Source organism: Pleurodeles waltl, chromosome 10, assembly GCF_031143425.1.
Source record: "Pleurodeles waltl isolate 20211129_DDA chromosome 10, aPleWal1.hap1.20221129, whole genome shotgun sequence".
Taxonomy (NCBI): domain Eukaryota; kingdom Metazoa; phylum Chordata; class Amphibia; order Caudata; family Salamandridae; genus Pleurodeles; species Pleurodeles waltl.
The window spans coordinates 434278440-434422618 of record NC_090449.1 but is presented as its reverse complement, the minus strand read 5'-3'; positions in this window follow the sequence as shown (position 1 = coordinate 434422618).

Sequence of the window (144179 nt, the reverse complement as noted above, 5' to 3'; positions counted from 1 at the left end):
AGCCCTTGGGTAACTATGCACTCTATAAATTCTAAAAACTAAACTAAACTAAACTTTGTCACATGCCAGTCTTGCAACAACTGTACTCAAGCACTGTTCTTCAACCCACTGTTTATCTTGTCAGCCTGCCCTGTGATTGTCTCTCACTAACTGATTGGCAAATCCTGTCCCTCTGCAATGTCCGACACTTCACCCCAACATGTCCAATGACATGTCCTTTTGCACTTGTGTAGGATCACAATGGAAGATGTCACACTAATGGACTCACAATCATGGACAATGTACATATAGCACTACAGCACTTTTAAATAAATAGCACTTACACAACAACTTTGTCTCTGTGTAATGTGACACATCAACCATGATGGCCGTCAGTGGTGTTAACCTCAGCTCAAGGATCATTGATTGTCTATACACCTGACCTGAACGATTCTTGGCTGATGACTATGCACAGTGGCTTGGATTGTACCATCATCTGCACTCCCTGAGGGTTATTTCTGAGCAAAATATAAACTATCCACCAAAATGCTGTGTTGTACAGAATAACGCCTCCTGAAGGGATGTCTAAGCCAGAAAATAGTGCCGTCGATTGTTACTGAAAGTCAAAACTTACGTATGTGACATTTCCGCCAATTTTTACCTAACACACACCAAACAGCATGAAGGGATATGTATGAGTTTCCATACAAATAAGTAACCGTGCTGAACATTGTAACAAATTATATGTGTGAGTTATGTATACCATACTACATGAGAGAATTATACCACTCACCTTATACGATTTGCCTGGACATCAGGCTGCAGGCAGACTTTACACAGTGTCCCCAATACCAAATCTGGTATCAAAGTATGCGACATTGAAAACATACAGCACAAAATAACCACACTTTGAGGTCCATAATAACCGTGAGTGGTGGGTGCAATGGATGGCCGAATCTTAGCTAAGTAGCTTTGGTGTAGCTGCCAATGTAACAGCTCAGTTGGGATATGGTTGCAGCATGGGACACAAAAGCTAATACAAAAGAAACAATGTTCACTCATGCAAGGCCCTGATCTACAAGCATGTGACACATACTGTAAAGGGTTACCTAGATATTTATTAAACAGTAAAAACAGAAGCTAAAAGCATGGGAAACACCTAACCTAATCTATTCTACTCTAACTACACATTACCCACAACTGTTCCTAACTAACCGAAGCTAAACTTACTTATCACATTTAACAAAACGATCTAAACATCAACCCCCCACCCCCCTTATAAGACGGGACACATGGAGGACAACAGATACTAACCTAAACACATACTATCGAAAACTAAACAAATATATATTTTTTTGTATTCTTTATTTTATTTTTTTCATTTTTTAAAACACCAAAACCCCAACATTGCCCCACACCCACCCACATAATAAAAAACAGTTGAAAAAAGTATGAAACCCCCACTCCCCACCCACTACTACTAACTAAACTATCAGCCTATACTAACCTAACACTAAGCCCCCTAAACCCACTAAGTTAAAGAACCATGAAAGAGGAGGGAGGGGAGGGAATCATGTCCGAGTAGAAGCCTACAAGTTGGCCCTCCTCAGGGTGTTTTTAATGGCATGCACCCTCCGGTTAACTTGTGCCACCTCCTGCTGCAGTCTGGTCATTTTCTGTAGGACAAGGTCCAAGTTCCTTTGCATCTGGGCAAAAGCTGCAGGGTCTATGGCTGCAGCAGGGGTGGTCTGGGTGCCAGTCGATGAAGTATGGGCCCTTGTCGGTGACATGTCCGTAGGCTGAGGTGCAGGTGGTGCTGAGACTGGTCCTGGAGCTGTTGCTGTAAATGGTCCAGCAAAGGTCCCAGCTGCTGTTGGTGCCACCTGGGTGGTAGTGGTGGTGCTGGTGGTGGTGGTGGCTGTGGTGGACACAGAAGGGCCCCCTTGTGCAAATGCCCTCCACACTCCGGAGGCTCTTTCATGGCGATATCGTCTTGCCATGTTGCGGTACCCAGACTCCACATCCAGAATGTGGCGGTAACGCATTGCCCTGAGTTGAAACTCTTGAAGATGGATGGGAGTCATATTGGCAGCTGTTAAGACAAATAGAAAAACAAACATTAGGTACTGCATTGTGTGAAATGGCTCAAGAAGTAAATCAGACAATACATCTAATGTACCTGTAACAGCCCATATCATCATATAGATCACTGATAGTCCCTGAGTAAGTACATGTCAAGCCAGCCTACAAATGTCCTATCATCAAATAGCACATCCAAACCCAACAAGATGGGTAACAACTGGAATGACTTTGGCATCATAGTTCTGCCAGTTGTCAGGTAAAAATCATGCTGCATATTCTCCACCACTGACAGGCCAACAAATTTCTATGTTCTGGGTGACAATCTAGGGCCACAAGATCTGTGAGTTGTAAATGGAATTGCCAGTATAGAATGCATTGCTAATCATGAGTGGGTATCCTAGGTTTGGACAAGTGATTTGCTGATTTACATGTATGTGTACCAAACTTGGATCATCAGCCCTAGGTACACTATTCACAACCCTACGCATGTGTCGGGGGGATGGATAAGCAACTAATAATTCCTAACAACAAGGACACCCAGGAAGCTTTGGAAAGCTGTACATGGGTTTGGCCAGCACACCATAGGTAAGGAGGAACTCCAAATAGGATACACCCAAACCTTGGAGAATCCCATCAACACTTATCTTTGGAAATGCAGACCATTGTCTACATCATTTCCTACCAGTAAGCCATGACTTACAACAAACAGATAGATGCAAGCACACCTCTGGCCATGAGCTGCATGCACACCTAGGCGATTGTACTCAAGTGCCTCATACTCGTAGCACAACATGTGGAGCTACATGCTGCTAGGAAGCTAAACATACAGTCCAACATGTTCATTAGTGAATAGGGAAGCTGAAGTCTTTGGGTAAGACTTTGGCATCCCTATTCTGGGAGAATCAGGGTCTGACTGGCTGACTAATTAACTAATATGGTCCACTGCTACATTTTCAGATTTCAAGTTTTATCCACATAACTTATCCCTATTCACATTGCCGTGCCTACAGGACTGACCTAGAATCCCAAAATATGACAATACGATAAGGATTAGCCAACTCAAATATGGTGATAAAATTATACTCCACTCAAGGAAAAAAACAAATGATTGACCAGCGCATCACACCTTGCTAGGTGTCCAACACACAGGAGTCAATCACACATCATCAGCAAACAACACAGAACAGAAATATCAACACTTACTGGAGATGTCTGGGTCCACAAATCGAGCCACTTCTCCAATAGTGTAGGGTGCAGGTCCACCTGTAAGGCATGGAAGGGAGAAATGTGCTCAATGTCTGTGCACTGTACAACACTTCAAAATACAAATACTATGTGTAATATTAACTCAGAAAGTAAAGCCTCTCAGACATGATGATACTGCATCCTACATACCACAGCAAACATGTACAGACCTGGGGACTCCAGTGAGTGATACACACATATCCGCACACATGCAGTGGCCCTAACTATCATGTGGTGGCAAACATGCTCATTCATTAGTGAGCAGGCAAAATCATGGAGTGTATTCCTCTCATCATGTGTATCCATGAGAGACAGCCAAAGCCACTTTCCGTGAGGACTGCAATACCAGTCACCCAGACATTGTGCCTAAGACCAATTTTAGACACACATGTACAATGTACAGAGGGCCAGGGCAGTTGTTAGCCCTCAACTTGTATCATTTTCTTCATTTCATGTGCCACAGCTATGGTGAGTTGCACCAACCATAGAGATATGAACCCGTGTGCATACCTTTTGCCAGCCATCCCTAATTGAAATGCGGCACTACAAACTAAAAATTTCAGCCTAAGATGTTACCTGAGGTAAGCTATAACTTGTTACGTATGTGTCAGAATCCAGTTCAGACATGTATCCAAAAACAATTGAGGGACACAATATTTCAGGAAAATGTCTGGATTTCCAAGATATGTTTCTTGATACACTCAACGACCACACATGAAACATATGTTTGAGCCACATTGCCATCATCAATTGACGTGAAGCCAGCACTAATTTTCAGGCTCCTGTTGTGTTTAGAAAGTTAGTCTAGCTGTTGCGTCAACAAATGACGGTAATGTGTAGGAAATGTGGATACCTCACAGGCAACTGTGACCCATATCTAAACATATTTTGCACCGCATTTGTGTTGCTGTTTGACACAAAGGCGGCGCAAACTTACAAAATACAATTGTATTTTGTAAGTTTGCGCCGCTCTTGCTTCAAAACAGGTCGCAATTGCAGTGCTAACAAAGTAGAAATATGGCCCAGTATGTTTCACTAGCATTCCACATATTCACAAACATTGCCGGAAGAATATGAAAAAATCAGCTACTGTCACTACAGAGCATTTAAACGTGCACATTACTCTGATTTGTACTCACCAACAGGGCCACCAATCACAATCCCCAGGTGGTCCAGCAGATCTTGCTCCCTGGCAACAAGGTCAGCCCAGCGGTGCTTCAGCTGGTGGTCATTTTGCGGTGTACTGTATATTCTCTGCAGATGGTACAACACCTTTGCCCACCGGAGCCTCCATGCCTCTGTGTGATAGCCTTGGATCACACGACCACCTGCCTCTATCATCAGGGGTAGGAAGTGACACACCAGCCAAATAAACCCACCCAGCTCCTCCTCTCCCATGCTGCTAAGACGACGCCTACCCAACATTATTGCACCAAAAATAAAGAGGGGATAAAGGGGAACAAAGGAGAATAGAGGGAAAGTAGGACAGCAAAATGCAAAATAACTACAAACACAGCCCAACTATACCCAAACTATCACTACCCACAACAGACTCCCAACACAACAAAGACAAATGTTGACAACGCAAATGACCACAAAAACATTCAGACAGGATACCACAGACAGTTATTATACACAAAAAGACAATTTAAAGACCACACTGGAGACAAAATCACAAAATGCACAAAGAGACAAGTCTACACACAGCCACACAGTCAGAAATATCACAGACTGCAAAGTGAAAGTGAATGTACACCCACTGTACCAACTCTGTAAACAGGATATCCTATTACATCACTTCCTGCCTCAAATGCGGTGAGTTTTTCTTGTTATGCGTCAAAATATAATGACTCTTACAGTCTGTTCGTCATTTTTTTTTTACGCACATGATAAGAAATAACCCCGCATCCATATTGTTAAGTATGTGTTATGCTTAACCAATTTCCGAGGGGACAGTGTGGGAATTACCGCTCAGGGCCAATGGATGTTTCAGGGCATTGTGCGTCATATTTCAACGCTTATGTGTCATTTTTAGATGCATGTGCGTCTTTTTTTACGCATATGCATCAATATTTCTGTCATTAAGAGGGTTTGGGTCATTTCTCATTTTGAATGGGACATGACAGTTGTGAAAATACAGAGATAGGCTGATTGCACCCACATTGGGCATTATGGTGTATGGGCACATGTGACAGATCATACTACTGCGGACCATGATCCTCTACTTGGTCTACCGGATTTTCACGCTTCACTGACGCAATAAATGGCCAAACGTGTGGGATACAATTATGTATTGCCCAGTTTGGGCACGTTTTGCGTCAAGAGAGGATAGCAAGGCGACGCAATTCATTACAATAACTCAATGATTATGGGTCAATGTGTGTTATTTGACTACTACTATTGTTGTTGACCCACTGTGTGAACATCGCAAGATGCATTTTTGCTAATCTGATTGTATGCATGTGGAGTCAATGTGTCCAACCCTCAGATGCAAGTCAGTGTGGAAATGAGAGAGGACATGTGTTAGTCATACACATAGCAAGAACTGCTGTGTGCGCTTCCTAGGTTTTTTAGAACATAAACGCCACCAATGACAAAGCATGCACTGGATAGATAGCAGACGGTTGTTCATGTCAATGTTCCAAAACTTAGCCATCACATGTCCTGGAATGTTGGATACTACTTCCTAGGCACTTGTTTGTTAACCCACCATGAGTCAGGCATGGGATCATACTATGTGGGTACCGTGTTTGTGACACAGAGTCCCAAATATAATACACAATTGCAATGTTACGCCACAGTTGGAGCCATATAGCAGAGCCATGTCTCACCTGTGGCAGTGGAGGACCAGCAAACCAAGCAGCACGTGTTCACATATTTCCAGTGGTAAAATGCACAGAGGTGTCTGGTTCTTGTGTGTGGGCCAATGTTTAGCCTGTATAATTATTGGGGTCTACGTTGTCACAGTTACGTGCATGTCTAGTCATGAGTCTGTGGAGCTATTTCCTGTATCTACAAAGTATCCTTCGCAGATCAATAGAAGTAAAGCCAATGGGGATTTGAGAACACACATGGGGATGGTCCAACCCTTTCACTGCAGACGTGTTATGAGACTGTCAACAGGGCAACCTTGGTGTGCTGACAAAGTTAATGTCTCAGTATTCCTATACCGGCAGATTTCCTCACAACATTTGTACACAGGTTGGCCTTTAAAATTCCAACAGCATCTGGGAACATCAGTGCCTCTGTGCTGATTACTCTCACAGCTATTCACCACACAAGCCCCATCAATATGTTGGGAGCAATGTGAAACAGCGTGTGGACTGTCGGGGTCCTAACATGTGTAGACATTTCATGCACATTATCTGACGTTGTTTGTTGTGATGGAGGCACCATACCCAATCCATGCATACAGCCATGGTACACTGTCACAATTTGTCACTCATGCATACATGAGACCCAGACAAGGGATAGGCCATGATTCGGCTATTTGGAGACAAGTTTCCCCCCCATGGTACAATAAATAAACTGATTATGCTATACAATGTATTTGAGTATGCATTGTAGACCCACCTGACACAATACCCCAGGAGGAATATGAGGGTTAGGAAAGCAACTATGATACAAATGTAGGCCCAATTAACCTTTAGGGTAATGCTAAGACAGGAGCCAGTCAGCCTAACAGGATGCAGGGTCAATCAGGATCCAAACATTTCACAAGGTAAATACACAGTGGTCAGACTGAGAGTGGTCAAAGGAGGAACAAGACAGTGGAAACGGAAAAGTGTGTTTGTCCTGTGTGTTGGAATGTAAAACATTAATCCAAGGGCTGTGTTGCACAGCTGATTTATACGGCAAGGTATAACAGTTTTATATGGCTGCTTCTATGCTGTTCCAAGCAGCTGCAAGGGCAGTGCATGTTCAAATGTCTGGTCTCCATGGAGGTGCTCACAGGTGTGTAGCATCAGTCTCCCACAAGTCCTGTAGGTGAGATTCAAGTTCAAATGGCCAACAGGACTTTTCACATGGGAAGCAATGTACAGGTGATAACAGGGCTTAGAGACTACAAGTCAGTGCATTATTTAACCAGACGTCCATGCAGACAGTACAATGACTATGGCATACCATACTAAAGAGGGAAGCACACTGGATTTACATTGTGAGTCTGGGAGTGTGTAGAGGAGGGATTATCTGGGGACACATATTACCATTCCAGGAACCTCTGAAGAAGTGAGGGTGAGTGGGGTGAGACCCGGAACATGGGTGTGTCAGGACATAGGACATGGGCTGCCATGTGCAGGGGATGTCATGTGAGCAATGCTAGTCATACCTGGGGCACTTGTGCTATGAATTTGCTGCTTATATGGAAATCTAGTCATACATAGTCCTTGCAAAGATAGGTGATTTACGACTTACTGCTGTCAAGGGTCTGATCATACATTCCTGTTACCAATGCAATAGCACATCCACTGCCTCATGTAAGAGGCATTTTTTTCCCTTATTGACTGATAGTGTCTTAGTTTTGTGCCATATGCTGCGATGAACCATGTTGCCAACATGTATGTGTGAAATAGGTGTGGTCCTCTGCCATTGCCCTTCAAATGTGAAATGGACAGGATAAATCAAATTTAATGTGTGAGTGAATGTGGCTGTACATTCATACGCATCAAACTAGTTTAGGAATGTTCTATGTCCTAATCGGTATTTCAGCAATGCTCCATGAGGCTACACTCTGATTCTGATAGTTAGAGATAATGTTATGCAAAAATGATGACCCAGACCATGATATGGTGATTAGGATAGGTGTTTATTTACATATGGTAAGACAGTGGTGATGGGTGAGTAGAGTTAAAAGAAATTTTAGGCAATATGTTGTCTCCGACGCAATCCTGCAACTGTGTTTGGATGGTCCCCCTCATGTTGATGGACAGCATCCTCCTCTTCCTCCTCTTCAGGCATTTGTGGGTCGGGTTCATATAGGGGAATGTTCCTTCTTACACATATGTTGTGCAGGATGGCACAGGTCAAAATTATTTTGCACACCATTTCTGGTGAGTATAGGAGGCTGCCTCCGGTGATGTCGAGACACCCGAATCTTGACTTCAGAATGACAAAGGTCCTCTCGACTATGGTGCGTGTCCTCCTATGTGCCTCATTATAGGCACACTCTGCTGCAGTTCTTGGGTTTGCAAATGGGGTCATGATCCATGGCTGGATCCCATACCCCTGATCAGCTGAAAGAGAAAATGAGTGAGAACATGTTGATGTAGCTTGCACCATAAATATCACTTTGCATGGCAGTTGTTCTCTTGTGTTGTCTGTGACTCATTGGTGTTTATGTTATTGTGTGGATTCCTAGGCTTCTAGGATCTACCATCGGCATTGGGTTGTTTCCTTATCTGAAGAGGCGTTTGGCTGTTGACCAGATGTCAGCAGTATTTTTGCAGAGTTGCAGTACAGTGTGTACTCCCTTGCATTGTGACTTGTGAAATAGGTGTCCCTGTGTCTTAACTGGGGGTGAGATGATATTTCCATACACAGAATCAATTTGATAGTGGTGGTAACACGGTTGCATCTATGTACCCTGGACATCCCATACAATTTGACATATGCAATAGATTTATTTAACCGTCAGTGAGACCCTTAGATTTTGCAAAGTGACAATGTGCAAAACATCTCCGTACGCTGTGAACACTGACGTGTTAACAATTGACTATGCACTAATTTCACATGTGTGACAATTTCACTGCAGACCTATTTCTCTGCCCTTGCCAAGTTGACTCAGGTTGTAGCGTGTACCTATACTACTGAACATGTTCAGGTTCAGATCGCTAACTTGTTTGTGAGGTTGTCATTTAGAGTTTCAGAAGGTCCGTATGCCAGTACATCTGTTGTGTGTGTGTTAATTTGTCGCAATGCGTATGTGTAGGAATGTACACTTTCAATATTGTCCCATCAAGATGTGTTCTTCGCACAGTCCACTTGCTTCTTGGTAGTGGGCAATGTGAGAGCAGGAGTGATGTGAGATATTGGTACAGCCTCAATGATTGCACGTCACCTTCATTGTAGTCATCATCATGCTATGTGTGTCATGGTGTTTGACCAGCGGCAAAACACATTACACACCCCTTACACAGTACATATTGGTTTGAAGGGTGTTGGATTGAGTGTTATTGATGTGATATTGAAAGATTAATCTTCCCAGATGTACTGCCAGTTGCGGCCATGTGTTTGTTATTGTGTTGTTTCAAATTTTTCCCTTGTGTCTGTGGAGTGGCATCAGTTGTTATTTGGAATGGTCATTTGTCCCTAGGTGTGTCTCCCATTGGCTGAGGATATCAAACATGGCTAGCGGTGTCACAACCTCAGTGTGTTCCTGTCCACGTGTCGATGTTGTGGTGTATGTGTTGTGTGTCCTAGAGGGTTGCTGTGCAGTGGGTATATAAGTAGGTTTCTGTACTTACCAACAAGTAAGCCATTGTCATATCGTCCATCCTGGAAATGTTGATTGACGGTGCAGTGACGGAGGATGAATGAATCATGTACACTCCCAGGATACTTTGCCACCATGTTGGTGATCTAACCCCGGTGATCAACAATGGCCTGCACATTAATGGAGTGTGTGTGCTTCCTGTTGCGGTATAGATGTTCGGTTGCAGCAGGTGGCACAATGCGTACATGTGTGCAGTCAATGGCACCAAGGATGTGTGGGAAGCAATTAATTTGGGAAAACCCCTGTTTTGTCTCCTGCTGCTTCAGCTGTGTGTTGGGGAAGCTGATGTAGCGGGATGTGAGTGACATGATGGCATCCAGTACCTTGGGTAGGAAGGGGGAGAATGATGGCTGTGAGATCCCAGCAACCAGGGCGGCAGTGGTTTGAAAGGAGCCACTTGCCAACATGTGTAGTACAGCTAGCAGCTTGGTTTCTGGTGGAATGGTGCGGGATGTCTGCAGGCTGGGTGCCAACTGTGGTTCAATGTTGCGCAGCAGCTGCTGAATGGCCTGCCAGTTAAGCCTGTACCTTTGAATGATGTCTTGTTGGCGGAGTCCCAGAAGGGTTGTCCTAGGGGGGAATATCCTCTCCTGCCTTCTGCGTTGCCTTCGGGGTCCCTGCTGGTGTGGTGGAAGATGCTGTTGTTGGTCCTGTGCTATGCGTCTGCGTGGATGCTGGATGAAAAGCACCTCCATGTCTTCCTTTTGGAGCTCTGCTGTTGCTTCTGTGTGTTTTCCTTAAGTAGTGGTGTCCCATTTTAAAGCCTGCCATGACCCAGGCGATAGTTTTTTGATGCAAATTGGGTTGTGCGTCATTTTCCGCCTCCTGGCCGTGCGTCATTTTTGCACAGTAGCATAAATAAGGCGCAAGGCTGTTTAAGTCATTTTTTGGACAGGAACGCCTACCTTGCATGTCATTAACGCAAGGTGGTTTCCCGCATCCAGGAAATGACGCACACGGCGGGATTTTGGCATTCGCGGGCCCAGGCATCAAAGTTTAAATATGGTGCACAGTTTGCACCGATTGTGCGTCAAATGGCACAGAGTATGAATATGCCCTCTAATTGGCTAATGGTAATTTTGGTGCCTGGTCCTATTTTCTGTCTTAGGCGGACTTGTGAAATTTGGATGTGGACACTTTTCTTCCCATCGCCTGGGGGCAAATCCTGCCTGCCCTGCTGGAGCCTATGTGGCTGTGGCTTCCCTCCATGAATGCACTGCTAGAATCGCCATTTGAAGTCTCATGCTGGTACTGGCCAGGAGCGGAGTCTTCCTTTGCTGAAAGGATTACGACTTGTCTTTCTGTAATGTTATTTCACACAGCATGAAATCAAAGAGCTCGGAGAGGCTAAGGCTCCCTGCGTTCCTGTGTGTTTTCTGGTATCTGCTTCTGTCAGTGGAGCTGTGGTCTGTGAGTAACGTAGTGCTGTTTGCTTCCGAATCGGTCACTCCCACGAGCAGACTGGTCTGACAGGTAGTTTGTGGGTCAGATTTTGGCTGTTTATGGACCTGTTTTATGATTTACTGTTGATTTCGCTGATATTGAAACAAACATTGCCTGCAGCAAACTCAAATCTATACAGGCCTCCATACTTTGCAAAGCAAGTAACTAGCGCTTGAACCTAAGTTCAAAACTGTCCCAATTTGCAAACATTGGCCACTTTTATAGCCATCTAATTCACTCTAGTTCACTCACAGGGGTTTTGAATCCTGGCCTATTATCTGCCCCACTCAGACCCTGCCTGGGTGTCTTAGAACAGAGGCTTCTCTCGCCGTTCTGCCTAGGCCTTCTATTTTAACCACTCCAAATAGGAAAATGCTTTTATGTTTCATTGGCAGCAGACCTGCGCTTTGAAAACGTGTTTCTAAATGCTGCCTGTGCCGCGGGGTGTGCTGTCCTGCATGTCTTCGCTCGTTCAAAATGTGTTTTTTTACATGCTAGGCAATATTCGAGCAGCGGCATGTGAAATATTACCTGAGCTCCTGGATGGTTATGCATGTTGAAGACTGGAAAGCACAAAAATATGCCTTTTCTCATCTCAAAAAGTAGTTATCCGAATTCTTGCACTAACTGAACATGATACGCTTCTGTACGTACCAAGCTTCTAAGCCTCCATTATTCGCCATGGAGGATGTCAGCTGCGCAGGGAAGCAGTCAGGGAAAAGCGGGAGACTAGGTATGATTCACAGGAACACAGATAGAGAGTGATAGCAGAACCACTGACCAGACGTGGGCTACAGAATAGAGCATAGAGACATTGGCCTTGACAGCATAGGGACTGTGACACCCACCAGGGCTTCCCAATTGTCTATTGCTGGGCCACTGTCAACGTTAGAGCCGCGACATTTAGTGTTCTATCCATTTATGTGTTAAATATACTCACCATGTGATAATAACCTGTGATCCCTGTATTAGTCAAAATGTTAGTAGGTGACTGTATTTACCTGTAGTGAAGGCGACATTTATATAATAGAACTATGATCACTGTATTTACTTATGCACTCGACTAACATTTTTAGCTCGAGACTACAGGCAGTGAGCATGCACTGTCGCTTGGTGACCTATAGTGTCTAAAACAAAAATAAAACTCTAAAAAGGCGCTTTTAGCCCGCCCATTACTTTCCATTTCTTGGCATCATTATCACTCTTTTTTGATTTGTTCCCATTTGACCAAGTAGAGATTGGTTTACATTTAATTACTGTCCATCTGCTGGTTGCGCTGTGATTGACGTACTATTTGGTCTTTTTTTGGCCATTTTTATATAGTGTAAATTCGACCTTAAGGTATTGGAGCGCTTTACACGACCACTGGTTATGTTACACAAAGTCACACTCATTTTAGGCAGGGGGGAATTAAGTGATTGGCGCAGAATCACAGGGTGTTGAACCATGGAGAAACTCGAACTTCATTTACATAATTTCATCTGGTCCCACAGTGAGCACTCTCCTCTTCTCTCCCTGCCTAATAGCATGTACCCAGATCAAAGTGCAGGTGTTTCCCAGCATGGACAAGTACCCAAGGTCTAAAAACCAGTCTGATGCTCATGGAGGCGTTTTGTTAACTCACAATAGTCGCTTACCTGCAAAAACAAAGGTGGTGTGAAATCTCATAACTCCCAGCAACTCCCCACCTTCCGCCCTGTATACTCTCGTCCTACTGCCCCAGATCTGCCCAACTATCAGATGCAAAGGTCAACTGAGGCAGAAGCTCCCAACAGCAGATGACCTGTTAAGTGCCCCCACTACCTTCCCGGTCCCCCTGGCACAATGCCCCCCACCACCTGTGAGGGGAGGGCCAATACTGATTAAATCAATCAGAGGACCCTGGGTATAATGGAGGCTGTAATCGGTCATGACCTATCATGTCTAGGGGGACTGGGCAGAAAAAAATACCCCCGCCTTAAACTAGAGAGACACCACCCCAGGTGCCCACTGTCTACTCACCCGCCCTGATTAAGTGGGTCTTTGCTTTCACACAACTTACATGCCAACACCGGACATCGCCCAGGCGGGATAGTGCATAGCAGAGTGAGAGGCAATGGGTGTGCGCATGGTAGTCAGGGGCGTGAAGCGATGAAAATTAAAGACAAAAAGTTTACAAATATCTTTAATGAAAGTATGCCCTCCTCAATTTATACATCATTGCCATGTATAAATCACTTAAAGGACGCCACCGCTGCCACCCTGAGAGGTGCACTCGTTTGTTTATATCTGTAAACTCAGGTTTAGGGGTCCGCAGAGCAGGTCTTTGGAACATTCCTACGTTAAACATTTTCACAGAAAAGAGTAGCTGTAAGAACTACACGGAAATAGATATGAAATGCTTTCAGAACGTCTGGCTTAATGTACAAATGATATCCGTACATGGTCTTGTTATTTTAACCTGTGCTCTAAAAGTGGATGTAATTTTACAGATTTCAGTTTTAAAAAGATTGAATGTTGTTCACAAATGGCTTTAGAGAGTGAAACCTCACTTCTTAAGTCTCACCTACGCAGTGCATGCGCAGTGTCTCGAGACACGTTGTTTACAATTTAGGGAGCTTACAACCTGCCCACAACATACCATTGGTTGTTTTCGGTGTAACGCCAATTTGCAGTCTTTCAAATGCCTCCCTTCCTTTCTTGTGTTAGCTCCTTTGTGGAGCATGATCCAAGTACGTGTTGTACCTCGTCTTTGTTCTCCATCTTCTTTTTGCAGGGCACTTTTATTTAAAAATGTATAATTCTTTCGTTATTATGAATTTTTTATTTATATTTATATGTATTTATTTATAGCCTGTAAAGCGCAAACTGTCACCAGACTGGTATCTTAGCACTAAAGCTTTTGTTGCCTGAAAAGTGGAAAAGGCATGGTAGGTCTACAGGGTAGGTTTAAATATTTAGGAAAAAAACAGGTCTTCAAAGCTTTCCTAAATTTCAGAAATCTGTAAATGAACAGAGATTGGGTGACAGCCTATTCCACATCTGGGCAGCCTTGTCGAGAAGGCATGCCCACCTTGTCATACCTTACAGAACCGCTTTGCCTGGATAAGATTAGCAGTTGCTTAAAGTAGGTCTCTTGCAGGAACATAACTTTTCAGCCTGCGTTGCAACGGTACAGGGCCCATATTCAGGAGGCCCTCCAACACGATACTCATAGACTTGAAATAAATCCTCTGCTTTACAGGAAGCCACTTGAGTTCTTTAAGGTTAATGGATGCAGAGGATCTTTGATAACGCGTCCCAACTTTGGTAATTTTACTTACATGGGGACTCGTTTTGGGCCAATGAACCTTTTGACCCTGATTGGAGACTCCTTAGGACAAGATATCTTATTAACATCTCAAGTAGTGAATCAATAATCTAATCAATATTCACAATGACTACTCTATCCAACTAATCAATAACATTTAATAAGAACCAAACACACTGTGAAGAATAATCACACAACTCTAGTAAAAGTTAAGATATTTATTCCCTACATACAATTCTAATGTCATGTTTATTAATCTCAATATCATTAAGCACATCAAAAGCACTATAATATGGCAACTTGAGTATGACTTTATCAAAGCAAAGATCAAGAACATCAGGACAAAGCAGGAAGTCAACATGAGTCAACTTTAGCAGAGAAGCATTAATACATTATCCAACAAAGCAAAGATTCAGCAATTTGTCTATTTGCACCCGATTTAGTGAACTCCTTAACTAACCTCTAATTAGCATCAGCATGTTGGGCTTCATGCAAAACAATTTAGCAGCATGAATTTAGAAAACATCTAACTATGGCCTCTATCAAAAGAGCAGTTGGTACCTAGAAAGAAAAGGCAAGCAGACAATTACAATTTTATCATCAGATAGTTACCCATCCAAATGGGGTGGCATACAGTGACAGTCTTCGTCCTCAGGACAGCAGTCGATTCGCCATCAGCCAGGATAAGCAGGTAAGGCTCGGCAAAGTATAGCAAAGAATCTTCCCTCATAAGGAGGAGAAACGAATATCAGACAGGGGTAAGGCGAGGATGGTTTAGGGTATCAAAATAGCTAAAGACAAAGTTTCTCAGAATATCAACAGCACCAAAGTGACAGAGAGGGTGGCTAAGAATGGCTAAGTAATAATGGCCGATTTCTCCTTGTGTCACGCTGTTATATTAAAATTGTTGAACAAGTCTCTAATTTCCCATTGGGCAATATTTGGTGCATCGTTATCTCTGTCCAATAATACGTCGCACCCTTACTACAATTTTCACCTAAGACAGTTCTCATGCAGTTTATTGGCTCCTGTGATTGACGTCTTCAACTGGTAGAATGTCAGGTAAGAAAAGTTACACTTGTCGCTCCCGTTAGTAGTTCCATTGTCTTTACCAGTTTAGGCGACCTTGCACCTGTTGCGAATTACACTGTTGCATTCGGCAAGAATGTCTCCTTGAGCAAGTCGGGTCCCATGAGAAAGAATTAACTACAGTTACACACACATCTCTAGTTTCTGAAAAAGTACAACATCGTGTCCTTCAGGAAAACAGCACATTGCACGTTTAGGAAAACACAGTTAATATGAGACCATGCAGCTAGGCCCAGACCCGTGCTAACTAAGGCCTAGTGGTTAATTTAGCAAAACCTTGATACATGACTCTTAATTAGGATGCGTTAATACAAAACCATACATGAATACATTATTAATTCATTAATAGTCAATTTCATTAATCATCATATACATTGATGGCCACTCCCCGTGGGCACATTTAAAACGTGTGCATTATTTTAACACAATTTCTATGCAGTTTTATTAGACTTTGTATTGCAAGCTTTTCATATAAATATTAATTATAAAGTCACACTCCAACAATCCCTCCTCTGATGACTCTTGTCATCACACAAATCTCTTCCTTCACAATTTATTCATCTTCTGAGTTCCTTCATCTCAATTTCTTCCCCCACTTTTGCTTTTCCATATTTCGCTCTAAACATTTTCTCCCCTTTCTTTTCTTCCCTCCTCGTATCATGTTTTGTCAATTTTGCTCTAGTTTTTTTACTAATTTTGCATGATGACCATAATCCAAACAAACAGGCCAAAACGATCAATATTCCCTGTATGATTTTTGCCAATATCCCATGCCAAATATTACGAAACCAATTTCCCACGTTGGCAAGTCCCTTTCCAACCTTTTCCCAAACACCTGGTTCTTTCAATTCCTTCAAATCGGACCTATCTCTTGTTAGGTTAGTAAGCATACTTCTAATCTCATTACTATTGTCAGGTATGTAGGCACAACAGTGACGCTCATTAAGCATCTTACAGACTCCGCCATTTTTCGCTAAAAGAATGTCTAAAGCAAGCCTATTTTGAAGAGTCATAGCCCTCTCTGCAGCAAGTTCAGTATCCATCAGGAGTATAGCTCCTGTGAAATTTGTCAGCATGTTTTCCACAATAGTAGACAACTTTCAAATCTTTATTGAGTTCAAGATAACTCCCACTGAGGAAATTATCACCCCAAATATGTATCCTACTACACCAGCAGCAGTCTCTCTCCTTTCTCTAGTACGATGTAATTCAGACAATTTCTGAAATTTCTTCAAGTCCTCTAACTGATATATCGTTGGGAAAACTATCCCCAAATAACATGTCCCATACCATCCCTTTGGAAGACGGTAATAAGCATTAAGTCCACATATATAATAGATCCCAGGGATCGCTGGATCCTGTCCATTTAACATGAACGTCCACTTACTCTGAAACAAAAACACATGCTTACATTCACTCGTTCCTACAAACACAGTGTCATAATATGACTTAGGTCGTGTTATGCAAAGCTTACCTACGTGTAGTGCATCTAAAGCTAATTTCCCCTGTTCCCTAACTGCACTATAGCTCTCACTATTAATAAAAGATCGCTGCTGCAACCCTTTCTCCAATTTCCCCTTCAAAGCCCTTCTTCTGACCTCCATGTGATCTAGGAAGCTTTTCTCTACAGGTGTAAGCAAACATGTCAGATTATTGCGGTGTGCATAAGAGGTACTAATTGTTAATGTCGCTTCAAAGAACCCTTTAATTAATTTTATGGCACAGTATTTTGCTACACTATTCAAATCCTCTACGATAGGCACATAAGAAAACACAAGGTTATGGTTAGAGTAAAAGTACTGTATCTCTTCTTGATTATAGAATCGGGTTAGTAACAGACTACAGCTTATCCCATAAGTTAGGGGCAAACTATGATAGGTAACTCCCTCTTGTACTGAAACCGGAATTTGTGTACACACATAACAAGCTTTCGCATCCATAGTGTCAACATACTCACTCAGCAAGCGATAGAAAACAAGAGTAGATAGTTCCCCTTTTGTGGTAGCTCCCTCATGCAAATATTTTGTATCCTGCTTGAACCTCTCCCAAGGTGTTAGTGTAGCAGTCCCAGGAATTGTAGCATTGTTAGTTTCAAGCTTATCCACCAAAGGCATCCCAAAAATCAGAACTATAATGAATATTACACATACAACACCCAAATCAACACCCAAACATTTACAATGCCTACTTCCCCTATTATCATCTCCCGTGCTAGGCATGATATATAAAGAATCAGAAAGCAAAGTGCTGTAAGTACAAACAACCAACTGAGGATGGTTTAAAGCTTTTCTTCCCCTTTTCTTTTTCAGTAAGTTAAAGCAAGCGAAAGTCTTTCTGCAGCAAATATTTACAGCTTTCACATTCACTCCCAGGATCCTTGTCAATTCCGGTTAGCAGCTTGTCAAAATCAGTTCTCAAAAGTTCATTCAGGTTAACAGGTACACCTCCGGTAATTTATCAGTCTCTTTTCTCAGCTTTCTTTAACTCAATATTTTTCTTTCCACATCAACACAGTCTCTTTCTTTTCTGACCAAACTCAGGTACCATAGTATTGACTTGGCACCTTTCGATCAAAACAGAACGGCAAGAATTCTTGCTGCCACTCAGCTGACGTTGCATACGCCCATTCAGGACCTGTGTACCTTCTGTTTGCTACTCTCTTTCTTTTCAACATGCGTTTACCTTGCAACTCTCCTTCACTCAGGTCTTCTTTCCTTGTAGTATCAACTTCTTCCTCTATCGTTTCCTCAACAACCACCTTTCCTTTTGTCACTTGCGATTCTGGCCACTTATATCCTTTCAGTGTCTCCTTGGTCTTTGATCTTTCTTGTGGCAGCTCGTGGCCCTCCTCTGACAGTATGGTGCTTTCCCTTGATGGACCTGCAATTTTCTCAGGAGGAGTCTGAACACTCTGACTTTCTTCTGTCTCAACTCCTCCGCCTTCTGGGTCTGTCAGGGGCTCTACTCCAAACCCATATCCGTCGGCTTCTGGGAGAACCTCTCTCTGAGTCGGTCCTCCTGGCACCTCAGTTGAGATAGGCTCACTGTCACCCCTCTGGGTCTCTTTTATTGTTTGAGTGACCAAGCCGTCCTCAACGGGCTCTCCTTCTGTCTCAGTTCCCCTTTGATTACTCTCCGGCCCTAAGACTTCCTTTTCTCGAGCTGTTATTTTCAACAATTCAATTTACTCATCTGTCGGAAACGTCACCTTTTTAGTGTGACTGGCATGGATCCAGTTTGAAATTCCCGCACACTACACAGCAGAAGTAGTTGTCAGTATTACTTGATATGGCCCCTTCCAACATGGCTCCTAACACGACTTCCTTACGTGTTTCTTGATGACAACCCAGTCACCGGATTTCAGATTGTGACCTGGATCATTTATCGGTGGCAGTGTGGTTGCTTCCACCTTGTGAGAGAAAGAGCGGACCACGTCAGCTAGACCCTTGCAGTAGTCCAACACCATATCATCTGTGATATTCACAAGAGCATTTGCAGGCACTGCGGGCAGTCTCATGCTCGCCCCATGAGAATTTCATGAGGAGACAGTCCTGTTTTCTTGTTGGGTGTATTTCTCATTGACATTAGCACTGAGGGCAATGCATCAGGCCATTTCAAATTTGTAGCTGTGCACATTTTTGCCATTCTCGACTTCAGGGTACCATTCATTTGTTCCACTAATCCTGAGGCTTCAGGGCGGTAACTACAATGCAACTTCTGTTCAATGTTCAATGCTGCACACAAGAGATTAACCACCTCGTTGTTGAAGTGACTTCCTCTATCTGATTCTAAAGAGATCGGAAACCCGAAACGTGGAATCAACTCCCTAAGTAGCAGCTTTGCTACTGTGAGACTTTCATTTCTGCATGTAGGGTAAGCTTCAATCCAGTGACTAAAGATGCACACAATCACGAACACGTATCTCAGACCTCCACACACAGGCATCTCAATAAAATCCAATTGCATTCTGCTAAATGGACCTCCTGCTCTCCCAATGTGGCTCAAATTCACCACTGTCCCTTTCCCCACATTCATCTGCTGACAGATGATGCACCTGTGACAAATCACTTCTGTGGCCTGTCTGAACTTTGGGTTAAACCAATCAGTTTTGAACAACCTGATCATGGCATCTCTCCCAATATGTGCTTGTCCATGGCAGAACCTTGCAAACTGTGACAGAAGACTGTTCGGCAAAACCATTTTACCCTCATCTGAAACCCACAAATCATCTGGTCTTTGTACACATTGCATTTTAACCCAAGTGCGTTTCTCATCTCTGCTGGCACGTCCCTGCAACTATTTCAGTTCCTCCAACGTGTCAACCACTCTTAATGCGTAACCTGTGCATGTCTCATTTTCTGTTTCAGGTAACAATTCACACTGATCCTTGAACGATATATAGTTCAATGCGCAAAACCTTGCGACTTGATCTGCATATCCATTTCCCATTGAAACAAAGTCATGTGATTTCACATGAGCGCTGCATTTCACCACGGCAATTTCATGAGGTAACTGAATTGCGTGCAACAACTCCTTAATTCTTTCGCCATTTTTCACTGGAGAACCAGAAGAGGTCAGGAAACCCCTCTGCGACCACAGCTGACCAAAGTAATGAACAATTCCAAATCCGTATCTGCTATCAGTATAGATAGTCACTTTCAATTGGGCAGCAGCATTGCAGGCTCTAGTGAGAGTTACCAACTCAGCCACTTGAGCAAAATACACTCTCTCAAGCCAGGACGCTTCCAAGATACCAGTTATTGTACATACAGCATATCCGGATCCCAGCACTCCTACTGAGTCTCTCAAACATGAGCCATTGACAAAGATAATGTGGTCATTCTCTTCCAATTGGGTATCTTTAATATCAGGCCTCAGTTTGGTGCACAGTTCTGTTACCTCAAGAAAATCATTTTCTACATCATCAGCATCCTCAACTTCTGCATCTTCATTAAGAAGCAAAGTTGCCGGGTTCAGCACTGTGCATCTTTTTAGAGTTATGTTTGGGGACCCAATATAATTGTTTCATATTTCGTCAATCTGGCATTTGTCATGTGCTGCATTTTGGTTCGGGTTAACAAAATCTCAACTGAGTGTGGGACCATAACTGTTAAAGGATGTCCCATCACCATGCCTTCACACTGTGTGAGGCTTTGACCAACTGCTGCTACTGCACGCAGACAACCTGGCAAGGCTGCTGCGACTTGGTCCAAAGTAGCTGAAAAATATGCTACTGGTTGGTTTGCATCTCCATGGACCTGTGTCAGGACAGATAAGGAACATGCATCTCGTTCATGACAAAACAGGACAAAAGGCTTCGTGTAATCAGGCATACCTAACCTGGAGCCCTGCACATACACTCCCTTAGCTCAAAGAACGCCTTCATCTCTTTCTCGAACATAGTTATGGTATCTGGGTCATCCTTAACCTCCTTAACCGTCAGTCTAACTAATGGCTTGGAGATAACTGAGAAATTCGGGATCCACTGGCGACAGTAGCCCATCATCCATAGAAATATTCTAACATCTCTCCGTGTCATTGGGGGACTCATCTGTAATACTGCGGTCACCATTTCCTTGGATATTTTCCTCAACCCTTTCTCAATCAGATGACTTAAATATTTCACCTCCTTCTGACAGTATTGCAGCTTCTTTTGGACACCTTATGCCCATTCTTACCCAAATGGTTCAGTAAGGCAATGGTATCGTACTTGCAATCATCTAGTGTTTTGGATGCAATCAACAAATCATCAATATATTGTACTAGAGTCGATTGAAAAGGCAATTCCAATAACTCCAAATCTTTTTTCAATATCTGATTGAAGATGGAAGGTGATTCCGAAAACCCTTGAGGAATTCAACAACAACTGTAAACTTTGTCCAGGAATTTAAAACTGAAGAGAAACTGGCTGTCCTCATGAAGAGGCACAGAAAAGAATGCTTGGGACAAATCAACAACTGAGAACCATTCTGCGTCACAGCGCCCCTGGAACATGATCACAGCTGGAATTGGCACGACTGGGCAACACTTCACCACTATGTCATTGATTTTTCAAAAGCCTTGCACAATTCAAACTTTCCCACAAGGCTTTCTCAGTCCCATTAAAGGTTAATTACATGGACTGCTCATCACTTCTTTCAAGACCCCTTGTTTCACGAAGTCTGCAATTATCTGCGTTACCTGTATGAGGACATCTTGCGTCATATGGTACTGCGGTACCTGGGGAAACACAGCATTTGGCTTCACACTGACCTTAACTGGTTCTACTCCTTTTATCAGTCCCACTTCCTTTCCTGTCAAGTCCCACACTTTCTCTTTGACTGTCCCCTGCAAGTCTGCCGGCAGATCAGTCATTGTAAACATTGGGAAGAAGCTTATCAGGGGGTACTCCTCATCTGTTGTCAGCGTCTCAGGCTCTGAGATCTGACCGTCATCCCCTTCATCATCACTGTTTGTCTACACCTCAATTCCCTCATTGGAACAGGTGATAGAACACCTCGTCTTTCACAGTAAGGGGGTCATTCTGACCTCGGCGGTAAAAGGCTCCTACCGCCGGTCAGAAGACCGCCATTCTACCGCCGCGGCCACGGAAAGCCGCCACGGTCATTCTGACCAACAACTGCCAAGCTGCCAAAAACCCGACATCCACGGAAGGCCGCCTCATCAGCGGGCAGCGATAAACTGGAGATGACCAAACCTCCACCGCCACGCCAACACAAACACGCCCATGCCATTACGACCCACCAATCCACGCGGCGGTCTTTCAGCCGCGGTATTCCATTGGCGGTACACACCGCCGCGGTCAAAATACACACCCAGGCTCCAAAACCCAGCCACATTGGACAATTTGAAATACACACACCTGATACACATACAAACACCACCCCCACACATCCAAGCAACTATAAAACACACACCCACATCACCCACAAACCCCCACTAGTTGGAAATCGGAGAGAAGGCGAGAGAGAGAGAGAGAGAGAGAGAACATCAATCGAAAACCCCAACACACACAGGAACCCAACATCATCAACCACACCACATCTACGCGCACATCACCACACACCACCACTCACATCACCGCAAACACCACCCCACACCTCATCCACACCACCCCATGGCACCCCAAAGACACCCCCGGTTTTCTGACCAAGAACTCCGGGTCATGGTGGAGGAAATCATAAGGGTAGAGCCCCAGCTCTTCGGCACACAGGTGCAACACACCACAATAGCCAGGAAGGCGGAGCTATGGCAGAGGATTGTCGACAGGGTCAGCTCTGTGGGACAGCATCCCAGAAACCGGGAAGACATCAGAAAGCGCTGGAACGACCTACGGGGGAAGGTACGGTCGATGGTCTCCAGACACAACATCGCTGTGCAGAGGACTGGCGGCGGACCACCACCCACCCCTCCCGAATTCACAGCATGGGAGCAAGAGGTCTTCAACATCCTGAATGGACTCTGGTAAGTCTAGTCTCAACTACTCCCCCCCCAACCACCAGCATGCCAACCCACGCCCCCACCCTCACCCCCAACCCCCCAGCACAGAGCCTCCCTGCCAATGTCTCACCAGCACAACCCACCCAACCCAAAACCAAACCCTGAATGCCAACACAAACCATGGACACCCATCACCTATGCATGACCACTGCACATACCCATCCCCCCCACAAACCACCCTCACAACTCCTGCCACAAGGGGATGCCAGCACTGGGGGACAATGGCACCCACAAATCGCACACCATGGAACACACAGAAGCAATAACCATACTCTTTCACCCCTGCAGGGCCCGAACGCCAACACACCGGCCAGGAGGGTCCAGATATGTCCATCCCACCCCCAGAACAGGCCCGCAGTGTGGACAGCAGCTCTGTCGACCTGGAACCTGATGACCAGCCCGGACCATCGGGGACCTCTGGACAGTCGGTTCCCCACACACAGACACAGGCCACAGCAGACCTAACCCCCTCTGGGAATATCAGCACCGCTCCCACCCAGCGGGCCCATGCCTCTGTCTCCAGGACAGGTCAATCAGCGGTGTGTCCGCCACTACTGGGCACCCAGGCTGACCCAACACCCCAACAACAACAGGGACCTGGGGGCAGTGGTAGCGGGCACACCGTCCAGGGGACAGAGGCCCGGGGAAACAGGGCAACTGGGAGGGCTGCAGTGTGACGGGGGGGGAGGGCAGGCCCAGGGAACCGACTCTCCAAGAGGCCCTCACCACCATCATGGGAGCATACCACCGCTCCCAGGAGACAATGGCGACGGTAATGACCAGGTTCCAGGAGATCCAGGCACAGCAGGAGGAACGGTACATGGGGTACAGAGAGGAGCTCAGGAACATCGTCCAGGCCCTGAACCTAATAGTCACCACATTGCGGGACCATGTGGCACCCCAAAGGGCCCCTGTCACCAGCCCGGACCAGGAACAGCCTACCACCTCCGCCGGCGCTAGTGGACAGGAGGCCCCCACACAACGACGGGCCACCAGAACCCCACCTCCTGCTGAAGATCAACCACCCCGCAAGAGGAGCCTGAGATCACAAAGGAAGACAGAGTAGGATGCCAAGACCCCCGCCAGCCTAAGATCCCCCCGGATGTCATACCACTGTCCCACATCGTCACCCTGTCCAACCTTGAACTGCCCCTGCTCCATCCTTCCACAGGCATATGGACAATGCACCTGTGCGACCGAGAACTGGACTCTGCCATGGACATCACTCCACCCCCACCCATCACCGTTTTACTATCATGGACCTATATGTAGCACTTTAAATAAATCACTTATTGCACATAAAACACTCAGGAGTCTGCTTGTATTCTTAACAAATGTATTATGCATAACGGGTCAAAAATGTGCAGTTACTTTGTGATGACAACATACCAATGTCAATTTGCTTTACTCCATTGCCGAACAACCAAGGAATTTTACAAAATTCTCAATGAATTTCGAAAACCCACATGCATGGAAAGAAGTCATCCCACCACTCAAGATTTCACAAACAAATTGGCAACTCACTACACAACCAAGGCAGACACATTGGACTCCTATTTAAAACAGAAGAAAACTATCAGCACCAACCCCTTTACTCAAATACCCTTTAAGAATAAACCATCCCAACCTCTACAGTCCTTCAAACAAATATCCCAGGATGAATTTATGGATTTGGTCAAAGCAAGCAGACCTTCTGGTTGCCCTTCTGACCCTTGCCCACCACAGATCTTCAAGAACATCCTGCTATCTACTTCCGCTGCCACACCTGTAAGAAGAATCATCAATAACTCTTTAACTTCAGGAACTTTTCCTACAGACCTGAAAAAGGCATACATACGACCATTATTAAAGAAAACAAATCTAGACCCGCAAGACCCCAACAACTACAGACCTATCACAAATGGACCTTTCCTGGGCAAATTGATAGAAAGAGTAGCATTCGCCCAGATGTCACAATTCATTGAAGACAATTCTATACTTTCAGACTTCCAAACTGGATTCCGCCCAGGAAGAAGCACTGAATCGGCACTCATGGCAATCTGGGACGATCTTAAAAACACAGTTGACTGAAATGGAGTTGCTGCACTACTTCTCTTGGACCTCTCAGCTGCCTTTGATACGGTTGACCATGATACCCTAACTCAAAGACTCCACGAAGCCGGCATACAAGGGATTGCACTCGACTGGATTACTTCCTATCTCCAAAAAAGAGCAAATATCATCCACTCACCCCCCTTCTCATCCGAACCCTACCTCACAAAAACAGGGGTCCCCCAAGGGTCAATCATCTCACCTTTGCTTTTTAACATCTACATGATATCTTTACCAGAACTGATCAATGATTTCCATCTCACATGCTACAACTATGCAGATGACACACAAATACTACTTCAATTAGAAGACCCCAAAAACATTGAAAACTCTCAAATCTTCAGTTGCCTCAGAGCCGTTGATCAGTGGATGACCTGGAGCCATCTTAAACTAAATACCTCCAAAACTGAAATACTCATATGTGGAGACTGGAAACATTATGACCCTCTGTGCGTCTGGCCTGACTATCTCGGACCACCTCCTCAATTATCCAAGGAAGTGAAAAACCTAGGAATCACCATGGATTCCAAACTAACTATGAATGCCCAAGTAGACAAATTAGCACGCACAAGCTTCATCACCTTAAAGACTTTACGACGCATTTTCCCTCACCTAGGATTTCCACACAAGGTGCAAGCTACTATCTCACTTGTATTATCCAAACTGGATTATGCCAATAGCCTCTACCATGGATCATCTCTATCTGTTATGAAAAAACTACAACGTATCCAGAATTCCGCAGCCAGGCTACTATTACATATAAAGCCGCAATCCCACATCTCCCCTGCCTTAAGAGCACTACACTGGTTACCCATTGCCAGAAGATGCACTTTCAAGCTGCTCTGTATCACCCACAAAGCTATACATGGAACAGGACCGCTTTTCATCAGAAAGAAAATTACCAAATACATCCAACAAAGAACCCTCCGCTCAAGACTGGCACCCCGCCTTAGAACACCACCATACAAGAAAAAGACTGTAGGTGGTACATCCTTCTCCGTCCAAGCAGCCAAACTATGGAATTCATTACCCCCAACTATAAGAGCCACAGATAACTTTCTTGTTTTCAGGAAACTACTCAAGAGTTGGCTCTTTCCTTCATAACCACCTTTTTCAAACAACTATGAACTGCATATGCCTATGTGGATAATTATTTTTTTCAGATTATATGTATATTTCTATTTATTTATAGTTTCTTTGGAAACTAAAGCAAGGCTGTGCGCTCAGAGATCCCATAGCAGAAAAAGATCTGGAATCCATCCTGGAGGTGAACTGATGATGTACTGGAGCGTAATCTGTATCTGACTGAGACGCGCGGGTTCTATCTTCCTCTGCTGGAGACACAGAGTAGAAGGTTCTCCCTTTATAAAGCACCTGTAAGCTCCGCCCGCTGAGCCACGCCCCGTCCACCCTCGAAGTAGGTAAAGGAATTCCCGCCTTTTACCAGGATGATGGACAGCTTTCCAAAACGACCCCACTGCGTTTACCGCCGATTCAGGTGGTGCGTTGTTGATGCGCAGAAGCACCAGGACATCTCCACAAAGACGCACTAGTAACAATAACATTGCCAAAGGCACACAAGGTTGCTGGAGACGTTTACCCCGTGGCCCATCACGTACCCCTAGAGTACAATATAAACAGGGCGTATAAAACATGATAGGTAACGCTTACTGACATACTCGTAGAAAATACTCCGGTTGGGTAGACCACGATGCTCATTTTACAGAAACTAAACCTCAACAGAAAGCACTTAGAAATATAAACGTAGCAGGTGCTGCAGTTGAAGCTCAGCTTCTGGAAAGGACAAGCCACCCTAACTCTTGGGCTTGGCAAAGATAAAGCAAGGCTGTGTGCTCAGAGATCCCATAGCAGAAAAAGATCTAGAATCCTTCCTGGAGGTGAACTGATGATGTACTGGAGCGTAATCTGTATCTGACTGTGACGCGCGGGTTCTATCTTCCTCTGCTGGAGACACAGAGTAGAAGGTTCTCCCTTTATAAAGCACCTGTAAGCTCCGCCCGCTGAGCCACGCCCCGTCCACCCTCGTAGTAGGTAAAGGAATTCCCGCCTTTTACCAGGATGATGGACAGCTTTCCAAAACGACCCCAATGCGTTTACCGCCGATTCCGGTGGTGCGTTGTTGATGCTCAGAAGCACGAGGACATCTCCACAAAGACGCACTAGTAACAATCATATTGCCAAAGGAACACAAGGTTGCTGGAGACGTTTACCCCGTGGCCCATCACGTACCCTTAGTGTACAATATAAACGGGGCGTATAAAACATGCTAGGTTACGCTTACTGACATACTCGTAGAAAATACTCCGGTTGGGTAGGCCACGATGCTCTTTTTTACAGAAACTAAACCTCAAAGGAAGCACTTACAAATATAATCGTAGCAGGTGCCGCAGTTGAAGCTCAGCTTCTGGAAAGGACAAGCCACCCTAACTCTTGGGCTTGGCAAAGATAAAGCAAGGCTGTGCGCTCAGAGATCCCATAGCAGAAAAAGATCTAGAATCCATCCTGGAGGTGAACTGATGATGTACTGGAGAGTAATCTGTATCTGACTGTGACGCGCGGGTTCTATCTTCCTCTGCTGGAGACACAGAGTAGAAGGTTCTCCCTTATAAAGCACCTGTAAGCTCCGCCCGCTGAGCCACGCCCCGTCCACCCTCGAAGTAGGTAAAGGAATTCCCGCCTGTTACCACGATGATGGACAGCTTTCCAAAACGACCCCACTACGTTTACCGCCGATTCAGGTGGTGCGTTGTTGATGCGCAGAAGCACGAGGACATCTCCACAAAGACGCACTAGTAACAATCACATTGCCAAAGGCACACAAGGTTGCTGGAGACGTTTTACCCCATGGCCCATCACGTACCCTTAGTGTACAATATAAACGGGGCGTATAAAACATGCTAGGTAACGCTTACTGACATACTCGTAGAAAATACTCCGGTTGGGTAGGCCACGATGCTCATTTTACAGAAACTAAACCAATAACAATAAAATACACACACACTCTTTTAAACCTGTCTGACTAAGTATTTTTTACCCATGATTCTAATTATGTATTGTATGTGCATATGTGTGTGTATTCATGTGTGTGTGTGTATAAATATATATATATGTGTATATGTTGTTTCTGTGCCTGGCGTGTTTGTGGATCATTGCATGGCTCCTGTTTTTTTTTGGGTTGTTATACTAGATATCTATGAATTTCTGCTCTCTTTTTATCACACTTATCTACTCATCACTCTTATATCATGTCTCTATCAAACTATCCTCCATTCTCACTCGGACTCATCCCAAATCCCTTCGACCACTTTCATCTCCTAAATATCTCTGCCTAAGCTCTTCCCTCCACCTCCACATCTAACTCACCAAACCTCACTCTACCTCTGTGACCTCCCACACAACCCTACTAAATTTTCCTGCATTCATCTCACCCTGCTACTATGCTCTCCCTAACCCTTCCACATCCTCTTTCCCCTCCGCTCCCCTTTTATTCATCTCAAGCCTTTGGATTGAGTAAATGAAGGATAAACTCCCAATTAACACTTCTGGATTTCTTTCCTCCTCCACCCCTCCATTACTCCAGTCAATCTAACTAACAAACTCTCATATCCGCAACTTAAATTAACTCATAATAATACTAAAACTGTACTCCTTATTAAATTATACTAATCCATCACTAATTCTTGTTGGGTACCGGAGTAGCGTGCTACTCATCGAAAAGCGATTCGACGCCTCGTCAGGGCGCTATATAAATACGATTACAATTACAATTACAATTACAAACCAGAAGTCACGCAGTGGGTCATACAGCTCTGAAAAGCCAAGGGAAAGTCACAATTCAGTTGAAAGGAACTGGGGGGAAACACAGAAAGTAGAGATGCAGGAGGCCAGAAGGAAATGTAAAATGACGTGGGGGATTCTTACCTGGGTGCTACTGAAAATACTGTTGTATGACCATGTCCCTGTTGTCCGTGTCGTCCCCGTCGTCTTCCTCCTCTTCACTCTCCACAGGCTCCACAGCTGCTACGACACCACCATCTGGACCATCCTCCTGCAGAAAAGGCACCTGGCGTCGCAATGCAAGATTGTGAAGCATACAGCAGGCCACGATGATCTGGCACACCTTCTTTGGTGAGTACATGAAGGATCCCCCTGTCATATGCAGGCACCTAAACCTGGCCTTCAGGAGGCCGAAGGTCCTTTCTATGATCCTCCTAGATCGCCCATGGGCCTCATTGTACCATTCCTCTGCCCTGGTCCGGGGATTCCTCACTGGGGTCAGTAGCCACGGCAGGTTGGGGTAACCAGAGTCACCAATTAGCCACACACGGTGTCTCGGTAGCTGTTCCATCACATAGGGGATGCTGCTATTTCGCATAACATACGCGTCATGCACTGACCCAGGGAACTTGGCATTTACATGGGAGATGTACTGGTCAGCCAAACAGACCACCTGGACATTCATAGAATGGTAACTTTTCCTGTTTCTGTACACCTGCTCATCGTCTTTTGGGGGTACTAAGGCCACATGGGTACCATCAATGGCACCAATGATGTTGGGGATATGTCCAAGGGCATAGAAGTCAGCCTTCACAGTGGCCAAATCACCCTCCTCAGGGAAAAGTATGTAGTTCCGCATGTATTTCGTCAGGGCAGACAACACTCTGGACAAAATCTTAGAAAACATAGGCTGAGACATCCCTGATGACATGGCCACTGTTGTCTGAAAAGACCCACTTGCCAAGAAATGGAGGACTGACAGAACCTGCACCAGAGGGGGAATTCCTGTGGGTTGGCGGATGGGGGACATCAGTGCTGGCTCCAGCTGGGCACACAGTTCATGTATAGTGGCTCGGTCAAGTCGGTAGCGAAGTATTATATGACGTTCCTCCATTGTCGACAGGTCCACCAGCGGTCGGTACACGGGAGGATTCACCCTTCTCCTCGCAAGTCCCAGCGGACGGTGCCTAGGAAGGACAACATGGAGCACAGAGTCAAGCAACCCACAGGTACGTAACTACAGCTTGCACAGTACACGATTGTCAATGCATTGAATGGCTTGTATGAGTGGCAATGCAAGGCCTAGGCCTGTGTGACGCATTAGTAATTAAGCCCTGTGGTCCCTTGTAATGGCGGCTGCCTGACCTGAGAAGTGTGACAATGGGATGTGAGGTCAATGCGCTGGCGTGACACACCGTGGCGGTAGGCGGTCGAAGACCGCGGCGCAAAGCCGCATTGGTTAACATCGAACCCTATGGGTTTCACGGGCCAATGACTAGCTGCGCCGGCGGTCGCGGAACGCACCGCGGTGGTACGCGCCGCCGCGGGCGTGACCGCCATTTTCTATCTGATTAATCACTCGAGACCTGATCATCCACAGGAGAGGACCTATACTGCAAGTGCTGCTGTGACCTCGGTCTGGGAGATACAATGGCTGTTGCGACTGGGGAAAGGGCCCCTGCCTTCACGACAGAAGAGTTGGAGAAACTTGTGGATGGGGTCCTGCCCCAGTATGCGCGACTCTACGGTCCTCCAGACCAACAGGTAAGTACACTGTGTGCACGTTGCATGGGCTATGCCTGGGTTGTGTATGGTGGATGTAAGATGGTGGGGTGGGGAGCGAATGAGGAGTGCAAGGCACGACAGATGAGAGCATGTGCCACATGGCAAGGTTGGGAGGGGGGGCCAATCGCATCTATCATGCGGAAAATTGATGATATTTCATTTTCCACCCTGTACATGTCAAATAGGTCAGCGCCCATCAGAAGATCGACATTTGGCGTGCCATCGCCAAGGAAGTCCGGAACCTGGGGGTCCACAACAGACGGGGCACCCACTGCCGCAAGAGGTGGGAGGACATCCGCCGCGGGACCAGGAAGACCGCCGAGTCACTGCTGGGGATGGCCTCCCAACCTAGGAGGGGTGCCAGTCGTACCCTGACCCCCCTGATGTCCCGGATCCTGGCGGTGGCCTACCCCGATTTGGATGGGCGCGTGACAACATCACAGCAGACACAAGGGGGTGAGTACCAGCACTTTCAGCTATCTTTACGCGCAGTGGAGGTGCCTGGGTGGGGGAGGAGGGCTGTGGGTGACATTAGGCCAGGGCGCTTTCTGTAGTGTAGTCCCCTCCTTTAGGCATGGCCCTGTGCCCCCGCCCCCAACCTCTGTACGGTGCCAGGTACAGCTAGCCATGGTCCTGCATCACCGATGTGCGCGTTTGTTGTCCCTAGACCTGTTGGCCCAGTCACAAGTACTCAGTAGTGTACCCCGATTGCGCGGCTTAGTGCATGAGGCTCCTGTGTCTGTCCTCTCCGCCAACGGTGTTGACAATGCATGTACTCAACCTTTTATTATGTCTCCCCCCACCCTTTTTCTTTATCTTCTTGTGCATGTGTGCTTCAGCATCATCAGGCGGAGGAGACTTGGCACCGGAGCACGAGGGAGCTGCGACTCACAAGGCCCCGGTGGCCCATGGCACAGACACCGAGGCCACCAGTGATACGGAGGGCGAGGGGAGCTTCACAACGGGGAGCCGTGGTGAAACCAGCGACACCGACACGTCCTCGGAAGGGAGCTCCCTAGCGGTGGTGGCAACATCCGTGCCCCCCACCTCTACAGGTACAGCCGCCACCCAGCGCACCAGCTCCGCCCTCCCAGCAGCCCCTCAGCCTACGCTCCGTGCCCGCTCGCCCAAGAAGGCGGGCGTCTCCTTCGCCCCAGGCACCTCAGGCCCTGCCACTGTTACCCCTGCTGCCCTCAGTGAGGAGGTCATTGACCTCCTGAGGACCATCATTGTTGGGCAGACTATCCTTTTGAATGCCATCCAGGGGGTAGAGAGGGAGGTGCATCGTAGCAATGCATACCTGGAGGGCATTCATTCGGGTCAGTCTGCCCATCAACGATCGTTCAATTCTCTGGCCTCAGCACTGACGGCAGCCATTGTCCCTGTTTCCAGCCTCCCTCTTCTAACTGCCTCCACCCTGTCTCTGTCTCCTGGTCATCTGCCTATCCCATCCACACCATCAGACCAGCCTGCACACACCTCAACACCCAAGGGCAGCTCTTCCAGACATAAGCACCACAGATCACACAAACATTCACCCAAGCAACACCCAGATGCAGACATGCCAACAGCCACTACCACCTCTGTGTCCCCCACCTCCTCGTCTCCCTCTTCCCTCCCTGTGACGTCGCCACTCACACCTGCATGCACACCACCAACAGCCAGTACACCCATCACCAGCACACCCTCCATTACAGTCCGCACACGTGCAGTCACCACCCCCACTGCCGTTTACACGTCCCCTGTGTCCTCTCCCACTGTGTCTGTCACCCCCTCTTCCAAGACACACAAACGCAGGCAGCCACCCACCCAACAGCCAACCACCTCACGACAGCCTCCAGTCCATGCACCTTCACCCAAGGACAGCACACCTGACTCTCCTACAACCACCTCCTCTTCCTCCACTCCCATAACCACTGCACCTACCTTTTACCTTGGTCCTAAAAAGTGTTACCTCTCCAATCTTGACCTCTTTCCCTCACCTGACCCACCCCCTCTATCTGCTAAGAGTCCCAAGAGCACCTCAGCCACCACCAGCCCGGGTTCACGTGTCAGCATAGTCCATGGATTTTGGAGTCCCCCCTTTGCCAGCAGTGAGACATCGGTCAGCAGCAAGGGCACAGCCAGCCCCCCCCCTGGAAAGAGGACCCGGAAAGTGAGGGGCCGCCGCGGGAGGAGTGCCACGGCTGCCCCCAAGGACCAAAGTTTGGACACTTCACCTGCCACAACATCCAGGGGAGGCAAGGCCCAGAGAGCCACAGCGAAGGAGGGCAAGGGCAGCAGGGCAGAGAAGTCAGGCAGCAGGAGCGCGGACCAGGAGAGCCCCACAAGCCCCATCCCGGGTGTGAGGGAGGACACCCAAGGGCTCAGGACACCGTCACCGAAGGGTCCAGCAACTGCACGGTCGGAGGGCGACTGAGCAGGGAGTCCTGCCCAGGTCAGACTCCCTGGAATTACAGGACAAACACCGCTGAAGAGGGCCCCGCCGTGCAGGAAGGCACCGCTGAAGAGGGCCCCGCCGTGCAGGAAGGCACCGCTGAAGAGGGCCCGCCGTGCAGGAAGGCACCGCTGAAGAGGGCCCCGCCGTGCAGGAAGGCACCGCTGAAGAGGGCCCCGCGGTGCAGGAAGGCACCGCTGAAGAGGGCCCCGCCGTCCAGAAAGGCACCGCTGAAGAGGGCCCCGCCGTGCAGGAAGGCACAGCTGAAGAGGGCCCCGCCGTGCAGGAAGGCACCGCTGAAGAGGGCCCCGCCGTGCAGGAAGGCACCGCTGAAGAGGGCCCCGCCGTCCAGAAAGGCACCGCTGAAGAGGGCCCCGCCGTGCAGGAAGGCACTGCTGAAGAGGGCCCCGCCGTGCAGGAAGGCACCGCTATAGAGGGCCCGCCATCCAGAAAGGCACCGCTGAAGAGGGCCCCGCCGTCCAGAAAGGCACCGCTGAAGAGGGCCCCGCCGTCTCAAGCACCGCTCCGCTGGGCCCTTCATCTCAAGCACCGCTCCGCTGGGCCCTTCCTGTCAAGCACCGCTCCGCTGGGCCCTTCATCTCAGGCACCGCTCCGCTGGGCCCCGCCGTCTCAAGCACCGCTCCGCTGGGCCCTTCCTGTCTAGCACCGCTCCGCTGGGCCCTTCCTGTCAAGCACCGCTCCGCTGGGTCCTTCATCTCAGGCACCGCTCCGCTGGGCCCCGCCGTCTCAAGCACCGCTCCGCTGGGCCCTTCCTGTCAAGCACCGCTCCGCTGGGCCCTTCCTGTCAAGCACGGCCCTGCCGTCTCAAGCACCGCTCCGCTGGGCCCCGCCGTCTCAAGCACCACTCCGCTGGGCCCTTCCTGTCAAGCACCGCTCCGCTGGGCCCTTCCTGTCAAGCACCGCTCCGCTGGGCCCTTCCTGTCAAGCACGGCCCTGCCGTCTCAAGCACCGCTCCGCTGGGCCCCGCCGTCTCAAGCACCACTCCGCTGGGCCCTTCCTGTCAAGCACCGCTCCGCTGGGCCCTTCATCTCAGGCACCGCTCCGCTGGGCCCCGCCGTCTCAAGCACCGCTCCGCTGGGCCCTTCCTGTCAAGCACCGCTCCGCTGGGCCCTTCCTGTCAAGCACCGCTCCGCTGGGCCCCGCCGTCTCAAGCACCGCTCCGCTGGGCCCTTCCTGTCAAGCACCGCTTCGCTGGGCCCTTCCTGTCAAGCACCGCTCCGCTGGGCCCTTCATCTCAGGCACTGCTCCGCTGGGCCCCGCCGTCTCAAGCACCGCTCCGCTGGGCCCTTCCTGTCAAGCACCGCTCCGCTGGGCCCTTCCTGTCAAGCACCGCTCCGCTGGGCCCCGCCGTCTCAAGCACCGCTCCGCTGGGCCCTTCCTGTCAAGCACCGCTCCGCTGGGCCCTTCCTGTCAAGCACCGCTCCGCTGGGCCCCGCCGTCTCAAGTACCGCTCCGCTGGGCCCTTCCTGTCAAGCACCGTTCCGCTGGGCCCTTCCTGTCAAGCACCGCTCCGCTGGGCCCCACCGTCTCAAGCACCGCTCCGCTGGGCCCTTCCTGTCAAGCACCGCTCCGCTGTGCCCTTCCTGCCAAGCACCGCTCCGCTGGACCCTTCCTGTCAAGCACCGCTCCGCTGGGCCCTTCATCTCAGGCACCGCTCCGTTGGGCCCCGCCGTCTCAAGCACCGCTCCGCTGGGCCCTTCCTGTCAAGCACCGCTCCGCTGGGCCCCGCCGTCTCAAGCACCGCTCCGCTGGGCCCCGCCGTCTCATGCACCGCTGGGCCAATGACTGTGCCGGTTCTGTGTTGTGCTAATGTTCACGCTGCACTCGGCCCACCCTGCCTCCTCCATTGCCTGTGGAGACTGTTATCCACTTGATGGACTGTGACTTTGCACTCCCCAGGATGTGACAGCGGGCAAGCCACCCACTGTAGAGACTTGAGAGACTGTGGCTTTGCACTCCCCAGGATATGACAGTGGGCAAGCCACCCACTGTAGAGACTTGAGAGACTGTGGCTTTGCACTACCCAGGATTGGACGGTGGGCATGGTGGCCCCTTCTTGGATCTGGCGTCGTGGACTCATGTGGCTGTGGTGCCCCCCCTTCCCTTCCCCCTGAGGTGCCTGTAGTTTTGTCATGTGATGCCCCTGCAATGTTCTCTCCAACGGACTCAGGTCTCCTTTGTGGGCTTTGCCCATGTGTTGATACACTTCGGCCCACGGACATTTGCAATTTCTGTGACTGTGCAGGACTTTCTGCCTCTATTTCTCGGTCACGCAATGTTTACATTAGATAATATTTCCATCATTTTCCTATTTTGCCATGTCTTCAATGAACCTATTTTGTACATAAATGTTGTTTCTCACTTGAATCATCTCTTTTCGTTATTCCGGGGGGTTTGGGTGGGGTAACTTTGACTTGGTGCTCTGCATTGGTGTGTAGATAGTTGGGGGGTGGGTGTGATGCGTATGTGTGTGCCCGTAACCCTTCCTCCTCCCCCCCTCCCCTGTGTCGTAGGTGCGGTACTCACCGTTGTCGTCTGCGCCGGAGTTCGTACTCGTGGTAGATGAGCAGGTAGACGAGAGCGGGTAGGATGTGTAATTCGGGCTCCATGCTGTCCTCCGTCCTCGTGGAGTGTATAGAGGTGAGCGTTTTCCCGTTCGTAATCTGTTTCCGCCGTGTTTTTATCGGCGGGGCTCCCGCCCCGGATGAGGTGGCGGATTGGTGAGTTGTGATAGGGTGGGCGGTACTTTGTCTGCCGCCTGCCTGTTGGCGGTGACCGCCGCGCTGTTTGTCTGTCCCGTCGTGGCGGTCGGAGTGGTAAAGTGGCGGGCTGTGTTGCCGGTTCCCGCCAGGGTCAGAATTCCATTTTTTTAACCGCCAGCCTGTTGGCGGGTTGGCCGCCGCTTTATCACCGACCGCCAGGGTCAGAATGACCCCCTAAGTCTCTTCCCAGTAGGGACACGGGACTTGAGTCACAAACCACAAATCTGTGCAATCCCTGAAAAGTAGCAATCTCAACCTGAACCGGATCTGTAATCGGGTTAGTCAGGAGCTGATTCGCTACTCCTACCACCTTTATTGTACGTCCCGACAGTGGCAATTTCGGAACCTCTGCACGTCTGACTGTAGAGCGTGTAGCCCCTGTGTCGACCAAGAATGAAACTTTGTGACCCATCACCTTCCCTTGCACATAGGGCCCTCTCTGATCTACTTCTAGGGACGCTGCAAGTCTACACTCCTCACTATCTGAACTGTCATCAGACCATTCATCGTTTATTCCATTCTCACCACGCAATGGGAACTGTTGTACTGTGCTACTTTGACTCATTCCTTGACCTGTGACCTGTTGAGGAAGCATCACCTGTTGCTGTCCCATTGGTGCTTAGGGCAACTGCATTTGCTGTCTAGGTACCACGGGAATCTGCTGTTGCACTTGCTGCATCTGTACTGGTTGTACACGTCACATGTGCACTTGTTGCTTGAGTTGAAGACCCTGCATCTGAAACAGGTTAATCTGAAAGTTCGGATTTGGACCCCTCATTCTTAGTCCTTTAACACTCTGGAATGCATTGACATCATTGCTTTGTTGAACAACACCCTCCTGCACCATCTTCGGGCACTCCCGCTTCCAGTGTCCGACGCCCCCGCAAGCATGACATGGTAACACCTTTATCATCCCCTGTACATCATTTTGAACCACTACAGTATTCAAATCTGGACTGCGATTTGCAAAACCTCCTCGACCTCTGCCTCTCACTTGCGTCTGAAACATCCAGTTTCTTTGTGGATGCTGCACCATCTGCTGTACACCATTTCCCTGCATCCCTGCTTGTGCTGCCTTAATTTGCATCACCCTCACCTTCTCCTTCAACTTTCTCTGCTTCAATTCAATCTTGTCACTACAGTATTTCGCATACTGCAACACCTCATCAATCGGCTTTGCTTGCCAACAGATCAAATGATTCTTAATCATCTGACTAATCTCAGGTCTCAGCCCTTCAACAAACCTGAAAACTGGGTGATTCATGTCCTTTGCCTCTATAACCTCTGTACCGCTGTAATGTTTGAACGCTTTCAACAACCTCTCATAGTAGGCATGTATCGACTCTTTGGCCTCCTGTGCTGTTCGATCAATCTTTTGCCAATCAATATTTTTCGGCGACACCTTCTGCTTCAAAAACTCAATCACCTTATAGTAGTACCTCATTATGCCAGGAGACGGTGCTCCTGTAGCTCTGTCCCTTGCAGGTTCCGCTGTCGGCCAGTCAACACTTCTCTTGCATTTGATCCACAAATCAGCTGGGACTATAATCTCAAACAAGGTATTCAGGTCTTCTCAAAGACACTTCGCAAGCTTCACAAACCTGTCTGTCTGCTGATACCACTCTATTGGCTTTTCCCTCAGCCTGGGATAGTCATTTGTGAACAACAAAATGTCACCCCTTGACCATGGTACATGGACAAGAACCCCTCCTGCTGTCTCTCTCATGGGGTACACTTTTATTGTACCGGTATCAGGCGTGGAGTTCGCCTGCTGCTGCTCCGAGCAATCACTCTTTCTTTTATCTCTTTTCTTTGCCCATCTGCCTTCCCACTTTTCTAATGCTCCCCAAACTTGGGCACTCTGCAGTATCTCTTTGAGGTGTGGCTTCTTCCCAGTAGACCTCATGTGATCAAAATCCTTCGGCTCAAAGTCTCATCTGTAACTCCTCTTCAGATGCTTAGTATTGTCTAAGTCTATGCCATATTTGTCTGCTAGATTTGCCAAACTCTGATGCTCTTTTCTCATTTCTTTAGTTATTTTCGGGCACAGATACCTCAATTCTGCCTCATTGTATGACTCTAGCCTATTCACTCCCATGCTCCCTTCTACTAATTCAGCTGCTTCCATGCCCAATCTCACAAAATTCAGGCATTCTTCTCTTTCCGACCGCTCTGCTGTCGCAGGGGTAGTCTGTGGTGAATTTAACTTGGCTAACCATTCATTCAATTGTAGTGCTGTCAACCCTTGCAATGAGATATTCCCAGCCTGCATCATCGGTGTCTGCGGTACATTTGCACTTGAGATCTGCGGAGTCAGCAGTCCCAAACCTGAGTGTCTCATGGTATCTGGAGGAACCCCCATCGGACTGAAGTCTATCAGTGATCTGGATCTGTCTATTGTCTGTTCCACCAGAGTTATCCCTTGAGGGCTCCCTACGAACCCTCCTCTTGTCATGTCTTGTGTCATTATTCCCTGATCACGTATGCTAGACATCCTGCGCGTACAATGGTACTGGTGGACCAACTGTAATGGGTAAGGATATGGCGGCTGGAGCCTGCTTGTTGCCCACGACCTGCGGAGCATTAGCGCCTGTATTTTGATTTATTATAGGTGTTGTGGCTAACTGCGGTCCTGCGACCGAAGTGTAACTTGGAACCATCTGTTGCTGCGGCTGGGGCAGTAAAAGTGGAGTTGGCTCAATCTGCACTAACTTTGGTCTCGTATATGCTGGATCAGACGGCACCATCAAGCTCGTAGTTGTCTCTAATATTGGGACATCAGGATAGAGTCTTTGAAGCGGTGGTGGCTGCAATTGTGTCTGCATCTCTGGAGCGGTAGACACACGGACACTATTTTGCACCGGAGCTGGTGTTGCACCTGAATTTGTCTGTGCTGTATTTGCTGTTCCCTGGTTCTGTGTTGAATTTGCAGGACCCGCACTAGTACTTGGTCTATTATCATCTATGGCATATGGCGGTGGTCGATCATGTAACAACTGATTAAGGAACTCATCATCATCTGAGTCATCTGCATCTGCCCAGGACATTTTAGTCTCCTTTTCCTTGCTAGAGCCCTTATCTGTTTTGCAAGTGACCTTTCTTGCTTGCGTTCCGGCTTCTTGAGTTACTGCCGGAAACATTCTAACTCCATCTATTATTTCCCTTCTTCACATTCTGTGTTCACTATCCCATCTAGCCTCCGCTAGTGTCTTTTCTGCTTTCCTCATTCTCTTCTCAAATTTCTGTTGCCGTTGTCGTATAGCCATCAATTCCCAAATTGCTAATGCCTCGAACTGTGCTGGCCGCGGAGGCAGCTTTTGCTCATTTAACTCCTTCTGCAAATTCTCTAAAATCATTATGTTGAATGACCCGTTCTCCGGAAACGCCAAACTCCCATCTTTCTCTGTTTATTTGCACCACTGCTTTAGCCAAAGACATGGCGCGACTCCTTTCTCTTCCATTACGGCATTAGCCGGAGTATCCTCTGTGTCAACACCAGGGCAGTGCGCGCTCTATTGGCATCTAGAATGCAAAAACCCAGCACTCTCAAAACAACGTAATTTATGCATTGTGCTGATATGTTGTTGTTTAACCTTTTGCATTGCAGAGTTCAATCCTGAAGACTTATTTTTAATGTGCTTACAAATGCTGTTCATTTGCAATGTATTGCAGCAGGCTTTCAGAGTCTGTTAGGGTGTGGTCCCTTTCCAGGGCCTTCTAGAGACTTTCCCTGCAACATGCCTGGGTGTGGTTGTGGGCTGGGCCAAGACTCTATAAAAAGGAGCCAGCCCAGCTCCAAGTGCTTACTATTCAGAGGTCCCGGTGCAGAGCAGCAGCTACTTCCTGAGTTCCTGTCCCGGTGGCCTATTTGATCTTCCAGACATCTGACTTTCATTCTTCATTTGGAGATCCTTGTTCTGGGTGGTAAGACAGTGGTTGGGCTGGCCTCCCGACGCCGTTATCGAGAACTCTCATGTTCTTGGGCCTAATTCTTTTATGATTTGACAGAGTACTTTGCGCATGTGAAATATGCAGTTGAGTGGTTGTGACATTTGCAGGGTGACTTGCGAATCGGCAAGACGCGTGATTCATTTCATGATAATTTAATCTGGTTATTCATTGCACGCTACCATTTCTTGACATTTGCATGGTGGCTTAAGAATCGGCAAGTCGCGCAATTTGTTTTATGGTGTTTTAACTTTGTTGTTCATTGCGCGCTACCATTTCTTAACATTTACATGGTGGCTTAAGAATCGGCAAAAGACGCACGATTCGTTTCATTGTACTTTGATCTTGTTATTCATTGTGAGCTGTTATTTCTTGGCATTTACATCGTGGTTTATGAATCGGCAAGACGTGCGATTCGTTTAATGATGACTTGACTTTGATATTCATTGCGTACTACCATTTCTTGGCATTTTACATGGTGACACTCGAATCGGCAAGACGCACGATTCTCTCCTCGAGTTTAATTCATGTTGTTTATTGTATGCCACTATTCTAAGATATTTATCATGTAATATTTGAGTTGACAAGTTATGTGATTAACTTTACAAAGTCCAGCACAAGCACGATTGCTCTTCATAAGATCTATTAATACTAAAACCAGTCCCTTAACTTCATCAACTCTCTGGAGAACTGTAGCCAGGTTGTCTCTACTAGCTGCTGGTTCTTTGCCTTCTGGCTCGAGCTGGGGGATCGGTGAAATAACACTAGGGTTGGGTTTTCTAACTACTGACTTGCACTTGGGCACACTCGTGGGCACGGGCGAGTCCTCTATCACCAATAGAGGTTCAAAACGATTAGTACAGAATAGGCTAGGGACCACCTTGATCACCGGAGTCAATGGTAGAAGGGTTGGTGTATGTGGTACGTGTGGGAGACCCAGCTGGGATACTGGAGAACTCGCTATGTTATAAGTGGGTAACGGTAGGGGGCCCTTGCAATTATGCGGGCCCCCGTCTCCATCTACCCCTATCATAATATCTGTAGGATCCCTTGACCCCTTCTTTTTAAATAACTCTGGGATTTTCCTATCGTTAGGGGGGCCTCTCTTTAAATTAGTTGCCCCTAGAGTTGTTTGTGTACCTAACATAGACTCAACTTCTTTAACTAGGAGATCTATTTCATCCAATGGGTTTAACCCATTGGGTATAGCTGGATTCAAAGGTCTACTTGGGCGTTTTTTTGCGATTTTAGTACCCTTGGATTGTGCTGGTAAATCTATAGCCTTCCTTTTCCCCATATTGGGAAGATGCCCGCAATGGGGTAGCTTAGAGGAGGAATTAATGGGGGAAGAGCTGAGTGAAGAATAGGCTTCTCAATTTAGGAATAGTAGGATGGTGCTATAATCTGTACTCTCTTAAACAACTCTTAGATAACAAGTAATTCTCTTACTACAGGTGAAAGAGATGGGGCCCAGCCCAGCCTCCTCCGGTCTCGGACGGGCTAAGGACGGGCCCGCCCTTGGCCCGGGCTTCGCCCGGGCGCCGCCCGCGCGCGTCCCGCGCTGCGGGAGCGCGAAGATAATTTAAAGGGCTCCTGCCCTATTGCTTGACTCTCCTCCCGGCCTCCCGGCTGTGACAGCGCTACCCGCGACGGCGGGAGCGCGAAGATAATTTAAAGGGCTCCTGCCCTATTGCTTGACTCTCCTCCCGGCCTCCCGGCTGTGACAGCGCTACCCCATTGTTGATGTCTAATTGGTTTGTGCATGGGGGATCCCATGTATTGAAAAGAAGACCCCAGAAATCATCCAGGCAGTCGATGGAAAACTCTTGACTGGAGGTCCAGCAACTCTTCAGACTATCCCCTTGTCGATGATTTGTAAAGATAAGAATCAAAGAAAGAAACATAAAGAGAAAATCATTCTTGACGTGATCCATGCTCCCCAATATGGGATTATCCTCGGCTTGCCATGGTTAACTCATCACAATCCAGAGATCAATTGGGCAGAATGGAAAATCGTGTTCTCATCTGCGCTATGTATTGAACAATGTCTCCAAAAGATTCAAGTACCAAAAGTTTGTAACTCTTACATAGCTACTGCCGCGGAGAAAGAAATTCAGCTGCCCAAACAGTATTCATCTTAGAAAGACGTATTTGATGAGAAAGGAGAAGAGACTCTACCTCCTCATAGATCTTATGACTGTCAAATTGATCTAGCCCCAGGTGCGATACTTCCCAACTGTCGTGTATATGCCCTGTCAGAACATGAAAATCAACATTTACGAAAATACCTAGATCAATTTTTGGAGAATGGCTTCATTCGCCCCTCTAAGTCTCCTGCAGCTTCGCCTTTGTTTTTTGTTCCCAAAGTTAATGGAGAACTTCGAACTTGCATCGACTACAGGGGTTTGAACAAAGTCACCATCAAGAATAAATATCCTTTACCCCGAATTCCGGTATTATTGGAACAAGTAAAGAGAGCAAAATCTACACGAAGCTTGACCTTCGAGGTGCTTATCATTTGGTCAGAATGAGAGAGGGTGACGAATGGAAAACAGCGTTCAAGACAAGATATGGCCTTTTTTAATACACCATCATGCCGTTTGGTCTGTGTAACGCTCCAGCAGCATTTCAATTTTTCTTGAATGACGTTCTTAGAGAGTACCTCGACATATTTGCCATAGTCTACATCAATGACATTTTGATCTACTCTGACAATGAAAACGAACATGTCCAACATGTCAAGAAAATTCTTGCAGCCCTTCAAAAGCACCATTTATATTGCAAACTAACCAAGTGTGAGTTTCATGTTACCACAGTTGAGTTTTTAGGGGTTATTCTTACCCCTCAAGGTATGGTGATGGCAGAAAAGAAAGTAAAAGCCATATCTGATTGGCCCACCCCAAAGATTGTTCATGATGTACAATGTTTCCTGGGGTTTGCTAATTTTTACCGGAGATTCATAAATCTTTTCTCCCAGACAGTGGCTCCAATCACTAAGCTACTAAGAAAGAAAGTTTGTATGGTCCCCAGAAGCTGATCAAGCCTTCTCGACTTTGAAGAAAGCTTTCTCCACTGCCCCCAGTCTTGACTCATCCTGATGCAAATCGACCTTTCATAGTGGAAGCTGATGCTCCAGATGTAGCAATAGGAGCCGTCTTATCACAACGAAATAAAGACACTGGTCAACTTCATCCTGTAGCGTATATGTCTCGGAAGTTGAACAAAGCCGAACAGAACTATGTCATTGCTGAAAAAGAGCTTCTGGCGATTTGCGGCGCCTTTAAAGAATGGAGACATCATTTGTTGGGTGCCAAATACACTGTCACAGTATATACTGATCATCGTAATCTCCAATTCATGAGTTCCGCCAGACTTTTGACCCCTCGGCATTTACGCTGGATGCTGTTTTTTGCCGAATTTGATTTTGTAGTAACCTTCCGGCCTGGTAAAGATAATCGCAAAGCTGACGCCTTGTCCCGTCAAGAGTCTACCACGTTGCCTGCATTTCAAGCCTCTAGAGCTATCATTGCTCCTGACAAGGTTCTATGTATCATAAAAACTGAAGATTTCTTTGAAGAAATTCGCAACTCTTTCACTGTTGAAAAATGGCAAACATGGGCCCAAGCAGATCCCAAAAGGTCAATCAAGCAAGGACTACCCTTTCATGACGCTCGTTTGTTCGTACCCACTACCAAACTTCGCAAGATAGTGTTGCATTGGTTGCATGTTATACCGACGGCAGGTCACCCAGGTACTCCTAAAACTCTTGAACTGATCCAATGCTATTTTTGGTGGCCTACCCTAACAAAAGATGCAAAAGCAATGGTAAACAACTGCGAAGTTTGTGCTCGCATTAAAAAAAGTCATTCAAAACCAAAGGGTTGTTACATCCACTTCCAACCCCAAGCCGTCCATGGGAGCACATTTCTTTAGACTTTATTACCGGTCTGCCAGTGGTTCAACAGCATTCAGTAATTCTGGTGGTAGTAGATAGTCTCACGAAATATGGACATTTCATTGCCTGTAAAAAATTGCCCACTTCTCGTGAACTGGCAACTATTTTATTGAATAGAGTGGTTCGTTATCATGGGCTGCCAAAAGTTATCCTCTCCGATCGGGGGTCGCAATTTGCCTCCAATTTCTGGAAGACATGGTGTAAAACACTCCAAGTGACATCTACGCCATCTACTAGTCACCATCCTCAAACAGATGATCAAACAGAGAGAATAAATCAGACTTTGAAACAATACCTACGTGCCTACGCTGAAAAGGCACTTCATTCTTGGACATCCATGCTCTGGTTAGCTGAGTTAGCTTACAATAACTCATTCCACACTTCTATTGGCATTACACCCTTTTTTGGTTTATTTGGCTATCATCCTGACACCCTGTCCATCACAATTCCTCAAGAAAGTTCTCTTACTCCAGCTGTGTCAGAAACCATTCAGCATGTGCATCAAACCCAGAAACTGATTCAACAGCATTTAGAAAAAGCCAAACAAAAATACTTAAGGCATTATGACAAGAAACATTGTGAGGGACCGCAATATCAACCAGGTGACAAAGTGTGGCTTTCCACAAAACATATAGACTTCAAGAAGAAGCACATGTTTAATCCCAAATGTATAGGTCCTTACCCAGTCCTTCAGCAAATCAATCCGGTAACCTATAAACTACAATTGCCCAGATCCTTACGGATTCATCCAATGTTCCACACTTCCCTATTGAAAAGGGCAGTCCAAAAGGTCCACCCTCACCCAGCTCCTGTTCTAGTACAGGGAGAAGAAGAATATGAAGTTAAGAAAGTGTTGGATTCTAAACTACGAGGGCGTAATCTATGGTACTTAATCTCATGGAAAGGTTATGGTCCTGAAAGTAACTCATGGGTTTCCGCATCTGATGTTCATGCTCCAGTACTTGTGAGACGCTTTCATCGTCTTAATCCAGGCAAACCAGGCCCTAGAGCGCGTCTGGGAGAGGGGAGTACTGTCAACACCAGGGCAGTGCGCACTCTATTGGCGACTAGAATGCAAAAACCCAGCACTCTCAAAACAATGTAATTCATGCTTTGTGCTGATATGTTGTTGTTTAACCTTTTGCATTGCAGAGTTCAATCCTGAAGACTTATTTTTAATGTGCTTACAAATGCTGTTCATTTGCAGAGTATTGCAGCAGGCTTTCAGAGTCTGTTAAGGTGCGGTCCCTTTCCAGGGCCTTCTAGAGACTTTCCCTGCAACATGCCTGGGTGTGGTTGTGGGCTGGGCCAAGACTCTATAAAAAGGAGCCAGCCCAGCTCCAAGTGCTCACTATTCAGAGGTCCCGGTGCAGAGCAGCAGCTACTTTCTGAGTTCCTGTCCCGGTGGCCTATTTGATCTTCCAGACATCTGACTTTCATTCTTCATTTGGAGATCATTTTCTGGGCGGTAAGACGGTGGTTGGGCTGGCCTCCCGACGCCATTATCGAGAACTCTCATGCTCTTGGGCCTAAATATTTTATGATTTGACAGAGTACTTCGTGCGTGTGAAATATGCACTTGAGTGTTTGTGACATTTGCAGGGTGACTTGCGAATCGGCAAGACGCGTGATTCGTTTCATGCTAATTTAGGGCCAGATGTAGGTAAGTGGCAAATTGCGAGTTGCAATTTGCGAGTCCGAGCAACTCGCAAATTGCAACTCGCAATTTGCTATGCAGAAAGGTGTCTCAGACACCTTCTGCGACTCGCAATGGGGTCGCAAAGACCCACCTCATTAATATTAATGAGGTGGGTCGCAGTTTGGGACCCCATTGCGAGTCTCTGCACTCACAGGGATGGTGGCCTGCTGGAGACAGCAGACCACCATGTCCGTGACTGCTTTTAAATAAAGCAGTTTTTTTTTCTCCATCTGCAGCCCGTTTTCCTTAAAGGAAAACGAGCTGCACTTGGAAAAAAATACCGAAACCTTTTGTTTCAGATTTTTTCAGAGCAGGCAGTGGTCCATAGGACCACTACCTGCTCTGGAAAAATATTTTTGTGAACATTCACAAAGGGGAAGGGGTCCCATGGGGACCCCTTCCCGTTTGCGAATGAGTTGCCATCCACTTCAAGTGGATGGTAACTGCGAGTTGATTTGCGACAAACATTGCTTTGCGAGTCGCAAATAGAAAGGGAACCCCCCTTCCTATTTGCGAGTCGGAAACGCATTTTGCGAGTCGGTTCCGACTCGCAATATGCATTTCTGCATAGCGTGAGGGCTTTTGCGCCTCGCAAACGGCGTTTTTCGCCGTTTGTGAGGTGCAAAAGCCTTGCTACATCTGGCCCTTAATCTTGTTATTCATTTCACGCTACCATTTCTTGACATTTGCATGGTGGCTTAAGAATCGGCAAAAGACGCGCGATTCGTTTCATTGTACTTTGATCTTGTTATTCATTGCACGCTACCATTTCTTGGCATTTACATTGTGGTTTACGAATCAGCAAGACGCGCGATTCGTTTAATGATGATTTGACTTTGATATTCATTGCGTACTACCATTTCTTGGCATTTTACATGGTGACACTCGAATCGGCAAGACGCACTATTCTCTCCTCAAGTTTAATTCATGTTGTTTATTGTATGCCACTATTCTAAGATATTTATCATGTAATATTCGAGTTGACAAGTTATGTGATTTATTTTCCTGAATCCATATTGTGTTATTCATGGTGCACAATCCTTTTATGGTGTTTAATATATATATATATATATATATATATAAATCTACAATATGCGCAATTTGTGTTGAAACATTTTAAGAGTACACAGAAGATCAGAGTTTCTAGATGCAATATTGTATGGTCCTAGTATGCATTCTCAAAAAAGGATTTATATGACTGGTTTAAAATTTAGTCAGAATGTTTTTCTGATTCTCATGTAAAGGAAAGTACTTGAATAAGAAAGTTTTCATTTAATCCATCTTGATTCCCTTACAGGTATCCAGCCATCTTGAAACGTATTCATTTTAAACTTAATTCTTAAATTGTTCATGTTTTCAGAATGACTATGCTTAGAATCATAGTCTAGTATTGATTTCAGGAGATATAATTTTCATATTGCGTGTTCCAACCTTTTTCTTACTACAGGTCTCCTTCCCAGCTGTTTCCCTTCCTAATCCCCTCTTCCCCTCTTCCCCTCTTGAACTCTCTTAGCCTCTGTGATTTATCTATCAGAGTCTTGGAGCTGTTCAGTGGTGGACGTGTTGGGAACGTGCGCAGACCCCGAGGATCTGGTGATTCTGACACTCTGGCGATGTAGGCTCTCCCACACTCACGGTAATGTACACATCTCCCCTCAAAGAGCTCCTTAAAGCCTTGAAAAACTTCATTTTTGCGACTTTTATTTTGTTTACCACCGAATCAGGAAGTGACTTTAATTCCCAGAACACCCTTCGCCTACCTTCTCAACCATTTGCCTCTCACGGACGGCTGCCAATCCGTGCGCGACCCTTCTCCCTAACCGACCTATCTCAGCGCAGCTCCAATGACGTCCCACTCACACACACTGCGGCTGACAAAGTCTTGCGGCTTGTCTCCCTCACTCTCGATTCAAACAAAAGTAATGCAATATAATGCAACCACTAACAAAAACTCAAATTTGCCTGTTTACTAAAGGCAGGGCAACACAATTGCTTCAGATCTTTACAGAGATTTCACTTTTAAGCCTCGGACACTACTCTCTCCTTCTCAGATCCCGCACTCGCAAGCAAAATTTGACCCGCAAATTTTACTCTCTACTTGTCAATGGCTTGTCCTAGTGCACTTTAGAACTCCCCAAATCTCCATCGAAGTTTTCATTCACTCACTTTGACTCAAATTTGACTCGTCATCCACGCCCGATTGACTTATTAAACCGTGCAAATTACAACATAAACCAAGTGTCTCATACACTTATCAATATACTCCGGAGTCTTAGACCATGCAGGGTCCGTACATCACCAACAACCACATGGACAATTTTTTAGCACAAAGCGCCACACTCACATGAAGTTTGCCGATTTCCCTACTCTCATACTGCGGAGTACGCACCCTCCTACTTAAACATCACCTGGCCTACAATTCTCACAAACTTCACAATTCACCTGTGGCATGCATTAGCCGTGCAGGCGCAAACCCTACGTCACTCACACCATCACTAGAACGCCGAGAACATACCCAACTCACTTCGGCAAGCTCTGAGATTCCAGGAAAGTCATTTGGGACTTAAGGGAACATCATTTTTCCAATTTGCATTATCTCAAAAAAAATTTCAAACAATGGTCCCTCGTCCTTGGGCCCCAAAGGGCCTAATCCGTCCTCTGCTACCAGAACTGATAACGCGTCCCGACTTTGGTAATTTTACTTACATGGGGACTCGTTTTAGGCCAATGAACCTTTTGACCCTGATTGGAGACTCCTTAGGACGAGATATCTCATTAACACCTCAAGTAGTGAATCAATAATCTAATCAATATTCACAATGACTACTCTAGCCAACTAATCAATAACATTTAATGAGAGCCAAACACACCGTGAAGAATAATCACACAACTCTAGTAAAAGTTAAGATATTTATTCCCTATTCGTTACAATTCTAATGTCATGTTTATTAATCTCAATATCATTAAGCACATCAAAAGCACTATAATATGGCAACTTGAGTATGACTTTATCAAAGCAAAGATCAAGAACATCAGGACAAAGCACGAAGTCAACATGAGTCAACTTTAGCAGAAAAGCATTAATACATTATTCAACAAAGCAAAGATTCAGTCATTTGTCTATTTGCACCCGATTTTAGTGAACTCCTTAACTAACCTCTAATTAGCATCAGCATGTTGGGCTTCATGCAAAACAATTTAGCAACATGAATTTAGAAAAAACATCTAACTATGGCCTCTATCGAAAGAGCAGTTGGTACCTAGAAAGAAAAGGCAAACAGACAATTACAATTCTATCACCAGATAGTTACCCATCCAAATAGGGCGGCATACAGTGACAGTCTTCGTCCTCAGGACAGCAGTCGATTCGCCATCAGCCAGGATAAGCAGGTAAGGCTCGGCAAAATATAGCAAAGAATCTTCCCTCATAAAGGAGGAGAAACTAATATCAGACAGGGGTAAGGCTAGGATGGTTTAGGGTATCAAAACAGCTAAAGACAAAGTTTCTCAGAGTATCAACAGCACCAAAGTGACGGGGAGGGTTGCTAAGAATGGTTAAGTAATAATGGCCGATTTGTCCTTGTGTCACGCTGTTATATTAAAATTGTCGAACAAGTCTCTAATTTCCCATTGGGCAATATTTGGTGCATCGTTATCTCTGTCCAATAATCCGTCGCACACCTTACTACAATTTTCACCTAAGACAGTTCTCATGCAGTTTATTGGCTCATGTGATTGACGTCTTCAACTGGTAGAATGTCAGGTAAGAAAAGTTACACTTGGCGCTCCAGTCAGTAGTTTCATTGTCTTTACCAGTTTAGGCGACCTTACACCTGTTGCGAATTACAATGTTGCATTTGGCAATAATGTCTCCTTAAGCAAGTCGGGTCCCATTAGAAAGAATTTACTACGGTTACACACACATCTCTAGTTTCTGGAAAAGTGCAACGTCGTGTCCTTCAGGAAAACAGCACATTGCACATTTAGGAAAACACAGTTAATTTGACACCAGGCAGCTAGGCCCAGACCCGTGCTAACTAAGGCCTAGTGGTTAATTTAGCAAAACCTTAATACATGACTCTTAATTAGGATGCGTTAATACAAAACCATACATGAGTACATTGTTAATTCATTATTAGTCAATTTCATTAATCATCATATACATTGGTGGGCACGCCCCGTGGGCACATTTCAAACGTGTGCATTATTTTAACACAATTTCTATGCAGTTTTATTAGACATTATATTGTAAGCTTTTCATATTAATATTAATTATAAAGTCGCACTCCAACATCTTCGAGGTCTATTTAATGTCAATTTAGCCGCAGCTGCCTGGACTCTCTGTAATTTGTTAATCAAGTAGTTGGGGGCTCCAAGAAGAAGAGCATTAAAGTAGTCCAGTCTGCTGAGTATGGCACTGCATTCAATTTGGGACTTTGCATGTGCTGGCAATACAGGGAACAGATTTCTGAGGCCACAGAGCAGTGTGAAGCCAACCCCAGCCACTTTATTAACATGTTTCTCCAAGGATAGTTCATTGTCAAAGGTGACTCTGAGATTCCATATAGTATCAGCGGGGCACAGGCCCGTACTTTGCCCAAAAATTGGGAGGAAGTGACATAGGAATTTTGCTCACCAAGCAGCAGAAAATTCTGTTTTGTTCCCATTTAGCTTAATAGAATTTAAGGTCTGAAAGGTCTCTACCGCATTCTGCTGACTGATATTGAGTGACAAGTTGTAGGAAAGTACCATCTTTCTTGGCATGTTACCCCCAATTTCTGCCTGTTTGTCAGTGTGTTTTGCCTGTCTCACTGGGATCCTGCTAGACAGGACCCCAGTGCTCATAGTTTGTGGCCTATATGTGTTGTCAGTATGCTTGGCTGTGTCACTGGAGTTCTGCTAACCAGAACTCCAGTACTTATGCTCTCTCTCTGTACCAAATTTGTCACTATAGATTAGTGACTTCATATCCCAATTCTGATTGGCACACTGGACTCCTCTTATAAGTCCCTAGTATATGGTACCTAGATACCTAAGGCATTTGGGTTCCAGGAGATCCTTATGGGCTGCAGCATTTCTTTTGCCACCTATAAGGAGCTCATACCTACCTTTCTTCAGGACTGCCACTGCAGCCTGAGTGAAATAGTGCACACACTATTTCACAGCCATTTTTCACTACACCAAGTAACTTATAAGTCACCTACATGTCTAACCTTCATTTACTGAAGGCTAGGTGCAAAGTTACTGTGTGTGAGGGCACCCTTGCACTAGCAAAGGTGCTCCCACGTTGTCCAGGGCCAATTCCCTGGACTTCGTGAGTGCGGGGACACCAATTATAAGCGTGTGCCACATATATGTCAATACATATGTAGCTTCACAATGGTAACTCCGAATATGGCCATGTGAGGTATCTAAGAGAATGCAATTGACCCCCACAATCCAAATCTGGTATTGGGGGGGGGCAATCCCATGCACCATGGGGGCTCTACCATGGACCCCCAGTACTGCCATAACCAGCTCTATGAGCTTTTCACTGCAGTCCCAGCTGCTGCCACCTCACAGACAGGTTTCTGCCCTCCTTGGGATTGAGCAGCTCAATCCCAGGAACGCAGAACAATGCATTTCCTTTAGTAGGGGGTGTTACACCCTCTCCCATTGGAAATAGGTATTACAGGCATGGGAGGGGTATCCTACCAGAGCCTCTGGAAATGCTTTGAAGGGCACAAATGGTGCCCTCCTTCCATAATCCAGTCTACATCGGTTCAGGGACCCCCAGTACCTGGTCTGGCGTGAAACTGGACAAAGGAAAGGGGAGTGACCACTCCCCTGTCCATCACCACCCCAGGGGTGGTGCCCAGAGCTCCTCCAGTGTGTCCCTGGCATTAGCTATCTTGGATTCCAAGGTGTGAGGACCCTTTGGAGAACTCTGAGTGGCCAGTGCCAGCAGGGGACTTCAGAGGCCCATCCTGATAGGTGCATACCTGGGTAGGTAGCCAATCCCCCTTTCAGGGCTATTTAGGTTCTCTCCTCTGGGTGTTTCCTCAGATTCGGTTTGCAAGATTCCTCCGTGACTCCTCTGCATCATTTGCTTCAGATTCTGACTGTCAGATCAATGGTAGACTGCTCCAGGAACCGCTGTAACTTCAACAACATGTCCAGGAAAATTCCTGTGACCTGCAACTGCAGCTCCAGCCGGCAATTGCAACAGTTTCCAAGGTGTGCACGCTCTGAGACTGCCTGTCTTTACCATGCACTAGAACAACTGAAGGAATCTCCCGTGGAGTGACAGTCACTTCCCTGCTTCAGCAGGCACCTCTCTGTGACGACAACCGGTACTCTGGGACTCCTATCTTGTCGACGAGCATGATTCCTGGAACACAGGTGGTGGACCAGAGTGAACCAGACTATCCAAAGGTCCAGCTGTCCCAATTTGGTGTAGGTAACAGCTTGCCTCCCCATGCAGCGACAGTACCCCTGTGCACTGTGTCTTCTGCAGCTCCTTGGGCTTTTGTGCACTTCTTCCACAAGTTCTTTGTGCACAACGTAGCCCAGGCCCTTAGCACTCCATCCTGCAACACACAGCTCCCTGAGTAGTTCTCCGGCGGCGTGGGATCCTCCAGTGTAGTGCAGCGACAACCACACTTTGCAGCTTCTTTGTCCCCATGTTCTGGGACTCCCATGAGTGCTGCCTGGTCTTCTGAGGGCTCTCTGAAGTGCTGAGAGCCCCCTCTGCCTCCTCAGTCCAAGTTGAGACCCCTACGTCCCTCCTGGGTCCAGGCAACTCCTCTTTGACGCAAACCACGTACTTGCATGAACGAAGGCTTGTTGGCAGAATCCAGCGACTCAAACAGCCTGCATCCAACAACTCGACGTGGGACATCACTTGCACCAAGCAGGAACCCGCAGCTATCTCCTTTGGTGCATTTCTGTACTTTTCTTCCAACCGAGAATCCACTTTTGCACCTTCTTCCAGGTGGGCAGGGGCTCCTGTTCTTCCTGTACTCTTCTTCGACTTCTGGACTTGGGGGGTCATTCTGACCCCGGCGGTCTTAGACCGCCGGGGCCAGGGTCGGCGGGAGCACCGCCGACAGGCCAGCGGTGCCCCGCAGGGCATTCCAGCCGCGGTCGGACCGGCAACACTGGCGGTCTCCCGCCAGTGTACCGCCGCCCTTTTGAATCCTCCAAGGCGGCGCAGCTAGCTGCGCCGCCGAGGGGATTCCGACCCCCCCTACCGCCATCCAGTTCCCGGCGGTCCGCCTGCCGGGAACCGGATGGCGGTAGGGGGGGGTCACGGGGCCCCTGGGGGCCCCTGCAGTGCCCATGCCACTGGCATGGGCACTGCAGGGGCCCCCCCGTAAGAGGGCCCCTACAAGTATTTCACTGTCTGCTTGGCAGACAGTGAAATACGCGACGGGTGCAACAGCACCCGTCGCACCTTCCCACTCCGCCGGCTCGATTACGAGCCGGCATCCTCGTGGGAAGGGAGTTTTTCCCTGGGCTGGCGGGCGGTCTTTTGGCGACCGCCCGCCAGCCCAGGGAAAAACTTAGAATACCCTCCGCGGTCTTTCGACCGCGGAGCGGTATTTCGGAGGGGGGAACTCTGGCGGGCGGCCTGCGCCGCCCGTCAGGGTCAGAATGACCCCCTTGGTCTCCTCTCTCCACAGGTCTTCAGGTCCAGGTATCCACCATTGGTTGCTTGCAGTCTTGCTTGGTTCTTGCATAATTCTTCATCACAACTTGTTGTGTGTTCTGAGGAAACTTGCTGTACTTTACTTATGCTTTCCTTGGCTCTGGGGTCGGGTACTTTACTTACCTTTGGTGTTTTCCTACACTCCCACCACCCCTCTACACACTACACTTGCCTAGGGGGGAATTCGACATTCGCATTCCACTATTTTAGTATATGGTTTTTGTTGCCTTTAGGCCCATTGCAATCTATTGTATTTTCTACTGTTTGCACTATTCTATGACTGTTTATTTTCCTGATTTTGGTTACTAGTGTATATATTGTGTATAATACTTACCTCCAGAAGGAGTATTGCCTCTAATATATTTTTGGCCTTGTGTCACTAAAATAAAGTAGCTTTATTTTTGGTAACACTGAGTATTGTCTTTTATTGTGTATAAGTACAGTGTAAATATAGTGGTATTGCAGGAGCTTTGCATGTCTTCTAGTTCAGTCTTGGCTGCTCTGCTACAGCTACCCCTAGACAGCCTACGCTGGTAGAAAACTGCCTACATTTCACTAATAAGGGGTAACTGGACCTGGTATAAGGTGTAAGTACCTTAGGTACCCACTACAAACCAACTGCAACCACTACAAAGGATCAACTGTTGTCATCTGCATAATTAACTAAGCTAATATCATGCATTATTATTAAGGACATGAAAGGCCTCATCTAGATGTTAAACAACACCGGACTCAGTGCTGAGCCTTGGCATGCCATGTTGAATTCCTATAAAACTGGAGTGGTAAGGGAGTAATGCCATTGCCTGGTAGCCATCACAGAGATATGATTCCATCTATTTCAGCACAGTACCCCCAACCCCCAAGGACATGGAATGTGCTTTCCTACTTTTAACACAGGTGTTGCTTTCACCTTATTTGCCATCTTTTGCCAGTTTTGATTCTTACATCCACAACTGTACTACTCTACACTACTCTACTCCATGCTACTCCACTCTTTGCCACTCCACTACATGACACTCTATACCACTCCACCCTATTTCTTTCTACTCTACTCCACTCTAAAGCACTCTATGCTATTCCACCCTACGACACTCTACAGCACTCCACACAATACCACTCTATGCCACTCCATTCTATGCCACTCTACTATTATCCATTCTCCTCTATGCCACTCTGTTTTATGCCATGTCACTAATGTTTAGCCATGCTGAACAACAACCACGCTGCTGTACAACATGGCTAAAACACATTGACAAAGCTAGTAGCTGTCACATAGGCAAGTCCTGTTGGCTTTGCCAATGCTTGTTCTCTTAACGTTGGCCCAACTATGGCCACTTGAACTGTGCTCTTATTAAATGCACTGTAAGTTTCACATTCCTCTTTCCTCTGCAGGTGCTTAACAAGAAGCTCTCAATAGTCTTTTTGTTTATTGTTGGGAACTTTTAGATTACAAAGTTTAATTGAGACTTGGCCATGGATGTGCAGTGTGTGGGGATACCAGACAGCCTCCTGTCACAAGCAGACTAGACTGTTGCTAACTTCAAGGCTGCGCAGCTGCATACTTCTTAGCTTAATGCTGGGACCGGGAGAGCCTACCAGTTTCCAGAGGACAATGTCTTCTGATTGGACCATCCAGTGGGAGCTGGTGGGAACAAGCTGGCAGAATCTCCTGTTTCGAAATAATTGTGTGTTCCTTAGAATAGTTAAGCATATTCAGTCCTAATTTCACTGACATAAGACCTTTCTTGAACCCTGCTAATTTCCCCTACTTGGGTGTTGAGCTTCATGCTTGATCACCTGTGTTTTCCCTTTGAACCTTAATTTGGTTCTTCTGATGCTGACACCTTCCTCATTGAACTTTCCTTTTGCCACTTTTGCTACCTTGGTAAGAACAGGGAAACTCCTTTATAGAACCTACTTAGGTTTTTTGTCTCTGCTCTCTACATCATTATATTTTGCATCCTTTTCTTCATAATTTACAAATTTATCTTACACAATTTTATAGATATACATGCTTTTTGGATAAACTGGATTACTGACTGATTGATTTTAACATTATTAATCTTGCTGATAAAACCTTCATGGTTTGTACACCATTCTCTCTGTCGCTTTTATGGAGCCAAATTGGTTTAACTGTAATTGAAATGTATTGCTGGTGCTAGCTCCTTATGCATACTTCCAGTCAACAACAAAAGGTCCATATGACTAGTGCAGGCCTCTGTATGATGATTACACTAAAGCTTTCAGGGTCAGGGAAGTTCGCTGGATCAACCTACTAGTCCAGGTCTACCTTTGCTCTTGTATCATAACCCCTTTATCTTCCAAGCATTTTTAATGTGTATTTCTTATGTAATTCCAACACCAGAGATGAAATGGAATTTATATTACAATTATTTATCAATAATATGATTGCTCTGATTAACTCTTCCTTATCCCTGTGTTTACATAATCCCAGGCATCCACTTTTAGAGCGTGCCACACCGTGCAATCACTGTGCAACTTGCCAAATGCTTCCCACAATACCTATATTAGGGTACTGCCCTCATCTGTGTTCACGATCAAAGCTCCTCTAAAATGAAGTACTATGTACCTCAGTATGGAGGGTAAAGCATAAGAACTGGAACAAGGAAGATTAACTTTGTGTAATGAGATTCTTGGTAAACAGTATAAATATTTCTTCCTGCTCATCCTCTTAATTCCAGTTCTTAAATAATCCCATTTACAAGTAAAACAAACAATAAGTGCTCTTAAAGATAAAAAAAGATGAGAAGACTTTAGAACATGTTAGGGCCAACACACAGCGTATGTGTCTTTTGCCTCCAATCTGTAATAACTGTGAGTTATAGTAAGAAAAACCCAAATCATGCTCTGCAAATTTCCAGGAGAAATTAATTCTGCACTTTTTCCAAGGCAGAGACTGACTTCAAGGGTCTTGGAAATTTTGCCTGGCTATTAGTCATTGATCCTGCTAATCTAAGACCTTTACTGTAGAAGTTAGAACTCTTTGGCGCTATCATGCCTACAATTAGAAACATGCAATAAATCAATGGGCCCTGGGATCTGGCAAAACAGAAATAAAATAAAACAATGGTCCCTTTGGCGGAAGTGTAAGCCTCAACTTCCTTGGCAAATATACACAACCATAATTGAATTGTTTTCAACAAGAACTTTATTCGATTTATTTACGTTACAAAAGGACACCCCAAAAAATATTTTTAGAACACATTGCATCACTATAAGGTGCCCCAAAGAAGGATGGTGGGGTGAAAGTGAATAAGTATACTAAAGTGCGCAAGTGCTATATACAAAACTTATGTACAAAACTGTGACTGACCAGGATGTAAATTTCCTTAACAACACTGAATCAGAGCATGGTGCTCCACATCATGATTAAAAACAGTCCACCAGTGTCTTTTTTGATGTTTCGACCCTATTGAATTATTCTCATATTGGTCACATCAGGACCGTAAATTTAGGTAGCACCAATATGTCAAGGTAAATCTTGAAGCAGGACTTATTCACCCTTTTAATGCTTATAATACTCTTAGGGGGTGATTCTAACCCTGGCGGTCGGTGTTAAAGCGGCGGGCAACACGCCAACAGGCTGGCGGTAAAAAATATGGAATTCTGACCCTGGCGGGAACCGCCAACACAGACAGCCACTTTAACACTCCGCCCGCCACGGCGGGACAAACAAACAGCGCGGTGGTCACCGCCAACAGCCAGGCGGCAGACAATGTACCGCCCACCCTATCACAACTCACCAATCCGCCACCTTTTCCGGGGCGGGAGCACCGCCGATAAAAACACGGCGGAAACAGACTACGAACGGGAAAACGCTCACCACTACGCACTCCAGGAGGAAGGAGGACAGCATGGAACCCGAATTAAACATCCTACCTGCTCTCGTCTACCTTCTCATCTACCACGAGTACGAAGTCCGGCGCAGACGACAACGGTGAGTACTGCACCTACGACACACGGGAGGGGGGAGGACGAAAGGTTACGGGCACACACATATGCGACCCCCCCCCCCGCCCAACTATGTACACACCAATGCAGAGCAACAAGTCACAGTGACACCACCCAAACACCCCAGAAAAATGCTAGGACATAATCAAATTTGGAATAAATATTTATGTACCAAAAAGGTCCTGAAAAATATCGTACAACCATGAAAGATATTCACAAGAAAACAAATGACATACACATCAGGGTATAACTGAAGTAACAAGTCCTGCACATCCTACGAATTCATCATGTCCGTGGGCCAAAGTTTTGAGAAACAAGGGCAAAGCCCACACAGGAGACCTGAGTCCTTTGGAGAGAACACTGCAGGGGCATCAGATGTAAAAACTACAGGCACCTCAGGGGGAAGGGAAGGGGGGGGCACCACAGCCACATGAGTCCACGACGCCAGATCCACGAGGAGCCACCATGCCCACTGTACCATCCTGGGGAGTGCAAAGCCACAGTCTCTCAATGTCTCTACAGTGGGTGGGCTGCCCACTGGACCATCCTGGGGAGTGCAAAGCCACAGTCTCTCAATGTCTCTACAGTGGGTGGGCTGCCCACTGGACCATCCTGGGGAGTGCAAAGCCACAGTCTCTCAATGTCTCTACAGTGGGTGGGCTGCCCACTGGACCATCCTGGGGAGTGCAAAGCCACAGTCCATCAGGTGGATGACAGTCTCCACTGGTCAAGGAGGAGGCATGGTGGGCACAGTGAACCATAAACAGTGATTGAGACGGCGGTGCCCAGCGGAGCGGTGCTTGAGAAGAAGGGCCCAGCGGAGCGGTGCTTGAGACGGCGGTGCCCAGCGGAGCGGTGCTTGAGAAGAAGGGCCCAGCGGAGCGGTGCTTGAGACGGCGGTGCCCAGCGGAGCGGTGCTTGAGACGGCGGTGCCCAGCGGAGCGGTGCTTGAGACGGCGGTGCCCAGCGGAGCGGTGCTTGAGAAGAAGGGCCCAGCGGAGCGGTGCTTGAGACGGCGGTGCCCAGCGGAGCGGTGCTTGAGACGGCGCTGCCCAGCGGAGCGGTGCTTGAGAGGAAGGGCCCAGCGGAGCGGTGCTTGAGAAGAAGGGCCCAGCGGAGCGGTGCTTGAGACGGCGGTGCCCAGCGGAGCGGTGCTTGAGACGGCGGTGTCCAGCGGAGCAGTGCTTGAGAAGAAGGGCCCAGCGGTGCTCTTCTCCACGGCGGGCCCTGTTCAGCGGTGCTCTTCTCCACGGCGGGCCCTGTTCAGCGGTGCTCTTCTCCACGGCGGGCCCTGTTCAGCGGTGCTCTTCTCCACGGCGGGCCCTGTTCAGCGGTGCTCTTCTCCACGGCGGGCCCTGTTCAGCGGTGCTCATCCAGCAGGTCAAGGGAGCCAGACCTGGCCTGGACTCCCTGCTCAGTCGCCCTCGGACCGTGACGTTTCTGGACTCTTCGGGGACGGACTCCTGGCCTCCTTAGTGTCCTCCTTCCCAGCTGGGATGTGGCATGTGGGGTCCACCTTCTCCACGCTCCTGCTGCCCTTCCGCTCCTTTGATGGGGCTCTCGGGCCCTTGCCTCCCCTAGATGGTGTGGGTGGTGAAGTGGCCGCACATTGCTCCTTGGGGGCAGCCCTGTCGGTCCTCGCACGGCGGCCCTTGTTTTTGCGGGTCCTCTTGCCGGGGGGGGGGCTGGACGTGTCCTTGCTGCTGATCGATGTGTCACTGCTGGCAAAGGGTGGGCTCCAGAACCCATGCACAACAGTGACACCCGAAGCTGGGCTGGTGGTGGCTGCGGTGCTCTTGGGACTCTTTGAAGATGGATGGGGGAGCTCATCGGGGGGAAAGAGGTCAAGGTTAGCCATGAAAAGTTTCTTAGGGCCAAGGTAAAGGGTAGGAGAAGTGGAGATGGAAGTGGAGGTAGAGGAGGTGGTTGTAGGAGAGTCAGGTGTGCTGTCATTGGGTGAAGGTGCTGGTGCTGTAGGCTGTCGTGAGGTGGATGGCTGTTGGGTGGGTGGCTGCCTGCGTTTGTGTGTCTTGGAAGAGGGGGTGACAGACACAGTGGGAGAGGACACAGGGGACGTGTAAATGGCAGTGGGGGTGGTGACTGCACGAGTGTGGACTGTACTGGAGGGTGAGGTGGTGATGGAAGCACTGGCTGATGTTGGGGTGCATGCAGGTGTGAGTGTAGACGTCACAGGGAGGGAGGAGGGAGACGAGGAGGAGGGGGACACAGGGGTGGCAGTGGCTGTTGGCATGTCTGCATCTGGGTGTTGCTTGGGTGAGTGTTTGTGGGATCTGTGGTGCTTGTGTTTGGATGAGCTGCTCTTGGGTGTTGAGGTGTGTGCAGGCTGGTCTGATGGTGTGGATGGGATAGGCTGAGGGACAGGAGACAGAGAAAGGCTGGAGGCAGTAAGAAGAGGGAGGCTGGAAACAGGGACAATGGCTGCTGTCAGTGCTGAGGCCAGAGCAGTGAACGCTCGTTGATGGGCAGCCTGACCCGAATGAATGCCCTCCAGGTACGCATTGCTCTGTTGCACCTCCCTTTGCACACCCTGGATGGCATTCAAAAGGGTCGTCTGCCCAACAATGAGCGTCCTTACCAGGTCAATGAGCTCCGCACTGAGGGCAGCAGGGGCAACAGGGGCAGGGGCTGAGGTGCCTGGGGCGAAGGAGACGCGCGTCTTCCTGGGCGAACGGGCACGGAGCGAAGACTGAGGGGCTGCTGAGAGGGCGGGGCTGGTGCGCTGGGTGGCGGCTGTACCTGTAGAGGTGGGGGGCACGGATGTTGCCGCCACCCCTAGGGAGCTCCCATCCGAGGACGTGTCGCTTTCGCTGCTCTCACCAGCGGTCCCCGTCGTGGTGCTCCCCTCGCCCTCCGGATCACTGGTGCCCTCGGTGTCTGTTCCTGGGCCCACCGGGGCCTTGTGTCCTGCAGCTCCCTCGTGCTCCGATGCCAAATCTCCTCCCCCTGATGATGCTAATGCACACATGCACAAGAAGATGAAGAGAAAGGGTGGGGGGAGAAAAAAGAAGACCAGGTTGAGTGCATGCAATGTCAACACCGTTGGCGGAGAGGACAGACACAGGTGCCTAATGCACTAAGCCGTGCATTCGGGGTACACTACTCAGTACTACTGACTAAGACAACAGGCCAAGAGACGTCAAACGTGCACATGGGAGATGCTGGACCTTCAATGGCTGTACTTGTCACCCTACCGAGGTGGGGGCCGGGGGCACAGGGCCATGCCTAAGGGAGAGGACTACACTACAGAAAGCGCCCTGGCCTAATGTCACCCACAGCCCTCCTCCCCCACCCATACGCCTCCACTGCGCAGAAAGATAGGAGAATGTGCTGATACTCACCCCCTTGTGTCTGCTGTGATGTCTTAAAGCGCCCATCCAATTCAGGGTAGGCCACCGCCAGGATCCGGGACATCAGGGGGGTCATGGTGCGACTGGCACCCCTCCTAGGTTGGGAGGCCATCCCCAGCAGTGTTTCTGCGGTCTTCCTTGTTCCGCGGCGGATGTCCTCCCACCTCTTGCGGCAGTGGGTGCCCCGTCTGTTGTGGACCCCCAAGTTCCGGACTTCATTGGCGATGGCACGTCAAATCTCGAGCTTCTGATGGGCGCTGACCTATTTGACATGTACAGGGTGGAAAGGAGGAAATCATCAATGACCTGCATGTTAGATGTGATTGGCCCCCCCCTCCAACTTTGCCATATGGCACATGCTCTCATCTGTCGGGCGTTGCACTCCTCATTCGCCCCCCACCCCACCAACTTACATCCACCCCAATCCACACAGGCATAGCCCATTCCATGTGCACCCGGTGTACTCACTTGTTGGTCTGGAGGACCGTAGAGTAGCGCATACTGGGGGAGGACCCCATCCACGAGCTTCTCCAACTCTTCAGACGTGAAGGCAGGGGCCCTTTCCCCAGTCGCAGCAGCCATTGTATCTTCCAGACCGAGGTCACAGCAGCACTTGCAGTATAGGTCCTCTCCTGTGGATGATCAGGTCTCGAGTGATTAAGCAGATAGAAAATGGCGGTCACGCCTGCGGCGGTGCGTACCGCGGCGGTGCGTACCGCGACCGCCGGCGCACTTCGTCATTGGCTCCTGAAACCCATAGGCTTCAATGTTAACCAATGCGGCTTTGCGCCGCGGTCTTCGACCGCCTACCGCCACGGTGTGCCCCGCCAGCGCATTGACCTCACATCCCATTGTCCCACTTCACAGGTCAGGCAGCCGCCATTTCAAGGGCCTACATGGCTTAATTTTGACTGCGACACACAGGCCTAGGCCTTGCATTGCCACACATACACGCCTTTCAACCCATTGCCATTCTTTAACTGTGCACGCTGTCTGTACGTACCTGTGGTTTGGCTGGCGCTGTGCTCCATGTTGTCCTTCCTAGGCACCGTCCGCTGGGACTTGGGATGAGAAGGAGGAATCCTCGCGTGTACCGACCCCTGGTGGACCTGTCGACAATGGAAGAACGCCATATAATACTTCGATACAGACTTGACCGTGCCACTATCCATGAACTGTGTGCCCAGCTGGAGCCAGACCTGATGTCCCCCATCCACCAACCCACAGGGATTCCCCCTCTGGTGCAGGTTTTGTCAGTCCTCCATTTTTTGGCAAGTTGGTCATTCCAGACCACAGTGGCCATGTCATCTGGTATGTCTCAGCCTATGTTTTCTAAGATTTTGAGCAGAGTGTTGTCTGCCCTGATGAAACTCATGCGGAGCTACATCATTTTCCCAGAGGAGGGTGACTTGCCTACAGTGAAGGGTGATTTCTATGCCCTTGGACATATCCCCAACATCATTGGTGCCATTGATGGGACCCATGTGGCTTTGGTACCCCCAAAAGACGATGAGCAGGTGTACTGAAACAGAAAAAGTTATCATTCGATTAATGTCCAGGTGGTCTGTTTGGCTGACCAGTACATCTCCCATGTAAATGCCAAGTTCCCAGGGTCAGTGCATGACGCGTATGTGATGCGAAATAGCAGCATCCCCTATGTGATGGAGCAGCTACAGAGACAACGTGTGTGGCTAATAGGTGACTCTGGTTACCCCAACCTGCCTTGGCTACTGACCCCAGTAAGGAATCCCCGGACAAGGGCAGAGGAACGCTACAATGAGGCCCATGGGCGTACTAGGAGGGTGATTGAGCGAACCTTTGGCCTCCTGAAGGCCAGGTTTAGGTGCCTGCATATGACCGGTGGATCCCTAATGTACTCACCAAAGAAGGTGTGCCATATCATCGTGGCGTGCTGTATGCTTCACAACCTGGCTTTGCGACGCCAGGTGCCTTTCCTGCAGGAGGATGGTCCAGATGGTGGTGTTGTAGAAGCCGTGGAGCCTGTGGAGAGTGAAGAGGAGGAAGACTCAGAGGACGACACAGACAATAGGGACAGAGTGATACAACAGTATTTCCAGTAACACCCAGGTAAGAATCACCCACGCCATTTCACAATTGCTTATAGCCTCCTGCATCTGTACTTTCTGTAGTTCCCACCAGATCTTTTTGGGTAATTTTTGTTTTTCCCTTCCCTTCTCAGTGCTGTATGACTCAGTGCCTGACTTCTGCTTGGTTTGCCCATGAACTACAGCGTATTGACATTGGTATGTTGTCATCACTAATTGACAGAACAGATATTGAACAGTAATATGTAATACATTTGCTAATAATACAGCATGACTCCAAACTGATTTGTGTGCAATATGTGATTTATTTACAGTGCTAGATATTGGTACATGTGATTATAAGGGTGATGGGTGGGGGTGGAGTAATGTCCATGGCAGAGTCCAGTTCTCAGTCTCACAGGTGCATTGTCCTTTTGCCTGTGGAAGGATGGAGCAGAGGCAGTTCATGGTTGGACAGGGTGGCAATGTGGGACAGTGGGAAGAGTTCAGGGGGTATGTCCTGCTGGCGGGGGTCTTGACATCCTACTCTGTCTTTTTTTTGGATCTCAGGCTCCTCTTACGGGGTGGTTGTTCTTCAGCAGGAGGTGGGGTTCTGGTGGCCTGTCGTGGTGTTGGGGCCTCCTGTCCACTTGCGCCGGCGGAGGTGGTAGGCTGTTCCTGGTCCGGGCTAGTGACAGGGGCCCTGTGTGGTGCCACATGGTCCCGCAACGCGTCTTCTATCCTGTTGAGGGCCAGGACGATGGTCCCCATTGCGGTCCCGATGATTCTCAGCTCCTCCCTGAACCCCATGTTGCGTTCCTCCTGCTGTGCCTGGATCTCCGTGAACCTGGCCAGTACCGTCGCCATCGTCTCTTGGGAGTGGTGGTAGGCCCCCATGATGGTGGTGAGGGCCTCTTGGAGAGTGGGTTCCCTGGGCCTCTCCTCCCCCCCCTGTCGCACAGCAGCCCTCCGAGCTGCCCGGTTTCCCCCGGCCTCTGTCTCCTGGACGGTGTGCCCGCTCCCACTGCCCCCAGGTCCCTGTTGTTGTTGGGGTGTTGGGTTAGCCTGGGTGCCCTGTACTGGCAGACACACCGCTGATTGACGTGTCCTAGAGACAGAGGCATGGGCCCGCTGGGTGGGAGCTGTGCTGGTGTTGGCAGAGGGGGTCGGGTCTGGTGTGGCCTGTGGCTGCCTGAGGGGAACCGACTGCCCAGAGGTCCCCGATGGTCTGGGCTGGTCATCAGGTTCAGTGTCGACAGAGCTGCTGTCCTCACTGTGGGCCTGTTCCGGGGGTGGGATGGACATTTCTGGACCCTCCTGGCTGATGTGTTGGCGTTCGGGTCCTGCATGGGGTAAGAGAGTTTGGTTATTGTTTCTGTGTGTGCAATGGCGTGCGTGTTATGGGTGCCCTCGTCCCCCAGTGCAGGCATTCCCTTGAGGGAGGTGTTGTGAGGGTAGTTAGTGGGGGGGGGGGGGGGTAAGTGCAGTGGTCATGCTTGGGTGATGGGTGTCCATGGATTGTGTTGGCATGCAGGAGTTGGTGTTGGGATGGGTGGGTTGTGCTGGTGAGACATTGTCAGGGAGGATGTGTGCTGGGGGTTTGGGGGTGAGGGTGGGGGTGTGGGTTGGCATGCTGGTGGGGGGGATATAGTAGTTGAGATTGGACTTACCAGAGTCCATTCCTCCGGCTACTCCTGCGAGGCCCTGAGGATGCAGGATGTTGAAGACCTCTTGCTCCCATGATGTAAATTCGGGAGGGGTGGGTGGGGGTCCGCCGCCAGTCTTCTGGACCGCGATGTTGTGCCTGGAGACCATCGATCGGACCTTCCCCCGTAGGTCGTTCCATCATTTGCGGATGTCCTCCCTATTCCTGGGATGCTGTCCCACCGCGTTGACCCTGTCCACGATCCGCTGCCATAGCTCCGCCTTCCTAGCTATACTGGTGTGCTGCACCTGTGAGCCGAAGAGCTGGTGTTCCACTCTTAGGATTTCCTCCACCATCACCCGGAGTTCTTGGTCCGAAAAGCGTGGGTGCCTTAGGGGTGCCATGGGGTGGTGTGGGTGAGGTGTGGGGTGGTGTATGTGATGATGAGTATGTTGGTGTGTGGTGCTTTGTGCTACTATGTGGTGTGTGTGATGGTGTAGTGTGCCTCAGTGTGTATTGCTATGGATTGTCTGCTGTGTCTCTCTCTCCTCCTCTCAGTAATTGTGGTCGTAGGGGTTTGTGGGTGATGTGGGGGTGTGTTTTATAGTTGATTGATTGTGTGGGAGTGGGTTGTGTATGTGTATCAGGTGTGTGGATTTGTAATTGTCCAATGTGCCTGTGTTTTGGTGCTGTGTGTGTATTTTGACCGCGGCGGTGTGTACCGCCAATGGAATACCGCGTTGGAAAGCCCGCCGCGTTGATTCGTGGGTCGAAATGGCATGGGCGTATTTCTGTTGGCGTGACGGTGGAGGTTTGGTCAGCTCCAGTTTATCGCTGCCCGCTGATGTGGCGGCCTGCAGTGGAGGTCGGATTTTTGGAGGTTTGGCTATTGTGGGTCAGAATGACCGTGGCGGCTTTCCGCGGCCGCGGCGGTGTTATGGCGGTCTTCTGACCGGCGGTAAGCGCCTTTTACCGCCGAGGTCAGAATGACCCCCTTAATGTTTTTAGATAGGCTCTTCTATTTTTCTTAATATAGTAGAAACCCCTGTCTAATCCACCCAGTAGTAAAGCAAATATTTTTGCCAATATCATGCAGTAATTCAAACTGCATTTTTTTATTTTTAAGAGGATCCCCTTGAAAATTGTTTGATGATATTGATGAACAATTTCGATAAATTACCTCTTTGTGGATTAAACAGGGACATGGGTTTTCTGTTCTAACATTCCAGTAAAGGCATTAGTGACAACAGCGCAGAAAGGAGGGCCAACAGTCATGGATTTTTTTCCCAAAAAATGCCCGCAATAGCATTTTGTCATAAAATGCAGCCTATGTCGATATGATGCCCTATGTCTCTTGATATGGCTCTTTATTGGGCGTCTTAAACTACCTTGTTATGGCAGTGGTTCCCAAACTTTTTCGACCCGTGACTCCCTTGACCTATTGGCCATTGGCAGCGGCTCCCCATTATGTCACTTTTTTTTTGACCAGTGGGGGGATGTAAGCCAGGCCACGGAAGCACTTCCATTTTTCTACGTGAAAATAATTGGGATGAAGCCAATAAAGGGCTTCTGTGACAGGGACTTGTCTTGAGTGACTTGGAGTGCGCACTGCCAGTAATCTGCTGCTGCAGGCCAGTGGACAACATTTTTGTTGCACTCTTTTTTCTGCCATAGTTCTTTCTCTTGGCAGGCTAACAAAAAAAGCACATTAGCATTTTTGATATCAGATCCTGCAGCACCACATTTGGAAGTCTCACACATGACAATAGACCCACTGGTCCAAACCATTCCAGACCCTGACAGCTGTGGCTTCCATAAATCCCCACATGGGATTCCCACATGGGTTACTCAGGGCCACAAATGCACAATACAAAACCCTAACAAGTTTAATTTATTTACAGTGTGATTCTTTCTTTTTCATACTACAGCACAGCTCAGTTCTAAACTTAACGTCTTTAGAATGGATCCTTATGGTAGTATGGAAAAGAAAGCATTGCAGTGCAAACAGTGCTTAATTTGAGCCGGTGGTTTCCGCAGTGCTTAATTTGAGCCGGTGGTTTCCAGTGTGGGGCACTGGCATTTATTTTTTAGGGCAGGCATTTAGTTTTCTGCATCAGACATTTAGAAAGAGCAAAAGACACATATGAGAAATGTGGAGGAAGAGAAAAACTAAACAGAGTCACAAAAGGAAAAAGTAGAAAGCTCCATTCCATGAGTGAGCTGAAGGAGTAGGGAGTGGCTGTAAATGGTTTGAAGAGGTCCGAGATTGCTTGCATATTTAAATGCAGCATCTGCTTGTTTCAAAAGAGAGATTTAAGCACTGCACACTTTTATTTACAAACTAAGCACTGGGTTTCCGGTGGGGGGCACCGGCACTTAATGTTAAGGACTGGCACTTAGGCCCTCATTATGAACATGGCGGTCCGTTCCGCTCCGCCAACAGAGGAGCGGGCCGTACAGCCAAATAATTATTCAAATGAAACACAGCATCCCAGCGTACCACCCACCGATAGGAAAGGAGTCCCGCTGACGACGGCAGAGTCCGCCCACAGGCCGTGGTAAAGGCCCAACCCGCCCATCAAATTATGAACCACCATTCCGCCGCCAGTTCCGGGGCGGGAACCACCGCCACACAAAGCCAGGCAGAAATGAAACAAATAGAAGGAAAGACTCACCAGAGTTCCACAAAACGTGCAGTGGCAACCATGGACAGAGAGCTGCTGATCATGCCAGCCTTGTTCCTTGCCACATACCTACATGAATGAGACCACCGACGAAGACGACAACGGTAAGTACCTCAACCTACGACACAAGGGAGAAAAGGGCACAGTTACATACCCACCCACTCCACCCACTCTGCAACGCCCCCAACCCTTCCCAGCAGCACAAGTCAGACACCCCACAACAAGAGGTACGTACCCGACCGAAGGCCACTGCAACTTGACCATAGTACATACAATAGCCCCACACCCATAAAAAATTAAAACAAACACCAGGGTGGAACTGCGTGCAGCCCAAACACAGGCCACACAGAAAGTTTAATTAGTAGCTCACTGAGCTAAACATTGCCAAGAGGGCCAATGGCCAGTCCATAAAGTTCACATTGTCCTTGGCCACAACTGGCCACACCTGACTCACACAAGTGCTGGGTACTCCACAGAAAGGGGCACCATATGGGGATCCAGGCACCTCATGGAAGGGGGGTAGGGATGGGTGGGGATTTTCGATGGGGGTGGGACTTTGACTTGCGTGAGGAGGTTGAGGGGGGTGGGCTTCTCCTTTGAAGGGGGTGGGAGCTGTTTGGCTCGGGTGGAGCTGGATGGGCGAAGGTCTGAGCGGGCCTTCTTCTTCACCGGGGAAGGGGGCACAGGAATGGGAAGGCTGGACCGGGGTGGGCTGTGATGTGGAAGGAGCGGAAAAGGCAAGGAGGTGGGCGCGTTTTGGGGCAAGACGCGGTGGGCCAGTGGATTGGAACAGGTCTGCACTGGAGAGGAAAAGTTTCTTGGGAGCAATTGGGGTGGGCGTGGATGAGGGCATGGGAGTGGAGGCAGAGGGAGTTGAAGTATGGGGTGTAGGTGTGCGTGTAGTGGATGCAGGTGACTTCTCAGTATGCTGTGGTGTGGTGGATGTCTGTTGGGTGGGTGTCTTGGTGCGTTTGTGTGTTTTGGGAGGGGGGTGGACACAGTGGGAGAAGACAGACAGCTAGTGTGGATGTATGTTGGGTGGGTGTCTGCAAGTCTGGTGAGTGTGCTGCATGTGTCAACTATGGTAGAGGTGGTGAGCGCAGGTGTGGTGTAGGGGGTGCATGTATGGCTGTCTGCTATTGTGGTGAGTGCAGGAAGAGGAGCAGTAACAGTGAGTGAAAGTGCAGTGCATGAGGGTGTGGATGTAGAGGGGACAGACAGGGAGGCAGAAGAGGTGGGCACACTGGGGGAAGTGGACGTTGTTGTGTGTGCAGGTGTCTGTTGGCTGTGTGAATGCTTTTGGTGGGAGGTGTGGTGCTTGTATTTTGAAGTGTGCTTCTTGTGTGTTGATGCCTGTAAGCGGGTCTGATTGTGTGCTTTGGACGGGTGAAGGGAGTGGGGTGCTGAAAGGGGTAGAGGAGGTTGGAGGGGGGACGGAATGGCCAGGGAAACTGGCTGCCGTCTGAGGAGGCCAGAGCCTGAAAAGATCTCTGTAGGGCAGACACGGCACTGTTAATGCCATCCAGATAGGCATTGGTCTGCTGCACCTCTGATGCCAGACCCTGGATGGCATTGACGATGGTTGTCTGCCCTACAGAGATGGTTCTCAGGAGGTCAATAGACTCCTCTGTGAGTGCAGCAGGGCTGACTGGGCAGGGGAGGAGGTGCCTGGGGCGAAGGAGACGCCCACCTTCCTGAGTGGGCGGGCACGGACAACTCAGTGGGGAGCAGAAGTGAGGGCAGTGATGGTATGGGGGGTGGCGGAAGATCTCATGGTAGTGGTGTGTCCACTAGGGTCCGCCACCACCGGAGGACCCCCATCGGAGGTCTCAGAGTCACTACCTCCTGTGGTAGTACCCTCCCCCGTGGAAGTCCCCTCGCCCTCCCACCCACTGGTCCCCTGTGCGTCCGTTGTCTCTGCCTCAGAGGATCCGTGGGCCGCTGCCTCCCCACTTGCCGATGCCTCAGCTCCCTCGCCTGATGTTGATGCTGTACCAAACCAACATAAGAAAACAGGGATGGGGAGACAAAACAGGAGAGACACTTGTAAATAGCTGAATGCTGAAACACAATGGACAGACTTACACCCACCCAGCAGACACACCCAACAGGCAGCACCGTGCACTATGCCCATGCCCATGCCCCTGACTACTGAGCAGAATACTGACCTACACCCATCCCCTGAAATAGTATTGGAGCTGAGGTAGGTGAAACCTGACAGGGACACCCCTACACCCTCTGGGGAACATACAGTAGATGGACACCAGTCAAATTCCCTGCTCTAAGCAGCAAGAGCCCTATTGCACACACACTCATCCTTCCAGACTGAAGTATGGTCTGTGAGTACTCACCCCCTTGTGACTGCTGTGCAGCCTTCAAGCGCCCATCCAGATCTGGGTACGCCACCACCAGGATCTGACGCATGAGGGGGGTCAGTGCCCAACGGGCACCCCTTTCATGTTGGGAGGACTTCCCCAGCTGGGCCTCAGTGATCTTTCACGCCCAGCGCTGCAGGTCCTCCCACCTCTTTCGACAGTGGGTGCTCCGCCGGTTGTAGAACCCCAGGGTCCGTACCTCCTTGGCGATGGCATGCCAATGTGCCCTCTTCCGGTGGGCGCTGACCTAGTAGGGTCACACAGAAATGGAACACAGAGGTCAGGCACTTGCACGATGGGAACAGCTGGCATTTTGCCAGACATAGGACTGACAGTACTCTCAGACATGCAGGACAGTGGCACGCAGCATTTCATGCACCATGGCCCATCCTGGCTCACAGGAGCACACATATGTGCAATCCACTCCATCCATTACTCGCACAGTGCCCCCCAAACCTGGACTCACCTGTACCTCTGGCCATCCGTAGAGTCTGTCGTACAGGGGCAGGACCCCTTCCACTAGCTTCTCCAGTTCCTCCTGGGTGAAGGCTGGGGCCCTTTCCCCTGCACCATGTGGAACATCCATAGCCAGAGGCAGGCAACAGTAGTACACAGAGTGGAGTACCTGTCCGCACGAGATCAGGGAGTCAAGTGATCAAACGATGACGAACACACGTATGTTCCACGCGGTTTGCACCGTCACCGCTGGCGGCGATCATGATACGCCAGGATTCCCCATTGGCATCCATGTTAGCCAATGAGGGTGTGAACAACTGTCAACACCGCCGTACTCTGTGACATCAATCACCTACGCATCTTGAAATTCATACTACTCACAATGCAGGGCCTACTAGCCACATAAAGTACCTAGGCCTCTATCCATTGTGTATAGTAGTACACATGATTTACTCTGTTCCCTCCTAGTGATGTACATCTGTCATGTTGCAGTTATTGTACAGACACTACTATGAACAATGCACTGCATGTATTTAGCAAATATGCCAATGTATGTGTGCATATCACTCCTTTTTGTAACCCCTCATAGGTACCGACCCTTGTGGCGAGGAAAGGCACCATCGGTGTACAGACCACTTGTGGATATGCGGACCATGGTGGAGCGTCAGATCATTATCACTTAGACTCACATGTTCAACTATTCAGGACCTATGTGCATTACTGGATCCTCCACTAACTCTGGGAAATCGTAATCAGCATGCCATTCCAACTGAGGTGCAGGTGCTCTCCTCACTCCATTTCCTGGCCACGGGCTCATTTCAAGTGACAGTGGGCATGGGTGCTGGTTTTCTACAGCCAATGTTCAGCCAGGTACTGACAAGATTTCTGAATGCATTTGTACAACATCTGCAATCCTATGTGCGATTCCCCCAAAGTGCTGACCTCCCTGCCATCAAGTCTGACTTCTATGCCTTTGAAAACATTCCCCTTGTCATAGGTGCCATTGATGGCACCCACATAGCTATCATTCCCCCAAGAGTGAGTGAACAGGTGTACAGAAACAGGAAGAACTTTCACTCCATGAACATCCAGTTGGTATGTACTCCAGACCAGTACATTTCCCATGTGAATGCCACGTTTCCGGGTTCAGTCCATGATTCATTTGTTTTGAGGCACAGTAGTGTGCCACAGAAGATGGAACAACTACAAGAGGACAGAGGGTGGATCATAGGTAAGTTTGCCTGTCACTAACTGACACATTGCAGAAAACCTGCCTGTCTGACTAAGGGACATTACAATGACAACTCTGTATTGACCCTTTTTCTAGGTGATTCTGGCTATCCAAACTTGCGTTGGCTCCTGACACCAGTGAGGAATCCCAGGACGGATGCAGACAGGAAATACAATGAGGCCCATGGACGTACCAGGAGGGTGATAGAGCATACTATAGGTCTCCTGAAGGCTATATTCCGGTGACTACATATCTCTGGGGGTTCCCTGGCCTATGGGCCTGATAAGGTGTGTAGAATAGGGGTGGCCTGCTGCATGCTGCACAATGTGGCTGTGAGACATTCTATCCCCCTTTTGGAGGTGGAGGGTGCTATAGGTCCTGATCAGCTACCTCAGAGAGGTGAGGAGAGTGATGGTGAGGATGAGCAAGGGGAAGATGTCAATTCCAGGAACCAACTGATACAACTCTACTTCCAATAACTGTCTGGGACTTAAGCCTGTAATTGTGGTTAGTGACTTTTACTGTCAGTGTGCCATGTCATATAGGGGGGATTGGTCATGATAGGCGAGACATGGACCTCTTCTGCATGGTACTGACAGACAATATATGCATTCCCTCCTTGCCTAATTTGAAACACACATTACCACCACCAAGCACACATTGACAATAAAGTTGTTCTCAGCCAGTTGCATCCATACTCCACTTTGTTCAACATTGAAGACAAGGGACAGTGTTACAGGTGAGAAATGTGTTTTATTGGTCAAATACAATGAATTGCGCTATATACAGTGATGGAAGTCGTAAGGGTTGGGTGTCCTCAAAACCGACTTGGGGGCAGCCCTGTTGGATGTCATAGGTGGGTCCTATTTGTGGTATAGTACTTCAATTTGCCCTCAGCTAAGTGTTGTTGGTGAATGGGTGGGGTGGTTGCTTTGCAGTACTAGCAGTGTCAGTTGTTGGAGTAGGACTTGTTCTTAGCTGGGTTTTCAGTGCCATATCTTGGCCTGAGACTACTTTTGGGCGTCTGCTGTGGAGCTTCTTGGGGTGGCATGGTTGGCCCTTGTGATTCCTGAGAGGGTATTTCCGGTGCTGTTTCTGCTGCTTGGGTCATCTGTTTCTGGTTGTCCAGGGCTGTTGTGGGGGCCTCTTGTCCGGTGTGGGTGTCTGACTGTTTGTTGACCAACTGCAGCAGTGCTCCAGCAATGGTTGGCATTGTGGCATCTGCTCTTTCCACTGCTCCATGGCCTGTTGGTGTTGTTGCTGCTGCATCCTCTGACGTTGCTCTAGGGTGGACACAATCTGTGCCAACCTATCTTGGGTATGTTGGTAGGCCCCCAATAACTCTTCAATGACGTCCTGGGCTGCTGCATCCGTCAGGGGCCCTACCCCCTGACCCACTGTGGCACTTGAACTTGCCCTCGCCCCCTGTGCCTGTGTCCCCTGCGCAGGTCTGTATGTGCCACTTATACTGGGGCCCTGGCCTTCCTGCATTTTGGGAGTGGGAGACTGTGGCCTCTGTAGCTGTGTTCCACCTGTCTGTGCCCTGGGTACACTGGTGTGGGTACGCCTCCCCTGGCCTGCTGGTCTTGACTGGGTGTTAGGGGTGACAGTGGTTTCCTGGGTGTTCCTGTGTGGGTCGATATGCGTGTCCTGTATGCTAACGGTCGCTGTCTGGCTTTGGTGCTCTCCCTCTTCTGGCCTTGGTTTCGTTGCAAGGAATTGTGGGGTGTGCCTGGGGTGTTTTGTGGGGTTCTGGGTGTGTGTCAGGTGTGTGGGTAGTAGGCCTATCCAATGTGTGCACTTGTTGCTGTTGAGTCCACTTGCCGCCCGTGGCAGTCACAGCCGCCAATGGTCGTCTGGCCTCCACTGAGGTGATTTGTGCATCATTATTTGGAGGGTGGATGCGCTTGGCAGTGGCGGGGTGTGGTGGGCTGTTATTCCCACCGACAGGGTCCTGGTGGGGACCGGTGGTCTGGGAATTTTTGGCGCGGTTGGGTTTTTCAATCATTATATGTCGGATTTCCATTCTGCGTCACCGGAGGAATTTGTTCACCGCCGACACGGCAGTCGGCGGTCTTTCCCGACATTTTCACAATGACCGCCTTAGTTTTCTGCATCAGGCATCTACTTGCATATTTAATTGCAGCAGCCATTAGAGGAGAGCTTTGAGCACTGGTATGTTTTTATTTACAAATTAAGCAGTGAGTGGAAACAAATCAAACAAATCAGTCTATCTCTTTCATACTACCATGCAGCTTTTTTAGCTGTATTGTAGTATGAAAGAGGGCTCACAGTGGAAGCATATCCAACTTGAGGGGTTTTACAACATACAACTGCAAAACCCTAACAAGTTTGATTTATTTGCACTGTGATTCTTCCTTTTTCATACTACTGTATGGCTCCATTCTAAACGTAACTTGCCTTTAGGATAGAGCCCTAAGGTAGTATGAAAGAGAAAGAATCACAGAGCAAATAAATCAAACTTGTTAGGTCTTTGCAATCTTACGATGTAAATTGTAAAACCCATTAAGTTTGATATGTTTCCACTGCAAGTCTCTCACTTTAATACTACCATGCGGCTTTGTTAGCTGTGGGGTAGTATGAAAGAGAAAGACTCACAGTGGAAGCAAATCAAATCAAATCAAATCATTAGCATTTATAAAGCGCGCTACTCACCCGTGCGGGTCTCAAGGCGCTAGGGACAAAGGGGGTGGTTATCGCTGCTCGAACAGCCAGGTCTTTAGGAGTCTCCGGAAAGCGGAGTGGTCCTGAGGCTGGTGGGGAGGGAGTTCCAGGTCTTGGCCGCCAGGAAGGAGAAAGATCTCCCACCCGCCGTGGAGCGTCGGATGCGAGGGACGGCGGCGAGTGCGAGGCCAGAGGAGCGGAGGGGGCGGGTGGGGACGTAGAAGTTGAGGCGTCTGTTGAGGTATTCCGGTCCCTTGTCGTGGAGGGCTTTGTGTGCGTGGGTGAGAAGTCGGAAGGTGATCCTTTTGCTGACTGGGAGCCAATGCAGGTGTCTCAGGTGTGCGGAGATGTGGCTGCTGCGGGGTACGTCGAGGATGAGGCGGGCTGAGGCGTTTTGAATGCGTTGCAGGCGATTTTGGAGTTTGGCGGTGGTCCCAGCGTAGAGGGTGTTGCCGTAGTCCAGGCGGCTCGTGACGAGGGCGTGGGTCACGGTTTTTCTGGTGTCGGCGGGGATCCAGCGGAAGATCTTGCGGAGCATGCGGAGGGTGAGGAAGCAGGCGGAGGACACGGCGTTGACTTGCTTGGTCATGGTGAGAAGGGGGTCCAAGATGAAGCCGAGGTTGCGGGCGTGGTCTGCGGGGGTCGGTGCGGTGCCGAGGGCCGTGGGCCACCAGGAGTCGTCCCAGGCGGACGGGGTGTTGCCGAGGATGAGGACTTCAGTTTTTTCAGAGTTCAGCTTTAGGCGGCTGAGCCTCATCCAATCTGCGACGTCCTTCATACCCTCTTGTAGGTTGGTCTTGGCGCTGGCGGGGTCCTTGGTGAGGGAGAGTATAAGTTGGGTGTCGTCGGCGTAGGAGGTGATGATGATGTCGTGCTTGCGTACGATGTTAGCGAGGGGGCTCATGTAGACATTGAAGAGTGTCGGGCTGAGTGATGAGCCTTAAGGTACGCCGCAGATGATCTCAGTGGGTTCTGAGCGAAACGGAGGGAGGTAGACTCTTTGGGAGCGGTTTACGAGGAAGGAGGCGATCCAGTCCAGGGCCTGGTCTTGGATCCCGGTGGAGCGGAGGCGGGTGATTAGGGTGCGGTGACAGACGGTGTCAAAGGCAGCCGAGAGGTCGAGAAGAATGAGGGCGACTGTTTCACCGTTGTCCATCAGGGTTCTGATGTCGTCTGTGACTGAGATGAGGGCGGTTTCAGTGCTGTGGTTGGTTCGGAATCCGGTCTGTGAGGGGTCGAGCAGGTTGTTGTCTTCCAGGAAGGTGGTCAGCTGTTTGTTGACGGTCTTCTCTATTACTTTGGCTGGGAAAGGCAGAAGGGAGATGGGGCGGAAGTTTTTCAGGTCGCTTGGGTCAGCCGTAGGTTTCTTTAGTAGGGCGTTGACTTCGGCGTGTTTCCAGCATTCGGGGAAGGTAGCAGAAGAAAAAGAAGAGTTGATGACGGTCTGGAGGTGCGGGGCAATGATGTTGTCGGCTTTGTTAAAGATGAAGTGCGGGCAGGGGTCCGAAGGGGCGCCGGAGTGGATAGAGTTCATGATGGATTTGGTTTCTTCCGTGCTGATGTGGGTCCAGTTGTTGAGGGTGATGGTCGGGGATGTGGGTTCGGTGGTGTTAGGTTGGGTCTGGTGTCCGAAGCTGTCGTGGAGGTCGCTGATCTTGCGATGGAAGAAAGTGGCGAGGGATTCGCATAGATCCTGTGAGGGCGTGACGGCGTTGGCGTTGGCGCTGGGGTTGGAGAACTCCTTGACGATGCTGAAGAGTTCTCTGCTGTTGTGGCTGTTTTTGTCCAGTCTGTCGGTGAAAAAATTCCTTTTGGCAGTGCGGATCAGGTGGTGGTGTTTGCGGGTAGCGTTCTTGAGGGCGGTCATGTTGTCAGCGGTGCGGTCCTTGCGCCAGGCTTTCTCAAGTGCGCAACAAGTTTTCTTTGATTCTTTGAGGGTGTCAGAGAACCAGAGGGGTTTCTTGGTGTTGTTCTGTCGCTGCGAGCGTTTGAGGGGAGCAAGGTTGTCTGCGCAGTTGGAGATCCAGTTTGTGAGGTTGAGGGCTGCGACGTTGGGGTCGGTGGTGAGGGTGGGTTGGTTGGCGGCGAGTGCGGCGAAGAGTTGCTCTTCAGGGATCTTGTTCCACTGTCGGCGAGGGATGGGTTGAGTGCGGAGGTGGCGGGTCTCGCGTCGGAATGTGAAGTGGACGCAGCTGTGGTTGGTCCAATGAAGGGCGGAGGCGTGGCTGAAGAAGACGTGTTTGCTGGCGGAGAAGATAGGGTCGAGTGTGTGTCCGGCGATGTGGGTGGCAGTGTTCACCAGTTGTTTGAGGCCGAGGTTGGCGAGGTTGTCGAGCAGGGTGGTGGTGTTGGGGTCGTTGTTTTGTTCCAGATGGAAGTTGAGGTCGCCTAGGAGGATGTAGTCCGGTGAGGCGAGGGCGTGCGGGGAGATGAAGTCGGCGATGGTGTCGCTGAAAGGGGCGCGAGGTCCGGGAGGACGGTAGACGAGGGATCCTCTGAGGGTGGTCCTCGGGTCGGTGCGAATCTGAAAATGCAGGTGTTCAGCGGCAAGAGGGGAGTCTTCAGTGGAGGTGGTTACGCTGATGGAGTCTTTGAAGACAATGGCGATACCTCCTCCTACTTGGTTGGTGCGGTCTTTCCTGGAGATCTTGTAGCCTTCGGGGATGGCGGTGGCGATGTCTGGAGCAGAGGAGGCGTTCATCCAGGTCTCCGTGATGAAGGCGACGTCCGGTGCTGTGGAGTCTAGGAGGTCCCAGAGTTCAACGGCGTGTTTGTGAACGGAGCGAGCGTTGACTAGGATGCACTTGAGGTGGTTGATGGCGCGTGGGCTTGTGGTCATAGTTGTTGCGTGGTGGAAGATGCGTTTGCAGGAGTTGCAGGCGAAGGGTCCATGGGTGCGTTTGGGGTGAACTTGGAAGCAGGTGTTGGAGTGTCCTGGGTTGAGGGCATGGAGGGTGGTGGGGTCATACCGGATCATCGGGGCTTGGGAGCGCTGGGGACCAGGGGTCATGGCGCTGGGCGCGGGCCAGGCGCGGACGGGCGCAGACGGGCTTGCCTCTGGCACGCCTCCGGCGCGCCAGCGGCGCACCCGCTGCGCGGTCGCGCAGCGCCTGCCATATGAGGTAGGAGGGGGGGGAGGGGTCAGCTGGGGGCGAATGGGAGCTGGGGGGCGGGGGCGTGCAGGAGGTCGCGGCGGGAAAGCGCGAGGGAGGGGGGGACAGGTAGAGTGAGAAGAGCTGGGGGAGGGGGGTTTAAGGGTGGAGGGGGGAGAGTGTTAGGAGGTTTAGGAGATTAGGGAGAAAGATAGGTGTAGGGTTCTGAAGATAGGGGAGGGGGGTTGTAGAGGTGAGTGAGGGTGAGAGGTAGAGTGAGGGGATAGGAAGATAGGTAATAGAGGGGGTGGCGGGAGGGGGGAGAGATAGAGAAATAGGTAGAGAGAAAAGGTAGATAGAGAAATCGATAGATAGGGAAAAAGATAGAGAGATAGGAAGATAGGAGGAGGTGGAGAGTGAGGGAGTTGGATAGTGGGATAGAGAGATGGAGAGATAGGTAGATAGGAGGAGTGAGGGAGGTAGAAAGTGAACGGGTTAGATAGGGGAGATAGAGGGGGGGATGCGAGTGGGGGAGGGGGATGAGGCAGGAGCAGGAGGGCAGGCGCGGGGAGAAGAGGACGGAGGAGGCAGAAGAGCCGAAGGCAGAAGACAAGAAGACAAGAAGAAAAGAAGAACAGAAGAAAAGAAGAACAGAAGAGCAGAAGACCGGAAGGACTGAAGACCGGAAGAGCAGAAGACCGGAAGAGCAGAAGACACACAGAAGAACACAGAAGAACCCAGAAGAACAGAGAGGAGTACAGAAGAACAGAGAAGAATACAGAAGAACACAGAGGAAGACAGAAGAACAGAGAAGAATACAGAAGAACACAGAGGGAGACAGAAGAACACCGAGGAAGACAGAAAAACACAGAGGAAGACAGAAAAACACAGAGGAAGACAGAAGAAGACAGAAGAAGACAGAAGAAGACAGAAGAAGACAGAAGAAGACAGAGGAAGACAGAGGAAGACAGAGGAAGACAGAGGAAGACAGAAGAAGACAGAGGAAGACAGAAGAAGACAGAGGAAGACAGAAGAATACGGAAGAACACAGAGGGAGACAGAAGAACACCGAGGAAGACAGAAAAACACAGAAGAAGACAGAAGAAGACAGAGGAAGACAGAGGAAGACAGAAGAACACAGAAGAACACGGAGGGAGATACAAAAAACGAAGAAACAGAGTGCAGAATACCACAGCAGAAGATGAGGAAGAAGAGAAGAGGAGAGAAGACGGGGAGAAGAGGAGTACAGAAGAAGAATACAGACGAGGAGCGAGGAGGAAGAACAGAGAAGAAGGAAAGAGGAAAAGAAGCAGGAGCAGGAGAGAGGGTGAGTAGCGCGGGGCAGAACAAGGGGCTGGGAGGTGGGGGGTACTTACTGTGGGGTGGGTCTCAGGAACTCAGGAACCTGGAGGAGCTGCAGCGGCAGGGGGAGCGACCTACCCTTGAATCAAACTTGATGGGTTTTACAATTTACAACGTAACATTGCAAAAACCTAACAAGTTTGATTTATTTGCACTGTGATTTGTTATTTTTCACACTACTGTACTGCTCCGTTCTAAATGTAACGTGCTTTCAGAATTGAGCCGTACAGTAGTATGAAAGAGGAAGCATTTCACTGTTCCATAGAAGTGCGCGGCACCCATGGTGAGTTCTGATGGCGCACCGGGGTGCTGCGGCGCACACTTTGATAAACACTGAGTTATGAGACAATGTAGATTTTCTACAGCCTGGTGGCCTGAAAATCTGGATTTTTTTTAAAGACACTGAAGCTAATATTATGCATCATCCTTTATTGCCACTGCTCACAGGAGCTCCTTTAATCAATAAAGAACTTCGAATTCCAAAATAATAAAAACACAGAACCCCAACCCTCAGCCTTCTTTTTAGCAACTGTGACTGAAACAAAATTTAGAACAGTCCCTTAAAACTGTCTTTGAAACCAAATTCCTTACCAACCAAACAAACTCTTCATAATATCCTTGAAGATTAAATCCACGTCTTCGATTTCCATTAAGCTTGACCTCATGCTACGATGTAAACAAAGCAACAACTAAATCAGGGTTGGGATAATTGGAGGGATAATATTAGCCTCCTTTTCTTTAATGAAATCCAGATTTTCTCCCACCAGGCTGTGGAAAATATACATTTTATGGCAAGACCCAGAGGCTAACATTATGCAAGCTCAAAGTTTTTCTAACAAATGACTTGCCACATTCTCAACTGGCTTGAAATAAGATCTTTTAAAAGTCACATAATTGGACCAATCAGCACAGCACAAGATATTTTGCAAGGAACCTCCCATCATGAAAGCCTTAGATGCAGCCACTTCTCTCACTGAGTGAGAATCAAACACACTTAAATCCAAACCAGCTCTACTCATTATCTCTTTCACCCATCTCGCAAGCACTGGAGAAGACACCGCCTTAAAAGGCTTCTTAAAAGAAATAAGCAGCTGATTCACTCTGCTGGTCTTACCATTGGGTCTTCTCGTACTCCTTCACGCAGTAAACCACACTCAAATTTTCTCTCTCATCAAAAAAAGATAAAATATCATAACCTATCATTAAAAAAAATATTTTGTTCTTTTAGTCAAATAGAAACACACCTTCACAGAAGAATACATTCTGCTTGTAATATCAAAGCGGTCTCACATCTGATACCCTCTAAAAAGAAACCAAACACAATAAAATAGTCAATTTAATGGACAAATCTTTTAGAGACAACTCATTTTAATCCAAACTGTTAGACCTGACAGCCTTAGGGAGGTCACCCCCAACTTTTTGCCTGCCAACCTCCACTTTCTGACACTGTTTTTGCAGATTTTAGGACTCTGCTCACTTTACCACTGCTAACCAGTGCTAAAGTGCATATGCTCTCTCCCTTAAAACATGTTAACATGGGTTCTTACCCAATTGGCATATTTTGATCTACTTGTAAGTTCCAAGTAAAGTGGACTACAGGTGCCCAGTGCCTTTAGATCGAATGCTACTACCTGGTCTGTAGCACTGATTGTGCCACCCACATAAGTAGCCCCTTAACTATGTCTCAAACCTGCCATTGCAGGGCCTGTGTGTGCTGTTTCACTGCCACTTCGACTTGGCATTTAAAAGTGCTTGCCAAGCCTTAAACTCCCCTTTTCCTACATATGAGTCACCCCTGCGGTAGGTCCTAGGTAACCCAAAGGGCAGGGTGCTGTGTAGGTAAAAGGCAGGACATATACTTGTGAGTTTTATATGTCCTAGTAGTGGAAAAACTCCTGAATTTGTTTTCCACTGCTGTGAGGCATGCTCCTTTCATAGGCTAACATTAGGGCTACTCTTCGATATTGTTTGAGTGGTAGATTCTGATCAGAAAGGAGTAGACAGGTCATATTTAGTATGGCCAGAATGGTAATACAAAATCCTGCTGACTAGTGAGGTTGAATTTTATATTACTATTTTAGAAATTCTACTTCTAGAAAGTGAGCATTTATCTGTACTTAAAATCCTCCGGTACCTTACAGCCTGTCTCCAATCCACGTCTGGGCTGGGCTGGTTGACAGGTGCCTTGTGCATTTCTCCCAGACAACCACGTACACAGGATGCTCAGTCACACCTACACATCTGCATACTCAATGGGTCTTCCTGGGCTGGAACAGTGGAGGGCCTGATACTTACATCTCAAAGGACAGTGACCTTCCCTCACACAATGGGACGTGGCAGACAGGGTTGTACTGAGAGGGGACCTTGTGCACTTCAAAACCACTTGTTGAAGTCTCCTTATTTCAAAGGCACTTTTGGGTATACAAACTCGGTCCCTGACCCTACCAACTCTGCAGCAGAACCTGCAACCCGCCAAGAGAAGCTGCCTGGCTGCCCAAAGGACTCACCTGGCCTGCTTTGCTGTCAAGTACTGCTGCCTTGCTGTTGCCCTGCTGCCTTGCTGGCCTCTGGCTCTGCTGAGAAGTGCTCTCCAAGGGCTTGGATTGAGCTTGCCTCCTGTTTCCAGAAGTCTCAGTGCCAAAAATATTTCATCTCTGCAAAGAAACTCTATGGCGGATATAACTACGTGGCCGTCACTAGTGTTTGATAAGAGCAGAAAAGAGACGTTGTGAATGAGCCGCCGGCTACAGTTGAAAGTTACAAATTCCTCAAAATATATGTACTAGACAGTGAAAATGTGTTGAAGTCGGAAGATTAAAACTATACAATATTATTGCTACAGTCCCCCTACGAAAATGAAATGTCAAATCAGAGAATGAGAGAAGGAATATAGGGGGTGATTCTAACCCTGGCGGTCGGTGATAAAGCGGCGGCCAACCCGCCAACAGCCCGGCGGTCCAAAAAATGGAATTCTGACCCTGGCGGGAACCGCCAACACAGCCCGCCACATTAACACTCCGACCGCCACGGCGGTACAAACAAACAGCGCGGCGGTCACCGCCAACAGACAGGCGGCAGACAATGTACCGCCCACACTATTATGACCGGCCAATCCGCCACCTTTTCCGGGGCGGGAGCACCGGCGATAAAAACACGGCGGAAACAGACTACGAACGGGAAAACGCGCACCTCTACGCACTCCACGAGGAAGGAGGACAGCATGGAACCCGAATTAAACATCCTACCTGCTCTCGTCTACCTGCTCATCTACCACGAGTACGAACGCCGGCGCAGACGACAACGGTGAGTACTGCACCTACGACACAGGGGAGGGGGGAGGACGAAAGGTTACGTGCACACACATACGCGATACACCCACCCCCCCAAACCATGTACACACCAATGCAGAGCAACAAGTCACAGTGACACCACCCAAACCCCAGTGAAAAAAGCAAGGACATAATTAAATTGTGATTCGAAATTTATGGGAAATAAAAACCACTGATAAGTCACGGTCAAATAGCAATAACAATTCAAAAAAATCAATTCAATATTCAGTGCATACGATAAACCGAGGCAATAAGTCCTGCACATCTAACGAAATTCCAAGTGTCCGTGGGCCAAAGTGTATCAACACAAGGGCAAAGCCCACACAGGAGACCTGAGTCCTTTGGAGAGAACACTGCAGGGGCATCTGATGACAAAACTACAGGCACCTCAAGGGGAAGGGAAGGGGGGGGCACCACAGCCACATGAGTCCACGACGCCAGATCCACGAAGGGGCCACCATGCCCACTGTGCCATCCTGGGGAGTGCAAAGCCACAGTCTCTCAAGTCTCTACAGTGGGTGGCTTGCCCACTCTGCCATCCTGGGGAGTGCAAAGCCACAGTCTCTCAAGTCTCTACAGTGGGTGGCTTGCCCACTCTGCCATCCTGGGGAGTGCAAAGCCACAGTCTCTCAAGTCTCTACAGTGGGTGGCTTGCCCACTCTGCCATCCTGGGGAGTGCAAAGCCACAGTCCATCAGGTGGATAACAGTCTCCACCGGTCAAGGAGGAGGCATGGAGGCACAGTGAACCGTGAACAGTAGCTCGAGACAGATCCGGCTCTGTCATTGTGCCAGTGGTGCATGAGACGGCGGGGCCCAGCGGAGCGGTGCTTGACAGGAAGGGCCCAGCGGAGTGGTGCTTGAGACGGCGGGGCCCAGCGGAGCGGTGCTTGACAGGAAGGGCCCAGCGGAGCGGTGCTTGACAGGAAGGGCCCAGCGGAGCGGTGCTTGAGACGGCGGGGCCCAGCGGAGCGGTGCTTGAGACGGCGGGGCCCAGCAGAGCGGTGCTTGAGACGGCGGGGCCCAGCGGAGCGGTGTTTGAGACGGCGGGGCCCAGCGGAGCGGTGCCTGACAGGAAGGGCCCAGCGGAGCGGTGCTTGAGACGGCGGGGCCCAGCGGAGCGGTGCTTGAGACGGCGGGGCCCAGCGGAGCGGTGCTTGAGACGGCGGAGCCCAGCGGAGCGGTGCTTGACAGGAAGGGCCCAGCGGAGCGGTGCTTGAGACGGTGGGGCCCAGCGGAGCGGTGCCTGACAGGAAGGGCCCAGCGGAGCGGTGCTTGAGACGGCGGGGCCCAGCGGAGCGGTGCTTGAGACGGCGGGGCCCAGCGGAGCGGTGCTTCAGACGGCGGAGCCCAGCGGAGCGGTGCTTGAGACGGCGGAGCCCAGCGGAGCGGTGCTTGAGACGGCGGGGCCCAGCCGAGCGGTGCTTGAGACGGCGGGGCCCAGCCGAGCGGTGCTTGAGACGGCGGGGCCCAGCCAAGCGGTGCTTGAGACGGCGGGGCCCAGCCAAGCGGTGCTTGAGACGGCGGGGCCCAGCCAAGCGGTGCTTGAGACGGCGGGGCCCAGCGGAGCGGTGCTTGAGACGGCGGGGCCCAGCGGAGCGGTGCTTGAGACGGCGGGGCCCAGCGGAGCGGTGCTTGAGACGGCGGGGCCCAGTGGAGCAGTGCTTGACAGGAAGGGCCCAGCGGAGCGGTGCTTGAGACGGCGGGGCCCAGCGGAGCGGTGCTTGAGACGGCGGGGCCCAGCGGAGCGGTGCTTGAGACGGCGGGGCCCAGCGGAGCGGTGCTTGAGACGGCGGGGCCCAGCGGAGCGGTGCTTGAGACGGCGGGGCCCAGCGGAGCGGTGCTTGAGACGGCGGGGCCCAGCGGAGCAGTGCTTGACAGGAAGGGCCCAGCGGAGCGGTGCTTGAGACGGCGGGGCCCAGCGGAGCGGTGCTTGAGACGGCGGGGCCCAGCGGAGCGGTGCTTGACAGGAAGGGCCCAGCGGAGCGGTGCTTGAGACGGCGGGGCCCAGCGGAGCGGTGCTTGACAGGAAGGGCCCAGCGGAGCGGTGCTTGAGACGGCGGGGCCCAGCGGAGCGGTGCTTGAGACGGCGGGGCCCAGCGGAGCGGTGCTTGAGACGGCGGGGCCCAGCGGAGCGGTGCTTGAGACGGCGGGGCCCAGCGGAGCGGTGCTTGAGACGGCGGGGCCCAGCGGAGCGGGGGTTGAGACGGCGGGGCCCAGCGGAGCGGTGCTTGAGACAGCGGGGCCCAGCGGAGCGGTGCTTGAGACGGCGGGGCCCAGCAGAGCGGTGCTTGACAGGAAGGGCCCAGCGGAGCGGTGCTTGAGACGGCGGGGCCCAGCGGAGCGGTGCTTGAGACGGCGGGGCCCAGCGGAGCGGTGCCTGACAGGAAGGGCCCAGCGGAGCGGTGCTTGACAGGAAGGGCCCAGCGGAGCGGTGCTTGAGACGGCGGGGCCCAGCGGAGCGGTGCTTGACAGGAAGGGCCCAGCGGAGCGGTGCTTGAGACGGCGGGGCCCAGCGGAGCGGTGCCTGACAGGAAGGGCCCAGCGGAGCGGTGCTTGAGACGGCGGGGCCCAGCGGAGCGGTGCTTGAGACGGCGGGGACCAGCGGAGCGGTGCTTGAGACGGCGGGGCCCAGCGGAGCGGTGCCTGACAGGAAGGGCCCAGCGGAGCGGTGCTTGAGACGGCGTGGCCCAGCGGAGCGGTGCTTGACAGGAAGGGCCCAGCGGAGCGGTGCTTGAGACGGCGGGGCCCAGCGGAGCGGTGCTTGAGACGGCGGGGCCCAGCGGAGCGGTGCTTGAGACGGCGGGGCCCAGCGGAGCAGTGCTTGAGACGGCGGGGCCCAGCGGAGCGGTGCTTGAGACGGCAGGGCCAAGCGGAGCGGTGCTTGAGACGGTGGGGCCCAGCGGAGCGGTGCTTGACAGGAAGGGCCCAGCGGAGCGGTGCTTGAGACGGCGGGGCCCAGCGGAGCGGTGCTTGACAGGAAGGGCCCAGCGGAGCGGTGCTTGACAGGAAGGGCCCAGCGGAGGGGTGCTTGACAGGAAGGGCCCAGCGGAGCGGTGCTTGAGACGGCGGGGCCCAGCGGAGTGGTGCTCTTCTGCACGGCGGGGCCCTGTTCAGCGGTGCTCTTCTGCACGGCGGGCCCTCTTCAGCGGTGCTCTTCTGCACGGCGGGCCCTCTTCAGCGGTGCTCGTCCAGTAGGTCAAGGGAGCCAGACCTGGCCTGGACTCCCTGCTCAGTCGCCCTCTGACTGTGCTGTTGCTGGACCCTTCGGTGACGGAGTCCTGGGCCCTTTGGTGTTCTTCCTAACACCCGGGATGGGGCTTGTGGGCCCCTCCTGCTCCGCGCTCCTGCTGGCTGACTTCTCTGCCCTGCTGCCCTTTCGCTCCTTAGATGGGGCTCTCAGGCCCTTGCCTCCCCTAGATGTTGTGGCCTGTGAAGTGGGCGAACTTTGCTCCTTGGGGGCAGCCGTGTCAGTCCTCTCACGGCGGCCCTTTAGCTTCCTGGTCCTCTTGCCTGGTGGGGGGCTGGCTGTCCCCTTGCTGCTGATTGAAGTGTCACTGCTGGCAAAGGGTGGACTCCAGAACCCATGCACCACAGTGACACTCGAAGCTGGGCTGGTGGTGGCTGAGGTGCTCTTGGGACTCTTTGCAGATGGAGGAGGTGGGTCAGTGGAGGGAAAGAGGTCAAGATTAGCGAGGAAAACTTTCTTAGGACCAAGGTAAAAGGTAGGAGAAGTGGTGATGGGAGTGGAGGAAGAGGATGTGGTTGTAGGAGAGTCAGGTGTGCTGTCTTTGGGTGCAGGTGCTTGTGCTGGAGGCTGTCGTGAGGTGGATGGCTGTTGGGTGGGTGTCTGCCTGCGTTTGTGTGTCTTGGAAGAGGGGGTGACAGACACAGTGGGAGAGGACACAGGGGACGTGTAAATGGTAGTGGGGGTGGTGACTGCACGTGTGCGGACTGGACTGGAGGGTGTGCTGGTGATGGAAGCACTGGCTGATGGTGGTGTGCATGCAGGTGTGAGTGTAGACGTCACAGGGAGGGAGGAGGGAGACGAGGAGGAGGGGGACACAGAGGTGGTAGTGACTGTTGGAATGTCTGCATCTGGGTGTTGCTTGCGTGAATGCTTGTGGCTTCTGTGGTGCTTGTGTCTGGATGAGCTGCCCTTGGGTGTTGAGGTGTGTGCAGGCTGGTCAGATGGTGTGGATGGGATAGGCTGAGGAACAGGAGACAGAGACAGGGTGGAGGCAGTCAGAAGAGGGAGGCTGGAAACAGGGACAATGGCTGCCGTCAGTGCTGAGGCCAGAGCATTGAACGATCGTTGATGGGCAGCCTGACCCGAATGAATGCCCTCCAGGTAGGCATTGCTCCGATGCACCTCCCTTTCTACCCCCTGGATGGCATTCAAAAGGGTAGTCTGCCCAACAATGATGGTCTGAAGGAGGTCAATGACCTCATCACTGAGGGCAGCAGGGGTAACAGGGGCAGGGGCTGAGGTGCCTGGGGTGAAGGAGACGCCCGCCTTCCTGGGCGAGCGGGCACGGAGCGTAGGCTGAGGGGCTGCTGGGAGGGCGGGGCTGGTGCACTGGGTGGCGGCTGTACCTGGAGAGGCGGGGGGCCCGGATGTTGCCGCCACCGCTAGGGAGCTCCCATCCGAGGATGTGTCGCTGTTGCTGGTGTCACCACCGGTCCCCGTTGTGGTGCTCCCCTCGCCCTCCGGATCACTGGTGCCCTCGGTGTCTGTTCCTGGTCCCACCGAGGCCTTGTGACTTGCAGCTCCCTCGTGCTCCGATGCCAATTCTCCTCCGCCTGATGATGCTAATGCACACATGCACAAGAAGATGAAGAAGAAGGGTGGGGGGAGAAAAACGAAGACCAGGTTGAGTGCATGCAATGTCAACACCGTTGGCGGAGAGGACAGACACAGGAGCCTCATGCACTAAGCCGCGCATTCGGGGTACACTACTCAGTACTTCTGACTAGGACAACAGGTCTAGAGACGACAAACGCGCACATGTGTGATGCTGGACCATCGATAGCTGTACTTGTCACCCTACAGAGGTGGGGGCCGGGAGCACAGGGCCATGCCTAAAGGAGAGTACTACACTACAGAAAGCGCCCTGGCCTAATGTCACCCACAACCCTCCTCCCCCACCCAGACGCCTCCACTGCGCAGAGAGATAGCAGAATGTTCTGATACTCACCCCCTTGTGTCTGCTGTGATGTCCTCAAGCGCCCATCCAAATCAGGGTAGGCCACCGCCAGGATCCGGGACATCAGGGGGGTCAGGGTACGACTGGCACCCCTCCTAGGTTGGGAGGCCATCCCCAGCAGTGACTCAGCAGTCTTCCTGGTCCCGCGGCGGATGTCCTCCCACCTCTTGCGCCAGTGGGTGCCCCGTCTTGTGTGGACCCCCAGGGCCCGGACTTCCTTGGCGAAGGCACGCCAAATGTCCACTTTCTGATGGGCGCTGACCTATTTGACATGTACAGGGTGGGAAGGAAAAAATCATCAATTTTCTGCATGTTAGATGGGATTGGCCCCCCTCCCCAACCTTGCCATATGGCACATGCTCTCATCTGTCGTGCGTTGCACTCCTCATTCGCCCCCCACCCCACCAACTTACATCCACCCCACTCCACACAGGCATAGCCCATTCAATGTGCACCCAGTGTACTTACCTGTTGGTCTGGAGGACCGTAGAGTAACGCATACTGGGGGATGACCCCATCCACAAGTTTCTCCAACTCCTCAGATGTGAAGGCAGGGGCCCTTTCCCCAGTCGCAGCAGCCATTGTCACTTCCAGACCGAGGTCACAGCAGCACTTGCAGTATAGGTCCTCTCCTGTGGATGATCAGGTCTCGAGTGATTAAGCAGATAGAAAATGGCGGTCACGCCCGCGGCGGTGCGTACCGCGACCACCGGCGCACCTCGTCATTGGCTCCTGAAACCCATAGGCTTCAATGTTAGCCAATGCGGCTTTGCACCGCGGTCTTCGACCGCCTACCGCCACGGTGTGCCACGCCAGCGCATTGACCTCAGATCCCATTGTCCCACTTCACAGGTCAGGCAGCCGCCATTTCAAGGGCCCACATGGCATAATTTGTACTGCGTCACACAGGCCTAGGCCTTGCATTGCCACACATACACGCCTTTCAATACATAGATAATCGTGTGCTATGCATGCTGTGGTGAACGTACCTGTGATTTGCTTGACTCTGTGCTCCATGTTGTCCTTCCTAGGCACCGTCCGCTGGGACTTGCGAGGAGACGGATGAATCCTCGCGTGTACCGACCGCTGGTGGACCTGTAGACAATGGAAGAACGCCATATCATACTACGATACCGACTTGACCGAGCCACTATACATGAACTGTGTGCCCAGCTGGAGCCAGACCTGATGTCCCCCATCCGCCAACCCACAGGAATTCCCCCTCAAGTGCAGGTTCTGTCAGTCCTCCATTTTTTGGCAAGTGGCTCATTCCAGACAACAGTGGCCATGTCATCTGGAATGTCTCAGCCTATGTTTTCAAAAATCTTGTCTAGAGTGTTATCTGCCCTGACGAAACACATGCGGAGCTACATTGTATTCCCTGAGGAGGTTGATTTGGCCACTGTGAAGGGTGATTTTTATGCCCTTGGACATATCCCCAACATAATTGGTGCCATTGATGGGACCCATGTGGCTTTAGTACCCCCAAAAGACGATGAGCAGGTGTACAGAAACAGGAAAAGTTACCATTCTATGAACGTCCAGGTGGTCTGTTTGGCTGACCAGTACATCTCCCATGTGAATGCCAAGTTCCCTGGGTCAGTGCATGACGCGTATGTGATGCGAAATAGCAGCATCCCTTATGTGATGGAACAGCTACAGAGACACCGTGTGTGGCTAATTGGTGACTCTGGTTACCCCAACCTGCCTTGGCTATTGACCCCAGTGAGGAATCCCCGGACCAGGGCAGAGGAACGGTACAATGAGGCCCATGGGCGAACTAGGAGGATCATCGAAAGAACCTTTGGCCTCCTGAAGGCCAGGTTTAGGTGCCTGCATATGACAGGGGGATCCCTGATGTACTCACCAAAGAAGGTGTGCCAGATCATCGTGGCCTGCTGTATGCTTCACAATCTGGCATTGCGACGTCAGGTGCCTTTCCTGCAGGAGGATGGTCCAGATGGTGTTGTTGAAGCAGCTGTGGAGCCTGCGGAGAGTGAAGAGGAGGAAGACGAAGAGGACGACCCAGACAACAGGGACAGAGTTATCCAACAGTATTTTCAGTAGCACACAGGTAAGAATCACCCACGCCATTTAACATTTACTGAAAGCCCCCTGCATCTTTACTTTGTGTATTTCCCCCCAGTTCCTTTAAACTGATGTTTGATTTTCCCTTCCCTTTTCAGTGCTGTATGACCCACTGCGTGACTTCTGCTTGGTTAGCCCATGGACTAATGCTTTTGACACTGGTATGTTGTCATCACAAAAATAACAGAACATTATTGATCAGTAATGTGTTATACATTTGTAAATAATACAGGCTGACTCCTGAATGATTTCAGTGCAATGAGTGATTTATTTGTAGTGCTAGATATTGGTACATGATATTAAAACGGTGATGGGTGAGGGTGGAGTTATGTCCATGGCAGAGTCCAGTTCTCGGTCGCACAGGTGCATTGTCCATATGCCTGTGGAAGGATGGAGCAGGGGCAGTTCAAGGTTGGACAGGGTGACACTGTGGGACAGTGGAATGACATCCGGGGGGATATTAGGCTGGCGGGGGTCTTGGCATCCTACTCTGTCTTCCTTTGAGATCTCAGGTTCCTCTTGCGGGGTGGTTGTTCTTCAGCAGAAGGTGGGGTTCTGGTGGCCCGTCGTTCTGTGGGGGCCTCCTGACCACTAGCGCCGGCGGAGGTGGTAGGCTGTTCCTGGCTAGTGACAGGGGCCCTTTGCGGTGCCACATGGTCCCGCAATGTGGTTTCTATCCGGTTGAGGGCCTGGACTATGGTCCCCATAGCGGTAGCGATGTTCCTGAGTTCATTGCTGAAACCCATGTAACGTTCCTCCTGCTGTGCCTGGATCTCGGTGAACCTGGCCAGTACCGTCGCCATCGTCTCCTGGGAGTGATGGTATGCTCCCATGATGGTGGTGAGGGCCTCTTGGAGAGTCGGTTCCCTGGGCCTGTCCTCCCCCCCGTCGCACAGCAGCCCTCCCAGTTGCCCTGTTTCCCCGGGCCTCTGTCCCCTGGACGGTGTGCCCACTACCACTGCCCCCAGGTCCCTGTTGTTGTTGGGGTGGTGGGTCAGCCTGGGTGCCCTGTAGTGGCGGACACACCGCTGATTGACGCGTCCACGAGACAGAGGCATGGGCCCGCTGGGTGGGAGCTGTGCTGGTGTTCCCAGAGGGGTTTGGGTCTGCTGTGGCCTGTGTCTGTGTGTGGGGAACCGACTGTCCAGAGGTCCCCGATGGTCCGGGCTGGTCATCAGGTTCTAGGTCGACAGAGCTGCTGTCCTCGCTGGGGGCCTGTTCTGGGGGTGGGATGGACAAATCTGGACCCTCCGTGCGGTGTGTTGGCGTTCGGGCCCTGCAGGGGTAAAGGAGTATGGTTATTGTTTCTGTGTGTGCCATGGCGTGCATTTTGAGTGCCCTTGTCCCCCAGTGCTGGCATTCCCTTGTGGGAGGTGTTGTGAGGGTGGTGGGGGGGGGGATGGGTATGTGCAATGGTCATGCTTTGGTGGTGGCTGTCTATGGTTTGTGTTGGCATTCAGGGGTTGGTGTTGTTTAGGGTGGGTTGTGCTGGTGAGACATTGGCAGGGAGGTTGTGTGCTGGGGGGTTGAGATTGGGGGTGGGGGGGTTGGCATGCTGGTGGTTGGGGGGGGGTGAAGTAGTTGAGATTCGACTTACCAGAGTCCATTCCTCCGCCTACTCCAGCGAGGCCATCAGGATGCAGGATGTTTACCACCTCTTGCTCCCATGCTGTGAATTGGGGTGGAGTGGGTGGGGGTCCGCCGCCAGTCTTCTGCACAGCGATGTTGTGCCTGGAGATCATCGAGCGCACCTTCCCCCGTAGGTCGTTCCATCGCTTTCTGATATCTTCCCGATTTCTGGGATGCTGTCCCACAGCGTTGACCCTGTCTACGATCCTTTGCCATAGCTCAGCCTTCCTTGCTATGGTGGTATGCTGCACCTGTGTGCCGAAGAGCTGGGGCTCAACCCTCATAATTTCCTCCACCATGACCCGGAGTTTTTGGTCCATAAACCTTGGGTGTCTTTGGGGTGCCATGGGGTGGTGTGGATGAGGTGTGGGGTGGTGTTTGTGGTGATGTGCGTGGTGATATGTGGTGATGTGTGCGTAGATGTGGTGTGGGTGATGAAGTTGGGTTCCCGTGTGTGTTCGGGTTTTCTTTTGCTGTGCTCGCTCTCTCTATCTCTCTCTCTATCGCCTTCACTCCGATTTCCAACTAGTGGGGGTTTGTGGGTGATGTGGGTGTGTGTTTTATAGTTGATTCGATGTGTGGGAGTGTTGTTTGTATGTGTCTCAGGTGTGCGTATTTCAAATTGTCCAATGTGGCTGTGTTTTGGAGCTGGGTGTGTATTTTGAGTGCAGCGGTGTGTACCGCCAATGGAATACCGCGGTTGAAAGACCGCCGCGTGGATTCGTGGGTCAGAATGGCATGGGCGTGTTTGTGTTGGCGTGACGGTGGAGGTTTGGTCATCTCCAGTTTTCCGCGGCCCGCTGATGAGGCGGCCTTCCTTGGATGTCGGATTGTTGGCGGTTTCACAGTTGGTGGTCAGAATGACTGTGGCGGTTTACCGCGGCCGCGGCGGTAGAATGGCGGACTTCTGACCGGCGGTAAGGGCCTTTTACCGCCGAGGTCAGAATGACCCCCATAATATTTTATTGTTACATATTGTATACTATAAAAAGTAATATTCTGAATTCTCTTACAAATAACATTGTATGACAAATGATGAGAAATCTGGGAAATTTGGGGGAAAATCGATAGCCTGCCTAGCAGTGAAATAATGTTTGCATCGCCGAACCGGAATGACGCAGCCAGGCTCCCTGAGTGGAGATCGACGCAGCGCCAGCGTTGGGCCCGAAACTTCGACGCACAGCCCACTGGATCAACGCATCGCCGAGCCAGAACGATGCAGACCAACTTCCTGCGAGAAGAATCGACGCAGCGCTTGCTGTGTGACAGAAATTTCCACCCATCGCCCACCGGATCGACGCAGCACCTGTGACTTAACCCTGCGCACCCAGGATTTGTCCCAGCATCGCCCGTTGGCGTCAAAACACCCCGCATTGCAAAGAGGATTCAAGTCTGCATGCCAGAATTCAATTTAAAGACCTTGCCGCGTGGAAAACAATCAAAGCATCGTTGGTGTGCACCTGGAAATCCGACACACACCTGCCTTTTTCCACGCAACTCCTCCTCTGCGGTCCTCATGCGTGTCATTTTGACGCAAACCAGGTACTTTGTGCTTGCAAGATACAATTGTTGCTTATACAATTGTTGCTTTTAAGAAGTAAAGGCTCTTCTTATCATTACAAAAGTGGTATTTCAACTTGACCTTAATTTAATCAGATAAATATCCTATATTTTTCTAAAACTGTGTGGTGTATTTTTGTGGTATCTTCCATGTGTTATTGCATGATTTATTGCACAAATACTTCACACATTGCCTTCTAAGTGAAGCCTGACAGCTCAGTGCCAAGCTACCAGAGGGTGGGCACAGGGTAATTTGGATTGTGTGTGACTTACCCTGACTAGAATTGTGATCCCTATTTGGACAAGGGTGTATACCTCTGTCAACTAGACACCCCATTTCTAACACTGGTGATCAGCAGTGAGGATAGGACTTGTATTTGTGCATTAACATACAATAGCTACGTGTACACTACCATCCCACAGTTAAACATCAACTTGATTTTTCTCTTTTCCTGCAATTTCGTTTTCCGGCGTGACATTTTAACCAAATCCTCACTCAACATGTCTCTGGCTGGGTGTCAGGTAGGAGCTGGAGAGTTTGAACTAGCCAAGCTGGTGACATACACTGTTAGCCAGCTAAAAAGGGTTCTGCAAGGGGATGGGAGTACCTACCCGGGGTGTCTCCAGGAAGGAGGATTACCAAAAGGCACTGAGGGCCCAGGCAGAAGCCCATTCACAAGATGATATTGAGGTGGAGGAACCAGAGGATGGCCCCTCAGAGGATTTGCCACCAGCAGTGGCTGATGTTACCCCTGGAATTGTGGCCCTGCTAAACCAGGGAGCTGGGTCTCTAGCCATGGCCTGACTGCAGAGGAAAGGAGGCAGAAGAGAGGAAAGCTGAGAAAGAATCTGAAAGAGCTTTAGCTGAGAAAAAAATTCTGTTGCCTCATGAACTGAGTCTCAAAGAGCTGGACTTCAAGGCTAGGCAGCCTGAGTTCAGCATTGATGGTGGCAGCATACATGCAGGACCTGCTGGGGACAAGAAGGATCGTATACCCAAACATGTGGGACCAAGTTATGTGGTGGAATATTACATTAATAAATGGTTAGCTGCTTATGAAGTTGCATTAAGGGCTCATAGGGTTCCTGAAGTGCAGTGGGGGCAGGCTTGTGGGGATATGTGCCAGTAGTTGGGAGGGACACACTCCTCACATTAGAGCCAAAGGATCAGAACACATAATCACCCATGAAAACCACTTTGCTTGCCAAGTTTGGACTGACCCATGAGAAGTACCATCAGAGGTTCAGGGACAGTACCAAGCTCTCCACACAAACGTGGGTAGACTTTTTAGATTTTTCCAGTAAGGCACTGAATGGATGGGTGTGGGCAGTAAAGTAGGTAGATGACTATGTGGGGTTGTATAATTTGATCCTGGGAGAGCATATGCTTAGTATTTGTTTTAAAGAGTTGAGTCAGCACCTAGTTGACAGCTGACTGAACCTAGGAAGCTTGCTGAGGAGGCAGACCTCTGGGTTTGCACCAGAGTGTCCAAAAAGGTCTGGGGGGACACCCACAAAGGTGGCCAAGGTTCCCACCAGGAGAAAGAGGTGGGAGAAAAACTTAAAAATACAGAGATGTCAAAAGGCCCCCAAAACAATTCCCAGGGGGTGGTGGTAACCAGTCCCAGCCCGAGTCTGAGAAGAGGACAGGGTTCTTTGATAAGAAGAAAGGGAACTTTGTACCCAAATGCTTAGAGTGCACCAGGCATGGACACTTCAAGGGCAACTCTAAGTGTCCCATGCGGGCACAGCCCCCACTGGCGGGCAGACAAATGGGTTAGCTAGCGTAGCGCTCGGGGAGGAGGTAGTGCCAGATAGTGGGACACATAGACCTGACAGTTTTAGGGTGGTCAACCCCACATTTTTGCCTGTCTCCCTCCACTTTTTGACATCGTTTTTGCAGATTTTAGGCCTCTGCGCACTTTACCACTGCTAGCCAGTGCTAAAGTGCATATGCTCTCTCCCTTAAAACATGGTAACATTGGTTCTTACCCAATTAGCATATTTTGATTTACTCGTAAGTCCCTAGTAGAGTGCACTACAGGTGCCCAGGGCCTTTAGATTGAATGCTACTATTGGGTCTGCAGCACTGGTTGTGCCACCCACATTAGCAGCCCCTTAACCATGTCTCAGGCCTGCCAATGCAGGGCCTTTGTGTGCAGTTTCACTGCCACTTCAACTTGGCATTTAAAAGTACTTGCCAAGCCTTAAACTCCCCTTTTTCTACATATAAGTCAACCCTAAGGTAGGTCCTAGGTAACCCAAAGGGCACGCTACTGTGTAGGTAAAAGACAGAACATATACTTGTGAGTTCTATATGTCCCAGTAGTGGAAAACTCCTAAATTCATTTTCCACTGTTGTGAGGCCTGCTCCTTTCATAGGCTAACACTAGTGCTAACCTCCTATATTGTTTGAGTGGTAGATTCTGATCAGAAAGGAGTAGACAGGTCATATTTAGTGTGGCCAGAATGGTAATACAAAATCCTACTGACTGGTGAGGCTGAATTCTATATTACTATGTTAGAAATGCTACGTTTAGAAAGTGAGCATTTCTCTACACTTAAAATCCTTCTGTGCCTTACAGCCTGTCTCCAATCCATGTCTGGGCTGGGCTGGTTGACAGCTCCCTTGTGCATTTCACCCAGACAACCCCAAACACAAGATGCTTAGCCACACCTGCACACATCTGCAAACTGAATGGTTCTTCCTGGGCTGTACGGCTGGAGGGCCTGATGCTTACATCTCAAAGGACAGTGGCCTGCCCTCACACAATGGACTACCAAACCCCTACTGAGACGCTGGCAGACAGGGTTGTACTGAAAGGGGACCTTGTGCACTTCAAACCCACTCTTTGAAGTCTCACCCACTTCAAAGGAACTTTTGGGTATATAAACTGGGTCCCTGAACCTACCAACTCAGACACTTCTTGGGACAGACACTCTGCACCAGAACCTGCAACCTGCCAAGAGAAGCTGCCTGGCTGCCTAAAGGACTCACCTGGACTGCTTTGCTATAAAGGACTGCTGCCTTGCTGGCCTCTGGCTCTGCTGAGAAGTACTCTCCAAGGGTTTGGATTGAGCTTTCCTCCTGTTTCCTGAAGTCTCAGGGCTAAAAAGACTTCATCTCTTCAAAGAAACTCTTTGTGCAGCAAAAATCGATGCACAACCTGTCGGAATAGACTCAGAGCCTGCCTAGAGGTGAAATAATTACCGCATGCCAAACTGGAACTATGCAGCCCGGCTCCCTGAGTAGAGATCGACGCAGCGCCAGCATTGCGACCGGATCTTCGATGCACAACCCATTGGATCAATGCATCGCCAAGCCGGAGTGACGCAGCCCGATTTCCTGCGAGAAGAATCGATGCAGTGTGACAGAACGTTTTACTCATCACCCACCAGATCGACGCAGCACCTGTGACTTCGCCCTGCCCGTCCAGGATTTCCCCGCATCGTCCCTGGACATCAAAAGACCCCGCATCGCAAAGAGGATTCAAGCCTGTGTGCCAGAATTCGACGCAAAGCCCTTGCCGCGTGGAAAAGAATCAATGCATCATCTGTGTGCGCTCAGAAATCCGGTACACACCTACCATTTTCCACACATCTCTTCCTCTGTGATCCTTGTGCGTGTAATTTTTACGCAAACCAGGTAGTTTGTGCCTGCAAGAGACAATTGGTACTTTTAAGAAATAAAGACCCTTCTGATCATTACAAAAGTGATATTTCAACTGGTGATTATCAAATCTTGATTGTTTTGAACTTAATTTGATCAGATAAATATCCTATATTTTTCTAAAAGTATGTGGTGTCTTCACTGTGGTTTTGCATGATTTATTGCACAAATACTTTACACATTGCCTCCTAAGTTAAGGCTGACTGCTCAGTGCCAAGCTACCAGAGGGTGAGCAAAGGATGATTTGGATTGTGTGTGACTTACCCTGACTAGGATTGTGATCCCTATTTGGACAATGGTGTGCACCTCTGCCAAGTAGAGACCCCATTTCCAACACGAACTAATCAAGAAATCGAATACCTTAGACACATCCCATACTGAATTATACCTGGAATCCAGGGGTTTAGCTAATCTAATGCTTCTCATCAACCTACCACCACCACATCCTGTCCTGTAGAAGATCCATTTACTAACTGATGCCGTGTAGCAATCACTGATCTATACACATTTACTGTTCTGTAGGTCAAGCCATCATCAAACTCTTCAGTTAACTAATGCACCACCTCCACTGAGGACACCAAAACAGGATCAAAGTCCCTCTCTAAACTCCAGCAAACCCATTTCTGCCTTGTCAATCTATACATCCTTCTTGTTCCTGGAGCCCTTAATAAGAGCCGAAGCCTGTCGTGAATGGCCTGGTACTTTTCAGACTCTCCTGAAATTTTCCAAGCCACCAACCTCAATTAATCTGTAATCACCAATTGGTGAAGTTCCCCTGCTGGGCCTCATAGGAATTCTGGAAACCATAGCAACTGAATAAGAAAGTCCATTGACACCTCCAGCAGAACAGGGTACCCCGAACAATCATGAAAAGGAATGAAACTCATAAGAACTGAGACCCTTCCATATCTGCCGAAAAGCCTCTATCTCCGCTGATTCTGGATCCGGGCCCCAGCTATAAAACATGCCCTTCTGTGAATTCAACCTGTTGATAAAGAAATCCGCACTAAATGGACCCCAGAAACTTTCCACTTGTAAAAAAATCATCCTGTTCAACATCCAATCGCTTGAATTCTTGAATTTCCTTGAAAACCAATCCACCACCACATCGCTCACCCCAGGAATGTGTTCTGCATGTTCACAAACTTCTCTTCAGACAATAATCAAAAAACACTTTCACTATATCTTTCAAGGTTTTTGACTTCGGACCCCCAGCTTGTTCACATATCAAACTGCTGACACACTGTCCATCTGTAGGAGCACCAAACAATTGAACTTTTCAAGCATAAAACACTGTATTGCAAAAGATCCTGCTAGTAAATCTAGGCAATTTATAGGCATCTTCTTCTCTTCCAACACAAAAGGATGATGGACAGAGTGTTGAACAATGCAAACACTTACCCCCAGTCACAGATCTGGGTTTAATCCATCTTTTGCTCACTATGCCACCCCAGTTTGGACCTGGCCATATGCAAATCAGTCTTGACCCTGTTCCTCATGGGAACAATCCAGCCCGAACTGCCAAACCAGGTCCTCCCTGGACCGGAAACAAGCATCCTGGGACCGGTTTCAGGGTTTCACCCTTCATCAGCCAGGCTAGCTTGAATCCAGTGGCACAGTGAGCAAGGGACCCACGTCTGGGCATACCCTTCCCACTTAGGGCAACTTTAGCAACACAAAAGGAAACCCCGAAACCGGTCCCAGATTGCTTGTTTCCAGTCCAGGGAAGACCTGGCCTGGCAGTTCAGGCTGGACTGTTCCCATGGGGAACAGGGTCAAGACTGATTTGCATATGGCTGGGTCCAACTGGAATGGCATGGACAGCAAAAAAACGATGGATTTAGGCCCAGATCTCTGTACTGGGGGTGAATGTTTGACATTGTTCAGCATTCCGTCCATCACTTGTTCTTTTTGCATCTTCTTCTCTTCCTCCATCCAAAGACCTCCTGGCCACTATAAACCACACCGTGCATCTCAACAATCTAAACTGGCATCTGACTTTATTATCAACTCTGGGTTTCTTCCAAAAATCGCTGTCCCATTCTAAGTTTCCATATTCATCAATCACCATCTGAGTTCTTCTATTGCCTCTTCTGAAAGAACAACTTCTCCCGAATGTTTTAAAGAACTTCTCAGATGTATTGCCTTTAATCTCTGCAAAACTTGATAATTCAATGGTGCGGAAAAAATAGCCTGAATTATTGAAGACAAAAGTCCAACCACACGGGCTAGCATCCTCAAATAGATCTGACCCAAAAAAAAGAATCCTAAAAACTGAGCCTCTTGTCTATGAGCTGAATAAGACTTCTTCCTATTGACCACAAAACTTAGAGTTCCCAGTAAATTGACTGCCATCTTTGTATAATCCAAAACTCTTGCCTTGCTCTGATCCGTGATCAAGTTATCATCTAGATAAATGATGAACTGCTCTCCTCTCTCCCTCAAAAAAGACATCTCTGGTCTTAAAATCTTTGCAAAATAGCATGGGGCGGAAGAAAGACCAAATGGAAGGCAAACAAACTTCCAATTTTTCCCACCCTATCTGAACACAAGATACTTCTGATGTGGTTCCTAAATCAGAACAGTCAGATAAGTGTCCTTTAAATCAGGGGGCGTGGCTTTGCGCTCATGGAGTGAGCAGCCACGAGGGAGAGTTCTGGCCCAGGCTCTCCGTTTGTAGCTCATCCTGACTGCATTGCCAGTGCTGAAACTTGGGATTCCTGAGCCCCAGGATCAGGAGAGCCGGGGCCCTGACTTGCGGTCAAGCCGCGTGCCTGGGAACCCAAGATTGCCCAGCAGAGAAAAAATCAGCAGCATGCCGCCTGACTTCACAATGGCGGGCGCATTGCATCAGGGGAGTCCAGCTCCTCGAACGGCTCGCATGAAGCTGACTCCTGCAGAGTGGGGAGTCTACTAATGGTGACCAGATGACCCCGGGGCCAAGAGCGGTGCTAATTGACACGAAAGGCGGCTGGAGCACCGGGCCGCCTGACTCCAAGATGGCGGACGCACCAGGCCCTTCTGACCTGGAACGGAGCCCGGCTTAGAGTGGACGAGGTCGTTTTGGACCGGGACCTGCTGTGGGGCACGCTTCCTGCTGCCAGCTGGGCAGCCCCATACAATAACAATTGGACGTTGGGGGTGAGCGGGGCACCAGAGCGTGGAGAGTGTGGACTGGGCTGCCCGGGACAGACGCACAGACTTGTGGACCTTTCCTCCCCTCCTTGATTGGCGGGAGAGGGAGGCTTGTGGACCGGGCTGCTCTGGACTACCCTCCCAACTTCCGAATTGCGTGGAGAGGGGGGAGATAATAACCGAGGAGCAGACTGGGGCAGCTGTATTTGGCGGACACTGGTGGAGACGGACGGCTGCACTGCCCGGGGCCGCGCATCCCCCCATCTGCCGCAGGATGGGCAAAACGGGAACGAAAAAAGAAATGATGGGCGACCCCGATGTGCAGAGGGGCTGCCCTGCGTCCTCCCCTGCCGCAGCGCCACAAATTGGGGAGGATGAGGACTCGTCAAGGGGGGCCTCGCTGGGAGACATAATGCAAGCAATTACGTTCTCCAGAGAAAGCCTTGAATCAAAGATTGACTTGTTAGCAGTAGATCTGGGGCTGTTCTGTGAGGATCAATGTCGCCTCACCGAGTGAGTGACGACTGCAGAGCGAACTTGGGAAGCTCTTAGCCCCGAGTTGACAGCAGCCGAGGATCAGATCACTAAACTGGAGAAACAAACAGAGACATTACCGGCCCGAGCTGAAGATGCGGAAAACAGATCCAGGAGGAACAATATCCGAATAATAGGTCTTCCCCGAAAGAATCGAGCAGCACAACCTACCTGAGTATCTGGAGCGCTGGATCTCTGAGTGCATGGCGCCAGAGGGTCTCTCGCTCTTCTTTACCCTCGAGAGGGCGCACAGAGTGCCTGCGTGAACTCCCCCTCCGGGAGCCGGGCCGCAACCAGTGATAGCCCACCTATTGCACTACAAAGACCGGGACCACATTTTGGCGCAGGCTAGAAAGGCTGAAGAACGAAGGGTAGAAAATAACTTGATCCGTACCTTCCCTGATTTGTCTCGCGAAGTGCAAAGACAGAGAGCAACGCACTTGGAGATCAAGAAACAACTACGACAATTAAACATCCAATATGCCATGCTATTCCCCTCCACACAGAGAGTGGCGGATGGCTGTGGGGCACGATTCTTACGCACACCTCAGGAGGCAAGAGACTGGCTGGAGGAGCGAGGAGACCCACCTCGGAGGAGGCCCATGAAGAAAGACAACGAGCCACAGCAGAGGTGGCCTTATTCAGTCAAAGGAATAACAGTCCACGTTCGTTGGTACGATGAGGGAGACAAGAGGCTTGGACTTGGAGGCAGAATCGGCGAGCTCGGCGACTACGAGCCTAGAACTGCCAGTGGTGACACTGGGGACTTCGGAGACCATTATCTGATGGGTTGACCCAGTATCCGAAATAATACCGGAACCCAAGCACCAAGGATAGATGGTTCGAGAGGCTTGCAGCAAGATATGGAAACCAACCCCGGGTCGTGAGCTCTGAGCTTTGCATGCTTGAGCACCTCTTTTGCCCGCCTAACTAGAATTGACTCTGGTTTGTAACGATGGGGAATCGTTTTGTCTCCTGTCCTGGGGAAGGGGAGTTGAGAGAGTTTTTGTTGATTTAAAAGGGAACTGTTAAATGCCATTCCTATAGAAGGACAGTGTCCCCTAAATGCGCCGATCAGAGTCATCAACTTGAACGCCAGCTGTGCGGGGTAGCTCGACAGGTGAATATTTTTAAGGGTGATCCAGAAGGGTACAAAGTGATTTCTTGGAATATAAGGGGGAGGCATAATATGACCAAAGGATAGTAGGTATACCCCTGTTTGCGTAGAAGAGGGATACACATAGCAATGCTGCAGGAGACCCACCTAATGATGGCAGAGGGCGCAGTGCTGCAGAGGAGATGGAGAAGTAAATTATTCTACACAACCTACTCAGCTTATGCAAGAGGCGCTTTGATATGGGGCAGGACGGGGGTCCCGTTCCAGGTCACTAACATACTGACGGATCCCGGTGGGTGATTAGTTGTGGCCTCCAGCCACCTGGGGGGCCAGGAATTAGCGCTGATAAATGTATATGCAGCTAACATAGAACAGGGCGCATTCCTTAACCAATTATTGAATACATTAGCACCTCACATGCTACATGCAGCATTAATTGGGGGAGATTTTAACTGTGTGGCCAACCCTGGACTCAATAGATCCCACCCACCGCTGCGGGATTCCTCAGTGGACACACTAGCTAAAAAATTCCTAGAGTGGCAACTGATAGATACCTGGAGAATTCTCAACCCAAATGCCAGAGAATACTCTTACTACTCCACAGTATATGACCTGCATGTGCGGCTCCATACCTTTTTATGCACTCCGGAGGTGCACATGCAGTTACAGGGAGCGGAATACTTGGGGAAAACTATATCTGATCACAATCTGGTCCTATTGCACCTATTATGGACACAATCCATCTCATGAATACCCACATGGCGACACAAACTGGACTCACTAGGGGATCCCGCATTCCGCAAACAGATTAAGGAGCTCATCACTCATTACTTTGAGGACAATTAACCCACTGCCCCCTCACCTCAGGCACTCACCCCGGGGCGATCAGCATCATGCGATTGCACTATACGCGGATAACTTACTCTTATTCCTACGGGACACTGGCCTGGAGAGGGAGGGGGCGCAGGCTTTGTTGGCATTGTTCGGTCAACTGTCAGGCTTGAAGGTCAATTGGCAGAAATCATTCTTATTCCCACTGATGGCAGGATGTGAACCTCTGGTGGAACTGGGCGAAGTAAAGTGGGAGCCCTGACGTATTTCGTATCTGGGGGTTCGCGTGTATCACTCTCACTCAGACATATTAGAAGGTAATATCGGAAGAGCCGTTAGGGCTCTGAGGTCAAGCTTCGGCTTTTGGGGCTCGCTTCCGCTCTCCGAGGCTGGAAGGATTGCGCATCTTAAGATCGTAGGACTACCCCGGCTGCTGTACTATTTTGAAGCTCTGCCACTCTGGATACCGCTCGCAATGTTCAGAGAGCTAGATACGATGATCACCGCCTTCATATGGGGAGGGGGCAGACGCAGGGTGGCGCTGACTACCTTGAAGAGACCTCGGGCAGAGGGGGGACTGGCAGTTCCTGACTTCGAGGCCTATTACCTTGCCACCCAGCTGCAATGGCTGGCGCGTTGGGTGGCGGCACTGGGGAGAACACTGGGAGCTCGGCGGTTCCCCCCACACCTGTGTTGGTGGGAATCTTCTTTAACACTACAGGTGTGGGACCGGCCCTGGCTCCTGAGGTTGCTGTTATCAAACGTTGCTGGGGACGCTGCCTTCGGAGGGCCGGACTGGCTGCGCCACACTCCCCTGACATACCAATGACCTGCCTCTGTTGGCTGCTCCGAGCAGGAGAATGGAGGGGGCTGTTGATTTGGACAGACGCGGGGGCTACACAGATGGGGGACCTATACAAAGAGGGCAGCTTATTGCCCTTTGAGGACTATCAGCAGGAATATGATCTTCCACGGGGTCACTTCTTGCTTCACTGTGCCCTCATTCACACCATTGGGAAGTTCTGGGGGTCAGGGCTGTTAAGCCCCCTCCTTACAGTCTCAGCACCTACCTACTGACCTCAGAGGGTAATCATAAAGCGATCACAGGACTATACAGAGCCATTCGAGCGGGAGCAATGACCCCCCCTAGACGATCTGAGGCGAAAGTGGGAGATGGACCTGGGGACTCAAATAGCGGAAAGGGACTGGGATCGTATACTGGAGAGAAAACCAAAAATATCCAGAAATGCCAGATTTCAGCTCATCCAATTCTACGGACTGCATAGGGCCTACCTTACTCTGCGGAGACTGCAGGACCATTTTGGTGTGAGAGACGTGGGTTGTTCCCGGTGCGGAGCAGAGGCTGCGGACTTTTCCACATGCTGTGGTCTTGCCCCCAGCTGGAGTCCTACTGGGACGCAGTGGTGGCGGAGATGGCGAACATCATAGAGATAAAAATTAAGCGCACACCTGCTCGATGCGTACTGCATCGCTTTCCACAAACCACCAAAATAAAGCCACTAGCAGGTTCCAAGACCTTGCATTTATCTCAGCTAAAAGAGAGTTGACTAAGAATTGGAAAAGCCCAAATGGCCCCAGCCCCCGAGACTGGAGAAGGGAGCTCAATAAGTGGGTGGATAGTGAAGGATCGGTGCTGCACACTGAGTTGAAACAGGGAAGGGAATCTCTTGAGATGAAGGAGGCATGGGAGCAGATCACTATAGCATTACAGGGGGAACAACTAGCTCCTGGTATGAGTGGAGCTTCACCGACCAACACACCTATTAGCTGACACCCACATAATTGCAGAAGTGCAGTTGGAATAGACAGAGTGGAACCCTGAAGCACAAGACTCAGATACCGCACAAGACTCCTATAGTCACATGAACATGGACACTACACAACACTCCTATATAAGGCACGTTCGAGTGGAAGGGGGTGGAAGTTAATCATAAGTTGAGTTTCATGATCCTTTGCTTGTAACAGCACAGCAGCCATGTATAACCATGTCTATATCTCCCCCTCTTATCTCATATAAATGAATTCTATTATCGCTGCGAGGGGGGGAGTATAGATCAGAATGCGTACCTATCGAGGGAATTTCAACATTGGCAGGTTTGATCAATAACAAATAGAGTAAGCGGGGGATTTCTGAATTACCTGGCTTTTGTTCATCATTTTATGTAACATGGAACCGCTGGCGTTTCTCTTCCCATTCTTATATGTATGAAAAGGAAATACTCATGTTTTCAATAAAATTTGTTTACAAAAAAAAAAATCCAACTGTGTCAATCAATCTCCTGTTGGTAAAAATGCCCCTCAATATGTGTGTTCCTTCCATTTTGAAATGGTGATACACTACCCAACTGTTCAAACTTCTCAAATATATTACCCACCTCATTTCCTTGTCCTTCTTTTCTACTACAAAAATATTGCTCACAAAACCTCCTTGTTCTTGTGTTACCTCCACAATAGCACCTTTCTCCTTTAGCTCCAGAACCTCATTGTCCACTAACTTTGCTTGACCCGAACTGAACTCCACAAGATACCGAATTTTTGATTGGTTCTTCTATACAATTGATGCAGTAACCTTGCACTGTCTCTAAAACCCAAGGATCCTTTGTCACTTAAAACCAATTGTGAAAAAATTGGGCAAGTCTTCCGCCCAACTTTACAGGGATAGCAGTAAGGTTTAACCTTACCTGTTCCTTGGAACCGTCAATCGATCCACCCTCAACCTCCCCTAAGATGTTGACATTGTGAATAGAAACTAGATGATTTCCATGCACCTTGAGAGGGGCCATGTCCTTGGGAAAACGAAGACCTCATAATTCCCAGTCACTGGCCGGAAAAAAGACCCATTGTTTTTCTGGCCCTGTCAAAATCATGGTTATTGAAGACCCTCTTAATGTCTCTCTAGAAGTTTTGAATAGAGGAATAAGCCACAACAAATTTTAACATGGATTTTATAATATCGTCCACAAACAGAAGACACTTAAGGGTCTATCTCAAGTAGTATACTTTTTCTATGCTTCACCTATAGCGCTGTGTCTGCATTAACCAAAAGGCAAACCGCCCATTGGACCCATTGACAAAGCTCATCAACATCCCTAATCTGTTTGCTGACATGTGCCTCTTCCCCCAAATCAAATATTTTTGCTACTGGTCCAACTACATCTAAAAGGCGATCCTGAACCATATGCAATCCTTGCCTAATCCTCTATGGGACCTCACCCCTTTTTTAACAATAAAAGCCTGAATCTTAGGGTCTAACTCAGGGGTTTCCATAACCTTGTCTTCTAAGGAGGGTCTTGGATACTCAGACCTCAATCTGACTCTGACCTCCTTAGGAATTTGTTTGCTCATCCAGGAATGTACATAATCTGCAGCATGCTCCAGAGGTGTAAATTTAGGAGAGAAAGGATGTCTAATCAAAAGGGGATCACACATTGATTCCTCCAAAGAATCTGTTAAAACGTCTATACCAGTTTGCTTCACTTTCTCTTTTGACTCCTTAGACTTTATTACTTCTTTGCCTTCTGACTCTGCAGACTCAAAATCAGACAAACAACTTATTTCAACTTCAGCATTACCCAAAGACTCATCACATTGCACTATAGAGTGCTTAAATCCCTTTTTAATAGTTTTCATTTCTCTTTCTGGGCCTTTATACTGCCCACCATGTGTGTCCTCAACACGTCCATGGCTCGTGGCCGCACGGTTTCCTTGATCTGCCGACGCAGACTTCCTTCTTTTTGCCTGTGTAAACTCTACTGAAAGGTGCTTTCTCTTCCTAGTCACCTTTCCAACGTTATGAGTATGGGATGTTTTCCCTGCCGACCAAAATGTTTCCTCCTCTGAACCAAACTTACTATTTGCCATCACAGCCTCCAGCTTCTTCTCCATCCAGGCTCCTAATATGGATGACATCCTATCCAAGATTACCGTCAGCCTCTCCTCTAATACTGTCTCCTCAGTCATCTGAGACCTGTCCTCACTCATTATTTAAATAATAATTTACTTTCAGGATCACAAAAAGTAAGTACCTAAAAACATTCCCTTCAAATTAGTTAAAGCAGATGATTTTTTTTTCCGTTAACACTAATCACACCGATTGTGAGCCTGCAGTGACCCACACCAGCTGGCTGCCACAAGCAACCTGCTGTTACCCGAGCTGTAAGTGCCAATACCAACTGTCAAAGAGAAAAAATACAGTCTTCAATAATAAATCTGAATTCTTCCATACTCTAAAGATGGTCACCCTTTTTACATCATACAACAGACACCAATACGCTATGCTTGTTCTGAAAACTATCCTTCTTTTATTTTTATATGTGAACGCTATTAAACTGTAAACACCTTCGTAGAATGTGCGTCCTCAAACTGGTAACTACTCTCCCAGCTAACACTCACAATACCTACATACAGGCACACACAGTCAGCCCTCAAGCGCTGAAATCGACCTGCTTTCCTGAAGACTGAGGCACCCAGTGCAGGCCGCTTGAGCGCCTGACTCACGCTGTAGCCGCTGCGCGCCTCACTGAGATAGAACTGGCTTAAGCACTCAGGGGCATATTTATACTCCGTTTGCGCCAAATATGCATCGTTTTTTTTTACGCAAATTCGGCGCAAAACTAACGCCATATTTATACTTTGGCGGTAGACGCGTCTAGCGCCAAAGTATGAGTAAAGAGCGTCATTTTTTTGCGTGAACGCCTTCCTTGCGTTAATGAGATGCAAGGTAGGCGTTCCCGTCCAAAAAAATGACTGCGACGCAAATGCGTCGTATTTATACTCCCGGGCAAAAATCACGCCCGGGAGTGGTTGGGTCAAAAAAACCCGCATTTGCGCCTCTTTTTAACGCCTGGGTCAGGGCAGGCGTTAAGGGACCTGTGGGCTCAAAATGAGCCCACAGCTGCCCTCCCATGCCCCCAGGGACCCCCCCTGCCACCCTTGCCCACCCCAGGAGGACACCCAAGGCTGGAGGGACCCACCCCAGGGACATTCAGGTAAGTTCAGGTAAGTTCAGGTAAGTATAATTTTTTTTTTTTTTTTTTTTTTTTTGGCATAGGGGGGCCTGATTTGTGCCCCCCTACATGCCACAATGCCCAATGACCATGCCCAGGGGACATAAGTCCCCTGGGCATGGCCATTGGGCAAGGGGGCATGACTCCTGTCTTTACTAAGACAGGAGTCATGTAAATGGCGTCTGGGCGTCGTTTAAAATGGCGCAAATCGGGTGGAGGCGATTTTTTGCGTCACCCTGACTTGCACCATTTTTAAGACGCCCTAGCGCCATTTTTCCCAACGCCGGCGCTGCCTGGTGTACGTGGTTTTTTTCCACGCACACCAGGCAGCGCCGGTCTGCTTGCGCCGGCTAACGCCATTCAATAAATATGGCGCCCGCATGGTGCTTGAGAATGGCGTTAGCCGGCGCAAAAATTTTTGACACTAAACTGCGTTAGCGCAGTTTAGCGTCAAAAAGTATAAATACAGGCCTTAATACTACTAAAAACCCTTCCAAAACAAAGCTCAAAGGAAAACAAAGGAAAACTTCACAAAAAAATCAAAATTCACTCTAAATCCTTAAGTCAAACAATAACACCAAAAACATTAGTGGTCATTACGAGTCTGGGGGTCCTGCTTGCGCGGCAGTCCGTCCTCCATATAATGACCATGGCAAAGCCATCGCCGGCTCCACCAGGTTGCCTTCAGTCGGCAGCCTAGCAGTCTTGACGGTTGCAATCCGCCAGGGCAGCGCTGCCCTGGGGATTACGAGTCCCTTTTCTGCCAACCTTTGCATGGTGGTCGGATCGCCATGCAAAGGCCTGCGGAAAGGGGGTGTCGGCGCCCCATGGGGGCTCTTGCACTGCCCATCCACTTGCCAAGGGCAGTGCAGGATCCCACCTGGACAGCCCTGTCGCGCTTTCACTGCCTGAATTACGGGCAGTGAAAAGTGCAACGGGTGCTATCGCACCCGATGCACCGCCACTTTGCTGCTGGCTCAGTTATGAGCCTGCATCAATGTTAAGGCCCTATTCCCCGCTGGGCCAGTGGGCGGAAACGCGGGGAACTCTTAATAGGGTCGGCGGGCAGAAGACCGGCGTGGCAGTCTTGCGAATGATTTTGGCGGGTGGCCTCCGCTGCCCACCAAACTCATATTGAGGTCCATTGTCTTACACAAACTGAACCCAAAACCTGAAGATAATAAATCTTAAATAGTACATAATGCAACAAATATCACACATGCATTATACAAGCAATTGCAGGAGCAACAGCAAAAAAGAAGGCTGAGGGTTGGGGTTTCTGTGTTTCTATTATGCTGGAATTCTAAGTTCTATATTCTTTAAAGGAGCTGCTGTGAGTAGTGGGAATAAAGGATGGTGCATAATGTTAGCCTCCATGTCTTGCCATAAAATGCATCTTCATTTTCCCTAAAAAAAGAGGGGCCTGCTTGTTTTTTCGAATGTTGCATCTCAGTTCTACAAAATAGTTATTGCTGAAATGTCACAGACAACAAGATATATGCGCAGAAATTTTAAACCAAGGGCCTGTTGACATTTGGTGCTTTCTTTGCTGTCTTTATTACGTGTAGATGTAGCCTCTTCAAGATGGCCAGAGAAGTGGAGGCTTGCACTTACCCTAGTAACCACAGCCTGTTGCTATGACACATTCTGGGAAGGCAAGGCATTGCTCTACCTCTATGTCAGCCTTGTGTCCCTGGTGCTCCCCTGTGCCTCGAGTAGCTTTCCCACTGCCAGCCTGTGCACCCCAAAAAAAGCAGATGGAGCACTGGACAGTACTTAATAAAAAAAAGAAAAATGCAAGTGCCCTAATATTTTCTTTGCAGAGACGTTTTACGGCATGGGCAATGGGACCAATTGCCTGGGCCCCCATCTTCCAAGCCCCCCCCACCCCGTAGAGTGATTTTTCTCCTTTTTCACCTATATTTTTCTATCTAGGCCTCTCTCTCACCCTACCTCTACCTCAGAGTGTGTCTCTCCTTCTGTACTCAGTGTTATCTTAAGGACTTTGAGACCCGTGTCAAGACATATTTCTGTTTTTGTGTGACCCTTTTTCTAACTACTTCAAGTTTGCTTGATATTTTTTGGCATCATGCATGCTTGAATTTGCAGAAAAATGGGTGATAAAAATCAAAGCAGTTGTAAAGAGAGGGCCACAAAAATGTATTTCTCATGGCTCAAAAAGTTGTTCAGGTGACACGATGGCCGATATTTATACTTTTTTAGTGCTGCATTAGCGTCATTTTTTTACGCAAATGCGGCACAAACGTACAAAATACAATTGTATTTTGTAAGTTTGCGCCGCTTTTGCGTCAAAAAGCGGCGCAAATGCGGCGCTAAAAAAGTATAAATATGGCCTATGTAGCTACTTAGGAGCCCCCATTTTAGCACTACCTAATGGCAGGGGTGCCAAAGACTAAGGCTGCTTAGTGTTGACTCCGCCTCATGCCTCTTTTTTCTGTCACCCTAAACTGCCTGTCTCTTTCTCTCACTCTTGCAGGGTTATTTTATTGTTCTTTCCTTCTTCATCACTTTGCCACTGTTTCCCTATGTTTTACTCATTTTTGTTCCATTCTCTCCTTGCTTTGTATCAAGTCTGATGATGAAAAGCAACTCTCAGTCCACAAAAATTAGTGCCATAGTAGAGCAGGGTCAAACCTATTTTGCAGATGGCTGGTTCATGTCTAAAGTGGCCTAGTGAGCGAAATAAATGATGGAATATAATGTGGCCTGAGTAACTATCAGATGCTGAGAATAATTCAAACATTCTACCCATTACATTTTTATTTTTATCAGAAAAGTTAGCCATCCTCTCTTGAAAGCCTAAAAGCCACGTATCTGTCAGTGGGACTACAGCAGACGGATGGAAGTTATGACCTGCATTTTGAAGGGAAGACGACCTACCCTGCACATGTTGCACAGCTGGAAGTTGTTGGTATGATAGGCAGCAAGGTGCATATGTCATGAGGCTGCATTCTTCACAGATTACATAAGGAAAGGAATTAGAAAGATGACGAGGTATCACTAATTTGTTAGAACATATTACTGTTACTTCTGAGACCTGAGAAAATGTTGGCACTGTCTGAGATTGAACTAACTGAGCAAAGAACACACTTTTATATTGGTTTCCAAGGTCAGCTACAACCGAAAAGAGAGCAGTTACCTGGAAGGAAACACAAACCTAAATTGCCTCACAGTGTCCTTCACTTCTGTTGACAGGGGAGAGAATTTCTTAGTCATCATTTATGGCAGTAAAACATACCAATGCAACATGCGCACAACTATCAAGGAATAACAGCTTGTAATGAAGTTAGGTATTGACTGGGGCAACAACTTCCCATTCATTTTGCAAAGGAGTTTGAATGAAACATGAGGCCACACATGACCACCTCACCAGTGCTGACCTGGGCAAGCATGGCAACCCAGATCCAAAAGGTTATAGAAACATGTGCTAGTTAGGCCAAGCTTAGTAGTAGTCAGACTGCGAGATGGAGCAGCCAACTGTGATATAACTGTTAATTGGCACTCATGAAGATGTGAGAAAGTATCCTCTTTCTAGCATGGTTACCCCCACTTTTGGCCTGTTTGTGAGTGCGGGTCAGGCTGTTTTACCTGTCTCACCGGGATCCAGCTAGCCAGGACCCCAGTGCTCATAGTTAAAACCCTATTTGCCAGTGTGTTTTGCTGTCTCGCTAGCCAAGGCCCCAGTGCTCATGTGTGTGTTGTCAGTAGTGATTAACTGTGTCACTGAAGTTCTGCTAACTAGAACTTCAGTGCTTATGCTCTCTCTGCGTCCAAATTAGTCACTATAGTTTAGTGACTTCATTTACCAATTCCAATTTGCACACTGGACACCCCCTTATAAGTCCCTAATATATGGTACCTAGCTACCCAGGGCATTGGGTTTCCAGGAGATCGTTATGGGCTGCAGCATTTCTTTTGCCACCCATAAGGAGCTCAGACAAACCCTTTCACAGGACTGCCACTGCAACCTGCGAGAAATAGTGCATACACTATTTCACAGCCATTTTCACTGTACTTAAGTAACTTATAAGTCACTTAAATGTCTTACCTTCATTTACTGAAGGCTAGGTGCAAAGTTACTAAGTGTGAGGGCACCCTTGCACTAGCAAAGGTGCCCTCCCATAGTTCAGGGCCATTTTCCCAGACTTTGTGAGTGCGGGGATGCCATTACACGCGTGCACTACATATAGGTCAATACCTATACGTAGCTTCACAATGGTAACCCCGAATATGGCCATGTAACATGTCTAAGATCATGGAATTGTCCCTTATTCCAAATCCGGTATTGGGCGGGCAACCCCAGGCATCCTCCTGATAGGTGCATACCTGGTTAGGTAGCCAATCCCCCTCTCAGGGCTATTTAGAGTCTCTCCTGTGGGTTCCTCTTCAGATTCAGCTTGCAAGTTTCCACCAGGAATCTTCTGCATCTCCGGCTTCATCATCTGACTGTCGGATCAACCGCAGACTGCTCCAGGAACCACTGTAACTGCAACAAAGCATCCAGAAAGGCTACTGTGACCCTGCAACTTCAGCTCCAGCCAGCAACTGCAACAGTTTCCAAGATGTGTACGCTCTGAGGACTCCCTGTCTTCACCCTGCACCAGAAGGACCGAGTCACTTCCCTGCACCAGCAGGCACCTTCTAAGACCACGACCAGTTCCCTGGGACTCTTCTCCTGGCGATGAGCGTGCTCCCTGGAACACAGGTGGTGGACCTCTCCATCAACACAGACTGTCCCAAGGTCCAGCTGTCCAAATTTGGCAGAGGTAAGAGTTTGCCTTCCCCATTTGCGACAGTACCCCTGTGCTCCGCGTCATCTCTAGCTCCTGAGGCCTCTGTGCAAGAATCCTTCGTGCACAGTGTGGCCCAGGTCTCCAGCACTCTATCCTTGACGCTCAACTCGCTGAGTTGTTCTCTGGCGGTGTGGGACCTTCTTTTGTAGAGCTGCAGCAACCGCAATTTGCACCTTCTTTGTCCCTGTGTCCTGGGATGTCCGTGGGTGCTGCCTGGTCATCTGTGGGTTCCCTCCAGTGTTGGGAGCCCCCTCTGCCTCCTCAGTCCAAGTTGAGGCCCCCAGGTCCCACCTGGGTCCAGGCAGCGCCATTTTGACGCAAACCACAACATTGCTTGAACCAAGGCTTGTTGGACGAATCCAGCTCTGTAAGTCAACTGCATCCAACATCTCGACATGGGACATCATTTGCATCATGCAGGAACCCGCAGCCATCTTCTTTGGTGCTCCTCTGCAGACTTCTTCCAACCGGAGAATCCTCTTTTGGACCATCTTCTAGGTTGGCAGGAGCTCCAATCATTCCCAGAATCTTGCGCGACCTCTGGACTTGGTCTGCTCTCTTCACAGGTCCTCAGGTCCAGGAGTCCACCATTTGTTGCTTGCAGTCTTGTTTGGTTCTTGCAATAACTCTTATCACGACTTGTAGTGTGTCCTGAGGAAATTTGCAGTACTTTACTCCTATTTTCCTGGTCTCTGGGGTGGGGTATTTTACTCACCTTTGGTGTTTTTACACTCCCAGCACCCCTCTACACACTACACTTGCCTAGGGGCGAATTCATGATTCGCATTCCACTTTCTTAGTATATGGTTTGTGTTGCCCCTGGGCCTATTGCATTCTATTGTATTTTCTACTGTTTGCACTATTCTGTGACTATTTACTTACCTGATTTTGGTCTCTAGAGTATATATTGTGTATAATACTTACCTCCAGAAGGAGTATTGCCTCTAAGATATTTTTGGCCTTGTGTCACTAAAATAAAGTACCTTTATTTTTGGTAACACTGAGCATTGTCTTTTTCTGTTTATAAGTACTGTGCAACTAAAGTGGTATTTCAGGAGCTTTGCATGTCTCCTAGTTCAGCCTAAGCTGCTCTGCTACATCTACCTCTAACAGCCAAGCTGCTAGAACACCAACTACATTTCACTAATAAGGGATAACTGGACCTGGTATAAGGTGTAAGTGCCGAGGGTACCCACTACAACCCAGGCCAACTCCCTACAGAAGAAGAGCCCTAAAATGTTGTACAACTGACTTACAAAGATTAAGCTGTTTAAGTGCACATCAGCTGATAACCCCCAGTTTGCTCGGCTTTTGCTAGAGTGCTCCGGCTTTGTACGTGCACCTTTTATAACATGGAAATTTACAGCGTACATTTTTATTCCTGTTTACCAATATTAGTAGACAGGGACTGTCGTCAAACCCATGGGTGGCTGTAAGGGAATGAATAACCATGTACCACCCTTGGTACGCCTCCTTGATACGAAGTAGCACAAACTGGTGTAAAGTACTACTTTACAATACTTTGAGGCACAAATGTTTTGCTGGAAAGTAAATACCAAAATCAAAACTTTTCCTGGGTTTGTGTCACCTTTATGACTTAACCCCTGCACAAAGTTATGATAAATTTGGCCCGTAGTTATCATACATTTCAAGGAAGATATTGCTTTTATTTTGTTATTATTACTTTTAAGAGACCCTTCAAGTGTAAGCGAAGGATCTCTCACAGGGCAGCGATAAAGAGACATCCTAACCTTTTTTTAAAAGGGGCCGACCTGGCTGGCTGCTCTAAAAAAATCTTTTGATGCTGTTATGGTAGGTAAGCCTTTAGTACCATTTTATTGCTTTATTATTTTTAGGGTCGAGCCTGCGTCGCATGCACTTGCTCATGCGTTTCGCTAGCGAGACGCTTTAGAAATTAAAAAGGGCTCAGGGCCCCGTCCACGTCACGTCAGTGTCTTTATTGGTTCGTGGGCTTGCCTGTTAGAATCTGCTTGATTTCATTAGTGGAAGGCACGCATACGTCATGCCTTTTCCGGTGGTTAGCCCTTCTTGAGCGCATCAACCAAATACAGAAAACATACGAGGCTCGCTGTTTTCCGTCTGGTTCGTGGACTACTTTTTCTCAATTTTCGCAGCGCGATCTCGCTTGGTGGAAGTCGAGCGCTATGCATAATATTGACCATATTACACAATTAATTGCACTTTTTCCGGTTACGTACATGGTTTATGTGGCAAGAAAAGTCTGGTTAGGAGTTTTCAATGCTATTAGCTCTAACACAAGCAAACACGAGACCTGTTGCATTGCAAATGCTTGTTCTTCTTCTTATCTGTTGTGAGCTAACGTCCATTCATTTATCAACAGTACATTCAGAAATGCATATTAGGCCTGCAATATGAGCGGGCCAGTAAATGGTTCTATAAATACTGACAGCCCAGTATGTGGTAAATAACCTGATATTCACATTCTGACTCTCAAAACGAGGATTTACTTGTAGAACTGGTGTTGAACACTCTTAATCCGTCGCGTTTACTGCAAAACTGCAAAGGCATCAGAATGTAGCGCCCCCACCTTCACTCCAGAAACCGGACTCCATCTCTCCTGCAAAACTGCAAACAAATTACACAAGGAACCTTACTAAGCGTGCACACAAGACCCAGTGCAGACCCCAAGGTGGTCTACACTTTGTGGACTTAGCGCTATCACAATCCTGTAGACTACAAGTGTAGTGCAGAAGCATAACATACAAAAAAGCCTGTTCATTATCAGGGCCTAAAAAAGCATCTGCATTGCAGATGCTAAAATGGGTAAAACGGTAAAACTGTATGTCGCGTGATCACTAGGCCTAGATATGTTTTGCTGCTGTGCCTTTGAATACATTGATGAAGGTCAGAGGCTCTGTGACCAGCTGGTCAGATGAGCCACAAAGGGAACTGGCTAGTGGCATCATCTTACTAAAATCATTAAAATTTGAAAATTGAATGAACCAATGAGCAAAAACATACCTTTACACATTTATTTATTGATACGTTTATGGAGAGGATCAAGGGGGTCATTACAACATTGGCGGTAAAAGCCGCTTACCGCCGTGCAGAAGACCGCCAACACACCGCCACGGAATTCCGCCACAGCTATTATGACCCACAGCTCGGAATCCGCCAAAATCTAGACACCCACACAAGTCCGCCACACCAAAGGTCAGTGATAAATTGGCAATAACAAAACCTACACCGTCACGCCAACAGGAATACGCCCACACGACCCACAAATCCACGCGGCGGTCTTTCAACCGCGGTATTCCATTGGCGGTACACACCGCCGTGCTCAAAATACACACACATTTACAAAACACTACCACATTGGACAAATCGAAATACACACACCTCATACACATACACACACCACTCCCACACACCCAATACAATATAAAACACCCACCCACTTCACCCACAAACCCCTACGACAACAATTGCGACAGAAGGCCAGAGAGAGACACCACCAGAAACAACACTAGCATTCACAGGCACTCAACACCAAAACTCACACAAGATCCACACACCTCACACAACACACCTCTAAATATCACCCCACACATCACAACACACCCCACCCCACACATCAACCACACCGCCCCATGGCACCGCAAAGGCACCCCAGGTTTTCTGAGTAGGAGCTCAGGGTCAGGGTGGAGGAAATCATTCGGGTAGAGCCACAGCTATTCGGATCACAGGTGCATTACACCACCATAGGAAGATGGAGCTTTGGGGCAGAAACGTGGACAGGTTCAACGCAGTGGGACAGCACCCAAGAATTAGGGATGACATCAGGAAGAGGTGGAACGACCTATGGGGGAAGGTGCGTTCCGTGGTCTCAAGACACCAGATTGCGGTTCAGAGGACTGGTGGCGGACCCCCACCTCCTCCCCCAGAACTAACAATATGGGAGGAACAGGTCTTGGCTATACTGCATCCTGAGGGCTTCGCAGGAGTAGCTGGAGGAATGGACTCTGGTACGTCAAACCTTTAATTACCATATCCCCCACCCTACCTGCATGCTATCAAACTACCCCCACCCTCGCCCTCACCCCCATCACTCCAAGTCCTCACACATGTCCCACTATCACAAACCACACATCCCAAACCCAAGCCCTGCATGCAACACCAAAGCATGGACACCCATAACCAAAGCATGTCCACTGCACATACCCATACAGCCCCCTAAACCATTATCACAGAAGGTCCCACACAAGAATGGAAGCACTGGGGTACAGGGTCACCCACCCATTGTACACCATGGCACACACAGATGCAATAATCATGCCTTTTACACGCCTGCAGGACCCCTACCCAACGTCACCGGACAGGAGGGTCCAGACATGTCCACTCCACCCACAGAAGAGGCCCACAGTGATGACAGCAGCTCTGTCCAACTGGATCAAGATGACCAGCCCGGCCCATCTGGGACCTCGGGACAGTCGGTTCCCCTCACACTGGCACAGGCCACTGCAGAGCTTCCCCCCTCTGGAAACATCAGCACAGCACCCACCCAGCGGGCCCATCCCTCTGTCCCCAGGACACGTCAAGCAGCAGTGTGTCCACCACTACAGGGAATCCAGGCTAACCCACCACCCCGACAACACCAGGGACCTGGGGGCAGTGGTAGTGGGCACATGGTTCAGGGGACAGAGGCCCAGGAACACAAGGGAACTGGGAGGGCTGCTGTGCGAGAGGGGGAGGACAGGCCCAGGGAACCCACTCTCCACAAGGCCCTCTCCAACCTCATGGGAGCCTACCACCATTCCCAGGAGACGATGGCAACGGTACTGGCCAATTTTCAGGAGACCCAGCGGCTGCAGGAGGAACAGTATTTGGGGTTCAGGGAGGAACTCAAATCCATCAAATCCACCCTGGGCACCATTGTAGGGGTGCTGAAGGAACTCATCAACACCGGGAGGGACACTGTAGCACAACAAGGGGCCCATGACACTAGCCTGGACGATGAACTGCCCACCACCTCCGTTAGTGGACAGGAGCCACCACCACAGGACCACGACACCAGCACCCAACCCCCTTCAGATGGAGAACCACCCCCCAAGCGGTCCCTGAGATCCAGGACAAAGACAGAGAACAATGTCAAGACCCCCGCCAAGAAATGAGACCACCCTGATTGTCCTCCTTCTGTCCCACTTTGTCACCCTGTCCATACTTAAACTGCCCTAGCTCCACTTCCAATGCCCCTTTCGACAATGCACCTGTGAGACTAATAGATTGGACTCTGCCATGGACATTCCTCCACCATCACCCCTGACCATTTTACAACCCCCTCCACTATTTAGCACTTATAAAAACACCCTTAAATCACAAAACAATCTGGAGTCAGTCTGTGCTTTCGAAAATGTGTATTTGCAATAACTGTGGAAAAATGCTATATCCAATGTAATGTCAACATACCTATGTCACACAGCTCTAGTCCATGCGGAAACAAAGCAGAGGTCACACAGTGGGACACATATCTGTGAAATCAAAAGGGAAAGTGACAACTCAGTGTCCATACACTGGGTGAAAATGACAGGCAGATGAGAGGTAGAAGAATTAAATCAGATGTAGCAGGCAGTGTTGTCTTCTTACCTGTTTCACTGGAAGTATTGCTGGATGACTGTGTTCCTGTTGTCTAGGTCCTCTTCTTCTGCTTCCTCGTCTTCACTGTCCACAGGCTCCACAGCTGCCACAACACCTCCATCTGGAAAATCCTCCTGCAGAAAAGGCACCTGTCGTCGCAAAGCCAAGTTGTGAAGCATACAGCAGGCCACGATGATCTGGCACACCTTCTTTGGTGAGTAGAATAGGGAACCACCTGTCATATGGAGGCACCGGAACCTGGCCTTCAGGAGGCCGAAGGTCCTCTCTATAATCCTCCTAGTTCGCCCATGGGCCTTATTGTAGCGTTCCTCTGCCCTGGTCCTGGGATTCCTCACTGGGGTCGGTAGCCATGACAGGTTGGGGTAACCAGAGTCACCTGTAAATGGTGAGGGACAACTGTTGGTCACACACTAACTCTTAGGGACATCCCCAGACACCTAATCACACTGTATTGGGTCCATGTCCTCACCTAATTGCCACACACAGTGCCTCTGGAGTCACCCCAATGCATAAGGGATGCTGCTATTCCGCAGAATGTAAGCGTCATGCACTGAGCCAGGAAACTTGGTATTTACATGGGAGATGTACAGGTCAGCCAAGCACAACATCTGCACATTCATAGAATGATAACTCTTCCGATTTCTGTACACCTGTTCACTCCTGCGGGGGGGACCAAGGCCACATGTGTCCCATCAATGGCACCTATGACGTTGGGGATATGTCCCAGGGCATAGAAGTCACCTTTCACTGTAGGCAAATCCTCCACCTGAGGGAAAACGATGTAGCTGCGCATGTGTTTCAGCAGGGCAGACAACACTCTGGACAACACGTTGGAGAACATAGGCTGGGACATCCCTGATGCAATGGCCACTGTTGTTTGAAAAGACCCACTTGCTAGGAAATAGAGTACTGACAGGACATGCACTAAAGGGAGGATTCCTGTGGGATGGCGGATAGCTGACATCAGGTCTGGCTCCAACTGGGCACACAGTTCCACGATTGTGGTATGATCAAGTCTGTATGTGACAATTACATGTCGCTCCTCCATTGTCGACAGGTCCACCAGCGGTCTGTACACCGGAGGATGCCGCCATCTCCTCACCTGCCCCAGCGGGCGTGCTCTATGGAGTAGAACAGCGACCAGAGAGTCAACCAACACTGAGGTACGTAAACACAACTTTATAGCAAAATGTTTGAAAATCGATATATGGCTGTATTAGTGTTTAAGCAAGGCCTAGATATGTGTGACGCAGTCAAAATTAATGCCATGTGGCCCCCTGAAATGGCAGCTGCCTGACCTGTAATGTGGGACAAGGGGATACGAGGTAACTGCGCTGGCGTTGTACACCGTCGCAGTAGGCGGTCGAAGACCGCGGAGCAATCCTGCATTGGTTAACATTGGACCCTATGGGTCCCAGGAGCCAATGACGATGTACGCCGGTGGTGACGGTACGCACCGCTGCGGATGTCACCGCCATTTTCTCTCTGTTCAATCACTTGATACCTGATCTTCGACAGGAGAGGACCTACACTGCAAGTGCTGCTGTGACCTCAGTCTGGAAGAGACAATGGCTCATGTGTCTGGGGAAAGGGCCCCTGTCTTCAGCATGGAGGAGTTGGAGAAACTAGTGGTTGGGGTCCTCCCCCAGTACACCCTACTCTACGGTCCTCCAGACAAACAGGTAAGTACACTGTGAGCATGCCGAATGGGCAATGCCTGTGTGGAGTGGTGTTGATGAAAGATGGCGGGGGAGAATGAGGCGTGCATGATACGACGGTGAGTGCATGTGCGTCATGGCAAGGGTAGGGATGCGGGCCAATGACTGTGATGGTTATATCTTCTCCTTTTCCCCTGTACTATTCCTGTAGGTCAGCGCCTACCAGAAGAAGGATATTTGGCGTGCCATTGCAAAGGAAGTCCGGACCCTGGGGGTCCACCACAGACGGAGCACCCACTGCCGTAAAAGATGGGAGGACATTCGCCACTGGAGCAAGAAGACGGCAGAGGCCCAGCTGGGGATGGCCTCCCAACGTGGGAGGGGTGCCCGTCGCACTATGACTCCCCTGATGTTCCGGATCCTGGCGGTGGCGTATCCGGAGTTGGATGTGCGCTTGAGGGCATCACAGCAGCCACAAGGGGGTGAGGACACTCTCATTCTGATGATTCAGCGTGCATTGTAGGTGTCTGGGTGGGGGAGGTAGGCTGTGGGTTCCCCTAGGCCAGTGCGAGTTTAGTAGGCAAGGTCCGTTCTTAAGGCAGGCCCTATGGCACCCCACCCCACCTGTGTTCAGAGCCAACTACACCTAGTCAGGCTCCTGTGACTTCCATGTGTGCAGCAATCAGGCATAGGTCTTGTAACCCATGACCCTGTGATTAATTAGGGAACTCTAAGTGCACGGCATAGTGCAGGGGGCTTCTGTGTCTGTAGTGTCTGCCAACGGTAGTGTTATTGGATGCACTCAACAGGTCTTTCTTCTGTCTTCCCCCCCTTTTTGTGGTCTCCCTGTTCTTGTGTGCATTAGCATCATCAGGCGGAGGAGCAGTGCCACCGGAGCAGGAGGGAGCTGCATCCCACATGGCCCTGGAGGGTCACACAACGGGGTCAGAAGCCACCAGTGGAACGGAAAGCGAGGGTAGCTCCACAGCGGGGACAGGAGCTGATACCAGCAACACGGACTCCTCCTCTGATGGGAGCTCCCTTCCGGTGGCGGGCCCCTCTGTGCCCACCACATCTACAGGTACAGCCGCCGCCCCCCTACCAGCACCGCCCTCCCAAGCAGCCCCTCAGCGTGTGCCCTGTGGCCGCTCACCCAGGAGGGTGGGCATCTCCTTCGCCCCAGGCACCTCAGGCCCTGCCCCAGTCAGCCCTGCTGCCCTCAGTGAGGAGGCCACTGACCTCCTCAGGTCCCTCACTATTGGGCAGTCTACCATTTTGAAGGCCATCCAGGGTGTAGAGAGGCAGTTGCAACAGACCAATGCATACCTGGACGGCATTCATTCTGGTCAGGCAGCCCAACAGTGAGCATTTCAGACTCTGGCTTCAGCACTGATGGCAGCCATTGTCCCTGTCTCTAGTCTCCCCCCTCCAACTTCCTCCATCCAGACCCAAACCCCTGTACCTCAGCCTATACCAAGCACACCATCAGACCAGCATGCACACACGTCAACACACAAGGGAAGCTCAGGCAAACATAAGCACCACACATCCCACAGGCACTCACGCAAGCATCATACAGATGCAGACATACCAACATCCACTGCCTCCACGGTGTCCCCCTCCTCCTCATCTCCCTCCTCACTTCCAGTCTCGTCTCCACTCACACCTGCATGCACTACATCTTCAGCCACTACCTCCATCACCAGCACACCCAGCACCACACCCCGCTCATGTGCAGTCACCACCCCCACTAACATTCACACATCCCCTGTGTCCTCTCCCAGTGTGTCTGTGAGCCCACCTCCCAAGGTACACAAACGCAGCCACACACCCACCCAACAGCCATCCACCTCACAACAGCCTCCAGCCCATGCACCTTCACCCAAAGTCAGCAAACGTACACTTCCTACAACCACTACCTATTCCTCCACTCCCAAACCCCCTTCATCTACCTGTCCCAGTGTGTCCCAAAAACTTTTCCTGTCCAACCTTGACCTCTTCCCCTCACCTCTCCCACCCCTTCAGTCTCCTAGGGCCCACCTTTCCAGGTCCCAACCCTACACCTCAGCCACAACATCTGCGGGAACAGTGGTGCCAGTAGTAACCAGCTTCTAGAGTGCGCCAAATAGCAGGGCAGCCAGTGCACCAAGGAGCCAGACCACGGACAGTCCCCCACCTCAAAAGTACAAAACGTTCACCAGTGCCTGGCGAGACAGAGGCAAAACATCTACCACCAAAGCCTCTCCCAGGGGTACAGTAGGGAGTGGGAAAACAGCTGCGCCACCATCCAAGGTGGGGAAGGGGCACAGAAAAACAGGCAAGTCGGCCAAAACCTGCACGGCGGACAAGACCGCCACCAGCACTACTGCCAAGGACACCGCCGCCACCAGCACCGCTGTCAAGGACACCACCGCCACCAGCACCGCTGCCAAGGACACCGCCACCACCAGCACCACTGAACAGAACACCGCCGCCACCAGCACCGCAGGCCAATGAGCGGCAAAGCTTCCAACACTACTGAGGCTGCCACGAGCAGGATGAAACACTCTGGGCACAAGGCCCCCTCCAGAACCAGTGGAGATTTACATCCACTACCTCTGTCCTTGGCAGGATGAAGCACTCTGGGCACAAAGCCCCCTCCAGAACCAGTGGAGATTTATATTCACTACCTCTGTCATTATCAGGATGAAGCCCTCTGTGCACAAAGCCCCCTCCAGAACCAGTGGAGAATCACATCCACTACCTCAGTCCTTGGCAGGATGAAGCACTCTGGGCACAAAGCCCCCCCCAGAACCAGTGGAGTATCACATCCACTACCTCTGTCCTTGGCAGGATGAAGCACTCTGGGCACAAAGCCCCCTCCAGAACCAGTGGAGTGAGGCATCCACTACCTCTGTCCTTGGCAGGATGAAGCACTCTGGGAACAAAGCTCCCTCCAGAACCAGTGGAGTATCACATTCACTACCTCAGTCCTTGGCAGGATGAAGCACTCTGGGCACAAAGCCCCCTCCAGAACCAGTGGAGTATCACATCCACTACCTCAGTCCTTGGCAGGATGAAGCAGTCTGGGCACAAAGCCCCCCCCAGAACCAGTGGAGTATCACATCCACTACCTCAGTCCTTGGCAGGATGAAGCACTCTGGGCACAAAGCCCCCTCCAGAACCAGTGGAGTGAGGCATCCACTACCTCTGTCCTTGGCAGGATGAAGCACTCTGGGAACAAAGCTCCCTCCAGAACCAGTGGAGTATCACATCCACTACCTCAGTCCTTGGCAGGATGAAGCACTCTGGGCACAAAGCCCTCTCCAGAACCAGTGGAGTATCACATCCACTACCTCAGTCCTTGGCAGGATGAAGCACTCTGGGCACAAAGCCCCCTCCAGAACCAGTGGAGTATCACATCCACTACCTCAGTCCTTGGCAGGATGAAGCACTCTGGGTACAAGGCCCCCTCCAGAACCAGTGGAGTAAGGCATCCACTTGAGAGACTGTGGCTTGGCACTCCCCAGGATAAAGCAGTGGGCAACCCACCCACTGGAAAGACTTGTGAGACTGTGGCTTTGCACTCCCCAGGATGCAGCAGTGGGCAACCCACCCACTGGAAAGACTTGTGAGACTGTGGCTTTGCACTCCCCAGGATGCAGCAGTGGGCAACCCACCCACTGGAAAGACTTGTGAGACTGTGGCTTTGCACTCCCCAGGATGCAGCAGTGGGCAACCCACCCACTGGAAAGACTTGAGAGACTGTGGCTTTGCACTCCCAGGATAAATCAGTGGGCAACCCACTCACTGTAAAGACTTGTGAGACTGTGGCTTTGCACTCCCCAGGATACAGCAATGGGCATGGAGCCCCCTCGTGGATCTGGCGTCGTGCACTCATCCGGCTGAGGTGCCCCCCCTTCCCTTCCCCCTGAGGTGCCTGTTGTATTTCTATCTGATGCCCCAGCAGTGTTCTCTCCGTTTTGATTGGGTATTGAGTGTGGGCCTCGCCCATGCATTTCGGGCCCAGTGGTCCACGGACTATGATGGTGGAATACCTTGGACTTGTATTCTTGGTGTATATATTTGTTTATAGTGTAAATATATATATATATATATATATATATATATATATATATATATATATATATATAATATTTTTTTTATTACTGTATTTGAATAGATTACAAACGTTCAACTCATTTCCTTTTGTCCTTGCATTCTGTGGGTGGGAGTGTTGCGTGCTGCGTGTTGCGTGTGTGTGTCACTCTTTTTTCCCTCCTCCCTCCCCTGTGTCGTAGGTGCAGTACTCACCGTGGTCTTCATCGCCTTCTTTGTTGTTCCTGGTAGAGGAGCAGGAAGATAAAGGCTGGGAGTATCTGGAGCTCGGGTTCCATGGCATCCTGGTTCCTCGTGGGGTGTGTAGAGGTGAGCGTTTTCCCTTCCAAGTCCTGTTTCCGCCGTGTTTTTGTTCACGGTGAATCCGCCCCATAAAAGGTGGCGGATTGGCCTGTTGTAATACAGTGGGTGGAACCTTGTCTTCCGCCTGTCTGTTGGCAGTTACTGCCGCTGTGTTTGTTTGTACCGCTGTGGCGGTCTGAGTGTTAAAGTGGCTGTCTATGTTGGCGGTTTCCGCCACGGTCATGATTCAATTTTTTTTACTGCTGGCCTGTTGGCGGTTTTACAGCCGCTTTAACACTGACCGCCAGGGTTGTAAAGACCCCCAAAGTGTGTTACAAAAATTAGTCAGTCACCCACAATGGGAGATCAGGAAGTAGCTCTCACCAACAGCCAACATGCATTTAATTGTATGACAGTTCAAGTACCCATTGGTTGTATTTCAAAATACTTGAAACCTAAAAAAAAAAACTGAAATGGAGTACAGCAGATCATAATTTAGCAGTTCATCCAGTTTTTTGTGTTATTGTTCTTGCAGTTTAGCTTTTCCACTTGGAGGTTATAGAGCCAGGGACCCATTCACTATTTCAGGGCTCCAAGGAATCTTTGCTTATCAGTTCTTAGGGGTGAAGAGTAACAATTATCAAAGGGGTGAACAGTAACAATTATCAAATTCATTAAATGATTTCTGTACAACCCAAATGTCATATAATAACATTTGGAGTCAATTCATAAGATTAAAATAATTTTATTACAGACTCAAAGTCAACATTATATAAATGAGTCTCAAAATCATAGTGTAAATGTATAAAATCACCCAGGGAGAATTAAAGCATCATGCAATGTTAAACCTCACTAGCATATACAAGACTAAAACTTTGATGGCCACAATACAAAAGATCAGAAAAAGCATGTGGTTCTTGGTCACCAGAACCAACATCTCCTGCCTAGCCATGCTAATGTTAAAGGAGTATGTGAGAAGAGGTCTGCAAACTGAAATTCAGTAGACTAATCTGTTAAGAGAGGTGTGATGGCATGAAACCACGTGGAAATATGAGGTCTGCACCTCAGAAGGGTCGGTTCAGCTCTAAGAATAAGAAGGGTCTTAATCTCTCACTAACTAAACCTTCTTTAAATCAGATTCCCAAGACAATGACATCACAGTCAAAGCCCTAATTAAATTATATTGGAAGTTAAAATTTCCAAACCCTTGATACATCCCATCTTGATACACTTCTGCCTCAGCAAATTCAGAAGAGTTACGACTGCCAATGGTTCCAGAACACACCTCTCTTCATCTTTGCAAAGTTCGTCTCAGGCTTTCTTATCTCTCATGCACAATAAACATCTTGTTAACATCTTGTTAGCTCCTTACACCTGCATCTCGAAAAAAAACATTTAATAAAACAACTGCATATTGAAAGTCAACTGTAAAAAGAAAATTATATGTGGAGGCTTTCACTCCAGCCAAGTTAATAAAACACAAATATACTTTCGGATTAAATGAATTATAAACACCACATGTAACAATATACAAAATGATGCAAAATAATATTTTTAAAACATTAGTCTCAAATAGATATTCATAAAACATTGATTAAATTTAATATTCAAAGATGCGCACCACTCATAAGCTTTGCAGGGCAGAAATTATATAAATCATATTCAATGGTTTACAAAATGTGACCACCAAATTGTGACCATCAAAAAATGACCATCCTTTCACGTTCTTTTGCTAGAGACGTAATGGCTCAGCCAAGCTACGCTCTTTCAACCCTCCCTCTGATGACTTTTAGAGTCATCACAAATCCACTTTCATTCTTGAATGAGACTCTCTAAAACCTAGTTGTTTAGAACACCTTCTGCCTAGATTCTTCCAAACGCTTCATATCATCGTAATATCTACACTGTCTATCTTCCAACTCAATATATGCTCTCTTTCTTTTCCTGACTTGTTGAACTTTTGTTCTCTGAAGCATTCGGTATCCCAAAAACAAAACTATAGCTACAATCAAAAGAATCAACAATGGTTTCAACACAAATCCCAATATTCCACTTCCCAGGTTACCAAACCATCTGCCTATAGCAGAACATCCACTCCCAATTGCCCCCATGCACCTGTTGCTTCCAATTCCTTCAAATCTTTGGTTAACCCTGAAATATTCTGAGTATACGTCTGCAAATCTTCACTTCAACCAGGATAAAAGTGTAGCATTGTTGAACTTTAAGCATCCAAACAGACTCCGCCCTCTTTTGCGAGCAACATGTTTAACGCAAGTCGATTTTACAAAACCATTGATCTGTTCAACATCATTTCAGTATTGACAAGTAATAGTGCTCCAGCAGTGCTAGTGGCTAGTTTGTCAACTATAGTAGACAACCTTCTAATTTTCAAATCATTCAAATTCACTCCCACAGATATAGCGCAAAAAATGTCTCCTAATTCTCCTGCACTCACACCTCGCTTAGGTCTAAACCCTTTTGTTCAAACAGGAGTATCAAAGTGATCCACATGATAGATTTTAGGGAAGACAATTCCCAAATAACATTTGCCATACCATCCTTTCGGTGTCTAAAATATGCTCGCTTGCCACAAATAAAATAAACACCAGAAATCACTGAATCTTCCCAATCCAAATACAACTTGAAATTTCCCCAACTTCAAACGTGTGCTCACATTCACTCTTTCCCACAAACACATTGTCAAGTAGTGGACCTTTCCATCGAGACGCACAATCTCCCTTTATGTTCCTAATCTAAAGCTAAAGCAGCTAAGTTTTCAGCTAACTGGAGTTCTATTTCTTCCTTTGTCCATCTATTCTGACTTTGAAATAACTCATCTGTCTGTGATCCGGCTTCCAACTCTTTCCTCCTGCCTTCAACTAAATTTAAAAACTTATTTTCTACATCTGATAAAAGACAAGTTAAATTGTGTCTATGTGCATATACAGTATCTAAGGTGAATACAGGTTTGAAAAATCTGGCAATTATTTTTAGTTCCAAAAGTGCTGGATGTCTTTTTAAATGTTCAGCCAAAGGAATTTCTAAAAGAACCATTTAATAGTTAGAAAAATAGTACTGATAATGCCCTGTCCCATAAAATAAACTCAACAACAGACTACATGAAATCCCATACCTCACAGGGATGTGATGGTAAGTAATACCTTCTGAAGCAGATGCAGGTAACTGAGTACATACATAACAGTCCCTTGCCTGCATGGTCTATACATATTCATATAGCAGGCGGATATACACATTTGCAGAATAACCTCCTATAGAAGTATTTATGTGTCATGCTTTTGCACCTAACCTATTGCCTTTCCTTGGACTAATATATCGGGAAGGAATAGCAGAAGATGTCCCTCCACCAGGATTAGTGGGGGAAAACACTGCTGCTAGCAATGTTATTATTATGATGCGCAAAACAAGCAGTAAAGCACCTAATATAAATCTACGTCTATTTCTTTGATTTGCCTCCATTATGTCTTTAGAATCGGATCTATTATCAAGCAAAGTATGGGAGCAATAAATATCAGTACAATCATGAAAATATAGATCAAAAGTTCAAAACGTTCAAATTTTATTCAGTACATATAAATCTTCGTGAGGCTTCCTTACTCTACTGAGTGTTCTTCTAAATCACAACCCTCTTTCTTCCACTGGGGCCTAGGTGTTTTCCTAAATTCTTGATCCCAATCAACATAAATGACTCTAATATGTGCACAAACTACACTTCCAGATGACAGTGAGAGTTCCAAATACAGCTCAATCACAATGTCCAGTTCCTGAGGCTCAGCTGAACAAGTATGCTGAGTCCAACATTCCCAGACTTCTTTGTCTGTGTCATTGGCAAAGTAAGTCGATTCAGGTGAAGAGTACTTATGACTTGGAATTCTTGTTCTTTTTGACTTTCTCCATTTCACACTTTTATCTTCACTTTCACTCAGATCCGAATTCTCTGTTTTCTCCACAATTGTTGATGGCACACTCTCTTTAAGCAGCTTCACTCCTTCACACTCCTGTCGTCTAGGCCATAGGTCTCCAGCTTCCTCTTGCCTCCTAGCAGCCATGGGGGTCTGATTCTGACTCCTGCACCTCAGGACAAAGTTCAATCCGCTCTGTTTCAGAGTCAGACGTGATTTGCTCTTGACTCTCTGTTCCTTGATAAAGTGCTGTTTGAGGCTCAGTTTGGTCCCCGACAGTTTGGTTGACCTGCTCTGGTTATTCTTCACACACTACTAGCTGTTCCGGGACAGGCTCTGTTTCATCGAGGGGACACTCCACCCTGCGAGTGTGAAAAGCATGGATCCAGTTAGGGAGACCTTCACACCTGACACCAGTCACCAGGATTACCTAAGGCCCATGCCAACGAGGTTCCAGACACATATTTCTGACGTGTTTCTTCACCAAGACCCAGTCGCCAGGACTGAGGTCATGGCACTGCTTTTGTTGTGGGGAGGCTATGACTGTTCCAACCTGATGAGGCACAGAATGCACCACATCAGCTAGTCCCTTGCAATAGTCTCAGACCATATCATCAGTTATATTCACAAGTGCATTTGCAGGAATCACTCAGTCTCATTGCTATCCCAATCAGGATTTCATGAGGGGACAATCCAGTCTTTCGATCAGGTACACTCCGAAGACTCATCAGCACAAGAGGCAAAGCATCAGGCCACTTCAGAGATGTTGAAGCCCACACCTTTGACAATCTTGGTTTGAGCATGCCTGTTCACCTGTTCAACAAGACCCAAAGCTACACTGCAATGTAGTCTCTGATCCATCGGTAATGCTGTGCATAACAATTTTAGGACATCATTGTTGAAATTAAAGTGTTGAAACGCATAGTGGTGTTTGAAGTGCTCCTCTGTGAATAAATGGTATCTGCTAATCTCTACCTCTGGGAGTGTAGCAATTCTTGTTGGCTTATTTTTCTAGGGTTCTGGTCTCAATCCTATGCTGGCACCGGCAGTCAGAGCACGCCGCTTTTCAGACCAATTGTTCTGCAGTATTTATATATATATATATATATATACACACACACACACACATACGTACACATATATGGACAGCCAAACGAGATAATTAAGAATAAAAATGCATTACCATGAGGATCGAATCCAACATCATCCTGGTGCCAATGTCAAGCTGAGATAGGAGAAACCTTCCCCAATAGGATTTTATTCTGGGTAGTGCATCCATTCCTAAAATGAGTTCCTGCTGCTTCAGTGCCAAGCTTCCCCACCTTATATACCTTAAACAAACCCAAAAGGAAGGTTCTGGCAACCTCCCCCTCCATTAGCGTAAGTTATGAAATTCAAGCGCTGGCTGTACTCGGTCTGCATCGAAAACACGCAAAGGAGCGGGCCCTGCTCCAATGCGCATTCCTGAGGCAGAGGAGCAGTACTTTTCCGTAATGAAAACATTCCCAAGCTGAGACTGTCTTATAACGTCTACTGTACACATCCCCCATGTTATGTTCCTGCACAGTGCAACCCGGTGCTGGTGGTAAGAAGTACAAGCACATTCTATGTAGAAAATCAGCTCTGTGTGAAAATCCTCTGCCACTGATATGGCGGCAAGCACCTGAAGCTAAGCTAAGCACAAAATGGAGTCAGTGGTCAAGATGGCAGCAGTGATTAAATATACATAGCATTACAAGTACATAACTCGGTGACATCTAGGCAGTTGTGGTCTCCCTCACAATCTTCATCTGATCCTTGACTCGTAATTGGCAATAAGGCAGCAAGATTCAGGATTCCACATCATTTGAATATAAACTTTTCTGTGGCCAAAATCACCTGCTCATACTCTGTAAGTCTACTGCTGGTAATATATTGAGTGCATGTCCTTGTGAATAAGAGCTCAACTGAGTGAGTCACGTACACAATTAATGGATGACTCATAACAACATTTTCACACCTCTCAATTGCAATGCTAACTGTAGCTACCGCTTTAAGGCAGCCAGGCAAAGCAAACTCAACAGGATCCAACACAGCAGAAAAATATGCCACTGGTCTCTTGGCATTTCCATGCGTTTGTGTCATTTGTGTCAGCACTTAGAGAGCACAACCCTTTATCTTACTGCAGAAAAGTACAAAAGATTTGTTATAATCGGGCTTTCCCAGAGCCGGGGCATGACAGAGAGATTCTCTCAGCTCAAGGAACATGAAAAGGCACTCGTCCCATGGTACAAGATCAGCCACATCCTCGTGCGTCAGCCTCTGTAAAGGCTTGGCCACTAGGGAAAACTTGGGTATCCAGTGTCTACAGTAGCCCACCATTCCCAAAAACATCCTGACCTCCCTCTGTGTAGCTGGTGGATCCATTGTCAGTATAGCTAAAATTCTCTATTTTGACACCTGTTTCTTTCAATACTGCAATTTCCCAGGGGACACTTTACCTCCATTCTCAGCCAGGTGGTTCACCAATGCAATAGTATCCTGTTTACATGCTTCTTGACTATTCAACGCCACCATAAGGTCGTTGATGTACTGAATCAAGACTGAATTGCAAGCCATAACCAGAGGTTCTAGATTTTTCTTTAGAATCTGCTTAAAGATCAATGGAGATTCAGTACACCTGTGTGGGACACACACCATGTTAAGGCCCTGTTTCCGAGCCAGCACGCAAAAAGGACCTGACTGTCCTCATGCAGTGGTATTGAAAAAAAAAGGCCTGAGACAGACCAATGGCAGTAAACCACTTAGCCTCACATTGAATCGGAAACAATATCACAGCTGGATTCGGTACCACAGGGCAACAGGGAACAACTATTTTGTTTATTTTCCTCAAATCTTGTACAATCCTGTGCTTTCCGTTCGGTTATGAAGATCCATGATGGGAGAGTTACAAGGACTTTCCATTATCTCCTTCAGAATTCCCTGCTGAATCATTGACTTGATTACAGGTTTTATTTCAGCGATCGTCTCAGGGGTCAAGTTATATAGTGGATTCTTTGGAAACTCAACATTTGGCTTGACAGTGATTTGGACAGATTCTACACCTTTCACCAGTTTGATTTCCTTTTCCTGAAAAATCCCACACTTCATGCTTAACAGTTTCCTTCAAATAAAAGGGCAGATCATCAACTGTTAACAGTCAGTAACATGCAATATGCTTCACTTTTCATCAACTTAAAGGCAGCATCTTCATCTTGAGTATAAACCCCTATTCCAGCTGGGGTACAATAAATGACACAAATCTATTTTGTCCACAAATCTCTTCCTGCGAGAGTCCCTATACTATGGTCATATAATATGAACTTGTTCTTATCTTTAAAAGATCCTATTTTGCCTGAAACTAGGATAGCTTACTGAACTGTCATCTGTTTATTTTCCACACCAACAACTTGGATTGTTTTTCCTCAGAGGGGTAGGTTTGGGACTTCAACTGCTCTCAGAGTAGAATGGGTAGCACCAGTGTCAACCAAGAATGACATGGGGTAGCCATCCACTTCACTATCTACGAATGGTCCACTTTGGTCTACTTCTAAAGCTGCTCCAGGTATGTAGTCTACTTCCCCTCTCAGGCACCATCAGGCTGGCTGATCAGAGCCATTTCCTTTACCCACATCAAATAAAGAATATTGCTTGAACGGATTTCCATTCTGCCTTCCATTTGCATTCATCCTCAGACCTTGATTTGGATGTTGGCGCATGCCAGTAGCATTTTGCTGTGGCATCACAAGTTGAGGAACTTGCATGGCCGGGGCTTGAGACACATTCAAATTTTGACTCCTGGGCCTTTGAACTCCCTGCATCTTGTTAAAATTATTATTCTACAAAGGTAAAAACCCTGCATTTTGATCTTGCGTCACAGGATTTAAATGACATTCCCATTTCCAGTGCCCCGGTTTGTTATAAAAATGACAAGGGGTTGGACACTTTAAACTATTTGCATCCATTCCTGTGCTAAGATCTATTGGGACACCTCTCCCTTGTGTTGGAGTTTGTGATTGTTGATATACCCCTTACATTGCAAATGAATTACTCACAACTACAGGCATCTGCTTTCATTTGAAAGAGGATCAACTTCTCTTTGAGCTTTTTCTGCTTCATTTCTATTTCATCGTGGAAGTATTTGGTGTAAAGCAAAATCTTATCAATGGATGTATTCTGCAAACCGCTCAAATACAGTGAAATCATCAAACTAATCTCTGGTCTCAAACCCGTCACAAACCACGCCACAAAATGTCCCATATCCTTTGCCTCCATACCACTATACTGTTTGAATGCCTGCAGCAGTCTCTCATAATAGGCATGTATTGTCTCCTTTGGTTCTTCAGTTGTCCTGTCAGTTTTGACCCAATCATCATCCTGAGGGGAAACCTTCCCTTTTAGAAATGTTATGACCTAATGTTACTTCTTCATAACAGGTGGTGAGGGACCCTTGGTTACTAGATTCCTAGGTGGTTTCTTCTCAGGCCAGTGAACAGCTATCTTACATTCTGCCCATAAATCACCTGGCATGACAATCTCAAACAATGTGTTCAAATCAACCCACATTACCTGTGAAATCTTCACAAACCTTTCAACCTGTTTGTACCATTCAACTGGCTTCTCTCTCAATTGTGGGAAGTGTTAGAAATGGGGTTTCTGGTTGGCTAGGGTATGCACCTCAGCCAGGCCGAACCTACCCACTCTAGTAAGGGCAAGGGAGTTACACCTCCAAGATAACCCCTGCTCACCCCCTTGGTAGCTTGGCACGAGCAGTCAGGCCTATCCCAGAGGCATTGTATAAAGTGTTTGCACAACACACACAACACATGACACCCTATAACCACCACCAAAGAAACTCAACAGCCAGTTATATGAAAATATACTGTATTGTACACAACACAATTATTAGATCAAACATCACATATCAGTAATATCCTGCTACCTTAGCAGTTGTCAGAATGTTACACATCAGTTACTCTGCAAAACCAGCAGTAGTCACATATAACACACAGGTTACTTAGTATTCTGCAACATAAGCAGTAGTCAGGAAACACGTTATTACACCTAAGCACTTGTCATAAGAATATCATAAACGCTCATATTAGGAACATTAGAAAACGTAAGGCAAGTAGGCCTGAGACAGGTTTGTAGGTCTACTTCAGTGGGTGGCACAAACAGCGCTGCAGGCCCACTAGTAGTATTTAATTTACAGGCCCTGGGTATACAGATACCACTGTACAAGGGCCTTACAGGTAAATTAAATATGCCAATCATACCAACTATAGATGGGAGAGCACCTGCACTTTAGCACTGGTCAGCAGTGATAAAGTGTTCAGAGTCCTAGAGCCAACAGTGACAGGTCAGAAAAAAAATAGGAGGCAGGAGGCAAAAAGACTGGGGATTACCCTGCATAAGGAAAAAAAGTATAAAAGGAAGTTACTGGTAAATGATGCAAGATCACTACTGCTCAATGGCACATGTACATAACGTCCACAAGGCTTTTTGGGGTGGACTTGTTTCCCTGGCTCAAAGGTGGTTCCTAAAAGGGAGTAGTACGTGTAGACATCTTATGGATGCACATCCTGACATGTTCATTGTTGTGTCTGCACTTGCCCCACAGGGAGTACTAGTGTGAGTTGGAATTAAAGGAACAAAATCTCTTGCACTTGAAACAATTGAGACGCCACTCTGTCTATCAACCTTATCAGGTACATTCAGATTGTATATATTTCTCCCAGGACCTTCTGTCTTGTACATAGGAACCACTGGACCAATAGTGACTGTAATGGTAAGAGCATCCACAGTACTCACTGTAGGATCAATGGGAACCCATTCTCCCCGTCTTCCTCTCCGAGACTCACATGACACCCCAGTAGAAGGTACTCCCACCGGACTCAGGGTTTAATTTGTTGGGGCAGTCGCAGTAGCAACTGGACCACTACCACCAACATTCTGAATTCCACTTTTGTCTCTGTTTTCTTTATAACGGGGTGACATTCTGAAAGTATCACGTCCAGAATCCCCATCACTCTCCACACTCTGTCATTAGGCTCTTCTTGGTTTCTTTTCTTTCAGTTTTCGAGTTGTTTTCCTTTCCCGCTCTTCCTCTCACACATCAGTAGTAAAATCTGGATACAGCTTGACACTCTCTATCATGTTTGCCCTCCACCTCTTCTGGTCAGCATCCCATCTAGGACCTGCATAACTCTTTCATCACCACACCTTGGTATTTCTCTCCTTCTTCTGCATAAGCAGCACGTTCCCAAGCACTTCTCATTGTGCAGGTTGAGGAAGCGGCTTCATGTCATATAGCACTTTCTCAAATTCTCAATAATTCACAAAATAAATGTGCCATATTTGGGAATCTCAATGGGCCATCCTTTTCTGTGATCTTGTATCATTGACCAAAACAAACACATATATGAAGCCTTACATTTGTCGCCATATAATGACCTGGTGTACCTTCAAGAGGCACCACTTCTCCCTTCCTACTAGGGATATAAACATCTCCTCTGAACATGTCTCGTATTAGTTTAAAGCATTTCAGTTTTTCAAACTTATTGTGATAATTCAATTCAATTCAAAATAGTGCTGTATCCACAATCCCTTGCTCTACCACAACCACCAATCACAGTGCAGCACCCTGTGAGATCGCCCCACCAATGGCAACCCACTACACCACCAAACAACCTATCCCAGAGCGATACACTGTGATGTAAACCTCGCTCCTCACAGCAGTTCCCCCTCCTTTACAATCTGCATGCACACTTTCTCCGAAGCAGCACAGGCATACTAACAATAATACAATAAGCCTTTGTCTGCTTTACAAAAGAATAAATAGTTTCAATCACATAAGAAAGTTTGCAATCACTTCTGATGAGACTTTGACCTGTAGGGTAACATCCGAACCAGTACAGCTTCCCTCTGCGTAATAAGATCCACTATACCAGTTCTCTCACATTCAAACAAAGTGAACTTGTAATTTATCCTGCCCATTGATGACATCACACAATGACCATAAAACTTCAGCAGACAATATAATATGGTGCCTTCTGCACCTTTAAACCATCCCAGGATCTTAGGCCACGTCGAACCCGATAACCATTTCAACTTCTCTGCAAATCACCGAACTCACACAAAATTCAAAACATCTCCGCAAAACACCCTCCAACTTCACAATCACTGCAATCTAATCGCAAACCACTGCACTCTGCATCCTGTTAATACTCACTACTTAGCCGCCAGACCAACTTTCTTCCACTCTTCTGCAACTCCACTGCAGATTTTCCACCTTTTGGCATGGACACTGGAAATTGGGCCCTGGGGACTACCTACTCTAGAACAGGTTACAGTTCTCTCCACTTTGGAAAGAGAACCATCTGTTACTGCTACCATCTGATAGAGCTTGTGGCCCTTTCACTAGCTGAGGAGCCTGATGAATCTTTGCTTCTCAGTTCTGAGGGGTGAGGAGTAAAAGTTATCAAATTCATTAAATGATTTCTATACAACCCAAATGTCATATAATAACATTTGGAGTCAATTCATAGGATTAAAAAGATTTTATTACAGACTCAAAGTCGGCATTGCATAAATCAGTCTCAAAACTATAGTGTAACTATATAAAATCACCAAAGGAGAATTAAAGCATTGTATAGTGTTAAACCTAGCAAACCTATATAAGACTAAAACTTCGATGGCCACAATACAAAAGATCAGAAAAAACATATGGTTCTTGGTCACCAGAACCAAGTTCTCCTCCCTAATTAATAAACTAAAACCTAACTATTCTAATGCAAAAGGAGTACTTGAGAAAGTTTTGCGAACAGAAATTCAGGAGAATATTCTGTTAAGAGAGGTGCAATGGAATAAAGCTACGTAACAAAATGAAGTCTGTACCTCAGAAGGGTCCGTTCAGCTCTAAGAAAAGAAGGGTCTGAATCTATCACTAACTAAACATTTTTGTAAATCACAGTTTCCCAAGTCGATAACATCACAGTCAAAGCTTCTCAATTGAACCCTAATTAAAATTATTTGGAAGTTCCAATTTACAAACCCTTGATGCATCACATCTTGACACTCTTTGGTCTCAGTAAATTCAAAAGACTTACAGCTGCTAAGCTTCCAGAACACTCCTCTTTTTGTCCTTGCATAGTTCGTCACAGGCTTTCTTATCTTTCATGCACAATAAGCTTCTTGTTGATTCCGTCTCCGCTCCTAACACCTTGATCTTGAAAGAAACATTTAGGAAAAACAACTCCACATTGTAAGTTAATTGTAAGATCATATATATATATATATATATATATATATATATATATATATATATATATATATATAAAGGCCTTTACTCCAGCCAAGTTAATAAAACACAAATATACTTTTGGATTAAATGAATTCTAAACACTACATGTAAGAATACAGAAAATGATTATGCAAAATAATATTTTTAAAATGTTAGTCTCAAATAGATTTTCATAAAATGCTGATTCAATTTAATATCCAAAGATGCACTCCACTCATGGTTTGTAGTGCAGAAGTTCTATAAATCATATTAAATGTTATACAAAATGTGACCACCAAATTGTGACCACCAGGAAATGACCACCCTTTCATGTTCTTTTCTCAGAGACATAGTGGTGCAGCCAAGCTACGCTCTTTCAGAGGCGACTATACAAGTACGAAGTAAAAAATTAGCTTAAGTTCCATTTTACAGCGTGCCCAGTGATTCTAATGTATGGCAATGTGGTCAACATGTCCCTATGTGCGTGCATAGAACCCTTTTATTGGGAAACTGTTTCTGGCCTGTCTGGTTGGTCTGGCTTGTGAGGACAAACTTTATCATGTCACATTATATCCCGCTTAAATAGCTGATCCTGTCCTTATATTCTGTGACTTCAACATTGAACTTTATAACTGGGGGTACGGAAGAGCAATACTACATGCAGCCAATGACCCAGGACTGTATTTGGTAATCACACCTGGCGTGCCATCCTGAAAGTGAATTTTGTAATCTGCATTTGGTCCACACACTTAGCCAGTGGTTACTGGTTCGAGGTAGACAATGTTATTTTGGAATGCATTTCCAGGCCATGTTTTAATCATCCATATACTTCAGAGTAGTTGGGTAGGACGACTTGGAATTGAGTGTTAGATTTGACCTGTCAATCATTCTATGCTGTAGACACAATATGTATAAAACCACTAGTTCTTTGAGGTATTTAAATCCAGCCCTTTCTCTTTACTGTGGGTTTTCGAGGAATCAAGCTTAAAGTCTGGCTTTCTTATTTACTCCACAATTCTGTGCCAGTATACTGTGACGATGTTAGGGTGGTGGGGCCTTCTCTCTGGAAGCTCTACCAGGCATGCTCTCTGTAAGCTCTTTTTTAAGTTTGAGTTTATTAGAAAATGTAAACAGCAGTTACAAAAGGATAAAAGAACAAAGGAGTGGCAAGAAACACCAAACTAGGAGGATCCAATAAATTGCAAGAGACAGAGGCGCTCAATACTCTAATGACATCAATAATAACCTATTTGTAACTGCTGTAAAAAAGAGAAGTATTGTGCATATATCAACATCCAAAATGTGAGAGACAAGAGGGAGAGGGGCAGGAGAAATAGAAAAGGTGGAAGAGGAGGGGGAAAAAGTCCATCCATCAACCTAAAATACAATCTTGTACAGAGTATAAATAATAAACTGTAGAAATATTGTAGAACAGTAAAGCAATACTTAAAATAATGATAAGAATTATAAATAAAGACAGAGGAAACTAGTAATAATTATTTAAGGTTTTTTTGTACCTCAGAGGAAGTTAGAATTTGTTTGCAAGCAAGTAAACTAGAATTTAGTTAAAAAATAGTACTGGATTCCACAATATATCCTTCTTTATAGCTAAGGAAATTGGGGAAACATGGTTAGTGTCTAGTTTGTGATTGAAACATATAGCATACCACTGGATTGAAAAGAAACATCATGTGCATGTTTCCAATTGAATGTTATGATGTGAAAAGTGAGTTAGTAGTAAGTCAATCAATTTATGACCCTAGACAAAAGTAATCCAATCAGGGGCAGTACTGTCTAGGAAAATGTTCAATAATGAAAAAGGGTATGGCGACTTTTAAGATCTTGTTAATTTGACACCATATCTGTATGCAAAATTGATTAACAGGAGAACATTCAAAAAGCATATGTTTTAAATCTACGTCAGAGCAATTACAGGTTGAGTAAGAAGAATCTAAATTCCTGGAAAAATCAGTCACATTTACGGAGTAAATCATAAATAATTATAAAGAAAATAAGTGTAAAGTGTTTTCAGCCCTAGTAGATTTATGAGTTTGAAGCCAAATTGTTCCTCACACACTGATAGGCCAACTTACCAATAAATCAATTTCCCATGCTAACTCGGTCTTAGATTTCGGTTTATCAATAGATGAGTAAATGAGTTTATAATTAAAGGAAGCCATGGATTCAGTAGATAACAAAGAAAATAATTTGGTGGAGGTGGTAGTACAATTAGCTGGCTGCGACAACATGAACTTTAAATTGGTTAGAGAAGAGCAAAGAAGTTCATAATGTTTCAGAGACAAAGAATATAAGGATAATTTTCCTGAAGTTGAGGAAAGGATATAATCTGGTCATTGTCATAGAGAGGAGATACCCAACAGATGCCTCATCTCTCCAAGTCTTCCAATATATATGGCGATAATTAATTTGGAAGAAGCAGTTGTGTCAAAGAGGTTGTTGAAGGAAATTTATAGCAGGAATGTGAGCAGAGGGAAGTCATGGAGATAAAATAATATACAAATAAGCAATATCAGGAGTACATAACTGGGAAACATTCCCTGTGAATGACAGTAACTCTGTAAAGTCAAAAGGGGTAATTACAGAATTTTCTAAAAGAGTCCATATCGGCGGGCGGGAGGGGTGATTGAGTTGAAGCCACTGCAATGATTGTTTTAAAGAAAAAACACAATGGTATTGCTTAAAGTTTGGGAAGTTAAGGCCTTCTTCAGATTTAGGCTTCCTTAATTAAGATTGATAAGGCTATTTAAGATGGTTTCCCTTTCCAGAAAAATGTTGCAAGCAGGGAGTCTAGTTTTTTGAAAAGGGAGTCTGGAATGAGCACAGATATCATAGAAATAAGATACAGTATTATACGCGACAACATTATCTTCATTGAAACCAATCTAACTACCAGGAAATAAATAACGGGTTCCATCTTGAAATAGTGTTGTTAAAGGATTTGATGATGTGATCAAAATTTAATTTGTGTCTTTAATAGTCTTTGTATACCATAATCCAATATATTTTATTTTAACAGCCTGACAGGTAAAATCTATACATGCAGTGAATACAATGAGTACACTGAATATTTAAGGTAAAGTTTCAGATTTATCAGTATTTAATCAGTAACGTGATATGTGAGAAAATATTGAAACATGTTCTAGAAATAAAAGTAAGAGTTCTAGAAGGGTGAGAGCAGAATAATAAGAAGTCATCAGCATAAACTGACATCTTTACATGCCAATCTCCAATTTGAAAACTATCTATAAGGGTTCTATTGTGATGATAAACAAAAGAGGGGGTAAAGGACAGCATTGGCGTGCTCCTCCAAACAAATGAAAATAGTCTGATAATATACCATTAACAAAAACAGTAGCTTTGGGGCCTGTACAAACTAAGGAGATGAAACCACATAGGTTAGGTTGGGGGGCATCCAATCTATTTTAGTGCTGCAAACAAAGTCCCAGACAATTCTGTTGAAAGTGTTTTCAGCGTCTAAGGGTATTGCAGTCAAAGGATGGCCTAATGAAGAGGCAATACTTAACACAATGAACAGAAGGCGAGTGTTATTAGAAATCAACCGGCCTTTGACAAACCCTGACTGCTTTGGGCCAATGAAGTCAGGGTGAAAGGGATCAATGCAAAGGGCTAATATCTTCACAGAACTTTTATAATCCATAATAACCAAAGATGTGGGATGATGATTTTTTCAATATTTATGATCTCTGTTTTCTTTAGGTACTAGACAAATCATGGTGTCTTGAAAAGTACCTTGAGATGCTTCCTTTATGAAGAAAGTGTTACATAAAAGAGATGAAGAAGAAGAAACTTAGCAAAATGACTATAGAATTCAATAGTGAAGACATCCAAGCCAGGGGCCTTTTCTTTCCTAATAGTGGAGACTGTTTTATTGATTTCAGCTAATGAGATATCTTTTTCCAAGGAATCAAAGTGAATATGTGAAGATTGGGGAGATGTAATGGATTGAAAAAAGTAGAAATATTGGAAATAGAGAGCTGTGACTCAGGAGAATATAAAGATGTAAAAAATGTGATGAATTCATTTAAAATATCTTTGTCTTTAATGGTAATACCACCATTGTTATTAACTAGGGATTCAATTTTTGTACGGTCTTTCTTAACTTTTAAATAATTGGCCCGCAATTTCCTCCCCTTATTTTGGCCACTATAATATCTTGCGCTGCTCTTAATAAATAAGAAGAGGCAGCGTTTGTGGTTAGTCAATTGAAAGTAAATTTAGCGCCTATTAATTGTTGCAAAGAAACCTAACTCATTGTGTTAAAAAAATTATTATCATTTTTTTAATTTCACAAAGAAGGTGATTAGATTGAGCTTCCATAGATTTATTTTTCTGTGAGGCATAATTGATCAGAAAACCATGTGCAGCTGCTTTAAAAGAGTCCCATACCATTGGAGAGGAAGTGCCACTAGTTTTGTGGAGTATAAACAAATTCTCAGGCAAGACTTCAAATTGGGAAACAAATTTAGTGTCCAGCAAGTGTGTTGAAATAAACTTAGACCAAAAAAGAGGTAAATGATAACAAGATTGAGAATGTTCAGGAGGGGAGTGAAAAAGGAATAACATGTTAATGAAATATAATAAGTAAGGTGAAAAAACCATTGCATATTAGTATTGAGATACAATAATGTTATTTAATCCTTATAAGTCACTTTAAATAATCATGGGTGGAGAAGACCAAAACTGGATTTCAGGGCTCTTAGAGATGACCACGTTCCTAGAAATTGCTTACGTCGAGTTGCTGTGACCTTCGCCACATCTTAGGAAAAGTAGAGTTTACAACCTAAACAAATTATTAGTTTTTTAGCTTTAACTGCACTCATTATTTTTAGGAGGTCAGTATATTACCGTAAGAAAAATAACACTCCTCTCAGTTTAGATGAAATTCTCGAGCAGAGTCTGCGTGCCCTTTGAATGTTAAAATTGGCAAAAGAAGGCATATCTAGAAGCTTTGGGAGAAATGGTTGAAAGTAATCAAATGGGTCAGAACCTTCGGATCCCTTGGAAAGACAGTGAATTCAGAGATTATTTTTACTGCTGTGACTTTCAAGGTCTTTGGTATATTTTGTGAGTGATGTGATTTCTAATTCCAAATGCGCAATACATGATGAAGTGTCCTGCAGATCATCAATCATTTGTTCTACCCTTGAAACTCAAGCTTCCAGACAGCACCATTTAGCATCCAAGTCTTATAGAGTGGTATTAGTTTGTTCCATAAAGGGCTTTGCTTTAATGCATGAATTTCCTCAATAATTATTTCCATTGATATAGAAGTTGACTTACCCGGAGGGAGGATCTTTTTTAGATCTTTTATTGGATCTGGGGGTGAGCGAAACTCACAAAGTTTTACTCCACTGTATTCCACAGAGTTTGCGAAAAATTCTGCAAGATTGCACAGAGTTCTGTGAGTGGTGAAATTCTTGTCTGCTGTACATGCGTGTGGAAACGGTGGCTTGGAAATAACGCATACCCCTTTTATAAATCAGTGAATAAAATAAACAAATAGTCTAGGCCTCTTTGAATAGTGCTCTTGAATTATGATGACCACCAGTCTCAAGCAGCGCTCTGTTCACACTGGTAAGAGACAAGCCTGCCACTGTGGATGGCAGATAATGAGGCTGCCTACCAGGGCTACCCGCCCCATTCAGCTGCTCCTCTGGCTAATTTGTGATACTGAGAGCTAATGAAGTTGTTGAAGCAGATATGCTAATTAGAAATTATTAATGAATGTTTATGTCTTTTGATTAACAAAAAGTTCATAGAAAATTAATTGTAGAGAAAATAATATGCACGTTTGAAAATGTGCCCACGGAGAATGGTAACCACTTATACAAATTTGTACTAAATGACCAAAAATGCGTGAAATACTGAAAATGTGTAATAATAATGTAGTAATGTGCCATAGTTTTGCATTATATGGTAGAGTTAACTTAGCCAAAGTTGTGGCCTAGTTTTTGCTAGGCCTCATGCAGAAGCTGAATTAATAAACGCCTGATGTAGAAGTTGCTGGCGAATTGAACTGTCTGTGAGCTGTAAGCTTGGGTAGAATTTTCTGCAATGTACCGATGGACAGGAGATGATGGAATCAGATTGCTACAAATATGTGTAGAGTAGACAAGATGTACTTTCCCAGGACTTAAACAATAGAGACACTGACTGGAGAAGAAGATGCTACATTTTTGATACCTGATGAACCGGATGATGAGGACATCGAACAGTGAACCAATCAATGAACTGAGAACGGCGGAATACTACAACTCATAGATTTGTAGAATGTAATGTATGGGGTAACGTCACATATGGTGATTTATTGACCAATTAGGAATTAGGGGGATGGACTGAAAAATGCTAATAAAAAGTCATGACAAGGCGCTAAAACTTCAGAATTGAAGATTTGAGGGAGATGCAAGATTGCGAGGGGAGAGTTGATGATGTCAGGAGACGCGATTAGAGATTCTGTCATTGGGCTTATGCACTTGAGAGCCTGATGCATTGCTGACCAATTGATGACCTGAAGACGAAGAATTACTTTGTTGCTGATCCATTCTGTGGATGGGTAGCTAATGAAATGTGACTGATTAACTTTTGTGCCTTTCCTTCTAGGTACCAACTGTGCTGTTTTTTTATTATAGTTTTTTTTTCTCTTAGTTAGATGTCTTCCAAATTCATGTTTCTAAATTGTTTTCGCATTAAGTCCCACATGCTGATGCTAATCTGGGTTAGGTAGGGTTCCTTTGGGTGATGTTGACAGTGACAAATGATTGACGAACTGGTTGCTGAACTATGCTATTAATGTCGATACATTCATCTTTGTTGGCTTATGCTGAAGCATTAGAGTGCATGTTTCTTTTCAAGTTTTGATTAGATTGGGTTATTGGTGGTTGCTAATAAACTAATTCTGAGCTGATCGAATAAAGTTTTAGTTAACCTTATGCACTAGAATTATAACTAATAGGGAAATACAAATTGTTAAACGTATATTGAGTTGTGGTTATTCATGGAATGTTGATATAATTGTGTAATAATTAATAATTCTCTTAGTGGTTATTGATTGATTACATTGATAATTGATCTCCATCGATTACTACATAGCTAGGATACTCCATGCGATCAAAAGTTTCATTGGCCTATACGCGTCCCCTTGTATGTTTACTTACTAAGGACCAGGCACGCTAGCAGTTTTGGTAGCAGCTTGATGGTTAGTTTCCTTGGAGAATTAGTTATGTGATGATTAATGGTTATGGTGGTAGTTTAAGCTAGGGTTAGTTGTTTTTTTTATAAGGTTTTAATTTTTGTTTTTCATGATGGAAATCGTAGCAAAGATGATGTACCCTTAAGCCCAGAAATGTCTTTCCCAGATCCTGGATCCCGCTCGTAAGGTTGGGTATGTTCCCAGTGTATTTGTGATAGTGTGAAGGTGGTAGGTTGCACTTGCAAAGGTTTATGCAAATCACAGGTGAATTGTGACGTATGAGAGGTAAAGTAGGGAGTCTGCGTACTCCAGTTGAGGTTTAGTAGGAGTGTGCGTACTCCACAGTATGGAAGTACGGAAGTCATCGAATTTCATATGTGTGTGGTGCTTTGTGTTTAAAAATTGTCCACATGGTTGTTTGTGATGTACGGACCCTGCGTGGTCTAAGACTCCTGAGTATATTGACAAGTGTAGGAGAGACTTGGTTATAGGTTGTAATCTGTCTGGTTTAGTAGGTTATTTGGGCATGGTCAACAAGCCTGTGTGTGAGTTAAGCGAGTAAGAGAAATCTTTCGACTGAGATTTGGCGAGTCCTATGTGCACCAGGACAGACCCATTGATCAGTTGAGAGTGAAATTTGCTAGTCGAATTTTGCTTGCAAATGTGGGAGACTGAGAAAGAGGAATAGCTGCATGAGCGAAAGGGCCTTCAGTGAAAATCTGTAAGGTCTCTGAAGCAATTGTGTACCTTCCTGTAGTAAACCGGCAGGTTTGATTTTTGTCTATTGGTTTTTGATTAGTGCTCGCAATAATTTGCATTAGTTTTCTGTGAATTGAAGTTTTTGAGGACAATCAGCAAGACTTTGTCAGCCGCAGTGTGTGTTTGAGATGTCACAGTGAGCCGTGCTGGGATAGGTTGGTTAGTTAGAAGAGTCGCAAGCGGATTGGCAGCCGTCCGTAAGAGGTTGAGTAAGCGGGTGAAAGGAATCTTGGGAGTAAAAGTAATTTCTTTATTGAACTGAATGCACAAAAGATAACAAGATAAAGTTTTTCAAAGCGTTCAGAAGTGCCATGAAGGGTGATTCTGACATTAAGGCGACAGTTGGGGAGCCTACCACACCGGAAAATTCTCCGGCCTTTATTGTAATGGAGGAGCGAGGTGTCGCGCCATGCCTTAGATTAAAGCAGTGATGCAAATTGACAGAGAAACAAGGAGCTTTAGCGTTTCCAGAGCATGAAACATTTAATTTAAGAATTTTAGATCAGTTACAAATGACATTATATGAGACAAAACCACTTCCGAGACCAGCACAGTTTGAGGCTTTAGCGGTTTGGGAGCTCGTAGCCAGACAGCAGCAAAAGATGAAGTTCCAAAGGAGAGTAAGGAAGGTAGAGAAGTCCTTAGCAGAGGCAAGATGGGATTGGAAACAGAAAAGGTGGAGAACAGAGACGTTACAGGTTGTTAGGTTGTTTCCTGCAATTACAGAGGAAGATGAGTCAAGGGAAAGAGGATGCTGACAAGAGTGATAAGTGTTCAGGAGATAAGGAAAAGAAAAAGACTTATGTAGATGAAGAAGATTCAGATGTTGAGGATCTTATTACACAGATATTGAGGGAAAAACCTTTGCCATAAGCGGCGCATGAAGGGGGTCCAAGTACTAGTTCTGCTCCAACTGCCCCAGCTCAACTATCAGGGACAGTGGGACCAATACCATTAGATAATGGCAGGTACAAAGGGTAGTGCAGAGTACTCCTAATGCAGTGACTGCTTTGGTGGTCCAAGCGCAGATGCACCCACCATTGATACAGAGAATTTATCCAGATGTACCAATTCTTGAGACAATTTCGAACTTAGTGGTGCCGTCAGAGCAAGTGCTTCCGAGGCCAGTGCTAGT